Raw genomic sequence first — 107,717 nt, 5'->3', positions numbered from 1 at the left:
CCACTGCACCTCCGAGCCTCCCTCAGTTAATTTAAATTAATTAAATTTATTGTTCTGTTCTTAGAGTTCATAAGTGCGTGCAGGATATCTTGTGAATCTGAACAGATATTAAACAGATGAATTAAATAAACATAATAAATAAAATTCTAATGATACATAAATGTGAAGTCTTCTGTCACATATTTTGTATCACTTTTACATGTGGAGATTTTGTTATTGAGTCTTTAAGGACTTAGAAGAACTTTCCATAGATCATAGAAAAACATTTTAGATACTTTCAGGAATAAATATCAACATTAGTCGCAAAGCTTTTTGCGTGGAATACCCTATAAATCATGTTTAATGGTCGAACTTGAACACATCATTGTTTCTTGTTATTAATAAAGTTTTTCCAAAGGAGTGACGTCAATTATTCCGCGTTGGCCTGGACGTGGCACCGAGGAGGAGCTGCGCCCACTTCGCCGATCTCCGGTCCTTCTCTACTGTTTTTCCTGTCTTTTGGCCGGGACCAGCAGCTTCGCCCGCACTGACCGGCTGACATCTTCCTCCGTCAAGTTTCAACCATCCCAGCGCTGAACAGGGACATTTTAATTTAAAATGGGTTTGACGATCTCGTCTCTGTTCTCCAGGTTCTTCGGGAAGAAGCAGATGAGGATACTGATGGGTGAGCACCACAGCTATGCTAATTAGCTCCGATTCTAACCGGCCAGGGACCGACAGGGGCTGAAAACAATGTTATCGATGTTCAGACGGACTTATTGAGTCCTGGACGAGGTTGTAAAGTGCCGATTGGTTGAACTGAAACTCCAACTCTAAGTGAATATAGTATATGAAGACGCTAAAACAGCTAGCCGCCAGTGGCTAAATGTCTGAACCAACAGAATCCGAAGAAGCGGTCTGTCAGCTTCACTTTAACGGCTGTCGTTAAGAATTTTTTTCTGTAATCAAAGGTTAAAATAGATCTAGCTTGAGATGGGGGGAATCGATAGCTAATTTAAGTCTGTAATTTGTTCTTAAGGTCAGTTTTCTGCGGTTAAAGTTTGATATTCGGTGCTGTTTCAGTCGGTTTGGACGCAGCTGGAAAAACAACGATCCTGTACAAACTGAAGCTCGGAGAGATCGTCACCACCATCCCAACTATCGGTAAACAATCAACAAAACACTCAGGAACATGTCGATGTGATCAGAGGATGATCTGTTGTTTCTTGTGTCTGGCAGCTGTTTGCTCATCTCATGTTAAATTAAGACACATCATCACTCAGATGTGACTCTTCAGTATTGTCGCTATAGACTCATCTGCTCATTTTACCATTGAAATAGTTTCACAGTAAATGCAGATTGTAGCCCCAACATACAGTAAAAGTTGTGTATGAATCTTGTACTGCACATCAGTCTGGTGGGAGTTTCACTAAAACGAGTCCGACAGCAGTTTCAGTGACTCGTTGAATGTGTTGCTCAGTTTGTATAATGTCTCAGAATGACAAACTTGACTGAACAAACATGAAGCTGTCTGTCAGTTTAGTGTCTGTGGTGTAAAAACAGGCTGATCTGAGTGTGTCACCTCACAGACGTTAGAAGAAGGATGTGTTGAATACGGTCTGCAGGTCTGCACTGTGTTGGTGTCCTGATCTTCACAGTCCTGAAGACTAAACACTCGGTGTGGTCTGATGCCTGTTGATTGGATGTATCACATGATTTATGAGCTACTTAAGGTAACGTTAAATAATCCTTTATTGATCCTCAGTGTATACCCAGTGTTCACACGGACAGAATGAGTCCGCTTTAATGGAGTAAAGAAACTACACAGAGCAGTTAAACAGCAGTCAGGCCTCTGTGGTTCACATGCAGTCAGCACTACTCGTGTTGTACAACACCTTCTCAAGCAAAGTGACAGTCATGGGATCACTTGATATCAAACTGTGAGGCTGTCACAAGCAAACCAGTTCACACGTTTGTTTCTGTTTCAGGTTTTAACGTGGAAACGGTCGAGTACAAGAACATCTGTTTCACAGTCTGGGATGTTGGTGGACAGGACAAGATCAGACCTCTGTGGAGACACTACTTCCAGAATACACAGGTACTGAACCAAGGCCAGAACACAAGGAACATCTTTAGTCAGTTTTTGTGGATCAGTGCCAAGTGCTGATGGACAGTCCAGGACCATGATCCAGAACACACGGGTAGAACCAGAGCCTGTCAGTCAATCAGATTCTTCACTCTGTAACATAGAGAGGATATGATCAGCTGCTGCTGAATGTGACCCCTGACCTCTCTGTGTTTCCTGTGCAGGGTCTCATCTTTGTAGTGGACAGTAATGACAGAGAGAGAGTAGCAGAATCTGCTGAGGAGCTCTCCAAGATGGTGAGTAGCTAACGGGAAGTGGAGCTGGTGGTCACAGCCCAGTTGTTTATCAGGACGTAGTCACAGCCCTGCTGGAGCTCACAGTTACAGTTAGGTCCCTTCACAACTGACTGAAGGTGTGATGAACTTCCTGGCATATCCTTTTAAATTGGGGGGGGGTGCGCAAAATGTCCACTGGGGCGCTGTCCAGGGGACAAAACCTGATTGAAGGTAAAATGGAGGGAATGTGATGCAGACATAGAGTTCATCAGCAGTTTCTGTAAATATAGAAGACTTCACCATCAAATGCATGTCTACTGTCTTCTACATCAGAGACGGTGTCACCTTTAAGTTGTTAATGTCTGGAGGACAACATTGAATATCTGTGTTAGTCTGAGCAGTGTGCACCTAGTGAGTGAGGCAGCGCCAGTGTAGACTCACAGCGGGGGGCTTTCAGAGTCCACTTCCACTCCAAAACCCCTTTAGTCGGCTCTGAATGCAGCGTCTCTCTGTAGGTCCATGATGTCCTCAGTTACCTGACTCTCTCTGCAGATCCAGGAGGATGAGCTGAAGGAGGCAGTTATTCTGGTGTTTGCTAACAAACAGGATCTTCCTAACGCCATGGGAGTCAGCGAACTCACCGATAAACTGGGTCTGCACAGCCTCCGCAGCAGAACTGTAAGGATCAATACACGATCAGTCATGCACGAGTCAGCACACTCTCACAGAGGGTCCTGGTTCAACTGATACTGAGATTAGTTAAAAACCAGCCTGAGTCTATCAGCAAAACTAAACCACTGAGGTTAAACAGCTGTCCAGATGTTGGGTCTAATCACAGTGCGACTTGTCTGTGTCTGTCTCCTCAGTGGCACGTCCAGGCCACCTGTGCAACTCAGGGTACTGGTCTGTACGAGGGTCTGGACTGGCTGTCCACTGAGCTGTCAAAACGTTAGATCACTGGACAGGAAACAAGAAGCTGCTGATTCCATCAACTGAATTCACCGTGTACAAACCGATGAAGAGGAGGAGCAATTCAAAGAACTGTTTTTTTGTTTTTTTTAAATTATAAATGTGTCTGTCTGTAGGAGGAAGTGATGTCATGGACTCTGAGCTCACTTTGATTTCCCATCAGCCACTTCTGTTCTTCCTGCAGATATTTGTTAGATCTGTTTGTTTATTTTTTAATCCGCATGTTTTAATTCAGAATCACGTGACAGGAAGTTATGGAGGAGGAGGGTGGCGCTCGACAGGTGACCGTGTACCTGTGGGCAGGGGGCGGGGTTTAGTTTATGATGACAGCTGACAGTGTACCTGTGGGCAGGGGGCGGGGTTTAGTTTATGATGACAGCTGACAGTGTACCTGTGGGCAGGGGGCGGGGTTTAGTTTATGATGACAGCTGACAGTGTACCTGTGGGCAGGGGGCGGGGTTTAGTTTATGATGACAGCTGACAGTGTACCTGTGGGCAGGGGGCGGGGTTTAGTTTATGATGACAGCTGACAGTGTACCTGGTCGTGTGATGACTCGTTCCACAGAGCCGAAGGCCTCGTCATTCCTTTAAATGTGAAGAAGTAGAGACGATGATGCAATAAAGGGTTTTTTTCTTCTCAGATGTTTCCTGTGACTATTTAAGTACTGGAATAGTTTTGTCATCAAAAATGTTGTGTAATCACATGAACGCTCTTTGATTTTGTGCTTATAATATTTTGTAATGAAGAAAACCAAATCACTTTGTTTTAACAGAAGATTTTTGCTGTGCTCCATAAAAAGCAAATTTCTTTTTTTTTTTTCGTTTCTTGTTTGGGTGATCTGGTTAGCTAACGTGAGGAGCAGACAGACCAGGAGGACAGAGGACATGTCTCACCTTGTGTTTCAGCTGGTTGTTTGACGTGACGAGACGTCTTCGTAGAAACCAGGCTGCAGCTGGACAAACTTCAGACTCACACTGTGAACGTTTCCCATCAGCCGACTGCCTGATGGAGTTTGTTATGAGCAGGGAAATCCTTAGAAAAAAAGTGTAATGGGAAATAAATCGTTTTAAAAACTTGACCTTCTCATGTTAAGGCACCAGCCCTTAGAAGAAGGAAATTGTATTGCTGGTTTCTCATATTTGCACTTACAGAAACTCATTGAAACATAAGTTCATATGCTCACAGCAAAGTGTTTACATTTCTCTGCTCTCATAGCAAAACAGTTTTTTCTATTTGATGCGTAGTGACGAGAACATGAAAACTGTTGGCCAACTGTTTTCATGTTTTGGCTCTATCATTCTGCCTCAGTGCCAAATAATTGTTTGACATTGCTGTCAATTATTGTTTTTCGTGTTTTATTGGCATTTTTTAACTAACTATTAACTATTGCTCACAAATTGTTCTGTTTTACAAGAAATTTATTTTAAAACTCATATTTTGTCACAAAACTCCCTCAAAAGAGAAATTGGCAGACAAAACCAAACACAGGGCAAATGAAACTTTCAGGACTCAGTTCATGTCACCAACCAGCAGGTGGTGCTGTCACATTTTAATATATACCGTAATATTACTATCAAGATATCACTGCTTTTCAAGTTATGTTAACTTATTATTACATCAAATATGGACAAAATCTGATAGATCACATTTAAAAAGTAATTTTTCCATTGGTAGAAAATGACAAAGTACATTAATTGACAAAATTGAAATATTTGAACTTTACTTGAGTCGTTTATTTTAATGTCATTTTCTACTCCATTTCAGAGGGACACGTAACCATTTACTACTTTTATGTGCCAGTTTTAGATCTTCACAAACAAGGCAGTGTTTCCTCTCCACTGTCATCAAGTGCTTGCTGATGGGGGGGATGTTGGCTTCTCTGCATTACAAAACTTAATTTAAGAGTTTGGTCTCGACCTGCTCTGATTGGAAAGTGTCGTGAGGTAACGTTTGTTGTGAATTTGTGCTATATAAATAAACTGAAAATGTCGAGATTTACAGTAAAAATATCAAGTGATCGAAACGTTAACAGACGGAAAACGGTCGAGTTGCAGCATGTGAAGAGTGAAGGTATTGACGAGGACACCGACGGCGCTTCTGGACTTTTGACCTTCATCAGTTATGACTTCATGACTTTCATCAGCTGAGTTTCAGTACAAAATGAGCTCAAAATGACGTGAGACAAACTGCAGAAGTGAAACAAGCACACAACCGAAGAGTCTCAGGTTTTCAAATCATTTTATTTTCAATTACACGCAGGTTAAATACAGAAATTCAAACTTACAAAACTTTCTGTAAACTCTCTGTACATCAAACACAAGCTGCACACGCCGGAAGAAGCTCGCCCTGAGCAACCCGCCGTCGACCTCCGACCTTCACCATCAGTCCACCTGACTGCCATCTCACGTCCTGTGGATTGATTTCTAAACGCTGATTGGGGCCTGCTGGTTGTTTTGACGTTTGACCACAAAAACTTTCTGACCAGAGACCGTCGCCGTGTAAACGAAATCTTCCAGGATCACTGAAGAGAAACAACAGGCTGCAGGTGAGTCCAGGTGAGAGGCTCACCTGTACACTGTGTTCACCTGGCTGTGTGTGTGTTACCTGACATGCGTTTGAAGGGTGGCTCAGCTGATCCAGGTAACCTGAAGCGACTTGCTGTGCGGATCATCTGCATCATCACACCTGCTGTGTGTTCGTCGTTCTCCAGCTCACCTGCAGACTGAGGAGGAAGCACGCAGAGGGGACAGAAGGTCAGAGGACAGGAGGTCAGAGGACAGCAGGACAGAGGACAGGAGGTCAGAGGACAGGAGGACAGAGGACAGGAGGTCAGAGGACAGGAGGTCAGAGGACAGGAGGACAGAGGACAGGAGGTCAGAGGACAGGAGGTCAGAGGACAGGAAGTCAGAGGTCAGGAGGTTAGAGGACAAGAAATCAGATGTCAGAGGACAGGAGGCTCAAACTGGACAGGACTGAACACTAAAATGTTTTAGAAATAACATCTTTAAAGAATTTCCCTTCGGGGATAAATAAAGGAATTCTGATTCTGATCTTCATGTTTTCAACTTGCATGTGCAACTATACACCAAACTCCATTCAAAATTTGGTTTATCATTTTCTTATCTATTAATGTGTAGTCGTATCAGCACCAGAAAAGGAATAAATCGGTACAAAATATGGATATAAAAGAGAATAAAGATCAATTTGAAATATAAAGACAACAAAATATTAAAGAACAATTATAACATTGCGTTTTTTTTATTTCTGTATATATTACTTAATATTTTCAAAAGTATTTATTGAGATAGATAGATACTTTATGGATCCCGATGGAAATTCAATCATCCAGTAGCCCATTACAGCAGTGTAGGTTAGTCAATTTTTTAAAATTTTTTATTCGGTCATTCAGCTATTGTGCCTTGTTCTTCTCCGTCTTGCTGTTCCTCGAAGGACCGAGCTGTCTGCTTTCTGTCTGCTTTGGGAGCAGCTTGCTTATTCCTTTATATAACCTTTACAGATGTATCGTATGACTCCCTATATTAATTTCTCTTAAACTTCCTCATTAAGAATTCAAGTTGTTTTATCTATTAATTCCTTGTAGAATTTGACTTATATTATTATTGATCACCGGAGATCAAATAGCTGCTCAGCATTTAAACAAACCGGTAAGAGAAGCTGAGTGTTAAATTGATGAAACTGTGAATGCATACACTAATCCAGAAACGGTCCTTCTATTGATATACGAGGGGCAGATTAATACATTATAAAAGACAAAATTTCGTCTGGTGACACTCACGGCCAGAACTCCGTCCTCGCTGATGACCAGGTACCCGAGCTGATCTGGGATCCGCTCCAGACCCGCAGTTAGAGCGGCCGTCGTCTACAACAACGGAGAGGAAATGGAAACAGAAAACAAGTGTTTTCATATCTGTATCTACGACACAGGATCCGACTGGGCTAAAAGGCTGAATGCTAACTAGCTAATCAGTGTCAGTAAATTCTGACCAACTGTAATCTCCGAGTCACCTAAACGTGACACCAGGGGTTAAACTAACATAAACAACAAACAAAAATATAGAAAAAAAAGACTCACCCATAAGAACTTACCATTCTGCTTCTTCTTCTTCTTCTGCTGATTCTTCTTCTTCTTTCTTCTCCGTCTTTATGTGTGACTTCTCACGTGACCGTTGGGGTCTTCAGGTGCTGTCGGAAATCTAAAAACACAATTCAAAATCAACACATTACATTTACTTATTTACTGTACTCTCTCGTTTACTTTATTTCAGTTGTTTCTTAATTGAATTTTTTTGTTATTTTCTCTACTTTAAGAAGTCTTTATAATTACCTCATAAGCTGATACTGAATCAACCTACATACACACACTGAATTCGTCTTCTGCATTTGACCCATCCTCAGTTGAACACACACATGCAACACCCGGCAATGCAGTGAAACACACACAGGAGCAGTGGGCAGCATCAAGCACCCAGGGAGCATATTGGGGGGTTAAGTGCCTTGCTCAAGGGTACATCAGTCGGCTAATGGGCGGGGGGGGGGGCATTTTTCGCATTTATCACTCCACCACACCCAAATTTTTCCTGCCCATCCGGTGGGGGAATCGAACTGGTGACCCTCCGATCACAAGCCGCTTCTCCAACCTCTGGGCCACAGCTGGAGGCAGGCACTTCTGCACTCCAGTCTGAGTCTGTAGGAATTTTGTTGAGAATTTAAGTCCATCAATGGTAAGAGATTTAAACTAATGACCCCCCGCCCAACACAACAGTAAGGAAAGTACTGCTATACAGTGATATAATGTGTTATTAACAGCACAGAGAAACAATGCAAAAAGCTTAATACTGAAGTGGTAACTAAGATTGTGAAAAAACCTGGTGTTTGATGCCAAAATGTTATTGGTATGCTTTAACCTTTGATGTTTTGAAGCTGCGATTTACAATGAGCTCTTGAAGGCCGCACGTCGCGTTGTAAACATGGCGGCGTTAGGTTAGTTGGACGTTAGTTAACTGATTCGTATTGAATTGCTATATAAGCATATGATCAAAGGATCATTGCTTACTGGTTTCAATACCGATTCATTCATTCATTTGTGTTAATTATTGATTTGTTTCCTTCCGAGCAGCAGAGGGCGCACTTCCAAACGCTTCAACTGAAACGGAAGTGTTGGTCAGCTGACCTCTTCACATGATCTGTAGCCTCTGTCACCTAGAAGCTACATTTTTTCCTGCTCTTCCCCTTACTAAATCTTCATATCTGGGGCTCCGTGATGGCTGGTCGTGGGAAACTGATCGCTGTTATCGGTGATGAGGACACGTGCACCGGCTTTCTGCTCGGTGGGATCGGTGAGCTCAACAAGAACCGAAAACCGAATTTCTTGGTGGTGGAGAAGGACACGAGTATCACGGAGATCGAAGAGACCTTCAAGTAAGAACCTTCACCAAATACAATTGGGCTGGACGAAAACCCGTTCAGAAATCTATTTGTTTAAAGTTTTACTTATATATTAATCCTGTGATTTCCTTGACTGAAAATAATTTAATCCCGAGGTATATAATGTGGTATGTAAATAATCCAAATAGCAGCGGATATAAAACGCCACTTTTCAGTCATTAACCTCTCTGGCTCACTTGGCTTTGACTGGTGACTGAACTTTAAAACCAAACTCTATTAAAATATCAAGCACTTTAAAGATTTTCTTGTCTAGAAATTCGTTGTTGAAGGTAATTGTTATCAGCAAATGTTTTTTGTCTGTTGAATTAATCAAGAAGAAATTCAAGAATTTCCCTCCAGGGATAAATAAAGGAATTCTGATTCTGAATATCTCCTCTTAATTCCTAAAACATGATCACTTTTGTTTAACTCGGTGTACAATCTCCTCGGTCTTTGCCTCCATGTTCCCTCCAGGAGCTTCTTGGTGCGTAATGACATCGGCATCATCCTGATTAACCAGTTCATTGCCGAGATGATCCGTCATGCCATCGACGCCCACATGCAGTCTATCCCAGCTGTGTTAGAGATACCGTCCAAAGAGCATCCGTATGACGCGTCCAAGGACTCCATCCTGCGCCGCGCTAAGGGCATGTTCTCCGCCGAGGATTTCCGATAAACAAGAAACTGTCTAAACATATTCTGTTTACATTTCGTGTGATGAATCCAAACGCCCCTGACATGTTGTCTGTCCGTGCAGTGAATGTAGATTTACTGTCTGTTTTCGTTTGCTTTTCATTTTTTGCCTCTTGGAAACAAATTCTTGTGTAAAAACAGTTTTGTTAAATTTTCAGTGAAGGCAGAACAGGAAGTGGACGATGTCTCAGTTTTCATGTGACTGAGTCACATTTTTAGACAAAAACAGCAAATAAATGCAAATTTTCCTTCCTGTTGGCTCAAAATATCTCAAGTTGGGAAAAGAAAATGAAAACAATATAGAATTAGAGCCTCATATTTGCTGTTTGTCTGTCATTCAGTGTTTCTTCCACATGTTTTAACTTATAAAACTGTAACAGCTGTTGAAAAAAAAATAAATGATCTTGCTGGTTGTGACTTTCAGCTTCTTCTGTTTTAGCCATCAAACGAGGTTTCATCACTTCAGAGTGACACAGAAACACGCAGGTTGAATCTGGATCAGAAGTTTTCAGGCCACAGCCACAGATGGGCTGAAATCGTGTATGTAGAAGACAAATGCGATGTTGTGAGGAAGCAGGGCGAATCTGTATTTGTTGTGGGTACCATAGGGGGCTCTGTGGTCATTCAGGCCATAAAAGGCTATACATCTAATGAGAAATCTGGGGCCGTCAGGTGTGTGACCCCGGAAGGGCAAACGGTTTTTGACCGCTAGGGCACAGGTGTTGTATGTTGGAGGATGAATGGACACATTTTTGTTGCACCGAGAATAAACCTCGTATGATGGAACAGTTAATGGAGACGTGTGGACTCATTCCTGACCTAGTAAGAGAATTTGGACAATTAGCGCGTCAGATAGGTCGCTCCGGGGTCAAACCCCTCAGTAGCTTGTAATAGACTAAGCTCCTATAATATCAGTCGAAAACATAAGCAACGTTGGATCTTTATTTTGTTTGGAAACCTTTGGCACGTTCGGCACGGATCGGAGGCGTCACAGCAGGAGAGCGACTGCCAGGTGTTTGATCTGTGCATGCTGGAGGAGGTTGCAGTTTCGTGGCTTTTATGCGCAGGGGCTGCGGTGCGAAGGCTAAAGCGGCTAGCAAGCACCGGATCAGCTGATCACCGCCCGGCGCCCAACGCGTAAGGTATGTGTAGCGCTACACTGTAATGGCCATTTAAATTGTGTGTACAAGTAAATCCAATACATTGGTTACCGACCTGAACAGAACACAGACTTTGCGTTGACTGATTAAATTGCTGACTGGTTGCCATGTCGGACATTACCGGAACTGAAGTGCGGACTGCTAGTAAAGTGTGTGTGTCTCGCTAGCGTGACTAGCGAGATGAGAACTCAAACTTCAAAACGAGTGATTAAACTCACTGCTAAAGCACTCGCCGAGAAATTGGACGTTGGAAAATTGGTTGATGTATGTGAAGAGGTGAAATGCTGGCATGAATATTTGTTGTGTCTTTTACCATCTGATGAAGCAGAACGTGGTTTAAAGCAAAGATGCTGTTTAATGATGAGTGTGTCAAAGAGGTAAAAATGTGGGTGTCTTGCAGTGAAGGTTGTGTAAATGATCATGAAAATGTTGAGGATGACATAAATCCCAATGACAGTGTTTCCAATATTGGGAGCAAACGCTCAGCCAAGAGTATTAACAATGGTAGGTCCAGTACCACATCCTCTGCATGAGTTAAAGCTGAGGCAGAGAGAGCTGCACTTGTTGCTTGTGCTGCAGTTTTAAAGGAACAACATGCTTTGGAGGAGCAGGAGCAACAGTTGAGGAGGAGAAGGGAGCAGCTTGATGTGGAGGCTGAATTAGCTGCTTCTGCTGCTAAGATGGAAGTGCTACAGGCTTTAAGTCAGAAAGGCTCTCGAGTAGCCTCAAATGGCATGAGTTCCTATTTTGAAAAGGAAAAAAGGAAACTTAAATCAATCCATGTCCTAAACCCAGCGGCAAATGAATACAATCCTGAAGCGTGGAAATCAACACAACAACCACATGAGTTAACAACATGGACACTGCTGTCAGACAAACTACCATCACAGTTAAAGGAGGAGGAAGCCCATTCCACAAGTCAACAGTTAAAATGTCAAAATCTGCCTCTTGACCTACTAACTGTCATGCACAAGCAAAATGAGATCACCGCTGCCCTGGTACAGCAGCAACGCTTGCTGACACTTCCATCACGTATTTGATGGGGATCCTCTCAAATATGGAGCGTTCATCAAGGCTTTTGAGCAAGGAGTAGAGTAAAAGGTCGGAAAGGCTGATTGCTTGTATTATTTGGAGCAATTCACACAGGGACAACCAAGAGAGCTAGTGCGCAGCTGGCAACATATGGACTATGAGCGTGGCTATGCTCTGGCAAAGGCCCTCATTCAAGAACATTTTGGAAATCCATACAAAGTAGCAGCAGCTTACATGGAAAAGGCTTTGGCCTGGCAGGCAATAAAAACTGAACAGCTGAAAGAAATCCAGGCCTTCTCCTTATTCTTGCGAGGGTGCTGCAATGCAATGGAGGAGCTGCAATATCTGGAAGAACTGGACATGCCTGTGAATATGAGAGCCATCGTCACAAAATTGCCGTACAAAATGAGAGAGCAATGGAGGACTGCAGCACATGACATCATGGAAAATACTCACCACAGAGCTTGGTTTGGTGACTTAGTCATGTTTATTGAGCGACGTGTCAGAATACTTTCTGACCCCTTGTTTGGTGATCTGTTGGTGCTAGGATAAAACCAAGCACCAGGTTTAAATCGCCGACTGTCTTTAAATCACAGCCCAGGAACAGAGTAAAGGGAGGTGTTGTTGCCACCACAGTAACATCTATGGATCTGTCAAAGGGAGACAAACAAATATCTGATCCTGGAAAGGTAGAACATGAATGTTTGTGTTGTGCTCGTGGTCACTCGTTGGAGGAATGCAAACAGTTCCAAGGAAAAAGGCATAAGGAAAAGATACGGTTTCTAAGGGAAATGGGAGTTTGCTGCGCATGTTTGTGTATTGTACACATGAGCCGAGACTGTGAGAAGCGCTCGACGTGAAGTTTGTGGACAAGCTCATCCCACCGTGCTTCACATCAAAAGGCAAACACCTCAGGAGGAGCCATCTAAGCAGTGGCACATTCTGCACAGAAAGACTTATGCGTAGGCTGAATCTTACAGGGAGAAGAACTAATTTCCTGTTGCACACAAAGAGACAGAAAACAGTCAGAACAGCCTACTCATTAACTGAGTTGGAGGTAGCTGGTTTGGGCAGCATTAACTTTCACAATCTACAAGAAGTCATTACACAGAAGGAAATGCCAGTAACTGGGGACGACACCCGGGGACCTGGCAAAGTGGCCGTACCTTTCTAAAGTTCACATCCCATCTATAAAGGTGGAGGTAGACCTTTTGATTGGGACCAATGCTCCCAAGTTATTGGAACCTTGGGAGGTTATAAACTCCAAGGGAGATGATCCATACACCATTAGGACAGTACTGTGATGGGTCGTTAATGGTCCACTGAATGGAACCAATGGCACTATGGAGGAAGAGCTGTTCTCAGCCACGGTGAACAGGACATCTGTGTGCAGACTGGAGGAAATGTTGACCAAACAAAATACCTATGATTTCAATGAAAACGTTAGAAAGGAAAAGGAAATGTTGAGAAAGGACCACAGGTTTATGCAAATATTTGAACAGTCAGCAGTACTTCACGAGGAGAAGTATTGTCTGAAGTTGAACTTCAAGAAGACAAAGGTCTGTCTACCCAATAATTTTGCAGTGGCAAAGCAAAGGATCCAGGGCCTGAAGAGGAGGTTCCTTAATGACCAAGAAGTCAGAAAGCAGGTAACAACTAACGCCATCAGTGTGAATGTTGTGTCTATTCCGACAGACCGTCTCATTGCTTATTTTTCTGATTGAAGGATGCTTCTGTGGTTAACCAGGAAACCAGCCAGGACAGGAAGCAATGTGTGGCTCCCACCTTTTGACACTGGATTATCTGTTGAAAGCAGAGGTTGCTATCATTCGCTATTGCCAGACACAAAGATACAGTGAAGAGATTTCTGCTTTCTCATCTGGAAGGACAACTGTGAGTCGACACCGGAGTAGATTATTTTGGACCAATCGAGGTGAAGAAAGGAAGATCAACCATAACCAAGTGTTATGGAGTTATATTTACCTGTATGGCGAGCAGGACCATCCATCTGGAGGTAGCAAGCTCACTGGACACAGATGCATGCATTAATGCTTTGCGGCGCTTTGTCAGCAGGAGAGGACAAGTGGCACGCCTATGGTCGAATAATGGTACTAACTTTGTTGGAGCAGAAAGAGAGCTGAAGGAGGCTTTGGCTGCATTGAATCAGGATAGGATTCAAGGAGTTCTATCACAGGTTGGGATCCGTTGGAGTTTTAAACCACCAGCAGGTTCGCATCATGGTGGTGTGTGGGAGCAGATGATTCGCCTGGTGAGGAGAGTTCTCAGTTCTGTCCTACGTCAGCAGAAATTGGATGATGATGGGCTTCATACGGTGTTCTGCGAAGTGGAGGCCATTGTGAAAGATCGACCAATCACCAAGCTTTCAGACGATCCAAATTACTTGGAGCCACTTACACCTAACCACCTTCTTCTATTAAAAGGAAAACCAGCTCTGCCACCTGGACTGTTTGAGCCTCACAATCACTATGTGAGAAGACGATGGCGACAGGTACAATATCTTGCTGATCTTTTCTGGAAAAGATGGGTGTGAGAGTATCTGCCCTTGCTCCAAGAAAGGCAGAAATGGAACCAAAAGAAAAGGAGTCTGGTTTTTGGAGATATTGTGGCAATCATGGATGCTTCAGCACCTCGTGGATCCTGACACTGGAGGTTTTCCATGATAAACATGGGCCGGTGCGTTCGGTAAAATTACAGACTAAATAAAACACCATAGAACGGCCAGTGACCAAACGCACTTTGTTGCATGAAGTGTAAATCTGTTGTTCAGGATGAATTATGTATTATAGTTTGGCTCTTTTGTTGTATTTTTGTTTGAATTGTTATGTTAACATTAACAATTAGGGGCTAGTATGTAGAAGCCAAATGCAATGTTATGGGGAAGCAGGGTTAATCTGTATTTGTTGTGGGTACCATAGGGGGTGCTGTGGTCATTCAGGCCATAAAAGGGTATATATGTAATGGGAAATCTGGGGCCATCAGGTGTTGTGTGACGACGGAAGGGCAAACATTTTTTGACCAGTGAGACACAGGTGTCGTATGTTGGAGGATGAATGGACATATTTTTTGTTGCACCGAGAATAAACCTTGTATGATGGAACAGTTAATGGAGACGTGTGGACTCATTCCTGAAAAGAATTTGGAAAGCTTAGCACGTCAGATAGGTTGCTCCGGGGTCAAACCCCTTTGTAACTTGTAGTAGACTAAGCTCCTATGACAGTGTATTCTGCGTTTCCTTTATAATGTAATATATAATAATAATATATATAATATAAAATAATTAAAATCATATTGAGGTGGTAGCAAAAGTGAAACTAAACAGTTGGGATTTTGTTTTACTTGTCTTTTTAGTAATGTCATTTCTCATGTTGTTAATTGCTTTCCTGCCTGTACAACATCCATTGCACGTCTGCCCGTCCTGGGTGAGGGATCCCTCCTCTGCTGCTCACCCTGAGGTTTCTTCCATTTTTTCCTGTTAAAGGTTTTTCTGGGAGTTTTTCCTTAGTCGATGTGAGGGTCGAAGGGCAGAGGATGTTGCTGATGTTATGTTAAGCCCTTTGAGACAAACTGCTCGTAAAAATGGACTGTACAAATAAAGTTGACTTGACTTGACTTGACTTGACATAATGTGGTGATTTGGGTGAAATTATACAAACATAGAAAACTTTTGGTTTTGTGTATGACGATTGATCACAATAAAGTTTAGAGACCTTGAAAATGACAGGAGTTTCAGGAGAAACAACAGAACAGGAGTGTCGGACTGCTGGCTAAGTGGGGAGGAGAGCTGAGGCATCAAATGGTTCCCCTCCTGTTCTTTCTTTTCTTTCTTCAACGCATAACACACACAACACATAACACAGTTCGTGTGTGTGAAATAAAGCTGATGGTTGGCGGCTGAGAGACAAACTCAGCTTTCACCGTCTGCCGTCCGTCTGACTTCCTCAGATCAGAGCTGATAAACTGAACAAGTAAATATTGAATCAATCCTCAAGAGTTTATCGTGCAGATGGAGAGGCCTTCACCTGGCCTTCACTGTCGACAGGGAGCACTGATGATGGTGATGATAACAGTGACGAGGTTCAGTCTGAACTCAGAGCTGCTGATTCCCTGACCCTGAAACACACTGAGAGTATAAATACAGTTGGACCTACTCCGTCCGTCTGTCTGTCTGTGGGTCAGATGATGAAGTCTGTTCAGTCTGTTGCTCTCTTCCTGATGATGATGATAATGATGGTGGTGGTGGTTTCTGTCTCTGCTGCTCCTCTTCTTTCTTTGCTCAACATCTCCAGGTGAGATTTAAACTCACAACATGCTGACAGGGATAAAAGCAGGGAGGTTTGTCGGTTTGTCTTGTGCTCGTAGAGGGGCTGATGATGCTCTGCCTGTTTCCTTTTGGTAGACGTGATGATCTGAACATTGCAAGGTTTCACCTGCTGAGCAACAAAGACGAAAACTCCACCAGGTGAGTCTGAAGGAAATCTGAAAAGACAACAGCAGGAGACTCATTTTTAAAACTTGATGTTGGTTAGGAAATCTTTTTATAATTCATAATTACTAAAGCAAACTGAAAGTGATATCTTCTTTTCATTAGAAGATCCAAAGTTGTGAAAATAAGATGACTTAGCTGTAGGTGATATTATATTACACAGATGTAATACATAATTACAACACACGTCATAATGACCTCAGACTGTTGCATCAGTGCAGAGTTATGACAGTGTTACGTCAAGTCAGAAACTGGTGAATAATCATGTCCAATAATCAGATGACAATTAGAGTTTGGTCAGTAATTAAGAATCAGGTACGGTCAACATGGCATCACAAGATCAGAATGTTGTTGTTTTTGTTGTTGTTGTTGTTGTAAAAGTGCACAATACTGAGGTCTCTGAAAGACTTACAGGAATGAGTCTCCTGATTCTGATGGACCGACTCCTCAAACATGAGAACACAAGCTGACGTTAAAAGAACTGAAACATGAACTGACACGATTCCATAAAATCTGCCGTTATAACATCAGAAGTTAACACAGCATTTATTACATCCCTGTAACATTGTTATGAGGACCAAAGATATTTTGCGGCTGCAAGAGTAAACTTATTATAGATCAGAATTTTAGCTCTAATTATCACAGTTATAAGATCCTGACCTTAAGGTACAGATCTCATACACAGTTCTGAAACTTTTTTTTTTTTTTTTTTTTTTGCAAAAATATCCTGCACGTATCAGATAAGATGGGGATAAGATTTTAATTTATTTATGACATATAATCTGGTATGTAATTAAGACAAAGTTATGAATAAAAATATAATTATGAGAGTAAATCTGTCATCACTACTGAAACTTAACATAATTGAAACATAGTTTTAAGAAAATATTCTTTTATTTATTGGAATCATCAGAGAAAAATCTCCTCATTATAAAATGTGAGACTTTTCTCACAATCCTGACACAGGTAAACTACAGGAAAATTAGGATATATTCAATAATTAATCTTGTCATTACAGGATCTGCATGTCTGATAAGATTGTCATTTCTTTCAGAATTGTGATGAGAGGTCATCATAATTTTGGCAGTTATGCAAAGAGATATTTGGCATTTACTGAATCTTGTATGTAATTATGACACAAAGGAATAAGGATTAGGGTTATGTTGGCTCACAGCTGATATGACAGGTCAGCAGATTATGGCAAAAAAATTTTTATAATACTGTGAATACTGTCTGAGTGACATTTTAATTATGATTGACTGTCATTGTTGTTGTTCTTCTGAACCTAATGTCATCCTCTGTGCTTCATCTGCAGATTTGAGTCTCATGAAAGTGTCAACAACTCGCTGGATGACTTCAGACGGTCAGTTTAAAGAAACAGACAGAAACAGACATTTTCAGTGACATTTTGTTACTTGATGTTAGGTATTGAACATTTAAAAATTCATTGATTTGAGGAACGAAATGTCATCCAGAAAACATTGCTGCAGCTGTAAGAAAGTAGGATATGTCATTTGAAAAAGTAGTAGAGTTTGTTTAATTCGGTTTAATTTTCTTCCCCAGAAGCATCTCACCAAACACCACAACAAATGAGACAAGTTTCAGTCCTTTCATGTATGTAGATTCATTTTTTGTTTTTTAAATTTTATTTTATTATTAAATTAAATTAAATTTTAGTATTTTTATTTTTTTTTTTGAAATCAGGTTTTAGGTTTGAAATCACGTTCAAACGGATCTGTTTGTCTTCCAGGTTTGTTCTTCCTCTGGGAAAAGTGTAAGATTTTTCTCTTGCTGAAAACATTCAGTACATATTTATCTGTGTAGATTTTATCTACCTGTGCAGGCATGTGATTGTACAGGCTAAAATCCAACCTTTAGCTCTGTGAAACCGGGTGTTCTTCTCTCTGTGTGTTTCAGGGAACCCTCTGAAGAGTAAATATCACTTCATGATTTTATACTGTGACCACTCACCTCTGTGAAATAATCTGATTGGCAGAGCCAAAAAACTTGCTGTTCCAGAAGCTGACAGCAATCACCATTACAGGCTGATGTCTTGTATCTTGTTATCTTGAGATAAAAAAAAAAATCATAATCCTCACTTCATTTCCTCTGGAGAACTAATCATTTTTCTGAACTGCTCACCAGTTAATGAAGCCCTGTCGCGCTGTCCAGACCTTAGCCTAATTAGCTTTTTTTGTTGCGTGTTGAGACTAATGCTGTGGCAGTAAATGAAGAGATGCTGAGAGAGGTTAGAGTCAGCTGGTGGGGTACATAGAAGGAGATGCATAACGACAGAGTATTGGAATGACAATGGCAGTATTAACAATAATGATTTTGATAGTGATAGCAGCAATAATAATAATGTAGAAATATATAACAGATGGTAATAAAAGTCAGCAGGGGGTCCAACCATGATCCATGAGAACCTGAGAGACCAGAAAGCACAACGACTCCAGGGAAGAAGTTGGGTTAGTGATATGCATTAATGGGACATAAATGTGTGCAGAAGGAGAGTTGGAGAGAAGCTCAGTGCATCATGGGAGTTCAGTCCAAGCCTATAGCAGCATAACTAGGGGCCGCTATGAATATCTTTTTGACATTCTGTGATGTGTTGTGATGTGGACTGGGCATAGCGCAAAGTTCTGGCATTTTGTGGGCCCTTCCAGGAAATAATTGTAACCAGAAATGAAGTTATGATCATAACAACATAATTAAATAATCATCTCAAGAGAACAGGATCAAAATACAATGTGAACTTCATTGAGTCCAGGTATAATATGTAGAAATATGTACATAACATACATACATACATAAATTATTTCACAAGCTGAAGGTCAAACTTGTGTTTCAATGAAATCTCCATCTTCACCTGTCCCACCTGTGTTGTCCCCTCTCAGCACCGGTGCCAGAAGCTGTGTCCTGTCCACCTGTCTGACAGCGAACCTTGGCTCTGCTCTGCAGGGCGGGGACGAGAAGGCAGGCGGAGCCACCACTGACCCATTTGGCATTGGGAAGAAATGAGAAGAAGCATTTGTTGTTGCATCTGTAATGGCGATGATAATGACCATCATCATCAACGCCTGCAGCAGTCTTATAAAAACTTTGAGGTAGAAGTCAACTCCAAATTCCAGGATGCATTTCTGCAAGAAACACCCAATAGCAGAGCTTCATGTGCTTCCTGTTCAGAAAACTGAAACAACCTACAGCTCAAAATAAGTTCAGATTATGGGTCACTTTTTGAAGAATTCAGTAACCATGGCAGTGTGTTTTGTTAGTGAAGTGCATCTTGGAAGTTGTGGTTGACAGTTTTGACAGTTAATGTCCACAGGCTTTTTGCAGAGCATTAATTAAACTGATTGTGTTTATTGTGCTCTTACATTTAAAGTGAATAAATATGTGACCCTTATGAAGCTGACAGCAGTTTATTTGTGCACATGCACGGGGGAGGGGAAGAAGGAACTAACATCCTGCTTACGGCCCCTGAAGCCTGGGGGCCCTTTCTGCGTCTCATCCTCAGAGGAACAGGTGGAGTAAATAAAGACACGGCTAAACATGATGTTAACTGAAGCTCTACAAATGAAGTGATGAAGCAAAATGAGAGACTCTGCAACTGAACTCACTCTCATGTCAAAACTCAATGTCATAATATGTAATTTTTTTTTTCAGCAAGTTTTATTTTGAAAGTCTACTGGACGTTGTTGCTAAAGTGACCACAGAGCTGACACCAGACAGGTCAGAAGAGCTTCAGTAGTATGAAGTATGTTGGGATGAACTTGGGGGAGAAGAAGATTGTAATGACCGTGATGAAGAGTGACTGAAGTCTGAGCTGTCAGTCACATGTCAGTGTTGTGCTGTCAGTTTGTTATGAAGTGTGAAAACCTGCATGAAGACACCTGCAGGCTTATTGTCTGTTTGTGTAAGAAGACAAACTGTTGGTGAGACAAACAACACAGGCTTTGTAAAAGGCAAATTTGTTGAGTGACTTTGACAGTTTGTGACAGCATATTCCCATAAAAACAAGCCTCCACCGGTTTTAATTCTCAGTTAGCGTCACTGGCTGCAGAGCAGTGCTGACCAGCTTCACTTGGGTCCACAGCGTCCGGCCTGACAGCATCATGTTCAGACTTTGCAGCAGAGCTCTGGTAAGTAACAAAGCTTGACTTATTTTCTGTGTGTCGACCACATCTGACGTTCAGTGACGAGATTCCATCATGTGGGAAAACAAATATTTCTGTATGATGTTTCTCATGTTTTTTTGAATATTTTGATTCTATATTTTAATTATTCCACTGGTTGACCAGACTGTCTCAGGGATCTGTCCACATTCTGCCACTTTGATTTGTTGTTTACAAAGGTTTTGTTTTAAGTTTGAACCAGTAACAAAACACTGAGCTTTTTTCCTTTTTTTACTCTATTAATAATAATAATCATAATAATAATTCAATTAATAGTTCAGTTTTTGTCTAAAAAAATTCCTTCTTTTAAATTTTTTTTCTTTGATATTTTTTAGTTTAAAATAGCTCTCTTTTCCCTTTTCTTTTTCATTTTTGGTTTAAATGAAAAACAACTGAACTGCAGACCCTTAGGACTGCAGGCTGTGTGTACTTCCTCTTTTTAAATGGTTCTTCTCCTGTTTGCAGTGACACATCTTAAAACACAGATTGACTGATATTCAAGATTTAGGAGATAAAACAACAGATCTTTGTTTTTTGTTTTTTGTTTTTTTTATATATGAACTCTTCGTTATCAATCAATCGTAACTGACTGAACCAGCTGTCATTTCTTGTTATTAAAATTCATTCTTTTGGCTTCCATGTTGTGTCTGTCAGGTTAAGATGGGGAAAATGAAGCACTTGGTGAAACCTGGATCAGTGACTATGGTCTCTGGCAGACACCTGAGCCAGTACATCGAGCTGCCCAGGCTGCCTGTCCCCCCTCTGCAGCAGACCTGTGAGCTCTACCTCAGTATACTGGAGCCCTTCGTGGAGGAAGATGAGCTGAGGAAAACCAAGGAGCTGGTGGAAGAGTTTCTGAAAGCAGGAGGGATCGGAGAGAGACTGCAGAGGGCCCTGGAGAGGAAAGCCTGCACCACTGAGAACTGGGTGAGCTCAGCAACTACACCAAGTCCAACTACACCAACCAAGAGGTGCTGACACATTAAGTGAGCCAATGGTGCTTCTGTGACCTCCTGATGTCCTGAAATAGAAACTCATTACGGACGCAACTGCTGAGCTTTAGACCCCATCCCCAACCCTCAGCTCTAGACACAGTTGAGAAAATAAATCAGGGTTTTTAAGATAAGATGAGACTTTATTGATCTCAGAGGGGAAATTTTGTTGTTACAGCAGCCAACATTTAGCAGGACAAGGCAGCGCAAAAGTGCTTATACATTACATATATATATATATAAAAGATAGATAAAAAGATAAAAATAGAGGGTTATATTAAAAGTACAAAAATATACAGTTGCGTAGAAGATGCATATAAACATCTGAAGTAAAGGGGGGTGGTGGATGAAGTTCTCTACACATCATGAATGTCATGAATATCATGAAAGATTAAAAGTTTAATTTAATGAATTAATTTGCATTTAGCTTTGTTTCCCATAAAAAATATTACAGTATTTAGGATCATTAATCCAAAAATCAAATGACGCCATTAATGGAAAATGAAAGACAAGCTCAGAGTTGGAGTTGGTGAAGATGCATACAGAGGTAACGATGTCTGATTAAACATTAGTACGATCACCATCAAGTTCAATAATCACATGTTCATTAATATTTATAACTTTGTGAGGTTCAGATATTCTTCTAGATCTTCAAAATGATCACTGGTGCAGTTTGGTTTTCTATTAGACCCCAAAGCAAATGGACTAAAAGGTTTGCTGTAATCCAGGTGGCAGACAGGTGAGGAGAGGAGAGCGGCTCAGGCCCGTCGGCTGGAAATAGTGAGACAGACAAACAGTGAGACAAAAGAGGCAGGAAGTAGTGGTTTGTAGACAGAAACACAAACAGCAGAACTCGTCAGAAAAATAATTCCAATATAACGAAGAGAGAGCAGCCACTGAAAGTTAGCACCAATCTGATGGAAGAGTCGGGATTGGTGCTGGGAATCAGGAAGCCACACCCACAACACACACACACACAGAGTTAGTCTTTCCTAATTAGCATAACTGAGCATGTCCTCTCCTAAGATCTTCTTCACAAATTCAAGTGATTTACTGCTGTCACATTGTTTTAATTAATTTATCTGTGTGTGTGTGTGTGTGTGTGTGTATTACTTACTATTTGTAGTTGACAGACAATTATGTGAAGTTTGAATACCTTAATGCCCGCAAACCCGTGGTGATTTTTTCCAACCCTGCATTGTTGCTTAACCCAGAAGACTATGGAGATAGGAAGCAGATAAGGTAAACACACACACATACACGTGCGCACACACACACACACACACAGGCTGAAATGTTTTGGTTTTTTTTGTTGCTCTGATGTGGACCAAAGTTTTCATCTGATTTGATCAAATTGTTCCATAATGATTGTTTTCATGTTTGTGGTTGGTGACACTTGGTTCTCCAAAAAACGCAGTCCTCGTTACTGACAGACAGCTCAACTGCAGTTCATCTCACATGGCTTATTGCTGTTAGGGCTGCTGACTTATTCAGACATATTCAGCTCGTCCGGTGGTTTCCTGCTGCTGGGGTCCTGGTTTGGTGAAGTGGCTTGAGTTTAGCTGTTATTTCGAGTTTTGGAGCTTGTTTGTGAAGTAGATTGCAGTCGGCTCAGAAAAGCAAGAAAACTGCGAGGACTCCACGGGGACTCCATTAGTTCGTTCCACCATGATCTATACACTCTTTTGACTGCTCCCATTAAGGGTTCCCACAGGGGACCATCTGCAGCTCATTCACTGTGTTGGCCAGAGAGCTGATGTTCACCAGACGTACTAACAGGAGCTCTGTTTGAGACTTTTCACACCTGGGCCAGTTCACACCTGCTCATAAATCCAGTTTCTGTTAGAGAGTTTGAATGTTTGTTTGACCCATGACGAAACGGTCACATCATCAGCATATGCTGACAAGCTAACTGGATTTAAACTTAATGAAACCTTGTTTGATCTTTTCTGAGCTGATTCAAGAGAGACTCAATGGATGAATGGATGTCTCCCCCTCAAAAGTCCTTAAGATATAACTATAATCAAAACCAGACACCAGACACCAAAGCCTTCAACTTTACACAAATCAATAAAAAAAAATTCCTCCCTGTATGAAATTCACACCAAATCACTAATCAGGGGAAGTCAGCATGTTATATAACGTCCTCTGTGGTAACAGTCTAAAAGCAGGCAAGATAGACCTCATCCATACGAGAGACTGAATGAGCAGAGAGCTCAGTCTCTTCTTTTAAATCCATATTAATCCATATAAAAGCACAGTACTGAGCGACTGGAGTTTCTTTTTAAATGATTAACCCTGTTTCCTCTGTTTAGGTGTGCCGCCATAGCCATAGCAGGTTTTTTGGATGTAATAACAATGTATTACAAGTGAGTACTGAACTTAAAAATGTTTTTATTGTCCCACTTTCCTCTTCGGTTTTATGGGTCATGACTTATTCTTACACACCTTGGTATCAACCAGAGCTAATCAATGCCAATCAGTTTGTTGTTTTCATCTTGAAACATGAAGCAGCTGATGAAGCAGTTAAATTACTGAAACAAAAAGGTTTCAGCTGCTGTTCTTATATGATCATTTTGGGTATTTTTCTTTTTTGATGTTTTTTGATGCCAGAGATATAAAATCAGTTCCCTCAAGATTATAAATTAGGCTTTATTTCAAACTTAAGTGTTTGTGTGTAGTGTACCACTTCAGCCATGGTCAGACAGTCTGTCTGGATTAGGATCAAGAGACTAGTCTTGGTCCAAATTTGGGACCAGCTCTACTTAATTAAAATTAGTACTAAACATCCAGGGAATACAGCAGTTTGAGGGACATCAGTGGTCAAAACTGACGGCATGTTTGGCAGGGGGACTCTGTATGACCACATGGGAGGGAGACCATTGTGCATGAAGCAGTTCGAGCAGATGATATCGTCCTGCCGGATCCCCGGTCTGAAGACAGACACATTGGTGTTCCATAGCAAGAGCTCCAGCCCCACCAAACACATCACTGTAGTACACAACTGTCAGGTGAGAGCACTTACATTATGATCAGAGTCTCCTCAACCTGACTCATTTAAAGAAGAACCAGGAGCAGTTAGCTCGTCTGTCTGGGCCCCACCACAAAGCCTGGTCTGTTTTTTCAGACCACCGTCCTTCTACAGGAATACCTCCTGTTCAGTTTATTTATACAAAGATGTGCACTTCAAAACCTTCGATGAACCACATTAGGACATAAATTATCAAGTGAAAACAGGTTAGTCCAGCAGATATTTGGCCATGTTATCCAGTTTATTCTTAATCCATTAATCTGGAAAATCAAATTTGCTTTCCTCTTTGCACTGATATTTTAAATTAAAGTTTTTGCCAAAATGAAGGAATATTTAAATACATTTAACCCCATTTAGAGGCTCATACTAACTGTTCACGTGAAGCCCTGGTCTCAGTGAGATTCCGTCAGTTTATTAATGGGATTAAATAACTTGGGCTGCTCCTGAGTGTCTTTGGTTGGGTATCCAGTCTTGCTTTCATGTGTGTCATCCTGTTAAATTTAGTTCTTTAAGCTGGATGTGTACCACAGTGATGGGACTATGCTGACAGTCGATCAGCTCTGTGTTCAGCTAGAGAAGATCCGCAACTCTTCTCTGCAGACCAACACAGAGCCTGTCGGCATCCTCACCACCCAGCAACGTGACGTCTGGGGCAAAATCTACAACAACCTCATCAAGGGTGAGCACCACTCAACTCTAATGCAAGTTAAACTAAGACACACGGCATAATACTGAATGAGAAAGTAGGAAAATAATATTTCCTGATAAAACAAGTCTGAAACCATAATGTGAAAATATTTAGAACTGGTCAGTTGAAGTGTGATTACACGACATACTGACATAAACAACATAATATTTTCTCATATTTTGATGTGTTTAGATAATGCCAACAAAGAGTCGCTGTTGGCTATCGAAAGCAGCCTTTTTACAATTTGTTTGGATGGAGTGATGTCCCCGGCTGAGGAGAGTCACAGTGCTCCTGTTCTTCAGATGCTGCATGGAGGGGGCAGCCAGTGGAGCAGTGGAAACCGCTGGTTTGACAAGGGGCTGCAGGTGATGACACACACACATGCACACGCACACATTAAAATTTGACCTGAGCTCCCATACTATTTTCCCCTCAAAGTGTTTAACTTCGTTTAACTTTCTTATAAAGCAGTGGATGATCAGTGAGGCCAGCTGTCTACTGTGGGTAGATGATCAATAATATGTGGGATATGTAGAGGAAACGGCAGAAAAATGGAAATGGTACAGCAGCAGCTTTTCTTTGTGGTCGTGGTATCCATTCACTTTAATCAGGGATCTTAAGGTAAAAGTCTGGCTCCTCGACTGTACTGACCAAGTAGTGCAGTAACCCATCAGAACAATGTGAGCACAGCAAACTCCTGTAGTGATAATGCGTGTCTGTTTTCAGATCATCGTTGCACAAGATGGGACCTGTGGTGTGAACTGCTCTCATGCAGCTGCTGATGGTATGATCCAGATGAGCATCACTGACTACACTGTAGAACAGATGTAAGTACATCAAAAATCAGTGAGCTTGTTGAGGTGATTCGAGTGCTTGTTTGTTCACATGACTCAGAAGTCATCAATGAGACCAATTTACTGCTGTTAGCTCGGCAGGTAGAAGTGTGTGATCACACAGGTGACGGCTCAAGAAAAAGAAAGTGACATATTTTGTCATTGGAGGGAACTCACTCCAACGAAATTCGTGCTCTGCATTTAACCCACCCAAGTGACGTGCACACACACAACAAACCCGGGGCAGTGGGCGACCGCGTGCAGCGCCCGGGGAGCAGTGGGGGTTAGGTACCTTGCTCAAGGGTACCTCAGCCATGGACACCGGTACGGGGAATCGAACCAGCGACCCACCGGTTACGGGTCCGATACCCTAACCGCTGATCCACGACTGCCCCGATGTGCCTCAATGTTACTGTATGGATCCTGGAGGTCTAACAGTATGTCGTCAGGTTTCCAATGCGCTCACTAAACATCAGCGTGTTATTGTTAGTATTACTGGTGTTCATATCAGTGGAGGGTTGAACTCAATGAGACGTATTTACAGATGAAACATCAGAGTCTGACAAACATTGTGGTGAATGAAGTGATGTCCTCTATTTTCATTGAGTGTTACTGCTGAGCTGGATTATTTTTAATCTTCTCACAGATATTCTTGAGATCCTTCTTTTAGTAAGATCATATCTTTGGTCTTCTAACTCTTGTTAGCTTGTTAGCTGGCTCAGTCACTAAAACTGATTTCCCTGCAGACTACACCCTACACCCTGCAGACCCTGCAGACCCTGCAAACATTAAAATTATCAGCCACATGTTCTTGAGAAATCATCAATATTTATCTTAGCACCTCTTTGCTGTAATTTCTCCTATTTCTCTGACTATTTGACAGAAATCATTTGTGACGACATTAAAGGCAGTGCAGTGAAGTAAACTTTATGTCATTATGGAGTATTGTGACTTCACAGCAATACAAAGGCCTGAATACTTTTCACAAGAACTGACAAAAGCTGGAAAATACGATTGACCACAGTTTTAAAAAAAAAAACTTTTCTCCTGTGCCAGCGTGAATCAATTTAATTCTAATCATCCATCCATCGATCCATCTTCTTCCGCTTCATCCGGGACCGGGTTGCGGGGGCAGCAGCTTGAGCAGGGATGCACCAAACTTCCCTCTCCCCAGACACTTTCTCCAGCTCTTCCGGGCAGACCCCTAGGCGTTCCAAGGCCAGCTGAGTGGCATAGTCTCTCCAGCGTGTCCTGGGTCTTCCTCGGGGCCTCCTCCCGGTGGGGCATGCCCGGAACACCTCCCCAGGAAGGCGTCCAGGGGACATCCGAAACAGATGCACGAGCCACCTCAACTGGCTCCTTTCGATGTGGAGGAGCAGCGGCTCTACTCCGAGCTCCTCCCCGGTGACAGAGCTCCTCACCCTATCCCTAACGGAGCGCCCCGTCACCCTGCGCAGGAAGCTCATTTCAGCCGCTTGTATCTGAGATTTCGTTCTTTCAGTCATGACCCAAAGTTCATGACCATAGGTGAGGGTAGGAACGTAGATTGACTGGTAAACTGAGACCTTCACCTTACGGCTCAGCTCCCTCTTTACCACGACGGACGATACAATGACCGCATTACTGCTGTCGCTGCACCAATTCGCCTGTCAATCTCATGCTCCCATTCTTCCCTCACTCATGAACAAGACCCAGAGATACTTAAACTCCTCCACTGGAGGGGGCTGACCACCGTTTTCCGATCGAGAACCTTGGCCTTGGATTTAGAGGTGCTGATTGTCATCCCAGCTTCTTCTCACTCAGCTGCAAACCTCCCCAGCGCATGCTGAAGGTCCTGTCCTGAAGAAGCCAACAGGACAACATCATCCGCAAAAAGCAGAGATGAAATCATATGGTTCCCAAACCAGACGCCTAGAAATCCTGTCCATAAAAATAATGAACAGGACCGATGACAAAGGGCAGCCCTGCCGGAGGCCAACATGCACTGGGCACAGGTCCGACTTACTGCCGACAATGCGGACCAGACTCCTGCTCCGGGAGTACAGAGACCGCACAGCCTTTAGCAAAGGACACCGGATCCCATACTCCCGGAGCACCTCCCACAGGATGCCGCAGGGAACACGGTCGAAGGCCTTCTCCAAGTCCACAAAACACATGTGGACCGGTTAGGCAAACTCCCATGAACCCTCAAGTACCCTGTGGAGGATATAGAGCTGGTCCAGCATTCCACGACCAGGATGAAAACCGCATTGTTCCTCTTGGATCCGAGGTTCGACTATCGACCGGATTCTCCTCTCCAGTACCCTGGCATAGACTTTCCCGGGGAGGCTGAGAAGTGTGATCCTTCTGTAATTGGAGCACACCTCCCGGTCCCGCTTCTTAAAAAGAGGGACCACCACCCCGGTCCACCAGTCCAAGGACACTGTCCCCGACTGCCACGCGATGCTGCAGAGTCGTGTCAACCAAGACAGCCCCACAACATCCAGAGCCTTAAGGTACCTAGGACGAATCTCATCCACTCTCGGTGCTCTGCTACTGAGGAGCTTCCCAACTACCTCAGTGATTTCGGCTTGGGTAATGAGTGGATCCGCCTCAGGGTCCTCAGCATCTGCTTCCATGACGGAAGATGCATCAGCCGGATTGAGGAGATCCTCGAAGTATTCCTTCCACCTTTTAACAATATCCCCAGTCGAAGTCAGCAGCTCCCCACTTTTACTGTAAACAGTATTAGCAGGGCACTGCTTCCCCCTCCTGAGGCACAGGATGGTTTGCCAGAATTTCCTTGAGGCCAACCAATAATCCTCCTCCATGGCCTCCCCAAACTCCTTCCAGAGCAGAGTTTTTGCTTCCACAACCGCTCGGGCTGCCACACGCTTGGCCCTCCGATACCCATCAGCTGCCTCGGGAGTTCTACAAGCCTTCTTCAGCTTGATCGCATCCCTTACTTCCGGTGTCCACCACCGGGTTCGGGGATTGCCGCCACAACAGGCACCAGAGACCTTACGACCACAGCTCCGAGCAGCAGCTTCCACAATGGAGGTGGAGAACATGGTCCACTCGGACTCAATGTCCCCAGCCTCCTTCGGGATCTGGTCAAAGTTCTCCCAGACGTGTGAGTTGAAAACTCCTCTGACGGAGGGTTCTGCAAGACGTTCCTAGCAGACCCTCACAGTGGGTCTGTCAAGTCTGTCCGGCTTCCTCCTCCCCCAGCGGATCCAACTCACCACCAGGTGGTGATCGGTGGACAGCTTTGCTCCTCTATTCACCCGATTGTCCAAAACATATGGCCGAAGGCCAGATGACACAACCACGAAGTTGATCATTGGGTGTCACACCTGTTTTGGACAAACTGTGACTGGCACAGAAGTCCAACAACAGAACACCACTCGGATTCAGATCGGGGAGGCCATTCCTCCCAATCACGTCCCTCCAGGTGTCACTGTCATCGCAGCACATTCCAGTACTCTTTCCAGGGACTCCAAGAAAGCCGGGTACTCTGCACTGCTGTTTGGCCCAAAGGCCGAGACAACAGTGAGAGGCCTATCCCCGACCCGAAGGCGTAGGGCAGGCATGTCAAACTGGTCCACAGGAGGGCCGGTGTGGCTGCAGGTTTTCTTTCCAACCAAGTAGCAGCACACCAGACTTGATTCATTTAATAAACTGATCTCCGTCTTCAGACAGTTGATTGGTCAAACGGTGTGCTCTTGGTTGGTTGGCACAAAAACGTGCAGCCACACCAGCCCTCCTGTGGACCAGTTTGACATATGTGGCGTAGGGAAACGACTCTCTTTTCACCAGGGAGAACTCCAACACGTGGCGGCTGAGCTGGGGGGCTATGAGCAAGCCTACACCAGCTTGCTACCTCACTCCATGGGTGACTCCAGAGTAGAAGAGAGTCCAGCCTCTCTACAGGAGTTGGGTTCCAGAGCCCAGGCTGTGTGTGGAAGTGAGCCCGACTATCTCTAGCCGGTACAGCTCAATTTCCCACACATGCTCAGGCTCTTTCCCCCCCAGTGAGGTGACATTCCATATCCCCATAGCCAGAGTTTTTGTCCAGGATTTGGGTTGCTGGGATCCCCATCCACAGCTGTCGCCCAAACCACGTTGCACCGGTCCCTTCTGAACCCTCTCATGGGTGGTGGGCCTACAGGAGAGCGGGCCCACGTCGCTTGTTCGGACTGTACCCGGCTGGGTCCCGTAGGCCACCAGATGCTCGCCTGCGAGCCCCAACTCCAGGCCTGGCTCCAGGGTGAGGCCCCGGTAATGCCAGTCTGGGCAATGTACACATCCTTATTGTTTTATCTTTCATCAGAGGCTTCTGAACCGCTCTTGGTCTGATCTGTCACCTAGAACCTGTTTGCCTTGGGAGACCCTACCAGGGGCATTAAGCCCCCGACAACGTAGCCCCTAAGATTATTCAGGTGCTCAAACCCCTCCACCACGTTAAGGTGGCGGTTCAAGGAGGGGTTCTTTATCCATCCATCCGTTTTATATACCGCTTATCCGTCAGGGTAGCAGGGGAGCTGGAGCCTATCCCAGCTAACTACGGGCGAGAGGCGGGGTACACCCTGGACATGCAAACATGCAAACTCCACATAGAAGGGCCCAGACCGGGATTCGAACCTGGAACCCTCTTGCTATGAGGCGACAGTGCTAACCACTGCACCACCGTGCCTCCACGGGGTTCTTCTTCAGCCCATTTATCATTTCTTTTGTCTTGTGTAAAAACAGGAGAAAACATCTGCAGATGCAAGCTCCCCCAGGGCCTCTGCCTCTGCCTCTGCCAGCACCCCAGAAGATCCACTTCAACCTCACTCCCGACATCAAAAAGGATATTGAGGAGGCCAAGCAGCACATGGACACGTAAGAGCAACTTTTATTTGGGATAAAGTTATGCAGACATCCAGTGGCCAGAAAAATAGAAACCCAAAAGAAGGTTCCCACATATTACTGTGTGAGCAGCTACATACAGCAGCACTTACTGACTGATGACTGACTGACAGCAGAGACTGCACACACCTGATAACCAGGAAGGGGTGTTACCACTGAATCACTCAGCAGCACCATGGATTTCACTCGGTGATGGTTTTCTTCTTTACATTCAGGGTCAACCCTTTAATATCATGCTTTCTACAAGATCTGCTGGGTGGTGCAGTCCTTACAGCTGGGTGGCACAGTTATTACAGTTGAGTGGTGCAGTGGGTGGTGCAGTTGTTCCATCTTTAGGAAGTGTGGGGCATCATATTTTGCAGAATAAAAACTATAAACCTGGCAGGTCTGAGACCTGCTGTTAACACAATCAGACCATCAAAGGCACCATCTCATTGTCCTGACGCTTGTCCCTTCCCCAACACAGATTGGCCCAAAACCTCGACCTGACTGTGACGGTATTTCACCAGTTTGGGAAAAGCGTCCTGAAGGCCCTCAGGATGAGCCCGGATGCTTTTGTGCAGATGGCTCTGCAGCTGGCCTACTACAGGTGGGGCTTTGAGGAATCGTTTAACTAGAGATGCTTTGTGTCACAACCTTTTGTGGAAAAGTTTTTTTGTACATGCTTATGCATGTCTTATGACCTTTATGATGTTTTTATTAACACCAATATAGTTTTATAAACACATCATAATGTTGATAAGACTCTTATCAGGATCTTGGCACCAATCAGCCAACGTCTGTCATGGGGACCTTAAAGCTTCAAAGCCTGGTCACTCAGTCAGACAGAAACAGAGGATCTTGGATTCCCTAACTGAGGTGAAATCGATTCAGTCGGTTTTCAAATGCATTCAGGCTCTGCTTTAAATTATGCTGTTTGTGATAAGGAAACAGAGTGCGGCATTCACAGGCCAGATACTGGACAAATTAATAAACAAATGATCTCAACTCAAAATGGAGTCATTAAAGCAGCTGCTGTGTGCAGAGCTGCATGATTTGTTTGAGGGCTCTGGATGATTGTTGAAAACATTTATCTGTTCTCGTTGGCCAGGATGCAGCTGCGGTGCTGTCCGGTGCTGGAGCCCACCACACTACGTCTGTTCAATATGGGCCGTTTGGCAGGGATGAATACGACCACGGGTGCCTCAGTGGCCTTTGTCAAGGCCTTTGATGACCCCACAAAACAGGTGAAGTCTTACATAATGTAGCTCCATGAGAAGAGATACTCACCCAAATCCTATCCTTTTTTAATAACTATAATATCTCTGAGAAGTCAGCTTTCCATTCACTTGGAAGCTGACTTTAGTTTAATAAATAGAGATCTTTTACTTTTACTTTACGGTATTTGGCACATCTGCTCATTAAGTTATTTTGTATAAGCCTGAAAAATGTGTTGACATCAGATCAGGCATTAGCAGCTGAGTTTTAACATTCCTGTCTTCTTTCTGTTTGCACAGAGCTCAGAGAAGGTTGAGTTGTTGGAGGAAGCTATAAAAGCACACAGACGGTATAGTATGATGGTGAGTATAACTCAGCTTAGTCCAGCTTACTGTCAGAGCAGAGAGGGACTTTACTGCCCCACCTCAGTGAGTGTTCTTGACTCATCTCTGTGAGCTGAACCGCTTCCTTCTCTGGAGTTTGTTTCATGTAAGACTTGTTTTGTGCCCAGCTGAAAGTTAAAGGTAGTCTGTGATGTTTTTGATCAGTGGTGATCAGTTGTGCTATGGAGCAACAATGTGTACACGTGTTCACGTGTGGTTTGTTAATGTGCATGAGGCTGCATATGAGCACGTAAGCAGATAATGCAACACAGCAATTGTGAATAACTAAACGTAACTGCAAAGAGTGCAGGTCTCAGCAGGAAAATTTTGCTCTGCAAATGTTTCATGAGAAAGAAAAACCCATGGAACACATTTGTTTGCGCTTAAGATCACACAGTGAGTTTTTGTGGGGAAAAATGATGTCACACTGAGCCATAACTGAACTGTGTCCATCTCAACAGGGGATCAGTGGGCAGTCTGTAGAAACACATCTCTTTGGTCTGGAGTTGCAAGCTGTTGAGGAAAATATCCCCATGCCTGATATCTTCACAGACACCTCCTACATTAAAGCCTTTGACTACAAAATCTGGACAAGTCAGGTAAGAGCCATGCTGTGACTGCAACCAGAAATACCTCAAAACAGAGAGACACTCCAACTTCACACTGTGGAAGACACGAAGCAAAATAAAGTGGTTAAATGTCATATTTATCTCAGTGTACCCTAGAGCAAAAAGTCACATATTCAACTGTGTGTGTTTGGGGGGGGGGGCTCAGGAGCCTCTCACACTGATGATGAGCCACCTGAGAGCCTCAGTCTCACCTCTCAGGCAGTGAATGCTGAGTATTCAGGCTTCAGACTTTCTCACTCCTTCGGTCTTGCGTGGCGTTGATCTGCTCTCCTTAGTTTAGTCTCGGAACTTACAGACTGAATCCTTTGTCTGTCACACTTAGCATCATGACATGTGCTCAACAGTCTAATGAGAAAGTTTCAGGTATAACAGATGAAAGCAAGTAACATGTTGTTATAACTAAAAGTTCCTTTCAAATCAAATAATTTGCTACGAGAAGGAAAATGTCATGTTAACATGACAAGGATCCGGTTAAAACAAGAAACTTCTCACGTTCTAACACAGTAACAACTGTGTGCTGTTGAAAATGATTGACTTCATATCACAGAAGCTCATATCAGATGCATCAGTGCTGCAGTAGCTAACCTCTGCTCTCTGCTCTCTGCTCTGGTTCACAAGGTGACGTCCCAGACCGGATGTCTGCCCTTTCTGGGCCCTGAAGAGCCCGGTATATTCAACGTGTGCTACGGTATTAAGAATAATCACATCGACTTCATAGTGTCCCATTTTGAAGCTTCTGAGACGAGCAGAGAAAACAAAGCAGCACCTCTGGTCCGAGCTGTGGAGGAAGCGCTGCTGGATATGAAGACCCTGCTGGAACAAACTCTGAGAACCAAACTGGAAATGAATGCACACTTAAAGCAATAGTTTGATATTTCGTGTTGAGAGTTGGATGAAAACATTTTCATGTCTGTTCTTTGAATGTAAAGCTACCATAATTTAACTTAAAGACTGGAAACAGGCAGCGTCCCGAGGTGATGACACCAGCCTGGGAGCAGCAGGCTGGAAGGTGAAGGCAGGACGTCAGTGTCAGACACAAAGTCCACCCGTTAATCAGGCACATGTGGAAACAGTCACATGTTCCGTCCAATCACAGTGCATGTAACAGCTTAACAAACCAGCTTAGTAATTCGTGTTAAATGTGCAGCATGTGTTCATATTCATTCAGAAGTTGTGTATTGTTGTTGTGATAAAAGCTTCAAATGTTGCTGTGAGCCCTAACTGACTGACTGATTCAAAGAGAACATCAGTTCAATAAATGGCTGGAACACCCTGCAGTGAGCAGGGTGTTCCAGCAGAATCTGCTTTATCAACCAGGAATGTGAAGGCATCCAAGAAACTTGACTCTGTTCAGGACAAAAGGCTGAAAAAAGGGTAAAGGGAAAATAAAGGATCCATGGAAGTAAACAAAACAACAGTCAGAGTGTAACTGGATCACACGTGTCTCTGATTAGCCACTGCATAACAACACACATGATGTCAGTTATCTGTCAGATCAGGTTTTGCATTTTTTCCAAATATTTTTGATTGTATGTCATATTTTTATTTCCTTTGTAGACCTCACACACAGACACTCTCTCACACGCACACAACCATACCCACCTCATCACCTGTATGCTTCTGTTCATTAAAAGTCATATTATACCACTGGCCTATCAGGAACCTCTCTTTTACATCTGCTAACCTAAACCAGAGAAACATACAAAGTTCCCTGCCTTTCTTACAGCAGCCCAAAGAGGTCCCAGGAGTGCCGTCCCAGGACACCAGGTACTAGAGACCCCGACAGCCCACCGCAACTAGCGCCCTCTGGAGGATCTGCAAACCCGATGGCTGCTGAGATTTCTTTTTCCGTCACTATGTATTTTATAAATTGGCTCAATTTCTTTTATTAGCCACCATCTGTGATGTAGTCTTACATTTTGCACCTTTAATGTTACAGTAGATTTAAGCACGGGGCTTTGGTTCAGTCTTTTATTAAATCACTCATTTCATTCAAGGCTACGTTGAATCTCATACATGAAATGTCCTAAAGTTGTAAAAATTTACAGCAACAGATAACAGATTATCCCGGAAAGAATCGTCGCATTTTTCCGATTTGAGGACGTGGCAGGACGCAGCTGACACTTTTCTCATCGCTGACTCTCTACTGCCCCGCCCATTGGTCCACACGCAGCCAACAGCCAATGTCAAGCGAGTACGATGACCGAAGCCGCAGACGTCATTAAACGAACACAAGCGCTTGTTGAAATGGACCAATCAAATCGGGAGAGGTGTTCCAGACGGCAGCGGATTGGCTGCGACAGGAAGACAGCAGCTGCGCGGAGCCTAGTGAGTGATGGTCGGCAGAAGAATAAGAGGTTGAGGAGGTGAAACCAACGCTGTCCGTGCGCAGATGAAGCGCGCGAGCAATAAGTAACACAGGTAAGGTGTCACGTATTCAGGAACTGGATCTGCTCTGAAGTTATTATTAATGTGATAAAGTAAAATAAAACGAGTACAGTTTAAATTGATCTTAGTAGTAGGTACGTAAGGTACGCAGTCTGCAATGAAAATTTGACTGAAGTAAAAGCAGACGTGTTGAGTAAGCAGTAATTTTTTGTTGTTAAAAGTACTTTATGTACGATTGTATGGTTTAATGTATAATGGCGTGATGTGTTTTACAAACTGATCATTTATTTTAATATGAAAAATAAACTACAGCTGTCATAAATGTAGTGCAAGATGGAAGTAAAATACAGGTATCTCTACACTGTCCTCTAGTGGAGTATATATAATGCATTTCCAACAGTGTGATGTGTTCAGGGAGTCCATCTGTCTCTGGTTTGTCTTGGTGTCTCTGTCAGGATGTTTCGTCACTTCCTGATGTGTTTTGCCCTCTGCATCGTCTACGGCAGCAGTAAGCCAACAGAAAGGAAGAGTCGAGTTCACGACGAAGAACCGCTCAGCAATCTTGAGCATGATGACAACAAAAACTACGACTATGACCATGAAGCTTTTCTGGGTCAAGAAGAGGCCAAAACCTTTGACCAGCTCCCCCCAGAGGAGAGCAAACGGAGGCTCAGGTGAGTCCTCCTCAGCCCAGGTGAATCTTTTTTACTGAGACAGGGTTTCTGTTTGCAATAAAGTCTTGTTGAGGAAAGAGAGTAAAGTCCAAATGTTTTCTGACTGCCTGTGTGGCTGAGCTGCAGGTTTGGCTACCTAGACGTGTAACAGATTGGAAATCCTCTGCTTTAATTTCCTTGTTCCCGGTTCCTTGACGTGTCCACAACTGGTTCAACAAGCTCAGGTGGTATTTTTGTGGGTTTACACAGATTTTTTTTTTTATTATTCATTTCCGTTGATCAGTCAGTTCATGTGGAGGCGTAAAGACACCTTTAACAGGATTGAACCAACGTGTGTGCTGATGATGGATTTATGTCTTCGTGTTTTCACTGTTAGACACTGAATTTAATCTCGGTCACAGAGCGATCGTCTCTGTCAGATGAAATGGATGCTGGTCTTCAGTCTCCAGAGTTTTTCACATCATCAGTTGAAAAGTACTGGTTTTGTAACAAAGCTGTGCATCTCTGTGCAGTGTCATCGTGGACAAAATGGATAGCAACAAAGATGGTTTTATCTCTGAGGAGGAGCTGAAGGTTTGGATCAAAAATGCTCAGAAGAAGCACATTTATAGCAGCGTGGAGCGCCAATGGAAAGACTTCGACATGAACCATGACGGTCTGATCAGCTGGGACGAGTACAAGAACGTCACATATGGGAGTTATCTGGGTAAAGAATCTGGTCTCAGTGTTCCCGTGTTTGATTGTGTGAGCGACACAGCACTTAACAACTGATTCACTCTAACAGACAGCCCTCAGCCAGACTCAGAGTACAACTACACACACATGATGTGGAGGGACGAGAGACGATTCAGAGCCGCAGACAGAAATGGAGACACGACTGCAGACAAACATGAGTTCACGGCTTTTCTTCATCCTGAAGACCACGAACACATGAAGGATGTCGTGGTGCAGGTGAGCGTGATGTCACTGACATCATGTCAGTGACATCACATGATGTCACTGACGTCATGTGTGCTCTCTGTTCTCAGGAAACCATAGAAGACATTGACAGGAATGGAGACGGTTTTATCGACCTGCAGGAGTACATCGGTAAGAAGTACAACACACTACTACTTACATGTGTACTATTATCATCTTCTCTTTCAAATCAGTTTTAAACAGGAAGAGGCTGAGGATCAGTACTTATTGATTACATCCTTTCTTTAAGCCTGCTGTGTGGACATTTTGCTGAATATAAAATGTTCAGTATTACCCGATTTGCAGTACTGGTACTTCTACAGTACTTGTAAGTACTTCCAGGTGTGATTAAAAGGATTGCACAGTGCGAGTCTTTCCTCCGGTTTCCTCGTCTGTAGGTGACATGTATACTGCAGACGACAAAGAAGAAGAACCAGAGTGGGTGACAACAGAACGTCAGCAGTTTTCTGAGTTCAGAGACAAAAACCACGACGGAAAGATGGACAAAGAGGAAACTCTGGACTGGATTCTTCCATCCGATTATGACCACGCTGAGGCTGAAGCCAAACACCTTCTGCATGAGTCCGACAAAAACCAGGTGAATCTTGACGCTGATGCCACTGCTTCATCTTTTCCTGTTCAGTGTGTGCCTGTTCACCTGTGTCTCACCTGTGTTTTGTGTGTTGTTCAGGACGGAAAACTCGCCAAAAAGGAAATCCTCGACAAATACGACGTGTTTGTTGGAAGTCAGGTGACGGACTTCGGTGAGGCTTTAATGCGACACGACGAGTTCTAAAGCTGGGCAGATTTAAAAATAAATTTTACAGTTTTTTTTTTTTTACAAATAATTTATTGTGCAAACCAGCAGCAGATGAATATGTTGAACCTTCTGTTAGGTTTGTTCTGATTATTTTATTTCACTTCTTCAGATTAACCCTCCTGGTCTGCTTTGTTTCTCTTGTTGTTTGCTGACCTCTGCTCCACAGTTTTTATGTGTGAACTTCCTGTTTGCAGTTTACCATTGAGTGATGTGTGATCACATCAGCACGTAAATGTTGGTGCTAAGATGAAACTTTTCAATGAATGAAGTCGGAGGAGCTGAAGTGAAGAGCTCCTCTCTTGTTCATATCAACGTAAAACAAATTCAAACCAGTCTAGAATTAGGACAGTTAGGACAGATTCATACTTTGGACTTCATACTGTACTTTGACCTTTACAGCCAGTTTATCAATAAAAAATAAAATGAAATCCTATTTGTATGTTTATTCTGAGTGAATTGACCCTTTAAGATCACACTGTTGAAACTTTATTCAGCATACACACGAGAGCAGAATTTTTACACACAAATAATAATAGTAAAGTAACTGAGGAATGCGCAAACTATCATATTAGTTTTTTGTTACCTTTGAGCTAAACAAACGTGCTGTACATTCACACATAAGTACATCTTCAGCAGTGATTCCCAACCACTGTGCCACGGCACATAGGTGTCCCATGAGAAATCGTCTGTTGTGCGGCGGAAGATTATCCAGTTTCGTCTGATCGGTACCCTAAGTGAGTGGCGTGTAGTGATAGGCAGAACAATTAACTGATCCGAACATTTTTGTTTGGTGGTATGCCGCGTGATTTTTCTAATGTGAAATATGTGTCGTGGCTCACAAAAGGTTGAGAAACACTGATCTTCAGTGTGTTGAACACGTTTGCTTTGAGTCTACAGTCAACTCTCTGACATGTAAATCTGATTAAACTTGAGCTTTATTTGGACACTGAGGACACCTCTGTCTTGGAGGAAGCTTCAGATGATTCGTCCATTTTCTTTCCAAAGACTGTCTCCATGATGCAGGTGTTAAACTGAAGAGAAATACAACAACCATCAGGTCTGACCTGAGAACAGCAGGAGAAACAATCACACCATCCTCTAACGTGTTCATAATTGGTTTCCGTTCGTGCATTCAAGCGTTAAAATTCTCTGTGATTCATTGATTCAATTATAAGACAAAAAGTGATGGGGGGCTTCCTAGTGGCTTTACAGACATCACAGAGTCTTCATCCATGTTTCACACAGTCTGTGCTGCTCACCTAGCATTAGCATTAGCACAGCTTGCTGCTCTTTCTATGGCAGAGCAGTTGATCGTTCAGAAACTAATTCAGTAACATGTTGCAGTTCTGACCTTAAAGTTGGCCACAAGCCAATTATTATGTTGTCTTGAGATAAAGAACTCACTTCCCCTGATAACAGGTCAGTTGATCTCATTATCTCAAAATAAAAGACTGATTTCTTGTGAAAATTACTTTATAAGGGTTACATGAGTGGACCAAAGCTTATGTACAGCAGACAGCTGAGGACTGATGTGCTACTGAGTGGGCAACAAACTAAACACTTCTGTTGGCACACATCCAAGAAACTATTGGTGGGTCTTTGGCTTATACTTTACTTGCTGATGAAAATACAAAACATTTTGTTACAGTTGCTGTTAAATAACAAACATTTATGTCAGTTTTCACTGATAAAATTAACTGGATGTGATGATGCACGAAGCTTTCATTATTAAGACTTAAACTTTGTGTTTCCTCACTTGTCAGTTCACCTGCCTGCCAGTTAGTTTTAGAGTCAACACTGCTCACCTGTTTGTTCATAAAGGCATAGATGAGGGGGTTGTAGACACACGAGCTCTTGGAGAAAAATGCTGGGATGGTGACAAGTCGATAATCTTTGTTTTCATCTGCTGAGTAGGCAAAATAAAGAGCTGCAAGAGCATACGGACCATAACAGATGATGAAGGATCCCACCATTACGACGATCATTCTTGATACTTCCTTCTCTGCCTTCTGGGTGGAGACTGACTCTGTCTGCTGGGCTGCTACCTGAACAAAAGAAAAGAACAAGAAGGATGACTTCAAACTTCAGCTTAAGACCAGGACCAAACCAGGATGTTAAACCAGGATGTTTTCTACTCACAGCCCTCAGAGCACCCAGTAGCTGCGAGTAGGAGAAAATTATGATGCTAAGTGGAGCGATGAAGCAGGTCACCATCAGGAAATTTGTGTAGCTGCTGCAGTTAAATTCCTCGTTGTGAGTGTACCAGTCAGGTCCACAGGAGCAACCCAAACCCTCAGGGATGTACCTTAAACCACATAACTGACATGTTTATCTATATATATATATATACCGTATATAAAAAAAATCATACAGACAGGAAGACATTCCTTAAAATATAAAATGTGCATTTGAGATACAAAAATAGTATTTTGTCATTTGTATTTGATGGATTGAGTTAGTAAATTAGTATAGTTTCATTAAAATATTTCAGTGTTGTGTATTTTGTGTTTTATATTTTTATACTAAATACTGAAAATACTGAAACTGCCTGAGTTACAGCCATGAGAAGTTGGTTGGAGAAGGTGGTGGGTGAAGCATGTTGGTTGGAATACTTCTTTAAAGAGATTAATAGTCTGCAACACCTGCTGTCATTCCCATGTTGATTTGTATGTTAATTTTGGTTAATCATTACTACCTTTTACGATTTCATCATATTTATTAAAATGGTCAACTAAATATACAAACAATTGTCCAGCTGTTACCAGGCAAAGAGTAAAAATATTTCATCTTCAACACTTCACTGGAGACATGCCAAATACTGCGCTGCTTCAAGACCTCCACCGTCATCTCAGTCCCCACAAAACCAAGGGCCTCAGGACTTCTAGAATACAGACCGTGACCCTGTGGTTGAGAGGTCACTGGAGCACCTTGTTCGTTATATTTAATTTTGTGAACTTTTGTATACATACCTCAATATAAATATGTATATGTATATATTGTGTGTTACCTACCTGCTCCAACCAAAGAAAGGTGGGATGGCACAGCTGATCCCCATGAACCAGGTGAAGGCAACAGCAGCCAGAGCGTGGTTACTGCCAAACTTAAAGGCTCCAAACGGTTTACAGATGACCAGGTATCTTTCAAAGGATAAGACAGCCAAAGACCAGGATGTCACCAATCCTTAAGAGTACAGAAGAAGTTCATAGTAAACAGCAGATGATACAGTAGATCAACAGAGTCATGTTAAAACTGTCTTCAGTTTCTCTGCCTGCTTAAAGGAAAAGATAAAAGATAGTTGGTTTTGTCCAACTGCTCCAGCAGCCTCCATACCGTGTGACAGTGCACGCAGTACTACTGTGTAGAAACAACATGTGTAGATCGTGTTATCTACCTGCTGTAGATCCCATGGCCGACTCCAGGGCACACATGGTGTGTCCCAGGAAATAGTAACCCTTCATTGTGGAGACGAACACCTGACTGACGGAGAAGGTGACAAAGATGAATCCTGCGACGGAGATGTTGACCAGTATGTAGTTCAGAGGGACTCTGAGCTTCTTGTACTTGAGCGTCACAAGGAGAACAATAAAGTTTAAAGGTGTTCCAGCGAACAGGACGAAGCCCATGAAGATGGTCTGAAGGTGAAAGGCCCACTGAGGGGCCAGGTAATACTGGGGCCCCTCAAAGGGACTCACTTTAGAAATGTTCTCATACAAGTGGAAATGTTTCCCCATGGTGACTGTGAGCTTTGTACCACAGCTTACTACTTCAGCCTCTTTATATACAACTCATAAACCACTTACACCAAAGATTTAGTCTCCAGAGCTGCTCAGCTTTTCCTAAATTTTAGGATTAAGATGGACACATTTGCCTTAAAGTGAAAACAGGCTCACATCAAGCAGAGCATGTAACATGTTCATGTTGTTTGGACAGAAAAATAGATCACAGAGATTTGCACTGAACAAATAAAATGTTATTTTGTGTGACGTGTAGAAAAGACAACAACTGTGTGGAGGGAAACCAAAACAATTCAGCTGGAAGCTGTGCAAAACTGAACGACAAGCACAAGCTGTAACAAAAATCCTGATGAGCTGATTTATTTGTCTGGAAACTATGAAAACAAATAAACAAAATGACATGATAATCTGAAGAAAACTGTGTGTCAGAGACATGATAGTAGAGAGAATATTGAGAAGAGTTTGAAGTTAGTTTAGGTTTATTGTGTCTTTCATATTTACAAACTAAATTTATCAATCCAACCGACCACAATATCTACCTCAGCTCTGCCTTCAGATAATTTTAAAGATAAGAATGTGACATCCTGAGAAGATTTGTGTTATTGATTTGTTTAAATCAAAGAGTCACAGTTAACTTTTGAATTTTACTTAATGCTTTGTAAATAAAGTATTAGTTTAATTCTTCTTTTCTTTCTTTTCTTTTTCTTTTAATTCACTGAATATCCTCAGACTGAACGAACTGTCAGCCACCCTAACCCTAACCCTCACACTGTGAGTGAATTATCCCTTATCAGTCCAAATCTTCATCTTAGGTTAAATCTATAATCACTGCACAGTTAAAGCATCATAAGTAATCCTGCAGGTCATTCACAGTTTAAACTTTAAATAATGAAATCTTTGCAAACATTTAATTAACTTGCTCATTAAGGAGTTAAATGATTTACTCCAGCAGAGAAGCAGGTTAATCAATCAACAGTAATTGATAGTCTGTCCTGTTCTGTTCTGAGCAGCCTTTAAATGACTAATGAAACCAGCCAGAATGTGCCAAGTCAGTATTATTTTTATATCCCAATGTTATACACAGGGAGATTTTTTTTTTTTTAATGAAGTACAATCTGCAGTGTCAAACTATGTGATGACATACAAACCACAGTGTTGAGAAAGCAGCTCTGGGACTCAGAGCAGCAGGTGGTTTGGAGATTAAAAACAATCCTATAAGAATCTTTTAGTTTCTGGTCTGTGTGACTTCTTAATCTGGATGTTTCAGATTTACCTGATCAGGTTGACCTCCTCAATCCTCCAGGTCCTCAAAACTCCATCACAAGACCAGATTAGAGACAAAAAGATGCCACTAGGCGCCCACTAAACTGGACTGGAATGACAGAGGGTTAATCTGAGGACCAGGATAAAGACGTAAATCTGTTCAACAGTTCACCACTTTATCATCTGACTTTCAGAGAACATAAGCTGAAGGAAGAAGTCAAATCAACAAATATAAAGGTGGGCTTTTTAATTAATTTCCAGTCACTGTGTGTGTATTGATGTCTGATTGATGAGGAGACAGATGATGTTTTAAAGCAACTGCATACGAGAGCGTTAATGATCCAAATCAAAATAATAATAACTGATCTTCAGAGCAGGGGCTGTATCATGACCAGGCTGTGAGTGTTATGGAGCATGGGTATGATACAACCTCAGTTTGGAGGTGCTGCAGCATGAAACACAACTCGAGGAGAATTTCATAGGTTTTTTCAACATAAAAACCTAAATTTCAAGAATTTCCCTCCAGGGATAAATAAAGGAATTCTGATTTTTTTGATTTCTGATAAAACTCCCCACACTCTATTTTCTTTGAATTAATGAATTAAATGGGACTTTTTATGTATAACTTTACAGCATTCACCGTGGAAGATGTTGCTTGATCATAAGCAATAACTATTCACACTGGTGGAAGAGCCATGTCTCTTGGCCAAGGACACTTCAACCGGTAGACTGCAAGAGTTGGAGACTGAGCCACTGAGCTGATAGGTGGACGACTGCTCTGCTTCCTGAGCCACAGCCATCTCTATGTTTCTATTTCTGTGTTTGTTTGTCTGTTTACCAATGTTAAATAAACTGTAAAAAAACATGAAAACAATACAATAAATTTGCCCATAAATAGGGTCAGGTAAAGTCTATTAACGGTGTTCCGTGGATTCATCAAACACATTTCAGATATTTCACATGGAGTTTTTTTCAAGAAACAAGGCTAGCTATAATTTCAGGATAACTTTGTGGAATTCAGATTACCTTAACATGTCCTGAATGAAATTTTGTGTGTTTGTTCATAAACTGTTAAATGAACTTTCAGATTTTTTGAATCGAGAAAGGTGTCTTCCCACCATGACAGAGCGGAACTAATGTTCCTGTCTGTGTTTCCTGTCGGGAGAGGTTCGTGGTCGCACGCGGGAATCCTGTGCGAGATGGCGGTCGACACACAGACCGTTTAGGGCTCTTTAAAATCCGCCGTGTTGGTTATTTTTTTGCCTTATCGTACTCCTGCTTTTGACCTGAGCTATGGAAGGGGGCAAACCGAGCCTGGCCTTGGTCTATCAGGCAGTCCAGGCACTGTACCACGACCCGGACCCCGCCGGAAAGGAGCGAGCCTCCGTGTGGCTCGGAGAACTCCAGAGATCGGTAAGAAAATGGGAGAGACTGGAGGACCAGCGGTGGGGACAAGTGGTGTGGAAGAGGGCTCTGATGTGGTTTTAATGTGGCTTGTAGGGACCGGGTTTAACATAGTACTGGTGCATTAAAGGACAGGTGATCGAAACTGCGCAGTCTCAGAGGAGCTGCAGGTTGCCGTTAGCATCACTGCTAAGCTAAGTTAGCTTAATGAATGGATCAGAACACAAACTGTTGTCTGAATGCTTAGTTTCATTAGCAGTCTGCTGTTAGGCAGCTAATGTAACAGATAGTGTTTTATTTAAAATACAAAACGTCTTATGGTAAACGGAGATTTTGTGTTTTAGTGTCAGGGGGTTTCTGTAGGCCTGCTCTGCTGCACAGCTAGCCCTGTTAGCATGGCTACGGTAAGTGCTACAGTAAAGTTTAGTTTCTGACTTCATGTGAAAGTCAAACAGCTAAAGTTAGTGACCACGCAAGAGCCTGAAACCAAACTCCATTCAAAAATGTTACCTTTTTACCCGCAGGTGTACATAATGTAGAATATCAAAGACAGCATATTTAGTCAGTTTGTACTATGCAGCATTTTGTTGGCGGATGTGTTGGAGCTGACAGTACTTTGTGTTTTGGAGGTGAGTCGAACTGAAGACAGCCTGTGAGGTCAGGGCGTGGCACAAACTCAGACCAGGACCTGGTGTTCAGGTTTCTCCTTAGAGCTGCTCTCAACACCCTGGTTCATCACATGTGTTGACTGAATGAAGGCTGACACAGTGAGCACATATTTACCTGCAGCTTGTGTTTGTGGTTCTGATGAGTTCAGCAGATTCTGCTCCTGACGTGACTGTACTAGCTAACTCTGACTCATTCTAAATCCCACATGAACTGCTGTAGATTGGACATTTCAGTTCTGGACAGCCAGAGTCTGACTGATGTACTGTCTTATACTTGTAAGCACACAGGTAACTGACAAATCTCAGGTTACTGGAGGAGGGATAAAAATCTATGCATCGCAATGCATCACAAATTATCCATCCATCCATTCATTTTATATACCGCTTATCCGTCAGGGTCGCGGGGGAGCTGGAGCCTATCCCAGCTGACTACGGGCGAGAGGCGGGGTTCACCCTGGACTGGTCACCAGTCAATCGCAGGGCCAACACACAAAGACAGACAACCACACACTCTCACACTCACACCTAGGGGGCAATTTAGAGTAGCCAATTAACCTAATGTGCATGTTTTTGGTATTGTGGGAGGAAGCCGGAGAACCCGGAGAAAACCCACGCAGGCACAGGGAGAACATGCAAACTCCACATGGAAGGGCCCAGACCGGGATTTGAACCTGGAACCCTCTTGCTATGAGGCGACAGTGCTGACCACTGCACCACCGTGCCGGCCGCATCACAAATTAATTTTTCTAAATGTTAGTTAATAATGAGACATTGACAGAATGAAAAAGGTGTAACACAATAAGGTGTAAGACTAAGCTGAATCTGGACAGTCTGTGGCGTTCACATGTTTGAGTTGTCTTGTAGTATTTAATGTCTAAATAATCATTGTGAACTTTAACTGCAGTCTCTCAGAGACTTTAGTGAAGTGGAGCAGCGATCGGCAGTAACAAGACTGGCAGACCAACACACACACTGCAGCACCAAACAATTTAAACGACTCTGAGGTGAAGAAAATAAGTGTGGCTGCTTCTTTGCCCTCTCAGCATCTGTACAGTGGTGGTTGGCAGCAGGGAGGCTGCTGTGTGCTGCTGCAGACCTGACATTAACACAACACAGCATCAGTTGATATTCTCATCCAGGCTATCCTCACTGGAAATTTTGGGAACGACAGCACTTAAATTGGCTTGCTACACAATACGTATTAACTACTTTGGTAATAAATAATTAATTTGCCGAAAAAAGTGTTGTTTTATTTTAAAGGAGAAAGTCACAAAGTGAAACAGTGTTTTAAGAAAAACAGTTGTTTTCTATGACTTTTTAAAGGGAGACTGCAGCACCTCCTATAAGTGTGTTTTGAGAGTGTCGGAAGATGTTTTAGAGGGGGATCAGGACCGGACAAATTTATATTACTGCTGTGTAATGTGACAGCTGTAGATCTGGTAACTAGAGCTGGACCTAAACTGTGGAGGTTTTGAGTAACAAACATATTTAGGAAGTGGATCAGATGATTGAAAGAGGATTATTTTATTTTGTTGACATGACTTTCTGTCCCATCCTACAGATGTATGCTTGGGAGATCTCCGACCAGCTGCTGCAGCTAAAACAGGATGTGGAGTCGTGTTATTTTGCTGCTCAGACGATGAAGATGAAGATCCAAACGTCGTTCTACGAGCTTCCACCTGAGACCCACAATGCACTGCGAGACTCACTGCTGACCCACATCCAGAACCTCAAAGATCTGTCACCCATCATTGTCACACAGGTAACACGTTCTGAGAAGCTGTTCCTCTGCAGGCTGAGATTCTTTTATCAGCAGTCACTGATAAACCATTTAATACAGCATGAATCCACTGACCTGTAACCCTTAAGGATCTGAACCTTTAAGGACCTTGTGTGTTAGTAGTTTGAGGTCCCTCCACTATGACAAAACCAAGTTTTAGACGTGCTGTCTCTGTTTTGATAGAGTTACTGTGGTTACTCTTAGTGTTAACTGGAAACTCGATCGTTTTGGCCGCCTTTTAAACTGGCAGATGCACAAATGCATACAGAGTTTAACGTCACAGTCCACTTTGTGGCTGTAGTGTCCTGGTTAACATGTGAACATCTCCACCACAGAGACAAGCAACCCTGCAGCATGAATTCATGTAATACACTGAAGTGTATTTCTTTGACATGTCTGTCAACTTTGTTGACCTTTTGAATCCTCTGATGATTTCTTGTCTCTTTTCTCTCTAAGCTGGCGTTAGCCATCGCAGATCTCGCTCTTCAGATGGCCTCATGGAAAGGATGTGTTCACACACTTATAGAAAAGTAAGAATTCATATACTCATCTGAACTTTTTAGACACAGGATGTGTTGACTGTGCACAAGAAGTAAAAACATGAACGCTGGATCAGTCAGCAGAGAATCAAAAACAGTCAAATATTTAAATCCTTCCCACCAGTGTATTTACAGGTATGACACTTGCAGTAATCATGGTGAAACTTGACAAACAGGTTTATGTGACAGCAAGATGTTAAAATGTAATAAGAGATTTATCTTTTAGTTTCCTCTGAGGTCAGCTGCTGTTTGACACTCTGATACATCTGTCCACGTTTCCCCCCCCTCCTCTCAGGTACAACAGTGACATCAGCTCGATGCCCTTCCTCATAGAGATTCTCACTGTGCTGCCAGAGGAAGTTCATAGTCGATCTCTTCGAATCGGAGCCAATCGTAGGACAGAAATCATCGAGGATCTGGCATATTACTCCAGTACAGTCGTCACGCTGCTGGTCAGAAACATTTCCTGTCTGTCATTTCACAGTTTTACTTTGTCAGCCTTGATCCTACAAGAGTTGGGACACTGTGTCAACCATAAATAAACCAGAATGTGATCATTTGCTGATCCTTTTTGACATACACTATACCCAGTTGAAGACAGTACAGAGACAGTTCATAATATGTTTGACCTTTTTTGTTAATATCTGCTTATTCTGAATGTGATGCCAGCAACATGTTTCAAAGCAGCTGGAGCAACAACAGACTGGGAAAATTGTGTACTAATCAGAAAACACCAGTATGGATCAGTCCACGGGTAAACTAATAAACTGGTAACAGGTAAGAGGATCCTAGCTGGGTCTGAAATGCTCAGTCTTTTACCAGTCAGGATGGTTTGAGGCTCACCACATTGTGAAATACACAATTGTGTAAAGGAAGTTACTACATGGGCTCAGAACATTTCAGAAAACTGCTTTCAGTACACCCAGTTCATCTGTAGATGAAGTTAAGACTCTGCCAGGAGAAGCGAGAGACAAACATGAACAACATGCAGAAGCACTGCTGGCTTCTCTGAGATGGACTGACACAAAGTGTTGATGTGCACTGTGGGCCACATTCCAAACTGGTTTGGAATCATGGATGTCATGTCCTTGGGGGACAGGAACAGGACCATCCAGACTGTTACCAGTGTGAAGTTCCACAGCCGGCGTCTCTGATGGTGTGGGGGTGTGTTAGAGCCCACAGTGTTGGTGACCTTCACATCAGCAAAGGCTCCATTCATGCTGAAAGGTTCAGACAGGTTTTAGAGCAGCATGTCCTGCCATCCATTCGATGTCTTCAGGGATGTCCTGTTCATGAAGACACACTCTGCTCTACTTCACAGTAACAGAGTGCAGGTATTAGACCAATCCAGTGAAAATGTGTGGAGCGTCATGAAGCACAACAGAGTAGGACAACAAAGACTCCAGGGTGATGAGCTGCTGAAGTCATATAACAAGACAGAGTGACACACTGTATCAGTGAGTGCCCAAGATCTGAGTGTTGGAAGAAAAGCTGATGGAGCGGGGTGGTCCCCTGTGGCAGGCTTCACATTTACGAGTGTGGATTCACAAAAGCAGGTTTATCAATTTGAACACTGAATTTCTCTGTACTGTTCAGCTGAATATTGATCAGTTCTTTACATTTTGTTTTTATGTGTTTTTACATGGGGTCCCTTATTCTAGCCTTTTTGGAAGCAGGTTGTTAACCTATCAATCAGAATCAGAATTTCCACAGTCTTCACTCTGCTTGTCAGAAACATTTCCTGTCATCTCTCTTCATGTTCATCTTTCAACCTCTTCATGTTCACTGGTGTCACTCAGTGTTGTGGTCCTCAGACATTTCTGTTGGAGTTTCATTGACCCGCCAGGACTTTTTTACAGCACTATTTCTCTTTTTCTACACATTTTAAACTCTCACATGTGTGTCTGTTCAGCAGTTGTCAAGGAAACCAGAAGATCAGAGGTCACAAGTTTCATGTGTTTGAGTCAAAACTTTGCAATTCAAACACTGTTCCACTTATGTCCTGAATTGGTCTAAAAATCAAAAATCTGTTCAGATTTATCATGTCTGCCTCTTAAAATGTTAACTGATCATCTGTCTAGGGTTCAGGGTACTGGTTTCTACTTTCCAGCTGTTCCGCTGTCAGGCTGGGAGTCTTTGTCTTGTTTTCGGCTGGTTTATAAAGCAGCCAACAGAGACCAGTTTGCATTTGGTTTTGTGATTGATAAAATAACATCAGTAAACGTATCAGACATCTAAAATCTCGATCATGTCAAAACAAGAACATCCTGTCTTTCTTTTAGGCAGTTCGCCATCATGCTGTTGGTCTTTTTATTGCTTTTTCAGACAACGTGTGTGGAGAAGACGGGTAACGATGAGAAGATGTTCATCAAGGTGTTTCGCTGTTTGGGCAGCTGGTTCAATCTGGGCGTTCTTGACAGTAACTTCATGGCCAGTAACCAGCTGCTAATGGTCCTCTTCCAAGTCCTGGTGAGAGTCATACTTTGTGTTAAATCTGTCTGTACAGGAGTCATCAGTGGTTAGTTTAAAGTGGAGAACGATGTAGGGTGCACAGTAAATATGAGACCGATTTAAAAACAAACCTTTCTGTCTGCTGATGTTTCCTGATGTTCTGTCTCCACAGCAGAGGGATGAAACTTCCACCAACCTCCATGAGGCAGCGTCAGACTGCGTCTGTTCTGCTCTCTACGCCATAGAAAATGTGGACACCAACATGGCGTTAGCTCTTCAGCTCTTTCAGGGTGTCCTGACGCTGGAGACAGCCTATCACATGGCTGTGGCCCGAGAAGACCTCGACAAGTGAGGACTCGCAGGAAACTGATTCTGAGTGTGATGGTCACTGTACAACATCAGTTACATTTTTGTTTGACTTTTGCCCTCAGAGTGCTGAACTACTGCAGGATCTTCACCGAACTCTGTGAGACATTTTTAGAGACGACAGTCAGAAGTCCAGGTCAGGGTATGGGAGACCTGAGGACGCTGGAGCTGCTGCTGATCTGTGCAGGACATCCTCAGTACGAGGTACGGAAATAACCCCAACACCAGTTGCATTGATGGTGCAGACATGCAGGCTGCACCAAGCTGCAGCTGCTGGGTGACCTCTGTCTTCACTTGTCTGTTTTCAACATGGTGGTCGGGTCTCAAACGCTCAGCTAAACAGTAGACTAAAATATAGGAAATGTGAAAAAGACAGTGTGCTAACAGAATCTAGAAGCTATTTTGACAGTTTAATCTGAGTTTGACGAGCCTGGTGTGTCACGCTGGATGGACTCGTTTGCATAAATTAGAGGTCGATAGACGCGCTGATGCAGATTCAGATACAGCAATTGGTCGGCTAACTCTGCGCTGACTGCACCGCCCTGCGATTAATTCCAGTGTTCTCCGTAGAAAACGAACAGGCTCTGTTAACAGTTTGTCTGCATGTGAACACTGAGCCACCTGCAGTTAAAACAAAAAACAAATACACAACAGCTGCAGTACCATTTCTCTCTGCTTCTCCTTTGCGATTGCAGTTTGTGGAGATGTCTTTCAACATTTTGTCAGAATTCTTGATTTTGTAGTCTCAGCCATGTAGACACTTAACTTCAGATTATAATCCTGGTATGTGTTCTGGTCCAGGTTGTGGAGATCTCCTTTAACTTCTGGTACCGACTTGGAGAACATCTGTATAAAATAAATGATGCAGCTCTTCACACCATCTTCAGGCCGTATATCCAGAGACTTTTGCACTGCTTGGCTCGACACTGTCAGCTCGATCCAGACCACGTGAGTCTTCACAGAACCACCTCAAACTGATGAAATGCTCCACTGAACTCCATTAGTCACTAGGGCTGCATCTAATAATTATTTTCATTATCGATCATTCGATCATTTTTTTTTTTTTTTTAGCATTTAAGCAGTTCATTTTGAAAAATGCTCATACTTAGTTTCCCAGAGCCCAAAGTTATGTCTTCAGCTTGCCTTTTTTTTCCAACCACCAATCAAAAACCCAAAGACTCTTCCGTTCAAAAACAACAAAACCTGACATCTTTAAAGGTGGAACCAGCATGTGTTTGATTTTTTTTGTTGGCAAAATGATGGGAACCGTTAATCTTCTTTTGACTAATTGTTGCAACTCTGTTAGTCAGCTATCAGCCCAGTACTTTGATTTAAAATCAAGACTGACTGTAGTTTGGATTCATCATTGGGCAAATACTACTTAAAAATGCTCACTTAAGTTCTGTTTGTTTTATGCTGTGGTTAAAAATGTAAACTTACTCCTGTAAGTCATTAGCGTACTTACCTTATCCTGACATTTATTGTGATGTTTTTACTGGACAGGACGGAATCCCAGAAGACACTGATGATTTCGGAGAGTTCAGGATGAGAGTCTCTGACCTTGTTAAAGACGTCATTTTTCTTGTTGGTTCCATGGAGTGTTTCTCTCAGGTAAATTTAGTTTGATCCATAAATTATTGACAACAAAAGGCTCATTTTCCATTTGGTTGTTGATGGAACTCATTCTTAAATGTTTTCCTCTGTTTTATCTCAGTTATATTCTACATTAAAAGATGGGAACCCTTCCTGGGAAGTGACAGAGGCTGTACTTTTCATAATGGCTGCGATTGCAAAAAGTGTTGACCCGTGAGTATTCGAGTCATTTTATCATCATTGTGTGTTTCTATCCAGAAGAGGTAGAAAACATTCAGCAGCGAAGTCACTGCAGACTGATAATCTCCTCTGGATGTGTGATCCGAAGAGGGAATAAGCTAGTGCTGTCTAAACTGCCTCCACTCACTCAGTTTGTGTTTGTCTTTCAGAGAGAACAATCCCACCCTGTCGGAGGTGTTGCAACAGGTTGTTTTACTTCCAGAAAGTGTCCACATGGCGGTTCGATATACGAGCATCGAGCTGGTCGGAGAGATGAGCGAGGTCGTGGACAGAAATCCAAGATTTCTCGGTATTAGTTCTGAGATAAAATGAAAACAGCAGCTGGATCTGTTCTCTGCTGGAACTGTCCTAACTTCAAAAAATTCATCAGACTCAACATGTTGCTGTGTGAGGAGTGTGAGCATGTGTCAGGCTCTCAGGATGCAAACTGATGCATCACGCTGTTATATTAATGTTTCCCCATAAATAAATGTCACAGGGTTTCTCAATCTGCCTGATCAGTAATCCTGATTGGACCCTGTTGAAATAAAATAAATTTAATTTATTTACGTATCCTTGCAATACACCAGAGGCGAGGCAGACGTGTTACCACCCCCCCCTCCCCAGGTTACCTGTCTGCCTCGTCTCCGGTGTATTGCAAGGATACGAGCCAATACGACGTGACCAATAAAGCAAACAGAAAGAGTCTCAGTGCTCATAACTTAAAAACTTAAAAATCATTTTTGGAAAGAGTGCTGCAGCTGTTGGCTTTATTTCATGAACCCTGACTCTGTGTGTTTCCTCTTCCTGTCAGATCCAGTCTTGAACTACCTGATGAAAGGTCTTAGAGAGAAACCTCTGGCATCAGCAGCAGCTAAGGCAATCCATAACATCTGCTCAGTGTGCCGAGATCACATGGCTCAACACTTCCAGGGTCTTCTGGACATCGCTCGGTCCCTCGACTCCTTCGCCTTGTCTACCGAGGCAGCTGTCGGACTGCTTAAAGGTACCTTACCATACTGATAGCACACTTGCAGTGATCTCACCAGGTCACATATAGAGGAGAGTTGTTGGGGCCTTCAAGACTTCATGTTTCAAGGTTTCCTTCAGCTTTGTGGCAGCTCTGCTCCTGGTTGCTTCCCTCCGCATCAAACACTGGAGAGTACAGCAGCCATCTCCCTGCTGAGCCCTCTGTTCTGTCTCAGGAGCTCACAGTGGTCTTGCTGGTTTCTCGCTGGTGCTGATGGGTGGATGGGAGCTGTTGGAGAGCTTGCATAAATGTGTTTGTTTAAAGTTTCAGATCTCAGCCTTATTTTGTTGTTTTTTTTCTGGATCTGTGTAGGTACGGCTCTGGTTCTGGCTCGCCTTCCTCTTGAGAAAATTGCAGAGTGTCTCAGTGATCTGTGTGCTGTTCAGGTCCTGGCTTTGAAGAAGGTCAGTGTGTGTTCTGAGTGTTTCGATGTTTGTAGGAACTATGACTATACTTGTCTGTTCACAGTAATCAGAAACTCAATAGTAACACAAATATTCAGACTAAAACCAGAGTTTGTTTTGTCTGTCAGCTTCTGGCTGAAGAGTCTACAAATGGTAAATCAGCTGATCCCACAGTGTGGCTCGACAGACTGGCTGTTATCTTCAGGTGAGTTTACCTGTTTGACCTGTTGCCAAATATTATTTAGTGAACATGTCCTTACAATTTTTTTTCCCTTCAGACACACAAACCCCATCGTAGAGAACGGACAGACTCACCCTTGTCAGAAAGTCATCCAGGAGGTAAAATACCCAAACATTTTATTGTTGAATAACCTTATTCCTGTGACTCACCTGTAGTTCTGATGTAATTTTACTGTGTCTTCCTTGTGCGATTTCACCAAGTATTCATATATGTTACCTGTGTAATGTGACTCATCTGTAGATCTGGCCAGTGCTGTCTGAGACTCTGAACACTCATCAGGCTGATAACAGGATTGTGGAGCGCTGCTGTCGTTGTCTCAGGTTTGCTGTGCGATGTGTTGGGAAAGGATCTGCCTCCCTTCTGCAGCCGCTTGTCACTCAGGTTAGACACACCTTGACTGACTGTTCACATGCACTAAATATTCATTTTTGTGCCCACGTTCTGAAAAGACAGCGTTCCACTAAGCCTAATGACTAATGAAAATATTCCACCGATATTCTGGTGTACATGCAGCCGTGCAGACCTGCCTTGCTCTTTCATTCAGTCAACCACCACCTTAAAAAGGTCGACGTGGTGATAATTATGCATTTCCAAAAACCTGTTTATCTCAGAGTCCAGCTCTATTGATGAATTGCACGAGCTGTCCAGGTGATTTGTTTGTCATGTGTTGTACTTGTGTCAGTGCTTTGTTTTATGATTAAAGATTCTGCTTTCAACAGTTAGCACATGTGCAGTGAAGTCACTGCAGTGTATATTGTGGCACATTTTAGCAGCAAAACTAAACCTAACCTAAACTTTTTGCTTTGAAAAAAATATTTTAAACAGCTGTGATGGATCTCAGGATTTATCAGCAGGACAGCTGCTTTGGTCCAAACATTTTCACTATATGAACCTGGACTGTGTGAAACATGTTGGATGTGGAGCGCTCAGAGCTTTAATTTAGATCAGATCCTTACCAATCCTGACTGTATGTCGGGAGATTTAAAAATCAGTGAAATTAAGCTGCTTTGTCAGGGTCATGTCAGGGCATTCAGGGTCTTCACCCACCTGCATCCCATCTGCTATTAATCCATGATAATTTTCATGGCTCAGCAGGCCTAATTGGTGCCTGTGGACACAACCGCAGTCAGCACTGTGATACCTGGACTGACTCATCTGGACTGTAGTATACTTAGCTGTGTTGTTAATCTTCACTGTGGTTATTGGAATTATTATTAGGATTAGTTTGTATTGTAGCATCATTTATTTTCCAGGTGTGCAGGGAACATGATTAAGGAGAATAATTGGATTCAAATGTAGTCACTGCTGAGTTTTCTTGATTAGTTACATCTCCTCAGTTAGTTCAGTTGATAGAAACACATCCACAGTAACAAAGAAAACCACCCTCCTGATGTTTGCACAGTCTTTTTCCTGCAGCTTTATTTGTTTATTTGTTTGGTTTGTGTCATCAGATGGTGAGTGTGTACCAGGTGTATCCACACTCCTGCTTCCTGTACCTGGGCAGCATCCTAGTTGATGAGTACGGCATGGAGGAAGGCTGCAGGCAAGGACTGCTCGACATGTTACAGGTAAACACATACTGAAGCCTAAAGAAAATTACACTTGGTGTTTATTTTATTGATTGATTCGTTCTTTGTTTGTTTGAGCATGTAGCTGCATATCAAAGTTAAAGCTCAGTCTGGGTTTTTTTTTTTAGCTGTTGTTAATGGGTAACAGCTTGTCCGCTGTTACTCCAACATTCCTGAGGGAGGCAGTAGACTTTTTACAAATGAATTGTTCCCCTATCAAAAAACAAAACAAAACATGACTGTTAGAGCAGGAGATTAAATGACACATCTTCTCTCTTGTAGCTCATCTGTTCTAGTTTTTGTTTGTTGGTGTTATTGATATTGTGAAAGATACACACTCATTTTAATTTACTTCATTTGTAAGTTTATCTTATTAGGATTATATCACTACATGATCACAATGTGAGGGCTTCACCCCAAAATCAAAACACACGTATGTTTCCTCTTACCTGTAGACCTTGTTAATCCATCTGGACAGTTTTGGTGTGAGCTGCCCAGTTTTGTTTTGTCGGCTGTAGAGATGTCTGCCTTCTCTCCAGTGTAATTGGAACTAGATGATACTTCACTTGTGCTCTAAGAGCCAAAAAACCTTTGAAACACATGGCCTGATTAAGATAATCCACAGAGCTTGTTGTGAGTAGTTTGGTATAGGAAATATTTTCTTTCTACCAAACTACACCGTATGTCTGTGAAGAAGGAAACATGCACCTACTCATGGATGAGAGGCTCTCGCCAAATCACAGGGCAGGATGTAAACATTAACGCTGTGGTCCTCAGCACCTGCTAGCTAGATTAGCTTACTTAGCTAGCCTCTCATCCATGGTGAGACATAAAGAAAATGGTTCCTTATTGAAAGTGTTCAAAACAAAGTCTGTGGATTAACTTGACTAACTGGGCCATGATTTCTGGAAAGACCAGGTGAGGACACCTGAGTCTCTGAGATTGATGTTGGTGATGATGACAACGAGCTCCTCCCCCTCTTTTCAGGCTCTGTGTATGCCGACCTTCCAGCTGTTGGAGCAGCAGAACGGTCTGAGGAATCATCCTGACACCGTGGATGACCTGTTCAGACTGGCCACCAGGTGAGTCTGCAGGTTCATGGATATGATTTATCTGCTGATGTTTTATTCAGGACTGTCGTCAGATGATATATCTGATGTCTACCTGTCTCTTTGTCTGCTCAGATTTGTCCAGAGGAGTCCAGTTACGTTACTCAGCAGCAGCATCATTGTTCACATCATCCAATGTGCCATTGCTGCCACCTCGCTGGACCACCGAGATGCCAACTGCAGCGTCATGAAGTTTGTCCGAGACCTCATTCACACCGGAGTCGCCAATGATGTGAGTTTGTGGAAATAAAAATATTAAAACTATTCTGAAGATTCTGATGGAAGAGTTTACTGAGAACTGAGGAGAAACGTGTAGCACTGAAGATAACTTGAACTGTTATCTATCATAAACATCTGCCCTCGCTCTCTGCAGCACGAAGAGGACTTTGAGGTGAGGAAGCAGCTAATTGGTCAGGCCATGGAGCAGCACGGTCAGCAGCTCATCACTCAGCTCATGCACTCGTGTTGTTTTTGTCTACCGCCATACACGCTGCCGGACGTTGCTGAGGTGCTGTGGGAGGTCATGGTTTTTGACAGACCTGTGAGTACAAACAATAACAGCTGGTCAGGTGTGTCACCTGTTGTTCCTCAGGGACAGATGGTTAAACTCTTAACTCGTCTTTTGTTTCAGACATTCTGTCGCTGGTTAGAAAGTGCTCTGAAAGGTTTACCAAAAGAGACGTCAGGAGGAGCTGTGACTGTCACTCACAAACAGCTGACTGACTTCCACAAACAGGTCACCAGGTGAGAAATTTGCAAAAACAGAAACATGGTAAACCAGCAGCTTTGGTACACATTTGTTGTTTGCCTTCTTAATGGCTAAAGCAAACTTCCCCTAAGTTACTAAACTGTGTGTGTTAGCGGTTTCTACTTCGTACAGACTTTAATGAAGAAAAATCAGCTCACAGTGTAGAGAACTAAAATCTGCATTAATGACTGATCAGATTCTGGAGAAACGAACTGTCCAGTGTTCACACTAGTCTCTTTATTGAGATAGTCTACAGGTATAGAATAGAATCTAAACATTTATTGTCATTATAGTTACAATACAGCAAAATTTCGTATATAATACAATTTCTCTGTCGCTTCCCAACAATTAAAATAACCACAGGCAAGTGTTGCTCATTTTTCTCATATTCTGCAAGTCTTGTCAAGTCAGCTTCATTCTTTCAACTTCCGTGTGTCTTTTGTTCATTAAAGCCAGATTGGATTGTAGTTGTTCGCTATCCTCTGCCTTCAATGCTACTTGACATGTGAACTATCACTTAAAGCTTTTCAACTTAATGGCAACTGCCATTTTCACCACAAACTCCATGTACACTATTCAGCCTCACTTTGTCTCTTCACAATAGAAGTTCCCACTTCCTTCTAATACATGATAACATGGATAATTTCACACAAGTCTGTCTAATAGGACATATTTTAACCAGCATGACACATCAGGATCCTTCCCTAAGATACCTGACAGTGAGGGGTTTAAGGACTTGTAGAGCCAAAAGTGAGGCGTTCAGGGACATTTTGAAAAAGATGGGTTGTGTTCATTTGTTGTATCAGCAGCCTGAGGAGTCTGTCAGGTTTTTGTTGAGACTCGTCAATCTAATGTGGAATGCAGAAATACTGGAGTCCTCAAAGCAAGTTCTGACTCATCCTAAATTCAGATGAATCAGACAACACCTGAGCTCCAAATAACTTACCTGAGCACACTGAACTATTATAGGGGGACTGTTATATTTTTCATGTGACAGCCTTATAGTAAAAACACCTGTTGCTGGTACTACAATCCTGGTTCAGCCTGGACACCTGCTGAAGTTTGGCAGGTTTTTACTTTGAAAATAAAGACAAATTCAGTTTTGGGCTGCTGGTTTTACTCTTGGGTAATAAAGTCTGATATTGAGAAAAGAGCCCAACCTGCAGGAAGAAAAACAGCAAATGTGACAGAACTGAGCAGTAAACTTCACAGAAACAACTATTTCTAAACATGCTAACCACTGTTTGTGTTCTTCTCGTTAGTGCTGAGGAGTGTAAACAGGTGTGTTGGGCTATCAGAGAATTCACGAGACTGTTCCGATAGCTGCGACTTTACCACGACACCAGGTAACTGTTCACACAGCTAACAATTCTTAGAACATCAAGTATCGGTTCACACAACACCAGGTTCACACATCTACGGGAATCTCTTCATGGAGCCACAACAAAAGCTATAAAAGAAGTTTGTCTGTTTTGAACTGAACTAAGATAACAGGCACATGAAAACCTCTAGCTTTAGTGAAAACACTCGGTTGTTTGATATCGTGAATTTGATGCCTGACAGACATCCATTTTCAAAACACTGTCCCTAATAAACTCAGTCTATTGGGAATTCAACTTTCACATTATTTAATTTCATAACACCATGTGTATTCCAGATAACATTGATCAAATTTTGCTAGGGTTACTCTAACGTTCAGTGACGATGGCTGTGAGAGTTGTAAAATCACGATCACAGGATGATAATCAGGGTCTGTTGATTTCTCTTTCAGGTTAAATCTTATGTTGGCCAACATTCAGAGGTGACGGCAAAAAACTGCAACTGCAGACGAGGATCCAAAGGGACAAGACGAAGATGGAGGAAGGACTTTGAATGTGAAACAGCACTCTGAAGGACCAACAGAGTGTGGACTGACTGGACAGACTGAGTCCTCCATCCCGACCACCGACCTCACCTAACTTCACCTGTTGCAGGTGTCAGGTGGTGGGGTTGGGGCCAGCAGGTGGGTGGGTCAGGACTCGGAGGAGTTCACTAAGTGAACTGATGCAGATTAGTCCTGTTGGATCATCATCGGTAATCAGTCGTAGGATGTGCCTGGTCAACAGTTTTTAAAAGATTTATTTTTGGAACTTTGGTCGTGATGTTTTTTGTCCGTGCCATATGAGGAGCCAAAAAATTTCCCATGATGCTCTTGGCTGAGCGGCTGCCTGTGGAGGCTAATGCTGAAGGATTTGGCGTCACCTTTGACCTTTTTAACTTTGGTTTAATTTTAGTTGTTTTTCCACAAAGTGAGACAGAGTGAGTTCTAAGACAGAGACATCATCGGTGATGTAGCCTTGTTGTAAACAATAAAAAAAAAATGGCGATATCTGGTTAAGTGTTTAAATTGTCCTGTTTGCTGACGGGCTTCCTGAACAAATGAGAACTGGCCTGCATGATGTTGGCTGATCACCACAGTTGTCACACTGTGATGTTTCAAGAGGCTTACGGAGGGTCTGTGCAGCAACTGAAACAATTTAAATATGTTGATTTACAGGAGCGTATGTGAGGGTTTGAAGACGGGTTCCAGAGCCACTAAGAACCCCTTTAGTCTACAGTGTTTTCAGACTGCAGGAATTCTTGAACCAATTGAATGTGAGTATGAATATTTGCAGGAAGTCATTTATGGTTCATTCAGATCTAAACTTCAGTAATCTGATACAGGTGAGGTCTCTGGTGCCCTGTGGAACATGTCATCCTTACAGCGCTGTCCTTTGTGTTTACTCTAACTTGGTGGAGACCCCATCTGCAAGAAGTCCTGGTCAAACTGGTTTTTGTTTATTGTCATCTAATGAACCACCCGTGAATCCAGATTACTCTGTGAAAGCCTGAGCCAAACAAAACACTGATGCCATCCTCATCTGTTCTGATTCCTCACAGACAGACAGTATGTTAAATATACTAAAAACTAAATTACGAGTGATCCAAATGGACCAGATGAGACTAACTGATAAACACTGCTGAAAAAGTTAAGTTGACAAGATGAATATTCTCTCCAGAACAAGCTGTACCCTGAAGTTTGTCATAAATCTGGGGCAGTAGTGAAGAAAATCAAAATCTGCAGGGTTGTCCTCTGAAAGAAAGGAGGTTAAGGGATCAGCACATTTTGTGTGAATTTGTCAGATTTGAGTTTTTCCTGTAAACTATTCATTACATACTTTCTCAATTAATCAGGTACTTTCTAGTAATGTTAGTAAATAGTGACAAAGGTTCGTCCAACAGTCAGCCTCCATTATCACAACGGTGTTGTTCCAAGAACATCTCATTTCTTGTGCACTGATGGAGCTGCTTTTCACTCTTTGTTTTCTAAATACCAGTTAAATGTCAGTTGTCTCATCAGTGGAACAAAAAAATGTTATGCATCTGCAAGTTGTTATGCTATCTGGAAACAGGATCCTTCATAGAACAACTACATGCAAGAACAACAGCTGGTGTATGAAAGAATACTGCAGCGGTGTTTATTGAAATCCTGAATACACTCACTGAGAGTAACATTCCAATTTAAAAACAAAGCAATGTCTTTCATGTTCAAGTGGTCACAAAGAGGTTTGTGGTCAGGATAAAACATCACAACAATACTGACATAAAAAAAACGAAGCTGCAGACGGGTGTCAGGATGAAGATGTCCTCTGCTGATGATTCATACTAACTTAGACCTCCGTCTTTTACAGCGTAGCTGAGTTATGAAAAGATCATTCGATATGAAGTACAATACTGACTTTAAGCTCTAGTTCACACTGAACAACATGCAGAAGATATTTTGATTTTTGGCTAAAGTTCAGTTAAAGAGTTGAAAACTATCTGTCCTGTTCTGGGGCTTTTCTTTAACTCATTTGTTACATTCAGCTGACAAATTCTGTAGAAACTATCACAGTATTATTGACATTAAAGGACTAGTTCAGCGTTTAATAAAAAACACGTGGAGTGTACAGGGACCGAACATGATGTGGAACTGCTGTTATCCTCCGGTGCTCATGAGGGTCATAAGTGTCCTGGAGCTGAGCAGCACAAGGAGGCAGGACTGTCAATAAATGATTCCCCTGTCAGATTCATGGTGATCAGGGGATGTTGGGGGTCCAGGGCCCCTGGATGTTTTGGCTCTGCAGGAGCCTCTGCAACTCCTTGAACTGCTCGACAGTCTGGTCCTTCACATCAGGATGTGAGATCTGCAGCCGGATGCTGTCTGTTGACCAGCTGAGTTCTCCAGAGAACATCTCTGTCAAGATCCGAGCCACCACAGGAACCACCTGAGGACAATGAGAACCACGTCACCCTCTATTTATGAGACCTGATTTTTTTTAAGACCTCAGAATTTTTCAAAATTTCATGACTCGTGGTTGTTTGATTCAAGACCACCCAAATCAATTTGTTGTAATCACAATCAAACATCTGTGTTTGTTCTCAGTGTTTGTAAGCTGCACGTTTCAACAGACCTGAACCATAATGAGTTTCTTCTCTTTGGGTTTCTTGTCGGGCCAGTCCTCCCCAAAACAGAAGTATATCTCAAAGGGTGGAGGGTTCTGAGCTTCACCTTTCTGGAACAAGATCAGCCCTGCGGACAGATGAACATGTCAGCATGTGGCTCAAATCCGTTGAAACTAAAGACTTAGATCACTGATGCATCACCTTGGAGAAAGTCGTTGAGGCTGAACACTCTGACCTTCTTCTCCCTCTCCATGGGATTTGGTGGACCCTGTTCAGGCATGCCTGGTCCAGACCAGAACACCTTACACTGACAGAGTCGGACAGCATAGATGTCTTGCTCCCAGATCTCCAGGATCAGACCCCGGTCCATCACGTCAAGCAGTGCCTCAGTATAGAACCGCTGCTTCTGGTTCTGGATTTCGGATGTCCCTGGGAACAGGACCTGCTGCAGGGTGACAGGTCCAAACAGGTCCACCTGCTCTGGTGTTGGCTCCAGGTGTCCATAGTACAACCGGCAGCCCTGCAGGTTACTGACCGTCAGAGAGCCCATAGTCCGGCCTCGATACTGGAACTTCAGGTCCAGATCTGTAACTGCAGCATCACAGAGGACAGTTATTATATCTGGATCTGTGGCAACAAACCAGGACCTTTTACACAATAAAAAACATTAAAATGTTGGCAAAGTTTAAATAAACAGAAATTAATTAATTTAGTAACAGGCTTTTAAAGTGCAGCAACACTGCTGAGTTAACTGATGTTGAACTAAAGGACAAATAAACGAGTTTATCCCTATCCTGTTAATCTGCTGCTGCCATCACTGTGACACATTCAGATAACCAAACATTGAAGGCTCGTGGACAAGAGAAAAGGCTGTCCTGTAACTTGAAAAAAACCTTTATTGGAGATTCAACAATTGGGACCCTAGACTTTCACCTAAACCTACCTGATGAAGGGTCATTCTGAGTCCGTCTGTGGATGAGATCCAGCTATATGAACCGTGAGCTGGGTGAGCCTAACATACTGTCAAGAATCCAACAGTTCTCTGTCTTGTCCCAACAAGAACTAAACACCATGACAGACCAGAGGTTGTACTCACGTGGGACGCTGCTCAGCAGGTCATACTTGCAGGGTTGGGGGTTCTGGGGGTCCCCCTGGTTCTGGATGGCCCCCATGCTACTGGCCTCCATCAGGGCTGACCCGGAGGGAGCAGAGGCAGCATGGAGTCCGTTAGAAGGTCCTGCAGGATGAACGTAGACCCCCTGATCCACCATTTGACCCTGAGCATGGAGGTCAGAGGTCATGGGGACAATTCTTTCTGGGATGAGAGGTATCGGGATCACATGTGAAGGTCCAAATGTCCCATTGGTGGACAGACTGAATTGACTGACCTCTGAAGGAGCTGGGAAGGAGCTGAAGGAGGGTAGGTCACTGATCTTGGGGTCTGAGAAGTTTTTAAACGTAGTTACAGAAAAGTTAAAGTCAGTATCAGCTGCTCTGTTCCTCTTCAATGTCGCAGATATGTTTATAGAACATGGTTAACACCCAAGAAGACCCAAAATAAGTTCCTCCAGTAGTTTCTTTTTCCACTCAAAGTGAACAAAACGTTTTACTTACTGATTGTGAGCTCCATCAGATTTGGCATCTGTGAATGAAACAGATTTTTGTTTTCTGGTCAGTCAGGTGATAAAAATATGAGTCCCAGTTTGTATTTTTACACATTTTATTCCTCACCTCCTCCTCCTCATCATCATCATCAGCAGCATCTGAAACAGAAAAGGACCAATTTGGCTTTTATCCATGAGTTCAAGTGTGAAATACCAAATCAGTTTCCAGGAACTTAAAAGGAGGGTTTAATATAATAAAAAACTCTTTATATGAGTTCATATTTTCTAAAAACACAATGATAAATGTCAGAACATTTCACCTTCATTTCATGTAGTTAAAATTCTTTGTTTGAGCATTTTAACAATTTAGTTTTCTGACTTCACACTTTGGCATCTGTTTAGAGCTAAATATTTTACAGTTTCTTTTTAAAGTTTCTCTGTCAGAAGTGACTATTTGACCACTTCGGTCCTCTACACCTGACAGGGCTCATATATGCAGCTCTAATATTAGCATGTATAAAACCTTGTTGATACAAAATAAACTACATGACTATCAGATGTGTTAGTATAAAAATTTTTGGACATCTTCAGAGGTCCAAGTCCTCACCTGGGTTCCCAGGGTGCTCACAGACCTCATAGATTTTGTATGGTTGGACTGGAGTCTCTTTAGTGCCATCATATTTCAGCTGAAACTCTCTGCTTTTGTTCAGAGCACAACGAAGGTTTGCTTTCCACTTGGCAGGGTCCGGTTCATCCACACCTTCCTGATATTTACCTGTCTCCAGAGCCCATGCCTGGAAGACACAGGATGATTTATACTCTCAATTACATGAACTTTTCAGTTAGACTGCAGTCTGCACCTGGAAAAGATGGCACTTTTAAAAACAACACAATGTAATGTAACATAATGTAGCTCAGGAGGCATCCGTTAATCGTAAGGTCAGCGGTGTCCTTGGACAAAGTTTATGGTAATTTAACTGATTGGTCATGTCAGTGGTTTTAACGTTGAGGCAGATTCGGGTCCTGTGGGTTGGAATTTCCATGGCTCAGCAGAAATTTGGATTGTAATAAGATGATTGTCATTCGCTCTGACTGATTGGTCTGAAGTAAAACTTGTAGTTTCACATGTCAAACTGATGGTGTCAGAACCAAGTGAGGAGAGAAAAAGCAGAAGCAGTGAAAGAGGAAGCGACATCATCAGCAGTAAAGCTCAGTGAGGAGCCAATCAGCACATTTGAAGTCAGTTTTATGAAAGTGTGAGGCCCAAATGCAGGAAGTAGAGGAAGTCACACATTTCCTTTTTCTTCATGACTTTATACTTGCTTCCATTCATTTGACAATGACCTGTTTGAACTGAAGGACTTAATCACAATCACAGATGAAGTTTAAAAATGCACCAGCATCCTTCAAGTTCTCAAAGGTTAAAAATTGGAACAGTTAAAACAATGAGTCCTCTTTTTAAACCTGAACCTCTCTTGTGATCATGTGATGGCAATTTAGCATGCTGGTCTGAAGAAACAGCTGCGTCACAGAAACATTTCTGTGAAAACAGTCGATTTACTCAACACTGAAGTTAACTGAAACGGTTTCCTACTGAGTAAAATGACGAAGGATCTCAGTGGCGCCATGAGAAGAGCAGTTTGAGTTCTACAGCCGGTAAGCCTACCTAAAGGTGCTTCAGGTCTTCCTTTCTTATACCCGTGAAGACAGGATCCACTGGACTGTCCTCAGATCCTCACAGCAACAACATTTAAACTGGAGAACCATTCAACCGTTCACGAAAACAATCAACTTACCACATGTTAACTGAGTTATCAGAACATAATCAACATGTGAACCATCTTGTAAAATGTGAGATGTTTTTGGCCAGATGACATTTTTAATTCAGCACTGTTAAACCTAAAGAACAATGTGTACAGTACGTTTGTAGGCCTGCACTTAATGCTTTTCTTGCCTTAATGTAACAATCATTTTCATGAAGTCATCTTAATTTGAGAACCTTTCAGACAGACTTGGGCTCTTTATGGGTTAATCTAACCTTGAAGATGGTGTTTTCCTCATCTGATGTTGGTGTGTGGCGTGTAGCATGTTTCCAGGGGATCTGGAACAGTCGATGGTCTGGACTGAGCCACTGCAGACCAGGATACCTGCCGCTGTTCACCTGAGCCAACAACCAGGGCTTCAGACGGATCCTCCGCGGCTGGATGCTCATGCTGAGGGGGACTGGGATCACTGGGACGAGGACTGGTAGGAGAGTGAGACCTATGGGTGAATAGAAGAACAGGCTTGGGTGACTGAACTCTTAATCAACCACAGGAGGGGAGGGTTCGTTATGCTACTTTTTAAATCAAAAACTACAAAGTTCTTCACAATAAAAGCATAAAAAAAGAATGGAAAACAGACAGACAAAATGTCCTGAAATTATTTCAGAAATGAAAAAAACACAACAGCAAATTTCTTAATATGAACAGAAAACGTTTTCATGTAATAAATGACATTATAATGACATTATAATGCACATTCTGATTATTAGTCCAGCTTGATGTCAGAGATGTCAGAATTCAAGTGTCCAATGAAGACCATGAGAGATAGTCAGAAGCTGAGCTGTTGTCAGTTTAGTTCTGGTCTGAGATCAGTCTAGAACATTTTCACACCCTGCTCTGAGAACTGATTATTTATTTGGCCAAAACCAAGACAGTTCAGGTGCTCTCAGTTCAGTAGAGAGAAACTTGAGTTCTGAGGGTGTTTGGTTTTATTTTTCAGTTTGATAAGGAAAACAGGTGGAAGAATATTTCCCTCAACATTACGTGACTTTAATCTTTTTTTTTTTTTTTTTAATCTATATTTTGTTTAACTTCCTGTTTGCACACATCACACACACACACCTGTGGGCGAGCAGCCTGCTCAGGTAGATGATCACACTTCTAACAGGAAGTGATTTGAAGTCATCACTTTGTGTTAAGCGTATGAAATACTTCACGTGTAGAAGTACATGACAGTATTTATGTTCAGGTCGAGCAGCGGACTGCTGGCTTCAAGTTCAACATGTTTTTTGTTCCTTAGAAATATTAGGAAGTCAGCGAGTCAGTCATGGGATCAGATCTCGGATCAGATCTCAGACAGGCCACAGGATATCAAAAACTAGACCAGTTGTGGGATCGGATCAGGACCGTCAGACAAACTGAATCTTTTAATCGATCACACAAACGGAGGTCGTGACGTTTCAGCTTGTTCACGAATAACGTTCGCGTGTGCGCGCGCGCAGTGATTTTAACGATGGACTCACCTGGTTCTGGTCCTGGTCCTGCCCGTCACTGAGCTTCGCGATATGTTAAACAGCCGCGGGTTCGGGTTTTAATCGTCACAGTGACGTCAACGAGCAGACAAACAAACGCCGACACTAAGTGAAGCTGCTCAGAGACTTCAGTGAGAAACGTTGAGTTTGACGGAACTGAGATCAGATCTGAATCAGTGAGAACGACGACTTCCTGTCACAGAGACAAAATAAAAGCCTTTTTTTTTAGCTACTGTATTAGCTACTTTTTAAGCTACTTCATGACGACACAAACCGACAGATACTGTAAATATAAATACTACGGTATAAATACCTATATATATATATATATATATATATATATTTGTGTATTTATACTTCACTGAAGTAAAAATTTGACTAGGCTACTAACTTGTTTCAGTTTTCAAAAAGGGACATGACTTCTTTATGGATGAACTATTCAAAGTATTCAAAGCATTCAACAGTTCAAAATATTATTGTCAGTGTGAAATAGTAAGTAAAATAATTTTATTGTGAAGGTGTGACAAGGAGCTTCCTGTATGATACTGTAAATATTTTTTATTAAAGTAGTTCATGTTCCTTCTCTCCTTCCTGCACACAGAAGACTTTCATTTTCAAACCAGTAACTCTGTCTAGCCTGGACTAAATTAACTAATTAACTGACTAATTAACTTCTCTAATCGCTAGTAGTTTCATCACACCCAACCAGTCAAAACTAAACTGAACTTTAATTTATTGTCATTGACTATTTATTTCCTCTCCTCTTCACTTTGACCAGCAGGGGAGGCTGTTGGTCGCCCTAAAGAGCCTTATCATCGTTGTCTCTTGCTATTAGTGGACATCAGGACGACACACTGACCTGTCAGAGTTGTTTCTCACATCTTCTGATATACAAAAGTTTATTGAAGAGCAACAAAGAAAATCATGAAGTTTAGGTTTGATCTCTGGACACGCAGTGATGACTGATCAGAAAATCAGTTAATCTTTTAAACTGTCCAGACTTTAAATGATCATCTTATTCATTTTTACCACTGCTGAATACACCGAGATGCGTTCCATTTCATGACTGTTTTTACTGTTTCTTCAGTCACATGTTTGTGTTTGTTTGAACAAATGAATTAAAATAACATTTTCATTTGTGGAAACATTAATCAGCAGTTCAAAAACTCACTTCTCACTATGAACAAGAACATAAATGCAACAATAAAAGGAAAATAAACAAGATTTAAACTCTGGTTTGGTTGTTTAATGGCGAGCAAAACGTTCAGTGAATCAGCTGAGTGATTTGTTTCTGGTCTGTGATTGGCTGCTGCAGAGACGAGAGACGCCATCTAAGCGTATGAATCCCCCTACTTTTGTAATGTCACCTCTGATTGGTTTGTTTGAATTTCATTTGAGTTTACTGCTGTGACCATCATCAACACCTGAGAAACTTTCTCTAACATCAGGTAGTCTGATGTTTTCTGTTGCCTCGCGTTGATCCTCTGGTTTTTCTATGACAGGAAACGGCTCAGAGTGGAGTCCGGATCCTCCTTCAGGATCACCAGTGATAATGTTTGATGATGATGATAGAGGAGGAGAAAGCAGAGAGCGTCTCTGGGTATACACTCCCTGTCTGCCATGGAAACTTTCTGTCTCTGAAGAAGACTCAAATTCATGTCTCAAGGCTCTGCTACTGTACAAAGACTCCTCCATGGACAACACCTGTCGACTGGAGCCCACCTGTCAGTGACAAAGAGAGTTTTATTCAGTTTGTGTTGTTGTCTTCAACATGTCATCAGTCTGTCTCTCTGAAGGTTTCAGCAAGGGAGTTCAAGAGTCCAGCACGCTGACAGCAGCTGTTTATAACCTGTTAAACGGTGTGCCTTAAACTAGTGTTTCACTTCATTAAAAAGTGACATATTTTGTCATTGGAGGGAACTCACTCCAACGAAATTTGTTCTCTGCATTTAACCCACCCAAGTGACGTGCACACACACACACGCACGCACGCACGCACGCACGCACGCGCACACACACACACACACACACACACACACACAGCAAACCCGGGGCAGTGGGGGACCGCGTGCAGCGCCCGGGGAGCAGTGGGGGTTAGGTACCTTGCTCAAGGGTACCTCAGCCATGGACACCAGGACAGGGAATCGAACCAGCGATCCACCGGTTACGGGTCCGACACCCTAACCGCTGATCCACGACTGCCCCAGGAAAACATCAACCAGAAATACAGCTCAGTAGACCTGTTCCACCGCTCTGCATCTTAGTCTGTGTGTTTGTGTGTATGCTTGATTACAGGACTGGGATCAGGTGTGTGTGTGTATGTCTGAAGCAGCAAGCTGCAAACCATCTTCAATCAGCTCTGCTTTAAAAACTGGTCTTCATCTCCTCCACCAGTTGGACTCATTCCAGACTTTTGACTTGTTTTGTTCACATGTTCTCTTTGTCTGCTGCTCTTCCTGGCCTCGGTTCTGCCTCCCCCCCCCCCCCCCCTTTGTCTGTTAAACTTGGAAACCTTTTCACTGCCTAGCTTTCGTATGTCAGGTCTCCTGTCTGGTCCTGCTCAGTCCTGTTCCTCCCAGAGGCTTGCCTGATCACATCAGTACTTTGTTAGCAAATTTACTGTGGCTCTTAATCCCTGTCTCAAAACTGCATTTGGGTTCATCCAACTAGTCCTGCTTAACACGAACACAGATGCATAGCAACAGCAATATAGAACTTACTTACAGAAATTACTTTCGATGACAGCACATAACACCTGTATCTGGAACCTGGTCTGGCTGCCTGATCCATGACTACCAAAGTCCTCCAGAGTAGCTGCCTTGTTAACAGCGGCAGTGGTTTGTGCATTTCTGTCTGTTAATGCATCAGACCCCTGTTGAAACTGGTTTTTACTGATAGTTGGATGACTGGGTACATTTACTTGGTGATGCTAACTTAGACCAGCATTTCACATTAACTTACAGGTAATTTATTGTCTGGTCATGCTGGCATTGGGGTGTTTTTACATACTGACTACTTTTAAAATCGAATAATGTGCCGCCTACAAACCTGTTCTCATCCCAGGTCACCAGATCTCACTTCACATCTCATTCAGGCAGACGGTGTCTGTGTGGGCTGCTCAAAGCCTTTCTTACAGGTAGCTAATGTGAAACAGGACCATAGGACAGAACACATCTTGGCACCAAGACTGTGTGCTTAAGTTTAGGAAAAGATCAGTGAAGTTTTGTTTCATAAGTACCCTGTGTTGAGTAAAAGTCATGTGTAATTCACCACTGAACCCTGACCTAAGTCTCAGACTTTGCTAAGTACAAATCCTTAATACAAACAGTAAGTTAGTAGGTGATTATTAACCCAAGCTTTGTGTTGAGCAGCATATTTTCTGTTTTTATGACCCTGATTCCAAAAAAGTTAGAAGTTTGTGTAAAACATGAATAACAAAACAGAATGTGAGAATCTGCTCATCCTCTCTGACACAGACAGTAGAGTACAGTAGAGACAGTACAGAGACAATATTTTACATGTTTGATCTCATCAAATTCATTATGTTTAGTATTTGATGGCAGCAACACATTTTAAACCAGCTAAGAAACAGGAACAACAACAGACTGAGAAAGCTGTGTGCTGCTCAGAAAACACCAGTTTGGACCAGTCCACAGGTAAACTGGTTAAACAGGTGAGAGGATCCTGACTGGGTGTGACAGAATGGGCTGATGGTCATGACATTGTCAAATACTGTGTGGACAAATAACTTTGCTCTTGGCACAACTGAAAGGAATTTCGGAATTTAGGAATAATAGGATCAAAAGATTCTGAGAATCTGGAGGAATCTGCAAATGGAATCAGGATTGCAGACAGAAAACTGCAAACCCTGAAATTGTTGCTTTATTTAAATAAAAATATCAGTCCAGAAAATCACAGCTGCATTCTTCACATTAATCATGTCTACATGAACACAGAGCTACATGAAAGGTTGATATTGTACTGTCATCCTAAAATAAACACAGGACACCACAGAAAGACTTCCAGCCCACTGATTTAGGCTATAAAGACGTGCACATGACAGGAAGTCCACGCTGACTATCACAACATCACATCACTGAACAACAAATTCATGAAACTCACCCTCTGAAACCACAACAAACTCTACAGAAGAAGAGGTAACAGGAAATATGCAGAACATCGAGAGAATCTGAATATTTGATATCACCTGAATATAAACTCACAGTTCTAAACAAATTTTGTGTTGTTGAAGATGAAGACTGATGTAACTTTTTAAAACTGTCCTGATTTAAAGTTGCACCAGCTGATGTTTCTGTCCATTTGTTTTCAGCAGAAACAAATAACACATCACCCTTTATGGAGATGGTCTGATTACAGGGACAAACTGAAAGTTGTAATGTTTCAGATATCTTGTTGGGTGTATTGAGGTGTCAGTGATTCACTTCGTACCACGTTGGGATGTTTTTCAAGGGCGATGGCAGCATGTTCATCATTTCTTTGTTGCTGTCGTCTCCTGATGGTTCGAAGCAGCAGAAACAGAACAGATGACAGAAACAACAGCAGGATCATTGCTGCGATTCCTCCTGCAAGTCTGCTGTCCACATCTGCAAACAACTGCTGCTCAGTGAAAGCACCTCGAGGGACTACAGAGAGCAGAAAGTTTGTCAGTTAGTGAATACCCTACAAAAGACCAAACATAGAAAAATCTTCTGAATCTGAATTTTGACAACACACCACAAATTACAAATACATAATGTGATGTTAGAAAGGGGCTCAGTAATTTATTGAAAGTTTTTTTAAGAAACATTTCTGACACAGGAAGAAATTGTGCATTTGTTGGTCTTCAGTGGTGGATAAATCAACACTTTGAGGGGACTATTTGTTTGCAGGATATGTTCAATGAAAATCACCAGCCATAGACTTTGACCACGCGATGTTAACTGTTCACTGTTCTGTTCTTTGAGAGCAGCTCCAAATAAACTTTATTTAGCAGAATAATCAAAAATTATATTTGTTCTGGGATAGGACATGATAAAAGTCAATAAATCCACTCCACCATCTAGAAGTAAAGAAAACTCTTCAGAACTCTGACAATCATCTTGTCTGTCAGTTTGCTTTCCCATCAGACTCTTCAGTGAGCTGCTTCAGATGGTCCTGCTGAGTGTTTGTGTTGTCTGTCACTGCACTGATGGGAGGGATAACGGCTGTTACCTCATTAAGGAAAAAAGAGTCCTGACCATTTTGTCATCACTCAGAGATCAATGAGCAGAAAATGTACGACTGTCCTCCAAACACAGACTCTTGCTTCACTTTAATGAGCCACCTTGTCATATCAACTCCCTGCTGAGTTTACAGACCATCACTCCACCACAGGAAGTTAATCCTGATGTCTGTGTCGTTTCTGTCTGCAGCCTATGTCACACAGCTTCATATGTGTTCATGCGTGTACACACAGTTACATATGTGTAAATATGGGTTAGTCCTGGTCGTTTCACAATGTTACTGTTCTCACCTGACTGTCCTCTCTGCAGGACTTCAATGTCCACTGAAGCTGAAACTTCTTCTCCTGATTCTTCATCTCTGGCTACAACCTGCAGACTCAGTAACACAACCATCAAACATAAAATGATTATCTTTTAATGTGGTTAACCTCAGTTTGTTTTCTCCCACAGAAACCTGAACCGAATCACTGCCTCAAATAAATGTTAAATAAGGGGCTCAGTGGGTTCACACTGAGAAGCTTTTAGTTCTAATCTTCACTCTGATCTTCCTGCTGATTCTCCTGTTGGATATCAGTCTGAGTGTTTCAAACACACCTGAGGACCAAAGACCTCAGCCCTGCTTCATGGTTTCCCATATTAGTTGTTTGACTCACTAGCCAAGGGAAATGAATGATGGAAACAATGAAAACATGTTTGCTTTTACAAGCCAGTACAGGTTAGGGTTAGATAGTCAAAGTCCACAGAGTTTCTAGTAGACCTGCTGGACAAGAATAAGGTGTAGATAGATAGATAGATACTTTCTTGATCCCGAGGGAAAATCAAGATTGCTGAGAACAACTTGATAAGATTCTTTACAATAGATTCTTTAAAATAATTTTTAAAATCTGCCTCGGTAGAAATGAATGTGATTTTGTTCAATCAGCATGCGGAAATGATTTGACGACAACTGTAAACAAGCTGAAACCTTTTCCTAATGTTTTTACTGCATAAACAGACCAAAACATACAGGTAATAACACATCAGTCGATTATAATGCATGAGAACATGAATGTGAGGTGGAGCAGGTGGAAACAGGGATGGTCTTTGAGGTAGAATTGAGATCCTTGGCTTGTACATGTGTGAAGAGACCGGAATGGTTGAAGGTGTTGGTGCCAGGGTGTAGGAGAATGAGGATGGAAAGGGAGAAGGGCCGAGTGATTAATGACTTTTGGCTTGAGTCCAGGCACACAGGACTTTTATTCTGATTCACAGTATAATGTAGTGAGTTATGATAAAATAGATAAATACATAGTACATAAATAATGCTGCATAGTAGTACGACAAAGGTAACACACCTGCAGAATGTGTCTGTCAAAGGGGTTCAGTCGGTCCGTCCTGGCAATCAGAACCCCACCCTGGGTGACTTGGTATAGTCCAGATGGAGGATGGAGGGAGTAGAGGATGTTTGGATTAAAGCCCTGTGATTGAACAGCAGTGATGACTCACCAGGTGTCATACAGGTGATAACACAGGCAGACCAGTAGGTGTTCTTACATCAGAGAAGTCGCGGTCTGACACCTGGACCTGTAACACCTGGTTTCCATAGGTGGAGACGATGGAGGCGGGGCTAGAGTTCTGGATGATGAAACCTTTAAAGGTGGTTCTGTTGAAGACCGGAGGGAACATGTTCTCACTGAGAACTCTGATCAGAACCGATGCCACGCTGTACTTCAGGTGGTCATTCGCCTGACACACCTGCAGGAAGGCCGACGGGGTGGACACAAGTACAAATAGATCATATTGTGTTCTGTAGCGACTGTTTTCAATCAGTCAGCAAAGAGGGTATAATGTTGTTACCATGACGATGAGTGTGAAGTTCGACATCACTTGTCGGCTGTTCACAGGTCTGGTTAACCTAATCTCACCTGTCCTGTTGTTGATCACAAACCTGTCCTGATCACCACCTGCTGAGACACAAACACATCTGTACACAGCTGTGTATATGGACTGAATGGTTTTTTTTAACATCAATGTGAGACATTTCCTACTAACAAACCATGAACAACCTGTGTCTATGCCTTTTGGGTAGCTCTTCCTGCCAGACACAGATGTCAGATGTTTCAAATTTTCTTTAAATCTGATGACTCAGATTATAAATTTGTTCTAGGGATCCTACAGAATTGAGTTATTGTGTTCTGTCGTACAGTGCAGCCCCTCACACCTATCAGCTCCCATGACTGCTCTGGATGTACAAATCAGGTGTGGTTAGACAGTCTTATGAAGGTTAGATAGCTACACCACCTGTTGGTGTTTTCTCCAAAGTCACTGATTATCCCAGTCCATCACCAGTAGTCTGCCATGTTGTAAATTACTGAGTAAAGTGAGATTCTCAGATGGTTTGTGATTGTATACTGTTTAAGAGCTGGTTGCAGAAGTAAAAACATTTCATACAAAAGCAAAGCAGCATCACTTTATGCTCATATTATCCTCCTAGGAGGTGCACAATATCCAGGACCTTTTCCCCCCTCTGCATTATGGACCATTTATTTCCTCCTAAACAATCTGAGTGTGCATGTTCTGCTGTCTTTGTTGTGCTTATGTAAGTCTTATGTGTGTTAATGTTGATTGAACCTTGCTGTTACACAGCAATTTAGAAACAAAATGAGTGATCATTAAACTGAATTCAATTTAGTTTATTTATATAGTGCCAAATCAAAACAGAAATTATCTCATGACACTTTCCAAACAGAGCAGGTTGAGACCAAACTCTTTAGTCTACAGAGAGACCCAACATCCCCCCATGGGCAAACACTTGGCGACAGTGGAGAGGAAAACCTGCCTTTCAGCAGGCAAAAACCTCAGAGCAGAATCCAACTGCAGCACAGGCTCATTATTCTCTGCATAATGCAATTCAACTCTGACCTGACAGGATGCTGTAGATCAGAGAAGTGTTGATTCCTCTGTCTCCATCCTCTGCTCTAATGGGACCGGGAGAAAACTCCAGAACTCGCTCCTGAAACATAAAACAGAAAATATGTCTGCTGAAAGTACACATTAAGAGAATTTACCTGCTGTCTCAGGTGTTTACCTGTGGTTTCAGGTGTGCTCCTGTTGTGTTGAATGGCTTTTTTTTATGTGATGTTTTTTGTTTTTTGTTTTTTTTTTACCTGCTGTTTGTGTGTGATGTTGGCAGTGTAGGTAGGGTTCATGCAGACCGGAACACCTGGTGAGACAGGTGTACAGGGCAGGAAGTGTGGATACTGGTCATCTCCATCCTCAATGTTCACCCTCAGAACAGCAGACGTGTTGAATTTTTCCACAGTGTTTGCTTCCTGTTTCATCATGTAAAACAAAATGTCAGGACAGTTATCTATCTTATTATATCTCCATTATTATTATCTCCATTAAAGCAACCCTACTTATGCTTTAAAGTGATTGTTGTTTTTGAGGCTAATTCCCCTCATTCTGTAATGTTTCTCAGAAAAAGCTCTTCAGTGGAAAAACCTTCCAATATATATATATGTAGGATAAACAGATGGTGGTTTGAATGTTATTACAGGTAGAAAAAAACTCTGTTACCTGGGCCCAGATGATCACCTGCAGGTGAGATCTGGTCTCGTAGTCCAGAGGTTTGTTTAGAACTATGTTTCCGCTATTTGGTAGATCGATCCGGAAGAACCATGCATCACGCTGCAGGTAACAGGTGAGTTCATAAAGACAAATAAGACATGGACAGAAATATGTGGACAGGCCTGTGCTCCACTTACTGATGAATGATCGACGATGTAAGTGATCATGTCTCCATCTGCATCAACTGCCCTCACAGTGAAAACCACAGAGTTCACTGCTGTCAGCTGCACACACACACAAATAAACCATGTATATAATATACCTGGACATCAGCTCTTTGACTTTTAGTCTCACACATAGCCAATCCTTAAATGGGCAGTATGTTGGCAATTTGTGTTCATCAGGAATAATTTGTGCTAAGAATCATGACCTCCACATTTAGTGTGTTTGGGGAAAAAAGAAGCAATCATACAAAATAAAGATTTTACCTATCCAGGTGATCCACTTCTGAAAGATTCACACCTCTGTTCCAAAGTTAAATCATCTCAAATTGGCTGTACATGTACTGCTTCTCATTTTATGCACTACTTATTTTTGTATGTTTGATACAAAACCAGCATCAGTCGTGCATCTTTTACCTCACTGATGGTGAACGGCTGAATGGTCTCCTCCAGAAAGTTTGGTCTGTTATCATTTTCATTTACAATCTCCACCAAGATTCTGTACCTACTCTGAGGAAACAAATGCAACTTCTTTACTCCTGAGAACATGTTATCATCTGCTGCTGTGAATGTCAGACAGGTAACCTACCTGTATGACATCATCCTCATAACAAGTCATCTCTGCTATCAGCACGGCTCCCTGAACCTGACAGACAAACATACATCACTGAGTGACAGGTTGAGGTGAGATGCCTCAAACCTACAGGTGTAGCGCCAGTGAGTTATGGTACCTCTCGGTCAAGGACTCTGGAAGCAGAGGTGTTCAGTCTGATGGTTCGACCCTCTAAGTAGAACCAGTCGGCGTTGTCTCCAGTCAGACACAGTCGGATGGTGTTGGCTCCTGGTTCTCCAGTGATGCTTAGGTTTGAGATAAACTGACCCATTGGACTGTTCTCTCTGACCGATGCAAAGATGTCTGAGCCGCCCAGACACAGACTGGCTGAAGACGAATCACAGACAGCTCAGATCTCTGTGTTAGCACTGACTGAATGTCTGCAGAACTACTGAGAGTCAAGCAGATTTACTCAAGTATGGCTCAATAAGTCTGAGGTACTCCTTCTTTACTTGAGTATTTCCATCATCTGTACATTTATTTGACAACTTCAGCTACTAATTACTATCTACTATCATTCTTGTTCTTTTCTGAGTTTTATTGTTATTGGTTTTGTTTCTGTTTATCATGTTGTTGTTCTGTGTTCCGTGACAAAAAAACTATAAAAGCTGAAGAACGATGATGTAATCTGCAGGACGCTGAGGGACATGTTAAATAAATAATTTCATCTTTGTTGTCAAAGAAAAAAATAGCAATGACACACACACACACACACACACACACACACACATACAGTCATGGCCAAAAATATTATCACCCATGCACTTCTGTCAGATAATGCAACACTTCTCCCAGAAAATTGTTGAAATTATAAATGCTTTGGTATTCACGTTTATTTCTTTTGTTTGCATTGGAACAACACAAAAAAGCATAGGAAAAAAAGCCAAATCTGATATCATTCTACACAGAACTCCCAAAGTGGACTGGAAAAAATTAGTGGCACCTTTTCAAAATTGTAAGAAATAATTGTATTTCAAGCATGTGATACTCCTTTCATTGGTAATTAAACTCACCTGTGGCAAGTAACAGGTGCTGGCAATATAGAACTCACACTTGCAGCCAGATAAAATAGAGAAAAGTTGACTCAGCCTTTGGGTTGTGTGTCTGTGTGTACCACACTAAGCATGGAGAAAAGATAAAATTCAGAAAGAAAGGTTCACAGATGTTTTGTAGTTGCTTTGCTGCTTTTGGCACCGGATGCCTTGACTGTGCGCATGGCATCATGAAATCTGAAGACCTGATCTGAACCAAAGAATTTTGGGGCGCAATTTAGGGCCCAGTGTCAGAAAGCTGGCTCTCCGTCAGAAGTCATGGGTCTTCCAGCAGGACAATGACCCAAAGCATACTTCAAAAAGCACCCAGAAGTGGATTAAGACAAAGTGCTGGGGAGTTCTGAAGTGGCCAGCAATGAGTCCAGATCTAAATCCCATAGAACACCTGTGGAGAGATCTCAAAGCAGCAGTTGGGAGAAGACAGAAGAGTGGTCCAAAAGAGGTGTAAAAAAACTCACTGATGGTTACAGGAAGCAATTGATTTCAGTTATTTTTTCCAAAGGGTGTGCTACCAACTATTAAGTTGAGAGTGCCAATAACTTTGTCCAGTCCATTTTTGGAGTTCTGTGTAGAGTGATATCAGATTTGGCGTTTTTCCTTTGCTTTTTTGTGTTGTTCCAATAAAAACAAAAGAAATAAACATGTGAATACCAAAGCATTTGTAATTTCAACAGTTTTCGGAGAGAACTGGTGCATTGTCTGACAGAAGTGCAGGGGTGCCAATGTTTTTGGCCTTACCTGTAACAACATGATAAGATAACCTGAGAGCCACCTGCCAGAGCAGCAGCGTGCAGGGTCTCCGCATGTTCCTCCTTGTCCACCTGCAGAACAGGAACAGTTTCAGCAGGTGACCACGCCATGTCTTCATTTTATTGCTAAAGCAGAGGATGAGATTTAAACAGGCCCCCCGGCCCAGGGTTGTCAGGTTCATCTCACACCAGAACACTTCTGGGTTTAACCAGAGCTCTTATTGTAGTAGCTGCTGGGCTCAGATCACAGCTGTAGTAAAGGTAGCCTGCTAACATGCTAAATGCTTCCAAATAAAAGATGACTTCCTGTGGGCTAAACTTGTATGAGGATGTGTAGCACCAAACAGCAGCTTCAGGGTTCAACCAACTTCATTACCAGACTGATGTCATGATGATGTTGTTAACAACATCACTGATTTAGTGACTGCTGCAACACTCAGTCGATGCTGTTAGTGGTTAGTCAGCTGTGATTTAACTTCAGTCTGACAGTCCTGGGATGAACAGCGTTAAGAGGCACAGGGAAGACGATACTGAGGCCGACGATCACGGTAAGTCTGGGTCAGAACACTCGTTAGACACATCTGAGCTAATATTGCAGTCTGTCTGTGGTACCAGATCAATACATAACACAAAGTTGTGATGGGAAACACATTAATGTGCAGAATCATGTCACTCAAGTGAGCACATTAGTGTCAAAGACGAAATGACAGAATCAGAATCAGAATTCCTTTGTTTATCCCCGAAGGGAAATTCTTAAAATTCTTAAAATGACAGAGCAACAGAGGAAAAATGTGTTTATGTGTGTCTTAGAGTCATTAAACAAACATCTTACCTGAAGCGCTCACCTCTCTCTCTCTCTCTCTCTCTCTCTTGCTGGCCTATAGACAGTCAGGGTCTCTCAGTCTGTTCAGGCTTTCTGCTCTCTGCCTCATGTTGTCAGAGTTATCATGGTCTCATGTTATTGTTTAGCTGCTTTCCACCCGAGAGAACAGAGAGCAGCCTATACTGTATGTGTTACTGTGTGTGTTACAGTGTGTGTGTGGGCATTAGCTGAAGGCTTACAAAGCATTAATGAGCAGGATAAGTAGGCCAACATGCTGCAGGGTTTTAAACCAACCAACAGGAGGCTGCTACTTAACACTGTGGTCATTATCAGTCACAGGAAGTATTTACTGAAGTAATAATACTAATACACAATACACAGTACTTATAACAGTGGTTATTATGGTATTCCACAGCCAGAACATGTAATTTAAAAGTTGTTTCAGTTCTGACATTACATTGCTCATGGGGGAATGTTGGGTTCTCTGTATTACAAATTTTAATTAAAGAGTTTGATCTAGACCTGCTCTAATTGGAAAGTGTCATGAGTTAACTCTTGTTGTGAATTAGCGCTATATGAATAAACTGAATTGAACTGAATTAAATTGCTGCTCACTCAAAAGAATATAAAATGATGAATAAAGTGATCCAACTCATGTTGGTAATAGCTTGAGGTTCCAGTTGGGGGCCTTGCTGTGCTCTGTCACTCTATGAAGGTCAGAGCTGTCGTTTAACCTCCTCCTTTCACTTGTTTCCTGTGACGATGGGAAACAAAGTGCTGTAAACATGTAAACACAAATCACAATCTGCCTCCTTTCATACAGACACAGTCATCTCACCCCTGCTCTGCTGTAATCCTTTTTCTCCGGTTCCAGTCACCTGACCTTTTCAGCCCACCTGCACACTTCTTCTGCACCTACTCCTGACCTACAATTCATTCTATCATCAGACATTCTCCAAGCTGTCTCATTCTGTTTGTTCTTTACCAGAATGTTAAGTCATGTTGCAGTCTACATCCTGTCTTTACAGCTTTCTCTCTTTGTCCTGTTGTTCAGGTTTTTCCAGAGATCTGTTGTTCCAGAGCTTATTTTTTTGGACTTTGGATTTTCTGACTGCCCTATTTTTCATGTTGGACTGCATTCATGGTCCTAGTTTTCATCTTTGCCTCCCCCATTATTTATTAAGTCTTTGGTTTTGATGATTAAATCATTGAAAATCTCTGCCTTAGAATTCTGGATTTGAGTCCTCCATTCCTCCACCATTGCATGATGTTAATAATTTGTGCAGTCATACTGTTGTGTTATAGGAGACCCTGATTATTCTGTCACTGTTAGCATTTCAACTAGTTACACTTATTTCTACTGTAAGGTGTGTGTGCAAGTGTTGATTTTACCACTGTACAGTCATGTACTTCATGTATTTCAGAAATCATTCATGTTCATCTTGTACACTGCTAGCAAGCGATTAAATAAATGTATAAATGTAATAAAAGGATGTAGGTGTGTGTTCTACCTGTCCTTCAAGTGTGTGAGTCTGATTTACAACAACAGAAATATAAGCAGAGGTTAAGTAAAAAGTGCAGAGGGAAAAAAGAAACAAATTCAAAATAAAGTTTTTAACTTAAAGCCACTGTTGTTGCCCCACATGTGAGATCACACAGATCAACACGTGTCTGTAGACTTGCTGTTTTGTAATATTTTCTGATTGACTGATCTTCATATAAAGATCCAGCAAGATACCAGCAACATTGGTGGAACCATCCAGAAAACTTGCAAAAAGTATGGAGGACATGACCGGAGTCTGGTAGCTGGTGATCAGAGTGGTAGGCTGGTGACAGAAGAGCTTGGGAAACAGGAGAATTCTTCAGTAGAAATTAATTGCGTTTCATTTTTAGGATCATTTTTACTCTTAACTTTGTGAGCTACACTGTATTTTGTCCTCGTTTGTTTCTTTGATTGCTCATCAGTAGTAAAGCAGCTAATAATGCAGCTCACATTCTTTCTTTGACAGAAAGCCAGATTTTTCCCCACAATGTTTCTATTGGTATTTTGGTTCAGTTAGTTTTGTTCTGTTGGCAGTTGACTGCATGGGGAATAAATCTGAAATTTAAATGTGAGCACATGGTAATCCTGTGGACGTTTGATTTCAGAAAACAATCACCACGAATTGGCTTCTGTCGTTACACCTGCAGGACACTGGTGGTTTATTTATCCGACTCATAGTTATTAATAAAAACCTGTTTAGCTCAAAACTGAATTATTGAATCATTTTAATAGAATTACAAAAACCTGCTGGTTCATGAATGGTAAAACCACCAAAGAAAAAAAACTGAGATAATATTTATGTTCAAAAACATAATCTCTTGTTCTCTCCACACTGAGAGAGATAGACTATTGTCGTTTCACCACTTGGCCAGTTGGCTGTACTTTGTCTCGTTATTGTTGGTTATGAGACCCACAACAGTTGTTTCATCCACAAACTTTATGAAGAAGTTGGAACTGTACTTTGGCGTGCAGTCATCGGTCAGCAGGCGGCTGAGCATACCCTTGTACCCAGTGCGATGTTGCTGGGTGTGTTCTTGCCAACCCAAACTGCCTGTGGTCTTCCAGTGATCGATTTGAAAGTAATCATTGAAGCTGGGTGGAGATAACCTCTTTGGCACTTCAATGCATGTGTGGAGTTGTTTACTTCAAAGTATGCAAAGAAGTAGAAGTAATCCTGTCTTTTGGCTTTTCTGATGCCTCAGTACAGGTTGGCCTTGGCTGTTCCCAGTCCTGCGTCAGGCAGCATTCCAGGACCTCAGAAGCCTCTGGACCTCTCCTGTCATCCATCATCATCAATGCATTTAGTGGCTGTATAGGTAGGATAGGCTGTATCTGTGTCCGTGTATTCCTCAGTTTGGGTATGATGGTTGTAAGTGGCTGTCTGCTTAAATGTGTCCTAATCTGTGGTGGCAAAACAGTCCTAAAGTGCTGAGGAGGCACCTTCTAACCACACTCTTAACTACCTCTGAACTGGTTTGGTGACTTTCCCCCATGATCTGTATGCTGGCATTAGCATGATCTTGAATTTCCCTCAGGATCAATAAAGTATCTATCTATCTATCTGTCTGTTTATCGTAACAGTGATGCAGTCAGAAAGGCTGAGGTGGGGGAGGGGGGATACTTTGTATGCTCCTCTGTGAGTTGTGTAAACCAGGTCCAAGGTATTGTTTCCCTGTGTTGGAAAAATCATTGTGCTGGTGTATATTTGAATACACAGTCTTAAAGTCTGCATGATTGAGATCTCAAGCCAGAGTGAGAAACCCATCTGGATGAGCTGTCTGTTGCTCACTGATGGTCTGTTACAGCACGCTGAGTGCCCCATTCCTGTTGCTAGAGCCGGGAGAGATGTAAACGGTGACCAACAATATGGCTGTAATTTCCCTCTGCAGGTAGAAAGGTCGACACTCGACGATCAATGCAATGTCTGCAGACTACTGTGGCATCATGACTCCATGCATCACAAATGGTAACACAGACTCCGTCACCGTGAGTCTTACCATCCTCAACCAATTCAATTCAGTTCAATTCAATTCAGTTTATTTATATGGCACCAATTCACAACAAAAGTTATCTCACGACACTTTCCAATTAGAGCAGGTCTAGACCAAACTCTTTAATTAAATTGCAGTATAGAGAACCAAACATTCCCCCCTGAGGAAGCACTTGGCGACAGTGGTGAGGAAAAACTGCTTTTTAGAAGGCAGAAACCTCGGAGCAGACCCTGGCTCAAGATGGGCGGCCATCTGCCTTGACCGGTTGGGTTGAGAGAAAGAGAGAGAGAGAGAGAGAAAGATAGATAGACAAGGAGAGAGAGGAAGAGGGGGAGGGGCGTGAGAGAAGGAGCACACAAGCAGAGATGCATAGCAGCAGTAATAATAGTAATAGTAATAAACAGAAGTTTTCAAACTGTAGATAATGATAATGATGAGCATACAGAAGGTAACTATGGTGATTATGATAGCAGTATTAGTAACAATAATAATGGTAGCAGCTGAAGCAGAGTAGTAATAGAATTAAAATAGATTATGACTAAACAGTAGTAATCGCAGTAAGTTTCAAGCAGGACCACAGCAGGAGGTCCAACCACGATCCATGAGAACCTGAGAGACAAGAAAGCACAAGGACTCCAGGGATGAAGATGAGTTTGTGATGTGCATTAATGAGACATAAATGTGTGCAGAAGGAGAGGGAGAGAAAGAAACAACTCAGTGCATCATGGGAGGTCCCCTGGCAGTCTAAGTCTATAGCAGCATAACTAGGGGCCGGCCTAGGCAAGGCCTAACTATAAGCTTCATCAAACAGGAAAGTTTTTAGTCTCACCTGGGAATTCCCACTGCACACTCACAGAAAGATAGACATAGAAAGCTAAAAATAACACTTTAGTCAGTTTGTGTTTTCTTCCTCTCCTTATTTTAAAGGGTGTGGAGTCAGCGAGGCATAACGTCATCATCATCATCAGCGTGGAAACTACCTGCTGAACACAGTCAGGTGTAAATCCTCTGACAGCGCACTCACTGACTCAATCTTTACATTTAAAACCTCTTCTGGTTCTAATGTTGTCTTCACAGTTTTTGTGCAGATTCTAATCTCAGAATAATTAAAGTCCCTTGAAATCACGGCTATTTTTATTCTCTCTCAAGTTCTTAGTTTTGTTTGATATTTAATCATCTTTGTTGGACTATATTGACACAAGCCTGATTACATAAATAAGAACACACACATGAAACCACCAGTCATAGAAATCTGAAAAAAGCAGCAGAATAAAACAGACTGATTCACACCAAAATAAATGAATAAAAGAAACATTCAACCTTTAATATGTTAATCAAAAATTTTTTAACCTTTTCATTATAAATTACAGAAAGTGACATCTGACTGAATGTTTGGGATTGTTGTTCATGACAGGAGCATCTCGGGCAGCTCACGGCTGCCAAACTACCCAGATGTGCTGGATGTGCTATGTGTGATCTGAGGTCCAAAACAAAACAAAGAAAAAAACAAAAAACAAAACAAAACACAGAAACTTAAAATCATTTATCTTCTCTGTAAGATCCAACCAGTGTTTGGCCTGAATTCATGTGAAATACTGTGGTCTTAATTTCATGCTATGAAGTTATATCCAACTGCTGTTTTTATTATTTATTTATTTTTTGTAGATCTGTGTGTTGAGGTAAATCACTAATTTCCTAGATACCACATTTTCTCAAATAAATACTAATCTAAACAAACAAAGATCAGCCTCCAAAGCCAGGGAAAACATGAAGGGTGGATAAACTTCTGGTCCCTGTTGTATGATGTACATGCCAATAGCACATTTAGTACACCATAGTGTACATTTCTACCACTTTAATACAGTTCAACAATTTAATCATGTTGTTCAATAAACTGTTGTTCTGGATTAATAATCTGAAGTATTATCATCCTGTTTCAGTCTCTGGTAGGTGCTAGTGTGTTAATGCCTGAGTCAGCTATAGTTTTTTGTAGCGTATATGTGCCAATAGATGGCAGTAGCTGCATGTGAGATAATATTGGCTGATTGGACTCATGACAACATAGTAACCAGAATAAACTTGAGCAGCATTGCACTAAGATGGAGCTGTGATTTCAAATTCAAAGAGAGTTTTGAAGTACTGCTATGTGGGGGAAAATTCAGAGAAAGCAGTGAAGTACTTTGACATTGACCCAAGAAAAATCAGCTTATGTTATTAGACACGAGCTGATGTTATCTGATGAGCAGAGTAGCTGTGTGTCACCATAAGTGAAAAATTATGAAGAAATAGACTGGAGATCTACTCTTCAGTGAAATATGGTGTTTTAGGGGGCAGCTTCAGTGAAGCATGGCCCAGAAAGACCAAGATCTACTCAGGGTGTTGATCAGGCTTCAAAAGCATTTTGAGGATGGACATCAGTTAGACAGACTGCAGTTTCGTTAGTTTTGGTTTATGGCTACCTGGGACACACTGGACCATAGTGTGATCATTATTTATCAAGGTATGCAGCAACAATGTTAATGTTTAGACTATAGCCTAATTTCTGAGCTTGCAGCTGAATTTGACCATTGTTAGGTACTTGACTGAGTTGTATACCTTTGTCATTTCTACTGATGTTTATATCCACAATAATGTTTCCTCAGTTCTCAGGCTATAATAGAGCAGGATCCAAACTGACACAGTGGTGGAATTTGATTCAGTTACTCTGATCCACTTTAATCCTGTCTGTCACTTGTTTCTTTATTAAAACATACTTTTTAGGAGACACAGTTGCTTATTGAATATAAAATATTAACTTCATAGTTTCTTCTTAGAAACTTCTTAGTTAACTCAAGACAACAAACTACATGTTATACAGTGCAGAAGAATACAGGATGTCACTTTTTTCTGATTTTTGTTGTACAGTGGTAACAGCAGTTTGGAATAAATGTATTGGTTTTAAGCAACTATAGACCAATATCTAATGTTCCATTTCTCTCCAAGATCCTTGAGAGAACAGTCGCCAATCAGCTATGTGACCTTCTATGTAGTAATAGTTTATCTGAGGATGTTCAATCTGGCTTTAGCGCTTATCATAGCACAGAGACAACACTGGTCAAAGTCACAAATTACCTTCTACTGGCATCAGACGAGGGACTTATCTCTGTCCTTGTACTGGTAAAACTTAGTGCTGCATTTGACACCACTGCTCGTATTACACAGATTGGAACACTTAATTGGCATTAAAGGAATTGTATTAAGCTGGTTTCAGTCCTGTTTATCAGATTAATCTCAATCTGTTCATGTTAATGATGCATCATCCATACTCACAAAAGTTATGCACAGTGTTCCCCAAGGTTCTAGCCAATACTATTCACCCTTTATATGCTCCCCATTGGTGATATGATTAGGAAACACTCCATACATTTTTACTGTTCTGCAGATGACACACAATTGTACTTGTCAATGAAACCAGATAAAACAAACCAGCTAGCCAAACTTCAGGCGTGTATTAAAGACATAAAAACCTGCAATTTCCTACTTCCTACTAAACACCTTAGAAACAAATTATCCAATGATATAGCAACTCTAGATGGCTTAGCCTTGGCCTCAAGCTCCACTGTAAGGAATCTAGGAGTTATTTTTGATCAGGACGTGTCATTTAACTTACACATAACACACATTTCAAAGACCGCATTCTTTCACCTCCACAAAATTGCAACAAATTAGGCACATTCTGAGTCAGAAAGATGCAGAAAATTTAGTCCATGCATTTATTACCTCCAGGCTGGATTAATGTAACTCCCTTTTCTCAGGTTGCCCCAATAAGTCTCTAAAGACTCTCCAGCTAATCCAGAACACTGCTGCACGATTACTCACAAAAACCAGAATTAGAGATCATATTTCTCCTGGACTAGTTTCTGTATATTGGCTGCCTGTAAAACCCAGGATGGAGATTTAAAATTCTTCCCCTCAAATATAAAGCCCTGAACGGTCAGGCACCATCCTATCTTAAAGAGTTGATAGTACCCTATTATCCCACCAGAGTTTATGTTACCAAGATGCAGGGTTACTTGTGATTCCTAGAGTCTTCAAAAGTAGATTGGGAACCAGTGCCTTTAGTTATCAAGCTCCTCTACTGTGGAAACAACTTCCGGTTTCAGTCCGAGAAGCAGACACCCTCTCTACATTTAAGAGTAGACTTAAAACCTTCCTTTTTGATGAAGCTTATAGTTAGGCCTTGCCTAGGCCAGCCCCTAGTTATGCTGCTATAGACTTAGACTGCTGGGGATCTCCCATGATGCACTGAGCTTCTCTCTTCCTCTCCCTCCCCTTCTGCACACATTTATATCCCATTAATGCATATCACTAACCCAACTTCTTCCCTGGAGTCCTTGTGCTTTCTTGTCTCTCAGGTTCTCATGGATCGTGGTTGGACCTGCTGCGGTCCTGCTTGAAACCTACTGAGATTACTACTGTTTAGTCATAATCTGTTTTAATTCTATCACTACTCTGTACAGCTACTGCCATCATTATTGTTACTACTATTGTTATCATAATCACTGTAGTACCTTCTGTATATTTCATCATCACTATCTACAGTTCTAGTACTGCTGGTATTATTGCTGCTGCTACACATCTCTGTTTGTGTGCTCTTTCTCTCACTCCTCCCCTCTGGCCGTCCACATTGAAACAGGGTCTGCTCTGAGGTTTCTGCCTTCTAAAAGGCAGTTTTTGTTCTCCACTGTAGCCAAGTGCTTGCTTATGGGGGGATGTTGGGTTCTCTGTATTACTAAATTTAATTAAAGAGTTTGGTCTTGACCTGCTCTGATTGGAAAGTGTCATGAGATAACTTGTTGTGAATTGGCACCATATAAACTAAATTGAAATAAACTGAATTGAATTATTCTTGAACAGGATTAATAAAGACCTCTCTTGTCTTATTTAGTTACTACTCATTAAACAAAACATCATTTCTGAAATCTCTTTATTACTTTGCTGATCATGACAGAGTTTGTTGTTGTTACATTTCAACATTCACCCTCACCTCACAGATAAAAATACAGACAAATTTCCCCTTTAATAATCTTCATCACAATATATTTGTATTCACTGAAATATTCAGTTTGTCTTATATCTATGTACATGTTCATGCTTTCTGCTTCAGTCACAAAAAATATTCAACTGTAAAAACAAATGAAAATAAATCAACACTGGTCTGTAAACACCCTGCACCTTTAAAAACAATAGCATCAAAACACTCATATATCTTAACACATTTATAATTCTGCACATATTTTATGTCTCTGGGCTGCGCTGTGGACTTACTGCTCAGCTTTAGTCACTATCATATCAATAAAAGTTCAAAATAAAAAAAGAAAAAAACCTTCTGAAAATTTACACACCTTGTCCAGCTGAGATTTGAAGTAAGGCTTTGGTTGGAAACCTTTTTCCTGTTGGTGACAATTTACAGGATGAATCTTTAAGTGTTTGAGAGGCTTTTAAAAAACATTTCTGTAGAAAAGATAATAAAATTGTAGACAGTGTGAGGATGTCTGAGACTCAGTTTGATTTTGCTTTATTTCTGACAGCAGAACAGCTTGTGAAAGACATTCCTGAACTCTGCATTAAAGGCTGTGTAGATGATCGGATTGATGGCACTGTTGACGTAACCGAGCCATGTTACCACAGAGATGAGGGTTGGGCCAATGTCGCAAGACTGACACAACACCTTGGTGACATGGACAACAAAGAAAGGTGTCCAACAGGCCAGAAACACACCTGAAGACAAAGAAGACAGAGGGACAGGCACTCATATTTAAACCGTCAAATCTCACACTCGAAGAAGAACTGCCTTTATGTGAGTAAAATCAATTTAGTATGAATTAACTTTCCTTTTGACATCAACAGTTATAAAGTGTGTTCTTCGATGCCAGTGAGAAATGGTTGCATTCATATAATGGCTACTTTTTGTATTTTGTACTGAGATTTTGCCACTCATTCACACACACTCATGCCGATGAAGGTGAGCTGCCACACGAGGTGAGAGCTGAACCACTAGTGATCAGTGAGCTGGCCAAGTTACACAATCATGTCCACCCATTTCTTACAAACAATGAACAACACGTATGTTTTAAGAGATATGTAGAAACACATTGATTACAATGATATTAAAACATATTAAACAAGGAGACATTTCTTAGTGAAATACTGACTACCAACACACTCTATTAGTTTTCCTGTGTTATTGTCTCCTCATATTAAATCATTAAACTGGCTTTCGTGTCTGAAATGAGAGTTTGCCTTCACATATTTTCAGACAACACAAAAGTATTAATACGAGATGGAAAATTGGTTAATCAAGTTGTCAGTGTAGTTTGAACTATTACTGCAACACAGACATAAAGATGAGTAAATGTTTCTGTGCACATTTTCACACAGAGGTTGTAGGTCAGCTCAACCCTACATCTGTGCTTTTGTTCTTATTGAACATAAGATGCCTTTTTACCTGGATGGTTGTTAGAGTCTCCTTCAAGTGTTTTACCCACTGACCTAATACTTCTGCTTCTCTGAATGGATAATCTAGTGAGCTTTTGATTGGATAGCTGACCTGGTATGTTAGCGGACCTTAACTGTTTTAAATGTTTATTCAGTGTTTGTGAAAATGATCATGTCTTCAAGCAGATGAAACAGTCCTGTGGCCACATCTAAGTTACAGTCCTTCTTCAAGTTTTCAGATATCTCTGTAGATCCAACTTGAACTGAATGATAAGACGGTGTTTTAAATAACTTGAGAGAAATCCTCAGTGAGAAAGACAAGTTTGTGTCAGCATTAATATGGCTCTGGTGTGTAGCTGCTGCTGAGACTGTGAACTGGTTTCCACGGAGATGCTTAGATTGAGACAGTTTCTATTTTTGCTGAGAAGATCACAGCTCCTCTCTGTTACAGTAAAACATGAAAAACAGAACAAACGTCCAGCTGAGAGAGAAGAAAATCTCACTTAACAGAAATTAAAAACTGCATAGTTTGTCATCAGTGTGGAGTCACCTCCTGGAGAGACACATTTATCATGTTCTCCTGTCAAATTCTGTCATATTTATTAACAATGGCAGATGTGTATTTATAATAACTGATGCATAACATTCATGTTTCTGTATTAACGTGAAATGAAATGATAATTTCATTGATGATGAAATGATAACCTTTGTGGCGCACAAAACCCCTTATGCATTCACAGAAATTGTGCTGATATGATTAGGTCACGTAAACATGCAAGCTGTACCGCACAATTTGTAATTATTGCTTAGATCTAATTTGTTCGTTTGGCTGGTCACATTACTTTTTGAATGATGCAAAATCAGATCTCAGTTTGACCTATAGTCACAATACTGAACTGACCTGCAGGCAGAAAAGAACAACAACAAGGATGTCACAGGCAGCAGGCTGTCATAAAACATGACACTACTGATAACACCTGTATGTGGATGCGGAGTTGGAACAAGAAGAGTTGTGACTATGACCTGAAAGCCTTCATAATAGACAAAGAAAGTTCGTCAAAATGTCAGGTTGTCTAGGACTACTTTTAATGACATCTGTTATTAGCTCTCCACAAGACTCTTGTGGTAAGACTTACAGGTTGCATGAATTGAGATGACTGTTCAATGTGAGACCACAGCGCAAAAATCAGATCAGAGGTCTGATTTAGGACCACAAATGAAAGTGGTCCATTGAAAAGAAATATCATATTCCAGGTGATATGTGCTGTTCACACCATCATGAAGTCACATATGAACAAAAATTTTGGCTTTGGGTCACGTATGCCTTAGTTGATTAATGTCATGCCTGGTGTTTTTTGTTATGCTTTGTCGTTTGATTTCTGTCCATGTGCCATGTTCCATGTTTGTCTTGTGCTTCCATGTATTATGTTAAAGGTTTTTGTCATGTCCTGTTTTATTTTGAAAAGTGTCACTTCCCCTGTGTGTCCTGTTTTCTTGTAGCTTTGCTTTGGTTTTGCTGATTGCTTTCTCCCTCCTGATGTGTGTCACCTGTGTCTCGTTGTCATGTCTATTTAGTCCTTGTCTTCCCAGTCACCTTTGTCAGAGCGTTTGCATTTTTCCTCTATGTCATGCCAGGTTTCCCTAGCCTTGTTTAGTTTTACCATGCCATGCCTTATTGTTGCCCAGGAGTTTTTGCCACAGTAAGTGTGTGTTTTTGAGTTGGTTTTTTGTTATCATTAATTAAAGACTATTGTTTTTGGACCTCCACCACGCCTGCCTGCTCCTTTTGACTCTGCATCGGGGTTCAGTAAATTTCTGCGTCAGCGACGCCTACCCAATCTTGACAATTAATCAATTTGTCCGTTGACACAAAATGAATCAGCAGCAATTTTGTCAATCGATGAAATGTATTTGTTGGTTCTGTACGTTTTTATAACTTGATAAAACATTTGAAGATAAAACCGATGGACATTTTTCATTGACATTTTATAGGGATATATAGAATTATTAATTAATCAATCTATAAAATTATAAACAGATTTATTTCTGATTAAAAACAAAAAAAATCTTATGCTGTAGTTTTATCCTGTCAGTTCATGTTTTAAGACTGTCAAGACATGGACAGGAGCTCAACAAGTCCAAATGTAAAAAAGCAAACAAGTTCTTCTTCATGTAGAACCTAACCTAACCCTTCCTTCTTGGACCAAGTTCTCCACCTCTCCTGTTCACGTCTTCAGATATTTTGCAAAATTTAGATGATAGAAGCTTCAGCTGGATCACCTGATTTCTTTTAGATTTCTAATTTCTGAAGAAGCAGTGTTTGCATGTGAGTGACATAGAAATTATTTTATTTTAAATTTAAATAATGATTTAATGGCTGTTTGATGTTAGTTTTATCTTTTTGTTCAGTTTTGTAAGTTTTGCTTTTGTCTGTTGGGTTTTTGCCTTTGCTATCAGTATTCACAGGACATCACAAGAACAATGAACCACTCTCACAGGACAATCTGTTATAATGGCAGGTTGAATGAATGAATCAATACTCACCGACGACAACTGGCAGGACCTTCATGGCTTTCCGTTCCCTCCCACTGACTCTGCTGCTCTTACTGTTTCTTCTTCCTCTCTTTGTCTTCATCAGGCCGTTCTCTCTCTTGCTGCCTCCCTCCGTCCTCTCTGTGGGTTCACCATCTGACAGGCTATCCACCTGCGTTGTCATCTGGTCGCTCTCGGCCACAACTGCTGTCCCGTACATCTGCTCCTCAGTCACTGGTGTTGCACAGGGTGTCATCATGGACACAGTGGATGGTGAGGTGGGACTGAGACTGGCCGGAGTAGCGTACACAACTTTAACTTGACTCCTGGTCGTTGTGGCTTTAGCTCGCTGTAAAGGCGAGCTGAGATGTAAAGAGAGAGCTTGATGACCATCTTCACCAGTGTGAGGTCGACTGCGACTGCTCCATCGCCGCAGGCCTTGAATCATCCAATAATACAAGAAGAGCATGACAGGGCAAGGCACAAAGAAAGAGCAGATGGACGAGTACACCACAAACCGGTCATCCTCCAGTTTGCAAATGTTGGGATTGCGACCTGGCACCTGGTTCAGACCAAAAATGACAGGACTTGCCACACCCAGAGACAGCACCCAGGTAGCAGTGATAAGAGCCAGCTGACGGACACTGAACTGGTTCCTGTTGTACTTCAGTGGCACCACCACAGCGATGTACCTGAAATAAATCACAGACAGGTACAATGTCAAACAGGACATTCAGATGGGCTTATATTAACATCTTAATTCTCTTGGTTTTTGTTGGGGGGGTTGTTTGGTGAGAACAAGGAAGGCACTACAGACAGATAAAATCTCCTTTCTCTAAGAGCCTCCAACAAACCAGACTGAGTCTTAGGGAGGAAACAGATGATGTAACGATGCCTGATTTTATGTCTACTAATGTCTACTAAAAAGGCCTATACTGTGTACATACAACAATATCCCTTCTGTAATGTGTGACTCTGGTGGGACCCAAAGGAAAATGAAAAATGACAGAACAGACAAGATGAAATCATGAAAACTCCTCTTATTCTGCACTGGTCATTGTGTTTAATATTAGATGGTATTTTTGTTGGTAGTTTTTTCCCCCCTTTGTCAAGTAAATAACCCTGCAGAAGTTAAATAGCTGAAATCAGTTAGTCAAAGTCTAAGTAAACTTTATTGTCAGTTATGCTATATATACAGGACTTACAGCAGAATGACATTACTTTTTTCTCAGGCCCATGGTAAGGTAAATAACACAACTGCACAATCAGAAAAAAAGCGCAAGACAGGTTTAAATATATTTAGAGACAGAGAGAGGGTTAGGGTTAGGATTAACCCTACACCTAATCATATCAGTAAAAAGTTATTAATTATGCAGTAGGAATGCTAATTTAAATATATGACAAATATATCTGACACTATCCTCATCTCTCTTATTGTTACACTTAAATTAATGCTTAGATAGTCAAAATGTAGCACTGAAAACTGATTCAGACCCACATACGACCTCCACAGACACAGAGGCAGATGTGCTTGACAGGCAGACTCACCTGTCCACGCTGATGGCACACAGGTTGAGGATGGAAGCGGTACACAGCATGACATCCATAGTCATCAGTGCATCACACATGTGGGTGCTGAATGTCCAGATACCACCCAGAAACTAGACACAACACAAACAAACAGGCCAAATGAGCTAAATTATTGTTTTCGTTTTACAAAGTGCCCTCACTACACATACTTGTATCAGTCTTCACAAACATTTCAGAATAGATGCAGAGCTGCCAAAAGCTCCTCACTTTCTAAACTGAGACCACTTTTCAGGAGAAAACTGGTACTAATCCACACTGAAACACAATCATCCTCAGTTCATAGTTCATAGATGTAAACTCCTCAGTCCCCACAAGCACAGACGCCCTCTCTGACCTCAGACAACATATAGAGTGGACCTAATATCCTCACCAACTACCAAACAATTGTTGTTGTTTCAAAATGTCCTGGCGTCAGTTTGCAGGTCTAAACTCACCATAGGGTTTAGGGTCAGGGTAACATTGACATCAGAGTGAGCAGTTTTCTAACTTGTCCACACTTTCAATTGTGTCCTCAACATGCCGTTCTAATGTTGTGTCTGTCCTCTCCTATGAGTAGAAGTATGGCAGGGTAACTCTTGAACATGTCCTCACTCTGTGGTATCAGTTCATGATGGCACTCATCAACACTGACCTCAGAGTAGATGTAGAGTGGCAGCACCAGCACCGCCAGCAGCAGGTCAGCCACTGCCAGGCTGATGATGAAGTAGTTGGTGGCAGTTTTCAGGGAGCGCTCAGTGAGCACGCTCAGACACACCAGGATGTTCCCCAGGACAATGGCCAAGATTAGGGGGATGCCGAGGACCAGGGCCAGGTAGTTGTGGTCCTTGAGGGCTGTCTCACTTGGAGGGCTGCCAGGTGTCACATTATCCATAATGGAGGCCATGAACACAGCTGCTGGGCTGCACTCAACATCTGGACACAAAACAGTTGACTGTCAGGGTGTTTACTGTATTTCATAGATTTGGGCAGGTTATTTATAATGTATGTTGGTCTCACCTTGCTGTCACCTGTCCTAGGTGATTGCTCAGTGCTGTGTCTGCTTTCCTGTTAGCGGTTTGACTGCAGACTGAGTTTGTGTTTGTCAGATTTTTGTCTTCATTCATCATCATGAGGTCTGCTGATTGTTGTTCCTCAGGTTGCTGTAAATAAAACTGGGAAATTTAGTCTATCCCCCATACACTACATGTGGATTAATCCACCACTGAAAAAAGTCCCCCAAAAAAGCACAATTTGCTCATGCATAATCTACGGTGAGCAAGTGTTGAAGAAAATTACTGAATCTTCTTCAAATAAAACTATGTATTTGTGAGCCACTTTTAATAATTTTCATGGAACTTTGTTCAGATGGTCACACTCTGCTCAGGAGTCATTATAACTTTGCAATATTAAACTAGATGATAATGTATTTATATTAAGTTGAATGCAATTTCAATTAAGTGTAATCTCCTTAGGTAGCCACTTTTAGCAGTTATAACTGGAACTTAAACATAACTTATCACTGATAACATCGGATTTGTGCAGAGCAGTGAAGAGACTGTAACCTCCATCACATTAATACGTGAAACAAACAGAAATGTCATAATTTCATCATGTTTCCCACATGGTCTGACATAGTTTGACCTTTGATTGGAGCTCATTTAATAACAAAGATAAGTCCTTTTCTCCTGTTATGTTTTAATGGCACCAGCTGCACAGGGAGCTCCACCAGCTGTATAAGATAATCCTTTAATTAATTTATATCTTGATGAATTAACTCCTAATAATACTAACATACACTAACATGCTGACCCTAAACCTAACATGCATGAAACATGCAGTAACATGCATTTTCTTCAGCCGTTTTCTCAAAATTTGCATTACATTTGGATGGAAATCTACCTGCTGTGGGAGTTTTTTGTAACTGATATAAATCCAGACACAACATGGCTGCTGATCTTTGATAGAAAAGCTCTAAGTCTACATGGGGCGATTATCAATAGGTAGATCCAACAGAGTTACAGCACACTGGACAAAGGAGCTGTTGGAAATTTGTTGTTGAGGATGATGGATCAGCATCTGCCACAACTGCCATGTTGTTTCTGATAAATGAATGTATTTGACCTTCAGGTTTCAGACGTGAGTGAGGACTTATAAAATTGTAATCACATTTGAGTTGTTGTCTGGATATTAACAACAAACTGACTGATGTCATGTTTCTGTTTTAAATTTGTGCTGACCATGCTGCTCTCTTATTTTGGTGGTAGGAAGACGAGCTGGTTGTATTAAATGTCAGCAGTATTGTTTGTTGAAGTGTCTTCTCCGAATCAGATCACAGAGCTGCTCTCATCCTTTGATGACATTACTATAACACCCAGAGACCAAGACGTATACACACACAATACACATGACCTGATTTAAAATATACACAAAGTCTACCTTAACACCTTCAGTGACCATCATACCCAGAAAAATGAGGAGCAGCTAATACAAACGCAACAAATACGCAACACATTTTCATCTAATGCTATCACCAGGTGAGCATTTGATCTGTTTTCTACACTTTGCTTTATGGCCAAATACCCTGAGAATGAAAGACATTTACATTATCTCCTGTCCTTTGTATTTATTGGTGGTAGAGCTCATATTAGGATGCTAACACAGCCATGGTTAACATTAGACCTGTTAAATATAATCATGTTAGCATCATTATTGTGAATGTGTTAACATGTCCATGTTAACAGCATGACTCACAGAGCTCCTGACACCACAGCAGACTTTTTGTGTGTTTGTGTGTTGTTTAATGATACCTGGAGAGGAGTACAAACACCATAAATAGACATACAAACAATATGCACAACAAAGTACAAAACATATCCCCAAAGAGGTAACAAAGCAACACATTTGTTCTGTTAGAAATGTGTTTTTCAATGGAAACATAACAACAAAAGTAAAAAGAAAACATTTGTTGAGTTACTGAATCAAAGCTGAAGTTTGAGATCAGAGTGTGATCTGTGACTCATTTACCAGTTTTAGATCCACGACAGCAGGAGGCGAATCAGCTGCTAATGTTGGTGAGATAGTACAGAATAGCTTTAATTCGATAATTTTGTCAGTAGACAGTTTTTCCCTGCATTCAGTGAAGATGATATAAATACAATGATTTTGAAAATAAATTATCAATGTAAAACGCTATGAAAACTAAATCACTACAAGTGAGCCAGTATGAACTTGATCTGTGAGCCATAAGGACCCCCCTCATAGTTCAGCATGTGAACCACAGATTCATCACAAAGTGTAGCCATAGGTGTGAAATAATACTAATACTACTAGTAATAATAAGATGATGATGATGATGATGAAAAATAATTCAAATGCCAGCTGGTCTAGAGTTTCAATTTAGTTAATTAATTTCTTTAACTTTGTTGTTCCCTCTGGTTTTGATTGTTGACTCCGCCCTGACTGCTTTCACCTGTGTCTGGTCTCCTTAGGGTTTATAAGCTGTGATGCGTCTTCCCTTTGTGTCAGTTTGTGTCTTCGCTTTATGTTGAATATCTGGACATCATCCATTTGTGTTATTCTTTCTTTGGACTGCTTTATCCTGCTTTTATCCCTATTTCCAAATGCCTTGAGTTTGTCTGCCTCTGTTACATTTTAGTTAGTTTGGGCTCCCTTTGTTTATTTTACAGCTTCTATTTCTGTCTCAGTTTGGGTCCTCTATTTTGAAATGATTGGAACAGCAGTGTTACTTTTTACTCCATAAATCATGACTCACAGTCACAGTGAAAAGACAGACTAGACAGAAGTGGTTTACTATTATACACAATGACTGTGATAAAGATAAAGATAAATTTCAAAGCTGTCACATTCACCTGAATTCTGTGAAATTCTAGGCTGTCACTTTAAGCATTTTCAGTATTGTTTGACTCTTTCCATTATTTATCTTTGACCCATGAGGTTTTATATTTATAAAACTTTCCCAAAGTTTATAAAAAAGACTGAAAAAATCCCAGATATTTCCACAATGTAAAATCCAGCAGGATGAACACTATTGTGCACATTTAGTGGGCTTTGTACCCAGGAAGTAAACGAGGAAGCTAGAAAACTTTTTTCTCATTGTGCTTAAGAGGCACTATCATTGGGCCTGATATCCACTTTTGTTATTTAGATCTGCGATACAGACAGGGGGACAAGTTCCCTAACCCACACCTCCTTTTCCTGATATAAAAATTAATTATTACAAAGTTTTTATCTTAATATTTTTTCATAAAGCCTAAAAACTTAAACACTTAGTTGTAATCTTTACCACTGCTTCTGTAGTTTTGGTCTCAGGTTTTAGAGGGCAGTATGAATATCTACATGACAACCAGGTCTGACAGCTCTGTCAGCTGAACATGAAGAACATAAAGTTCAGGAGCAGCAGGGATAGAAATTTATGGTCACAATCAACTTGTGCCCTCCAGACGCTTTTACAGCTTCAACAGATTTGCATCTGCAGAGTTTAGAGATGATGTCTCCTATGGTGAAAAGGAGGTCAGAACGGAGGGCTTTAAAAGGCAGTGTGCGATGTGTTTAGGATGGATGGAGGTGTTTCTGATTGATATGATTATTTTGTGTGTTTGATAAGTGGAGCTCTGATGCATCACAGCAGGAAGTTTGCATTACCAGACACCGTCATCTAATAACACACTGCAGACTCAAACACTGTTGCGATAGACGCAAAAAACTTCACTGGAGAACATATTTACTTATCTACCACTGGTTAATGGCAGTAAACATAGCTACAATCAATAAAAAAATGGACATTGACTTCACCACTCTGACCTCCATCTCACTGAAGCCCAAACACCCACAGGGAAGAATGAAGCACAGCATAGTGTGCACTCCTTAAAAATCTGAAGGGAAAATCGTCTTTAGGTTTCATACAGTGATATAAAAATGAGTCAAAAAGAGATGAAATCAAGGGTAATGCTGCAGAGAAAAAGAAACACAGACTGTTTGATTCACAATTCAGATCCAGTTTCTCAGCAGTGTGTCCAATATTGAAAGCTCCACCAAACTGTGCAAGTTGAACTGGTCTCAATTTGCTGCTGTCGACAGAAAGTGATCAGGTGCATGCAGGTTAGATTTACTTTGCTACCACATTATTGTTTATTTCCAAATCAGATTTCCTATAATCTCTGACAGTCTCTTTATTTTCTACAACAATACAAATCACTGGACTCAGCTCACTCTTCTACAGTTTAACATTACTGAAAGACCCCACAGCAGATTCAACAAATCCTGTCTGAGCTGTAACAGTGTGTGCCTTTCTCTCTTCATCCACCAGCAATGTTTGATCACTGGTTCACTTCAATGAAAACTGATGGTTACCTCTGAATTTAGGTTTACACGCTCATACATTCTGCATGTTGGGAAATTAAGTGAAACTGATTTATGTGAGAAACAATGAGTAATACTACTAAACATCACTCACTCATCCTGCTGGCTAACACATCGTAACTGTCCTTAAGAGGAAGGCAGAAATATTTTATTAAAGCAGATAAATGTATGACTATGATGATCCATATCCCAGCTCAGTGTGGTTCAAAAAACAGTCTCATACAAATTTAACGTTTTAAAGAGTTTGATGAATCATATCATGTTGATGCTTGTCTGAATGCTGAAGATGTAGCTGTTATCTTCTCTAGAACTGATGCTCAACAGAATGCTGTGTGTTATACAGGCTGCTGTTAACTGAAACTTTTGGAAGAAACCAATAACAAAGTGTGATTTTCTGAGGTATGATCTGTGACAAAATGATAAGCATACGTTTGATTCCAAATGATCCAAACAACTGTACATCGCTGTTTTTCTGTGATCAGTAGACGGTGATTACATCAGCTGTGAATCACGATTGGTGGACAGGGACTCAGTTCTGGACGAGTTTAACAGCTGGACAGATGAAGTAACGTGAGGTCACATGACCAAAAGAGGACAGCACCAAAGACCACAGCACATCAATTAGTACTAATTAATACATAGCTGTTAGTCAATAACCCATCTGATCAAAACAATAAAGTCTCCAATTGTGCAAAGACATCATTCTAGTATTTTCACACTAAAAGCACAATCTTGATTTTAAATGTAAAGTTCTTTTCAGACCTGATTTGATGTTCTTAAATCCTTTTATGTGATGTTTGCAGCTTATTATGAAAGTGTCTTGGGTTATAATTTAGGACACATTGTTTCTCACAATGTTTCATGGACCTTTAATGGTTTGAGAATGCATTACAAGTGGTCTGTAAAAGACACTTAAATTGATTTATTTCTCATTAAATCATGAAAACATTTTTTTTATTTTGCCAATTAAAGTGATTACTATTAGACACAGGACCTTGTATGTAATGAGGTTAGTCATCTTTCTCAGTATGCTGATTTCTTAAATGTCACAAAAACCATATACCTGATTCCTGTAATCGTGGTAAAGGATTAGAGAAACCTGATCTTAGCTTGATTATGACATTTTCTCTGGTGTGTGTCCAGGCAAAAAAGCAAAATGTGTGCTTGTGCAGGACAAAAGACTGAAGGTCCTTTGGCAGAGTGAAAGACATAGAGCGATCTCCTCACATTTAAAACAATCACAACATCCAGAGTCTGATGGAAAGTGAAATTGTTTACTGTACAAGGTGGAATAAATAAATAAAGGTTTGCTCTGCTGAACAGACACAAGTCACAGCTGCTGTCTGTCTGTCCTTGTTGCTGTTTCTGGTTCATTTTTTAGAGTCAGACTATCTGTAGATGCGACTGCTGTCATCTAGGGAAAGACATTTAACACTAATGATGACTTCAGTATGTTTCTGATATCCAGATAGCCCAAAACAGAGTGATTCAGGTGAAACATCAGAGCAGAAACATGTTTGTGTGCTGTCTGCTGGTTTGTGTATGTGATAGAGTTGAAGATTGGAGAAAATACTGCATGAACACTAAAGTGGTTATGCACAAAATTTTTAAGGCGAAACACTACCTGAACTAATTAACAAGCAAACTCATACATACATACAAGTCAAAGATCTGAAGCTGAAATTTAGAGTGGACTGAATGTTCTGTTAACATGTTGACCTGCTCATGATGTTTTTTTTATTTCTTTTGAAGCAGGTGCAATATTGTAAGACCACATACAGCATACACAATGTTATGTAAATGTAACTAGTACTCGTTTCCAATAAAGTAAATAGAAAAACAAGACAATAAAGAATTGATGAAAGATTCAGACTCACAGTTCAGATGTCGTCACAAATTCTCCTTCAGAAAAGAGTAAAGAAAAAAAACGTCCCCAATAAAACACTTTCTTCTTTTTATTTTCATTGATCAAAGATCTGTGATATACAATTCACTTCGTGGCCCCTTCTGATGTTTTTCTTTTGCGGCGAGTTTCTCTTCCTCTCTTTCTTTTCCTGCTCCAGTATCTTTGTTTCTTCGCATCTCCTCTTTTTGCTCTGGACTGCCGAACTTTTTTCTTCTCATCTATAAAAAGATTCTACATCCAAACGCCATCATCACCTCTTCTCTCTCTCTCCGCTCTCTCTTGTAGCTCTATGATTGGCTGGCAGTCATTAATCTCCTCCCTGTAAGTCTTAGCAGGTTGTTTTTCTTCACCTCTTTGTTCTCATCTGCCTCGTCTTCTGTGTTGGCTTTCCCTGCCAGAGTCTCCCTGTTACAATTAACCTCTCTTCATGTGTATTGATACAGATGTGTATTGACTGAAAGTGTAGTGAAATGAAATGTGATGACACATAAGGATCTTCATGTTCACATATTCATATTTTATTTATTTATTTATTTATTTTAAAGCTGTTTAAGCAAGTGAAGTAGCACCTGATGCACAGCTGAAGCAGCTGGCTGCAGCTAATGAGCCTTATCTAAATATTCAGCAAGCAGGTCAATGCTGCAGAGGAAAGTAAAACAGTTTGCTGGTTTACCAGTTTAATAATTTGTTAGTTTACTAGTTTATCTGTGTATCTACACTGGGTTCAGTTCACAAATCTGAGCAATTTATAGATTCTGGGGATTTGGTTACTGTTTATTGTATTTGTATGTTTGTACTTTTAAATTTACGGTAAATAACATGTTTAATTTATCAACTTAATGTATAGTAATATGAAAATTAGCTGTGTGTTCAAACAGGTGTTACATGTTGACAGGTAGACTTCAGAAACCTCAAATGTATCAGACAGGCAGTTACAATGATCTTATGACAGAGTGACGCTTTTTAGAGGGAAAGAAACAATCTAATGTGTAAACATATAATCGGCATTCCTGTGAGGTAAATGGACATCAGATTGCATGTTTTGTGTGCAGTGTTGGGGAGTTGTGATATGTGAATCGTGAATAGCTGTAGTTCTACAGTGCCTGACCAGTTAAAACAGGACTTTAATCAGGATATGTGTGGCTTGTAATGAGTTTGAGCAAGTGTGTTTGTCATCTAATCTGTAACTTTTATGGATTCACAGGATGCAGAAATAAACTGCTTGTTTGAGCGACTACTACTAATGTTACTACTAAAGTAAATCTCATACATCAAAGCATTGAATCAAAATCTAAAGAAAGACTTTGGAGCTATATTATTTTTTTAAGACCAAACTGGAGAGGTTTGCTGATCGTGTTTCTATACCAGTGCCGTGGCAGTTTATTATGTGACTTCTCTGGATGTGAAGGGAGACTTATGAGCCATTAGCATTCCACATACTTCCATCTTTTCTGCAGTGTCTTTTGATGGTCTCAGTGTACTCACAGAACCATGGAGTGTCACACCGCGGTGAGGTATTGTCTTGTTTTGGGTTTTTTTGTCTCGTCATTTCCTGTTTTATTTTGAAGTATAACGCTCCTCTCGTTTCAGGTCACTTGCCCTTCCTCGTGTCTCCAGTCTGATTGTCTTCCCGATTACCTGAGTGTTTCCACCTGTTTCCCATTACCCTCGTGTGTTCAAAAAGTCTGCGTTTCCCTTGTCTTGTGCCAGTGTGTTTCGTCTTCTAGTGATCACGCCAGCGTACCTTGAGCCACAGTCATAGATATCTTGTTTTTGAATCTCTTTGTTGAATCCTCTGTCTGAGTGAGTTTTGTTAAACCATTTTTCATAGCGCAGCTTAGTTTCTAGATACTATTTTGACATAGCTTTTCCTCTATATGAGTGATTTTTGTTGTAGTTCATTATAGTGAGATTTCGTTCTTTTTCCTCCTTTGGAGTGATTTTTCGTTCTTGTCAGTAAATATTTTCCTCCTTAGGGAGCGCTTTCTGTTCGTTAATTCTTATAGCCTGCTTTCGTTTTCTCATTGCTTTGTATGTTTCATAGCCGTGGGATCTCTTCTAGAGAGGATCTCACGTCAGGTAATGTTCATAGCCTCTTTGTTTATACACTCTGCTTAGAGGATTTGTCACAGACATTCTTAATAAAGATTGTTTTTTGCTACCCGAGTCTCCGCATCTGAGTCCTGCTCTGAGCCCCAGCCTGACATGGAGAAGGATTGTTCCTTTTCCCTCTGGAGTTTAGAGGAGCATCTAAGTTAAGATAGAGAGGTAAATATTGAAAAATGAGCATAAGGGTCATTGTAGCTGCATCAATGAGCCTGAAGGTAATATTTTGGATTTTTTTTTTTTTTCAGAATGCACTAGTAGAGTCTGCATAGACAGCATGCAATAGGACCATGGCAAAAATCTGATCAGTGGGAGGAGATTAAGTGACAGCGTTATGATGGGAGACATAAAAGTCATAAAAGTCACGTAAAGGTGATGTTCATATGAATGGGAACGTGACTTGCAGCCAGAGAACCTGATGCCAGTAAGATGTTTAAACTCAATAGGAGTGACAACTATAGACTGAGACAAGCTTGTCCTTCTGTCTGAGTTCATTCTTCAAATGAGTGGTGTTGTTTTCCAATTTTGAGAAGATGGCAGGAGTAACACACAGTCATTGTTTAGTTTGTGTAAGAACAGCCAGTCACCAATTGCTCCCAAAAAAAGGCAAGTAAAATATATCGTCGCTGCCCCGTGAAACGTATCTCCAAAATTCGTTTTTTTCGCAGTTAAAATGACTAAAGAAATGCTGACTGATTAAAAGTAAGTGCAAAAACTGATGAAATATTTTTTTTATGCACCCTTGCCCTCAGACCAAAACAAACAACAAAGCTTCAACAGAAGCACACAGACTCTCAACAATCACAGCAATTGGGGTCTACAATATTTCCAACACAATAAGACTCATACAGCATATACATAAGCAGGATCACATTTCAGCCCAGTGTTTCATGTAGAAACCGACTGTCTGTTAAACAAGCACGAAGAACAAACATTGTGCTTCCAGTTGAAATATCCTGCAGATTTACTGTCAGACTGTGTGATATAGTTATCTAACATGTTATCGTTAGTGGTTCAGACCTTCATTCAGTGTTGAGCTTCATAATGAATCTGAGTCTCAACACTCCACATGTTAATAAGCTATTAGCATTTGTGAGAGGTAGCAGCAGAACTGCTCTTTTATCCTCATTCATGATGGACGTTTGTTTCATACATAATTCATCAGAGATCTGCATATGAAAAATCTAAATGTCTTTAAAAACTGTAATAATCTGTTTAAGAAATATTAAACTCTTACTACAATACCATTTTAAAAAGGTAACATTCTGATAGACTCCTTAAAATAAAATCTACACGCACACACACACACACACACACATACATACATACACACAGTGAGAGCGAGAACGAGACACCCAGTCACACATTTAATTTGTTTTCTAATGGATCACACACTGAAGCATCATCAGCTTGCATCTGCATAAAACATGTTAAATACATCCATCAGCTGTAAAGTAAACTCATCTTTTATCAGTGAAGACCAAACGGCAACACATTCATTGTGTCTGTTATAAACGAACTCTATGTACAAATTAGAAAAGGTTGCATCGTCTGATGAAAATTCAAGTGTTGCTTTGATTGAACATTGCAAGTTTTACTTGTAATAACGTGAGCAGTTTCAGATGTTTCCATGTGAATTGTTATACGATAGGTAATGTCAGCAGAAGTTAGAATTTCACTGAAACTGACTTCAATTTATGACCTTAAGAAGTTAATTGTTTTTTGTTTGAAAGCAGGTGAGTAACAGTTCAGGATTAGAGGTAATGAGTCAAAACAGTTAAACTGCTTATGTTATGTGAGAAAAAATGTTTATTAATTTGAAAAAGAGGGTTAGGGTCTTTTTAAAGTAATGTGGCATTAATTCCAATCATCAGCAGTGACTGCTGCAGTCTGGAGTTAATCTACGGATTGACTGCAGCCGCCAAACAGAAATGGGCAGTATTTGAATGAAGAGCATGCTAAAGAGCATGTATTTTGTGGTACTTTTGGCACCTCTGTGTATGAACCATGAATGATTGCTTGTGACTGGGCTAAAGTAAACATTAGATGATGTGTTTCTTTTTGTCATTTCAAAAGTAAAAGTAGCAAAACCTTATTGTAAAAGAAGCTCTGCTCCAAGTAAGAGCACTGTAATCAAAAGCATGCTTAAATACAAAAGGGTTTCCCCAAACGTATATGTACACATGTACAGTGGGATTAGGTTTGATGGACCTCATTTGTATCTTTTAAAAAATCACTGATAAACGGGGCCTGTATCAGTACTTTGCTGCCTCTGTCAGTCTCTGGCAACAGCTATCCAGCCTGATCTTATGTCTCCACTTAGTGGTGAAAAGCCTGAACTACTGTTTCAGCCATGTAAACAAAATTGGTCAAAAGCATCAGAACAGCAGATATTGCAAGCAGCGTGTCTCTCTGTCTCCCTCTCTCCTTCCCTTTCTCTTTCTGTCTCCCCTTCCTTCTCTTTCTCTGTCTTAAAACACTTTTTAAAGATATCTCAAGGAAATTCAATCAAATGCAACTAGACTTAGTCATTCTTTGAAGATGTTTCACCTCTCATCCAAGAGGCTTTATCAGTTCATGCTCGCTTGACTAGGCTGGGACTAGTCCAACTAGATGGTGTGGAGACCCAGGTATTTAACCTCTGTTCACATGGCCAGTGGTGTCATAGGCTCGTTAGTGCCTCATTGTGCCAAACGACAGTCGTTGAGAGACAGTCGTTGGGGGTGGTAAAGTTGGTTTCGACTTTGTTAATGCTCTATTGCGTTATAATGACCATCGTTATGGTCACATGGGGCCATTTGTGAATGGCAGTTGTTCTTAGAGGCTAAGTTGTTGAATATCCTGGGAAGAGATGAAAGGACAGCATTGTAAATTGGAGATAGGTGGTGTCGCAGACCTCCTCCTCTGTTGAGAGATGGTTTTTCTAATTTCACATAGATGGCTTCCTTTACTCCTCTTTCAAACCATCTATCCTCTCTGTCCAAGATGTGAACATTGTTGTCCTCAAAGGAGTGAGCTTTCTCCTTCAGGTGTAGGTAGACAGCGGAATCTAGGCCTGAGGAGTTGGGCCTCCTGTGCTGATACATGCGCTTGTGTAGTGGTTGTTTAGTCTCACCAATGTAGAGGTCTTTGAATTTCTCATTGCATTGGACAGCATGCACCAGATTGCTTTTCTGAGTGTGTGGTGTTCTGTCTTTGGGATGTAACAGTCTCTGTCTGAGTGTGTTGCTGGGTTTGAAATACACGGGGATATGGTGCTTACTGAAGATCCTCCTGAGTTTTTCTGATACCCCGGATACATATGGGATGACTGTTATTTCTTTTGTCTTGTTTTTCCTTCTCAACCACCTTGGTGGTGTTCTTCCTGGAACCAGCTGCAGTTTTCACAGTTAGAGGATACTCCATTAGGGTTAGCATCCTTTTTTGCAGTTGGTTGTTAGAGGATACTCCATTAGGGTTAGGGTTAGCATCCTTTTTTGCAGTTGGTTGTTAGAGGATACTCCATTAGGGTTAGGGTTAGGGTTAGGGTTAGACTAAGGGGATAAAAGCAGGATCGCAAAATTTGCCATCCTCTTTTACTGGAATAACCTGGGCTAGAAAGGTGGTAGAGAGATGAAACCAGGTCCTACTCCCCCAAATGTGGCAACGCCCCGTCCAATGGTACCACCCCCGAGTTTGTACGACATATGGTTCCAGAGATACAGCAAATCCAAAATCGTGGTTTGTCTCTATGCGTGAGTGTGCATGTCTATGTGAGTGTGCATGTCTTTGTGTGAGTGTGCGTCTGTGTGTGTTTGTTAGGGTTAGGGTTAGGGTTAGGGTTAGGGTTAGGGTTAGGATGAAGGTAAGAGCTGCCTCCCTCCTGGGAGACAGAAGTGCACTGTCCATCACAAGGGGACGACCAGTGTCCCAGCCCCCTCCTATGTTTAGGTTCGCCTTTGTTATATGAAGTATAAACTATCTTGTCTTTTCTTGCTTTCCTTATTTGGTCTTTCTCATCACCTTTCTTTTCTTTCCCTTACTTTCCTTTAATTTCTCGAATTTGAGCTTGATATCTTAATTTAGAATTTGTGTTAGTCTTTTCTTGACTTTGTTTACTTGTTTGTACTTTGTTTGTTATTGTTGTTTTTCTTCTTGCATGCACTCTTAACGACGTTTCGACTTGTGTTTTGTCTTCTTCAGGTTGTACATGCAAGGAACCCCCCCATGGCACCCCCTGTTCCATCCTTCAGCTTCGACAGTACCGGACCAACTGCAGCAGGTAAGTATATTTCTTTCCTTTATATAGGCTTTTCTGTTTTTAGTTTTTCGTTATCGTTAATTTACGTTTTCCTTTTAATTTAAGTTCGCTTCGCTGGGGTTTGGGGTAGGGTTAGGGTTAGGGTTAGGGTTGAGGAAAGGGACACGGTTCCAGGTAAGTAGCTTAGCTTAGCTTAAATTCTAGGGGGACTGGGACAGTGGCCGAATCCCGAGGAGGCACTGGCTGGTTAGGATGAAGGTAAGAGCTGCCTCCCTCCTGGGAGACAGAAGTGCACTGTCCATCACAAGGGGACGACCAGTGTCCCAGCCCCCTCCTATGTTTAGGTTCGCCTTTGTTATATGAAGTATAAACTATCTTGTCTTTTCTTGCTTTCCTTATTTGGTCTTTCTCATCACCTTTCTTTTCTTTCCCTTACTTTCCTTTAATTTCTCGAATTTGAGCTTGATATCTTAATTTAGAATTTGTGTTAGTCTTTTCTTGACTTTGTTTACTTGTTTGTACTTTGTTTGTTATTGTTGTTTTTCTTCTTGCATGCACTCTTAACGACGTTTCGACTTGTGTTTTGTCTTCTTCAGGTTGTACATGCAAGGAACCCCCCCATGGCACCCCCTGTTCCATCCTTCAGCTTCGACAGTACCGGACCAACTGCAGCAGGTAAGTATATTTCTTTCCTTTATATAGGCTTTTCTGTTTTTAGTTTTTCGTTATCGTTAATTTACGTTTTCCTTTTAATTTAAGTTCGCTTCGCTGGGGTTTGGGGTAGGGTTAGGGTTAGGGTTAGGGTTGAGGAAAGGGACACGGTTCCAGGTAAGTAGCTTAGCTTAGCTTAAATTCTAGGGGGACTGGGACAGTGGCCGAATCCCGAGGAGGCACTGGCTGGTTAGGATGAAGGTAAGAGCTGCCTCCCTCCTGGGAGACAGAAGTGCACTGTCCATCACAAGGGGACGACCAGTGTCCCAGCCCCCTCCTATGTTTAGGTTCGCCTTTGTTATATGAAGTATAAACTATCTTGTCTTTTCTTGCTTTCCTTGTTTGGTCTTTCTCATCACCTTTCTTTTCTTTCCCTTACTTTCCTTTAATGTCTCGAATTTGAGCTTGATATCTTAATTTAGAATTTGTGTTAGTCTTTTCTTGACTTTGTTTACTTGTTTGTACTTTGTTTGTTATTGTTGTTTTTCTTCTTGCATGCACTCTTAACGACGTTTCGACTTGTGTTTTGTCTTCTTCAGGTTGTACATGCAAGGAACCCCCCCATGGCACCCCCTGTTCCATCCTTCAGCTTCGACAGTACCGGACCAACTGCAGCAGGTAAGTATATTTCTTTCCTTTATATAGGCTTTTCTGTTTTTAGTTTTTCGTTATCGTTAATTTACGTTTTCCTTTTAATTTAAGTTCGCTTCGCTGGGGTTTGGGGTAGGGTTAGGGTTAGGGTTAGGGTTGAGG

General features: G+C 41.6%; 11 protein-coding genes and 2 long non-coding RNA genes across 22 annotated transcripts in view; 7 read left to right on the top strand and 6 right to left on the bottom strand.

Moving 5' to 3' along the window:
• The first annotated feature begins 402 nt into the window (after window positions 1–402).
• Window positions 403–3,949, top strand: LOC124053870 (ADP-ribosylation factor 4). Its single transcript, XM_046379437.1, has 6 exons — window positions 403–664; window positions 1,063–1,143; window positions 1,968–2,077; window positions 2,290–2,361; window positions 2,893–3,018; window positions 3,207–3,949. The coding sequence occupies exons 1-6, from the start codon at window positions 598–600 to the stop codon at window positions 3,291–3,293; spliced, it is 543 nt and encodes a 180-aa protein (XP_046235393.1). The 5' UTR covers window positions 403–597; the 3' UTR covers window positions 3,294–3,949.
• On the bottom strand, window positions 3,680–4,863 carry LOC124053875. Of its 2 annotated transcripts, none has more exons than XR_006842250.1 (2): window positions 3,848–4,863; window positions 3,680–3,798 (listed from the first exon to the last, which is right to left on the bottom strand). It is a non-coding gene; the product is annotated as an uncharacterized LOC124053875 (long non-coding RNA). The 2 variants fall into 2 exon arrangements; XR_006842251.1 differs by having other exon boundaries at window positions 3,680–3,749.
• A 668-nt stretch (window positions 4,864–5,531) lies between these two features.
• lamtor4 (late endosomal/lysosomal adaptor, MAPK and MTOR activator 4) lies at window positions 5,532–7,501 on the bottom strand. The gene is made up of 4 exons (XM_046379445.1): window positions 7,418–7,501; window positions 7,107–7,190; window positions 5,915–6,032; window positions 5,532–5,831 (listed from the first exon to the last, which is right to left on the bottom strand). Exons 1-4 carry the CDS (start codon window positions 7,418–7,420, stop codon window positions 5,734–5,736), a joined length of 303 nt encoding a protein of 100 aa, XP_046235401.1. The 5' UTR covers window positions 7,421–7,501; the 3' UTR covers window positions 5,532–5,733.
• An 887-nt stretch (window positions 7,502–8,388) lies between these two features.
• atp6v1f (ATPase H+ transporting V1 subunit F) lies at window positions 8,389–9,865 on the top strand. The gene is made up of 2 exons (XM_046379444.1): window positions 8,389–8,749; window positions 9,230–9,865. The coding sequence occupies exons 1-2, from the start codon at window positions 8,592–8,594 to the stop codon at window positions 9,429–9,431; spliced, it is 360 nt and encodes a 119-aa protein (XP_046235400.1). The 5' UTR covers window positions 8,389–8,591; the 3' UTR covers window positions 9,432–9,865.
• A 5,422-nt stretch (window positions 9,866–15,287) lies between these two features.
• On the top strand, window positions 15,288–19,394 carry zgc:193726 (uncharacterized protein LOC561161 homolog). Of its 6 annotated transcripts, none has more exons than XM_046379439.1 (7): window positions 15,288–15,947; window positions 16,058–16,120; window positions 17,460–17,507; window positions 17,711–17,758; window positions 17,895–17,918; window positions 18,062–18,076; window positions 19,042–19,394. In XM_046379439.1, the coding sequence occupies exons 1-7, from the start codon at window positions 15,838–15,840 to the stop codon at window positions 19,163–19,165; spliced, it is 432 nt and encodes a 143-aa protein (XP_046235395.1). In that variant the 5' UTR covers window positions 15,288–15,837; the 3' UTR covers window positions 19,166–19,394. The 6 variants fall into 6 exon arrangements, with proteins under 6 accessions (XP_046235395.1, XP_046235397.1, XP_046235399.1 ...); XM_046379438.1 differs by having other exon boundaries at window positions 15,290–15,947; window positions 17,708–17,758; XM_046379441.1 differs by lacking the exon at window positions 18,062–18,076.
• A 133-nt stretch (window positions 19,395–19,527) lies between these two features.
• Window positions 19,528–34,369, top strand: LOC124053867 (carnitine O-acetyltransferase-like). 3 transcript variants are annotated; one of them, XM_046379433.1, is made up of 17 exons: window positions 19,528–19,669; window positions 19,811–19,876; window positions 20,003–20,079; window positions 20,189–20,286; window positions 20,974–21,246; window positions 22,438–22,553; window positions 23,627–23,680; window positions 24,160–24,322; window positions 24,847–25,021; window positions 25,223–25,395; window positions 25,757–25,857; window positions 30,595–30,726; window positions 31,220–31,342; window positions 31,844–31,979; window positions 32,250–32,312; window positions 32,795–32,932; window positions 33,581–34,369. In XM_046379433.1, exons 3-17 carry the CDS (start codon window positions 20,028–20,030, stop codon window positions 33,827–33,829), a joined length of 2,046 nt encoding a protein of 681 aa, XP_046235389.1. In that variant the 5' UTR covers window positions 19,528–19,669; window positions 19,811–19,876; window positions 20,003–20,027; the 3' UTR covers window positions 33,830–34,369. The 3 variants fall into 3 exon arrangements, with proteins under 3 accessions (XP_046235389.1, XP_046235388.1, XP_046235390.1); XM_046379432.1 differs by lacking the exons at window positions 19,528–19,669; window positions 19,811–19,876 and having other exon boundaries at window positions 19,940–20,079; XM_046379434.1 differs by lacking the exons at window positions 19,528–19,669; window positions 19,811–19,876; window positions 22,438–22,553; window positions 24,160–24,322 and having other exon boundaries at window positions 19,940–20,079.
• Window positions 34,370–35,227: 858 nt separating this feature from the next.
• Window positions 35,228–38,229, top strand: calua (calumenin a). Its single transcript, XM_046379436.1, has 7 exons — window positions 35,228–35,383; window positions 35,806–36,024; window positions 36,537–36,730; window positions 36,809–36,975; window positions 37,053–37,113; window positions 37,380–37,579; window positions 37,673–38,229. Exons 2-7 carry the CDS (start codon window positions 35,807–35,809, stop codon window positions 37,775–37,777), a joined length of 945 nt encoding a protein of 314 aa, XP_046235392.1. The 5' UTR covers window positions 35,228–35,383; window position 35,806; the 3' UTR covers window positions 37,778–38,229.
• Window positions 38,230–38,718: 489 nt separating this feature from the next.
• On the bottom strand, window positions 38,719–41,867 carry opn1sw1 (opsin 1 (cone pigments), short-wave-sensitive 1). Its single transcript, XM_046379435.1, has 5 exons — window positions 41,193–41,867; window positions 40,813–40,981; window positions 39,941–40,106; window positions 39,607–39,846; window positions 38,719–38,832 (listed from the first exon to the last, which is right to left on the bottom strand). The coding sequence occupies exons 1-5, from the start codon at window positions 41,530–41,532 to the stop codon at window positions 38,737–38,739; spliced, it is 1,011 nt and encodes a 336-aa protein (XP_046235391.1). The 5' UTR covers window positions 41,533–41,867; the 3' UTR covers window positions 38,719–38,736.
• A 2,072-nt stretch (window positions 41,868–43,939) lies between these two features.
• tnpo3 (transportin 3) lies at window positions 43,940–59,291 on the top strand. Its single transcript, XM_046378782.1, has 23 exons — window positions 43,940–44,211; window positions 46,432–46,632; window positions 47,107–47,180; window positions 47,485–47,641; window positions 49,515–49,658; window positions 49,813–49,988; window positions 50,072–50,210; window positions 50,808–50,954; window positions 51,510–51,617; window positions 51,721–51,812; window positions 51,989–52,128; window positions 52,633–52,824; window positions 53,161–53,252; window positions 53,381–53,457; window positions 53,531–53,591; window positions 53,734–53,874; window positions 54,945–55,061; window positions 56,049–56,143; window positions 56,246–56,402; window positions 56,544–56,711; window positions 56,802–56,914; window positions 58,181–58,264; window positions 58,690–59,291. Exons 1-22 carry the CDS (start codon window positions 44,092–44,094, stop codon window positions 58,239–58,241), a joined length of 2,772 nt encoding a protein of 923 aa, XP_046234738.1. The 5' UTR covers window positions 43,940–44,091; the 3' UTR covers window positions 58,242–58,264; window positions 58,690–59,291.
• Window positions 59,292–60,391: 1,100 nt separating this feature from the next.
• On the bottom strand, window positions 60,392–66,454 carry irf5 (interferon regulatory factor 5). 2 transcript variants are annotated; one of them, XM_046378784.1, is made up of 10 exons: window positions 66,273–66,454; window positions 65,025–65,248; window positions 63,594–63,780; window positions 63,114–63,145; window positions 62,997–63,024; window positions 62,771–62,823; window positions 62,479–62,659; window positions 61,584–61,973; window positions 61,391–61,509; window positions 60,392–61,204 (listed from the first exon to the last, which is right to left on the bottom strand). In XM_046378784.1, the coding sequence occupies exons 2-10, from the start codon at window positions 65,196–65,198 to the stop codon at window positions 61,016–61,018; spliced, it is 1,353 nt and encodes a 450-aa protein (XP_046234740.1). In that variant the 5' UTR covers window positions 65,199–65,248; window positions 66,273–66,454; the 3' UTR covers window positions 60,392–61,015. The 2 variants fall into 2 exon arrangements, with proteins under 2 accessions (XP_046234740.1, XP_046234739.1); XM_046378783.1 differs by having other exon boundaries at window positions 62,479–62,823.
• An 823-nt stretch (window positions 66,455–67,277) lies between these two features.
• On the bottom strand, window positions 67,278–77,818 carry cdhr5-rs (cadherin-related family member 5, related sequence). The gene is made up of 14 exons (XM_046379535.1): window positions 77,677–77,818; window positions 76,005–76,213; window positions 75,863–75,919; window positions 75,691–75,783; window positions 75,250–75,336; window positions 75,062–75,172; window positions 74,650–74,814; window positions 74,405–74,495; window positions 73,340–73,446; window positions 73,037–73,237; window positions 72,838–72,960; window positions 71,794–71,872; window positions 70,731–70,924; window positions 67,278–68,003 (listed from the first exon to the last, which is right to left on the bottom strand). The coding sequence occupies exons 1-14, from the start codon at window positions 77,804–77,806 to the stop codon at window positions 67,671–67,673; spliced, it is 1,980 nt and encodes a 659-aa protein (XP_046235491.1). The 5' UTR covers window positions 77,807–77,818; the 3' UTR covers window positions 67,278–67,670.
• Window positions 77,819–87,189: 9,371 nt separating this feature from the next.
• Window positions 87,190–95,404, bottom strand: drd4-rs (dopamine receptor D4 related sequence). The gene is made up of 5 exons (XM_046379463.1): window positions 93,640–95,404; window positions 93,275–93,555; window positions 92,602–92,714; window positions 91,066–91,745; window positions 87,190–87,804 (listed from the first exon to the last, which is right to left on the bottom strand). Exons 2-5 carry the CDS (start codon window positions 93,524–93,526, stop codon window positions 87,602–87,604), a joined length of 1,248 nt encoding a protein of 415 aa, XP_046235419.1. The 5' UTR covers window positions 93,527–93,555; window positions 93,640–95,404; the 3' UTR covers window positions 87,190–87,601.
• Window positions 95,405–106,106: 10,702 nt separating this feature from the next.
• LOC124054105 overlaps window positions 106,107–107,717 on the top strand; it is a 3,134-nt gene continuing 1,523 nt past the window's right edge. Inside the window, exons 1-2 of the long non-coding RNA XR_006842316.1 lie at window positions 106,107–106,274; window positions 106,850–107,582. This is a non-coding gene — a long non-coding RNA (uncharacterized LOC124054105). The remainder of the gene's footprint in view (window positions 106,275–106,849; window positions 107,583–107,717) is intronic.

Source organism: Scatophagus argus, chromosome 22, assembly GCF_020382885.2.
Source record: "Scatophagus argus isolate fScaArg1 chromosome 22, fScaArg1.pri, whole genome shotgun sequence".
NCBI classification, from domain to species: Eukaryota; Metazoa; Chordata; class Actinopteri; family Scatophagidae; genus Scatophagus; species Scatophagus argus.
This window is presented reverse-complemented; position numbering and strand designations above follow the sequence as displayed.

Bases quoted from the DNA above. Each gene is read 5' to 3' on its own strand.
- LOC124053870 (XM_046379437.1), top strand. From the start codon at position 598: ATGGGTTTGACGATCTCGTCTCTGTTCTCCAGGTTCTTCGGGAAGAAG. The intron at 665-1,062 runs GTGAGCACCACA...GTGCTGTTTCAG, and splicing joins GCAGATGAGGATACTGATGG to TCGGTTTGGACGCAGCTGGA. The intron at 2,078-2,289 runs GTACTGAACCAA...TTTCCTGTGCAG, and splicing joins ACTACTTCCAGAATACACAG to GGTCTCATCTTTGTAGTGGA.
- lamtor4 (XM_046379445.1), bottom strand. The intron at 6,033-7,106 runs GTGAGTGTCACC...CTTCCTCCTCAG, and splicing joins GCGAGGACGGAGTTCTGGCC to TCTGCAGGTGAGCTGGAGAA. The intron at 5,832-5,914 runs GTAACACACACA...GTTTCTCTTCAG, and splicing joins ACCCTTCAAACGCATGTCAG to TGATCCTGGAAGATTTCGTT.
- atp6v1f (XM_046379444.1), top strand. From the start codon at position 8,592: ATGGCTGGTCGTGGGAAACTGATCGCTGTTATCGGTGATGAGGACACG. The intron at 8,750-9,229 runs GTAAGAACCTTC...TGTTCCCTCCAG, and splicing joins GAGATCGAAGAGACCTTCAA to GAGCTTCTTGGTGCGTAATG.
- zgc:193726 (XM_046379438.1), top strand. From the start codon at position 15,838: ATGATGAAGTCTGTTCAGTCTGTTGCTCTCTTCCTGATGATGATGATA. The intron at 15,948-16,057 runs GTGAGATTTAAA...TCCTTTTGGTAG, and splicing joins TCTTTGCTCAACATCTCCAG to ACGTGATGATCTGAACATTG. The intron at 17,759-17,894 runs GTATGTAGATTC...TTTGTCTTCCAG, and splicing joins ACAAGTTTCAGTCCTTTCAT to GTTTGTTCTTCCTCTGGGAA.
- LOC124053867 (XM_046379433.1), top strand. From the start codon at position 20,028: ATGAAGACACCTGCAGGCTTATTGTCTGTTTGTGTAAGAAGACAAACT. The intron at 25,858-30,594 runs GTAAGTACATCA...GTGTAAAAACAG, and splicing joins GACTACACTGTAGAACAGAT to GAGAAAACATCTGCAGATGC. The intron at 31,343-31,843 runs GTGGGGCTTTGA...CTCGTTGGCCAG, and splicing joins CTGCAGCTGGCCTACTACAG to GATGCAGCTGCGGTGCTGTC.
- calua (XM_046379436.1), top strand. From the start codon at position 35,807: ATGTTTCGTCACTTCCTGATGTGTTTTGCCCTCTGCATCGTCTACGGC. The intron at 36,976-37,052 runs GTGAGCGTGATG...CTCTGTTCTCAG, and splicing joins TGAAGGATGTCGTGGTGCAG to GAAACCATAGAAGACATTGA. The intron at 37,114-37,379 runs GTAAGAAGTACA...CCTCGTCTGTAG, and splicing joins CGACCTGCAGGAGTACATCG to GTGACATGTATACTGCAGAC.
- opn1sw1 (XM_046379435.1), bottom strand. From the start codon at position 41,532: ATGGGGAAACATTTCCACTTGTATGAGAACATTTCTAAAGTGAGTCCC. The intron at 40,982-41,192 runs GTAGATAACACG...TGTACTCTTAAG, and splicing joins GGCCATGGGATCTACAGCAG to GATTGGTGACATCCTGGTCT. The intron at 40,107-40,812 runs GTAGGTAACACA...ATGTGGTTTAAG, and splicing joins CCTTTCTTTGGTTGGAGCAG to GTACATCCCTGAGGGTTTGG.
- tnpo3 (XM_046378782.1), top strand. From the start codon at position 44,092: ATGGAAGGGGGCAAACCGAGCCTGGCCTTGGTCTATCAGGCAGTCCAG. The intron at 53,592-53,733 runs GTAAAATACCCA...ACTCATCTGTAG, and splicing joins GTCAGAAAGTCATCCAGGAG to ATCTGGCCAGTGCTGTCTGA. The intron at 56,915-58,180 runs GTGAGAAATTTG...TCTTCTCGTTAG, and splicing joins TTCCACAAACAGGTCACCAG to TGCTGAGGAGTGTAAACAGG.
- irf5 (XM_046378783.1), bottom strand. From the start codon at position 65,198: ATGAGCATCCAGCCGCGGAGGATCCGTCTGAAGCCCTGGTTGTTGGCT. The intron at 61,510-61,583 runs GTGATGCATCAG...ATCTGTCCGCAG, and splicing joins CCTCAACGACTTTCTCCAAG to GGCTGATCTTGTTCCAGAAA. The intron at 61,205-61,390 runs GTCTGTTGAAAC...CATTGTCCTCAG, and splicing joins AGAAACTCATTATGGTTCAG to GTGGTTCCTGTGGTGGCTCG.
- cdhr5-rs (XM_046379535.1), bottom strand. From the start codon at position 77,806: ATGAAGACATGGCGTGGTCACCTGCTGAAACTGTTCCTGTTCTGCAGG. The intron at 73,238-73,339 runs GTAACAACATTA...GCCTTCCTGCAG, and splicing joins ACTTCACACTCATCGTCATG to GTGTGTCAGGCGAATGACCA. The intron at 71,873-72,837 runs GTGTGTTACCTT...CTGAGTCTGCAG, and splicing joins TTGACAGACACATTCTGCAG to GTTGTAGCCAGAGATGAAGA.
- drd4-rs (XM_046379463.1), bottom strand. From the start codon at position 93,526: ATGGCCTCCATTATGGATAATGTGACACCTGGCAGCCCTCCAAGTGAG. The intron at 91,746-92,601 runs GTGAGTCTGCCT...GATTTATTTCAG, and splicing joins TGTGCCATCAGCGTGGACAG to GTACATCGCTGTGGTGGTGC. The intron at 87,805-91,065 runs GTGAGTATTGAT...CTTTGTCTTCAG, and splicing joins GGTCCTGCCAGTTGTCGTCG to GTGTGTTTCTGGCCTGTTGG.